The 141,019-nt window shown below is 47.9% G+C and overlaps 8 protein-coding genes and 3 non-coding genes across 16 annotated transcripts in view; 6 read left to right on the top strand and 5 right to left on the bottom strand.

Annotated features, from left to right (window-relative positions):
* Positions 1 to 27,155: 27,155 nt before the first annotated feature.
* LOC149276519 (transmembrane protein 9B) lies at positions 27,156 to 28,847 on the bottom strand. The gene is made up of 3 exons (XM_089503540.1): positions 28,764 to 28,847; positions 28,321 to 28,455; positions 27,156 to 27,311 (listed from the first exon to the last, which is right to left on the bottom strand). The coding sequence occupies exons 1-3, from the start codon at positions 28,845 to 28,847 to the stop codon at positions 27,156 to 27,158; spliced, it is 375 nt and encodes a 124-aa protein (XP_089359666.1).
* Positions 28,848 to 29,114: 267 nt separating this feature from the next.
* Positions 29,115 to 42,000, bottom strand: LOC149276518 (nuclear receptor-interacting protein 3-like). Its single transcript, XM_089503547.1, has 9 exons — positions 41,821 to 42,000; positions 38,891 to 39,049; positions 38,083 to 38,165; positions 36,370 to 36,509; positions 35,485 to 35,537; positions 35,243 to 35,337; positions 33,171 to 33,205; positions 29,648 to 29,892; positions 29,115 to 29,210 (listed from the first exon to the last, which is right to left on the bottom strand). Exons 1-9 carry the CDS (start codon positions 41,998 to 42,000, stop codon positions 29,115 to 29,117), a joined length of 1,086 nt encoding a protein of 361 aa, XP_089359673.1.
* A 2,516-nt stretch (positions 42,001 to 44,516) lies between these two features.
* Positions 44,517 to 68,668, bottom strand: LOC149276517 (signal peptide, CUB and EGF-like domain-containing protein 2). 2 transcript variants are annotated; one of them, XM_089503535.1, is made up of 23 exons: positions 68,578 to 68,668; positions 65,338 to 65,460; positions 63,114 to 63,239; positions 62,679 to 62,813; positions 59,602 to 59,727; positions 58,255 to 58,371; positions 57,887 to 57,955; positions 57,647 to 57,763; positions 56,608 to 56,730; positions 55,342 to 55,458; positions 53,886 to 54,008; positions 52,571 to 52,687; positions 52,348 to 52,425; positions 52,079 to 52,183; positions 51,057 to 51,191; positions 50,648 to 50,845; positions 48,227 to 48,397; positions 47,404 to 47,571; positions 47,028 to 47,189; positions 46,314 to 46,511; positions 45,885 to 46,037; positions 45,150 to 45,229; positions 44,517 to 44,669 (listed from the first exon to the last, which is right to left on the bottom strand). In XM_089503535.1, exons 1-23 carry the CDS (start codon positions 68,666 to 68,668, stop codon positions 44,517 to 44,519), a joined length of 2,985 nt encoding a protein of 994 aa, XP_089359661.1. The 2 variants fall into 2 exon arrangements, with proteins under 2 accessions (XP_089359661.1, XP_089359662.1); XM_089503536.1 differs by lacking the exons at positions 46,314 to 46,511; positions 51,057 to 51,191; positions 52,079 to 52,183; ... (1 more) ...; positions 52,571 to 52,687; positions 68,578 to 68,668 and having other exon boundaries at positions 65,338 to 65,452.
* Positions 68,669 to 75,014: 6,346 nt separating this feature from the next.
* On the bottom strand, positions 75,015 to 89,729 carry LOC149276516 (DENN domain-containing protein 5A-like). Of its 3 annotated transcripts, XM_089503527.1 has the most exons (23): positions 89,624 to 89,729; positions 86,526 to 86,597; positions 84,865 to 84,974; positions 83,945 to 84,596; positions 83,566 to 83,753; positions 82,591 to 82,929; positions 82,303 to 82,518; positions 81,717 to 81,951; positions 81,301 to 81,451; positions 80,714 to 80,807; positions 79,949 to 80,080; positions 79,673 to 79,825; positions 79,514 to 79,595; positions 79,264 to 79,348; positions 78,957 to 79,085; positions 78,567 to 78,688; positions 78,262 to 78,407; positions 77,638 to 77,756; positions 77,015 to 77,196; positions 76,797 to 76,879; positions 75,936 to 76,059; positions 75,469 to 75,637; positions 75,015 to 75,198 (listed from the first exon to the last, which is right to left on the bottom strand). In XM_089503527.1, exons 1-23 carry the CDS (start codon positions 89,727 to 89,729, stop codon positions 75,015 to 75,017), a joined length of 3,873 nt encoding a protein of 1,290 aa, XP_089359653.1. The 3 variants fall into 3 exon arrangements, with proteins under 3 accessions (XP_089359653.1, XP_089359655.1, XP_089359656.1); XM_089503529.1 differs by lacking the exon at positions 86,526 to 86,597; XM_089503530.1 differs by lacking the exon at positions 86,526 to 86,597 and having other exon boundaries at positions 79,264 to 79,346; positions 79,527 to 79,595; positions 80,714 to 80,810; positions 82,303 to 82,505; positions 82,602 to 82,929.
* A 2,042-nt stretch (positions 89,730 to 91,771) lies between these two features.
* LOC149276515 (transmembrane protein 41B-like) lies at positions 91,772 to 96,591 on the bottom strand. The gene is made up of 7 exons (XM_089503546.1): positions 96,516 to 96,591; positions 94,829 to 94,946; positions 94,217 to 94,345; positions 93,643 to 93,736; positions 93,312 to 93,416; positions 92,352 to 92,490; positions 91,772 to 91,941 (listed from the first exon to the last, which is right to left on the bottom strand). Exons 1-7 carry the CDS (start codon positions 96,589 to 96,591, stop codon positions 91,772 to 91,774), a joined length of 831 nt encoding a protein of 276 aa, XP_089359672.1.
* A 3,358-nt stretch (positions 96,592 to 99,949) lies between these two features.
* On the top strand, positions 99,950 to 112,939 carry LOC149276511 (importin-7-like). Of its 3 annotated transcripts, none has more exons than XM_089503533.1 (25): positions 99,950 to 100,033; positions 103,573 to 103,654; positions 103,870 to 104,023; positions 104,268 to 104,426; positions 104,698 to 104,854; positions 104,953 to 105,042; positions 105,183 to 105,277; positions 105,446 to 105,530; positions 106,076 to 106,210; positions 106,414 to 106,513; positions 106,601 to 106,677; positions 106,794 to 106,910; positions 107,231 to 107,320; positions 107,784 to 107,949; positions 108,568 to 108,728; positions 108,993 to 109,121; positions 109,273 to 109,339; positions 109,694 to 109,819; positions 110,034 to 110,131; positions 110,280 to 110,375; positions 110,485 to 110,705; positions 110,876 to 111,081; positions 111,187 to 111,390; positions 112,516 to 112,632; positions 112,842 to 112,939. In XM_089503533.1, the coding sequence occupies exons 1-25, from the start codon at positions 99,950 to 99,952 to the stop codon at positions 112,937 to 112,939; spliced, it is 3,114 nt and encodes a 1,037-aa protein (XP_089359659.1). The 3 variants fall into 3 exon arrangements, with proteins under 3 accessions (XP_089359659.1, XP_089359658.1, XP_089359657.1); XM_089503532.1 differs by having other exon boundaries at positions 111,184 to 111,390; XM_089503531.1 differs by having other exon boundaries at positions 111,184 to 111,390; positions 112,516 to 112,639; positions 112,813 to 112,939.
* On the top strand, positions 105,679 to 105,858 carry LOC149276514 (small nucleolar RNA SNORA23). Its single transcript, XR_016279343.1, has one exon. It is a non-coding gene; the product is annotated as a small nucleolar RNA SNORA23 (small nucleolar RNA).
* Positions 107,366 to 107,545, top strand: LOC149276513 (small nucleolar RNA SNORA23). Its single transcript, XR_016279344.1, has one exon. It is a non-coding gene; the product is annotated as a small nucleolar RNA SNORA23 (small nucleolar RNA).
* LOC149276512 (small nucleolar RNA SNORA23) lies at positions 109,425 to 109,604 on the top strand. The gene has a single exon (XR_016279342.1). It is a non-coding gene; the product is annotated as a small nucleolar RNA SNORA23 (small nucleolar RNA).
* A 2,977-nt stretch (positions 112,940 to 115,916) lies between the features above and the next one.
* Positions 115,917 to 128,309, top strand: LOC149276510 (zinc finger protein 143). Its single transcript, XM_089503541.1, has 15 exons — positions 115,917 to 116,014; positions 118,387 to 118,500; positions 118,580 to 118,672; positions 118,953 to 119,030; positions 119,281 to 119,358; positions 119,639 to 119,835; positions 120,341 to 120,415; positions 120,983 to 121,102; positions 121,349 to 121,424; positions 121,797 to 121,922; positions 123,423 to 123,602; positions 123,780 to 124,007; positions 127,516 to 127,643; positions 127,877 to 128,023; positions 128,226 to 128,309. Exons 1-15 carry the CDS (start codon positions 115,969 to 115,971, stop codon positions 128,307 to 128,309), a joined length of 1,770 nt encoding a protein of 589 aa, XP_089359667.1. The 5' UTR covers positions 115,917 to 115,968.
* An 11,220-nt stretch (positions 128,310 to 139,529) lies between these two features.
* LOC149276509 (wee1-like protein kinase 1-B) overlaps positions 139,530 to 141,019 on the top strand; it is a 6,068-nt gene continuing 4,578 nt past the window's right edge. Inside the window, exon 1 of the mRNA XM_089503544.1 lies at positions 139,530 to 139,874. Within this exon, the coding sequence (XP_089359670.1) occupies positions 139,530 to 139,874 (345 nt within the window). The remainder of the gene's footprint in view (positions 139,875 to 141,019) is intronic.

Here is a 141,019-nt window from a genome sequence, read left to right as displayed (position 1 = left end):
AGTTTTTGTAAACGGACTATTGTGTTTATTTTGTAACCTTAACCGCAGGAATTTTCCTAGATTTTATGAAAAGATGAGAAAATATCCCTTCCTTTGGTTAAAATCCTCTTCCTGGATAGATTTCCACTTAAAATAAAAAAGGTTCTAGCTGTCAAATTGAGGGAAAATAATGGAAAAGCCATTTAAGTTTAAAATGAAGATTCTGTGTTTCAATTAATTTGCTGACACATTTTTCTTAGTGTGAAAAAAATGCAAAAACCCCACATTTTGTTTCTCGCATTTTTAACATTTTTATTATGCAAAACTCTTCACATATAATCATAATTATTATTATCATTATTATTGTTATTGTTGTTATTATTATGATTATTATTGCTGTTATTATTATTATTAATATTATAATTGTTATCATTATTATTATTGTTGTTTTATTATTTTTATTATTTTTATTATGTGCTTCAGAAAAAATATGTTGTTTTTTTTGTTCCATTTGGAATTTTGAAGTAAAGCTAGTCCGATAGAGGAGTAAACACAGCATCCGTCGCCCTGGGGAGGCATAAACATTTTTGGGCCCACATCCTCTGATGATCTGTGAGTCCAAAAACTTCTCTGAATTCCGTCACAAAAACAGCGGGACGCGATGTGACACGATCCTCACGTTCCAGAGCGCGACAGCGAGGGCATTAACTCCCAAAGAGGAGCAGAGCTGGGAACGACTGTTAGAATTTGTTTTTAATTAGTCCTCCCCTGTCTGAACATCTTGAACACATTTTATTGACACAATTTTATGTCCCCGCGATCCGTGAGCAGCCCCCATAACTCTCTAGAGGTAAATGGATTACTGCCAGGACGCCTTTGGTTCTTTGGTCGGCGTTCAGCTGGTTGCAGGAGAAGACAATCCGGGGCCGTCTATCTTATGGCGACCTGCAGCATTTAATTAATAGGGTGTTTGGTGCATGGAACAGCCTTCCAGTAGATGCAGTCGTGGTTGGTCCAGTTTAAGCATGAACGCTGTCCTGAACATGAGACAAGGAACCAGCCAAAAAGATGAGGAGATCAGACGGGACCGACGGCTCTTATGTGGAGTGGAGTTTCAGGCTTGGATGACCAAATGCCTGCGGTCTGCGGTGTTCCATCTGATGACCAAGAATTATCATCGTCATCTTCATCCTCATCTTCTTCATCATCTTCATCCTCATCTTCTTCATCATCATCGCCCAGCAGAAGATCTGAAGGTTTCTTACGACTCTACAAACCTTCACCATGACCCGACGCGTTTCTCCTGCATCTACTGAGACGTTTAGGTCTCCGGCGGTCCGCGCTCTCGCACTTTATTGGGGGGTCGGATAGTTTCGTCTCTGCGTGAAGCTCTGTTTTCTGAACCCCCTGCTAGAAATTCTTGGAGACCCTTTAAAGCCCCCGCCGGGGGACGCGACCCGACAGAAGACAGGATTCCAAGAAATGTTCTCCTGCAAAGACTTCAAAGTCACGTCTCCCGACAGCACTCGGTGGAAATGAAGTGTTCAGCGATTGGCCGCCCGCCGCCGCCGTCACCTCCTTTCATTTCGATTCTCGTCTGTGTTTATCCTACATCTGAAGGACACGGTCTCCAGGGGACCCTCCGATACCCCCCCCCCGGCAGAAAGACGTTTGTATCCCAAAGCAAAGTCGTCTTCTCACCATAGCAACCGACAGAATGGTCCAATAAACAGGAACATTTTACTGGTTGTCACAGCGATAAGATCGCTTCTCAAACTTTGCATTATAATTTTTCGCATATATATGGAGTAAAGCTATAGATGTGGAGCAGTTGCCATGGAAACAAATGGAATGTTGGTGCTTTTATTTCCACTTTTTGCAGAAGTAAATATTTAATGCTGATGACGTCGAGCGCAAAACCTTCAAATCACTAATAAAATGGTAAAAAAATCTTGAATGCGCCGTTAGTGGTTTTTACGGAATTTACCGCGATAAAAAAACTTCTTACAGATCAAAAACATCCAACAAAATTATTTTTTTTCATCCACTCGACGTCCTCACCCAACCGACGTCACTACGGCAACGAAAACCTAACCGCACATTGACGGAAATCCTATACATCTCATGCAAGATTGTAAGCTCCTGTGGTCCAATATACCAACTGAAAACTTGTGAGCAAAGGCATTACAAAAATTTAGTGACGCAATCTCTTCATTCACAGCATCGCCGACATACCGAGGCACTGCCTGTTTCTGCACATGCCTGGCACTCGGAGGGTTAAAGTTCCCCTTAAATGCCTCCGTGGCGAGGTGCAAACATTGATTAACCTTATTGCCCCGGTCAAGACACAGACAGGGCAGGGGGGTCACTGAAAGCCCCACAGATTTTGGGAGGTGGCGGGATGCTCGGTGTCATCAGGATGGTACCCGGGTAGACGGAACGCCACTGATGATGTACAGAGGATGGAAATACAGCCGGAAGATGGTAGATCAGTGGAACAGCCTCCCAGCACAAGTGGTAGAGGGCATTAAGCATGCATGGGATAGACATACGGCTCCTGAATCTAAGACGAGACCAACGACTGATTAAGGTTTTTACAGCAGGAGAAACGGGCGACCAGACGGGGGGCCGACGGGGACCGATCTGCCTATCTACTCTACAGTCCGGTTCCTGAGGACCATTTCCATTCACGGGAAGGTTAAAAACCCTCTTTTCCCCAAAAAAGCGTTAATAAAATAAATGAAAAGCTGCTGGAGCGGTACGTACCGGCGTGCCGTTTCATGAAGCAGGTCTGTGAGCGGTGATTTGGGGTCGTTTTCCGCCTGTTTTGGGGGGACGGACGGAATTTTGCCAGCTGCCAGCCTCGGCTGCGATCTCTGCGCCTGAAACTAATTTTTTTTTGGAGCTGAGAAAAAAGAAAAAAAAATTGCAAAGACAGGAAGTGGAGACGGGAGACGAATGTGAAACTCTAAACCCAAACCGCCAGGACGGGGTCCGAAGGAGGGAGAAGCGGGGGGAACACGCCGGCTGCGTCAAGCCCACCAACGGATGGGGGGGACGTTCTCGGGACCCCCGGAGCTCCTTACCAAACAGGCAGCAAATTGGGGGGAAATGGTCTTTCCTATGGAATGTTATAGTGTCCATAAAAACACCGACCCCCCCCCCAAATACCACTGGGGAATAAAATGGAAAATATCAGTTTAGGTGGAAATCCCACTTTTTACTACATATTTTCTGTATTCTGTGTATATGTCTCTATATTAATCTACATGTATCTATATTGTATATGCTTCTATATGTACTTATTTGTATCTATATATTATGTGTATCTATATGTTTCTATATGAATCTGTATATCTATATGTATATCTATCTATCTATCTATATATCTATGTATATGTATCTATATATTATATGTATGCTTCTAGATATCTATATGTATTTATATGTATCTATATGTATCTATATATTTATATGTGTATCTATATGTTTCTATATATTATATATATATATATATATACTTCTAGATATCTATATGTATTTACCGGTACATGTATATGTATCTATATGTTTCTATATGTATCTGTATATATCTAATATGTATCTATATGTTTCTATATGTATCTGTATATATCTAATGTGTATCTATATGTTTCTATATGTATCTGTATATATCTATATGTATCTATATGGTTCTATATGTATCTATATGTTTCTATATACAGATACATACAGATACATATAGATACATATAGATATATATACACCGAAACATATAGAAACCTATAGAAACATATATGTATCTATATGTTTCTATATGTATCTGTATATATATATATGTATCTATATGTTTCTATATGTATCGGTATATATTATATGTATCTATATGTTTCTATATGTATCTGTATATATCTATATGTATCTATATGTTTCTATATGTATCTGTATATATATATCTATATGTTTCTATATGTATCTATATATATTATATGTATCTATATATGTCTATATGTTTCTATATTTTTATATATATATATATATGTATCTGTATATCTATGTGCATTTATATATATGATGTGTATCTCCTTTGCACCAGTTTGTTATTGTATATGTTATTTTATGTTATTGTATATGTTATTGTATATGTTATTGTATATGTTATTGTATGTGTTATTGTATATGTTATTGGATATGTTATTGTATGTGTTATTGTATATGTTATTGTATGTGTTATTGTATGTGTTATTGTATATGTTTTTGTATGTGTTATTGTGTATGTGATTGTATGTGTTATTGTATATGTTATTGTATGTGTTATTGTATGTGTTATTGTGTATGTTATTGTATGTGTTATTGTATGTGTTATTGTATGTGTTATTGTATGTGTTATTGTATATGTTATTGTATGTGTTATTGTATATGTTATTGTATATGTTATTGTATGTGTTATTGTATATGTTATTGTATGTGTTGTTGTATATGCTATTGTATATGTTATTGTATGTGTTATTGTATATGTTATTGTATGTGTTATTGTATATGTTATTGTATATGTTATTGTATATGTTATGGTATGTGTTATGGTATATGTTATTGTATATGTTATTGTATGTGTTATTGTATGTGTTATTGTATGTGTTATTGTATATGTTATTGTGTATGTTATTGTATGTGTTATTGTATGTGTTATTGTATATGTTATTGTGTATGTTATTGTATGTGTTATTGTATATGTTATTGTATATGTTATTGTATGTGTTATTGTATGTGTTATGGTATATGTTATTGTATGTGTTATTGTATGTGTTATGGTATATGTTATTGTATGTGTTATGGTATATGTTATTGTATGTGTTATGGTATATGTTATTGTATGTGTTATTGTATGTGTTATGGTATATGTTATTGTGTATGTTATTGTATATGTTATTGTATGTGTTATTGTATGTGTTATTGTATGTGTTATGGTATATGTTATTGTATATGTTATTGTATATGTTATTGTATGTGTTATTGTATGTGTTATTGTATGTGTTATGGTATATGTTATTGTATGTGTTTCTAAATTGTAACAGCGCTGCGGAATCTGCCAGCGCTTTATATTTAAATGTAATGTAATGTATATATATATATGTATATCTATATGTTTCTATAGGTATCTATATATTGTCTCTGCAGCTGGAAATTCAAACAATGCCTCAACTTCTGTTCTCCATAAATGCCCACAGATCCAGTAATGTGCAGTATCTGACAACTGATCCTTTCCTCAGGTGAAGAAGAGCCTTCTGAGGTCTCGAATGTTTAGGTGACTCAGCTTAAGTCTGGGAGCTGTCCGAACACATTTTTCACCTTTTTTACACAGAAAAATTAATACAAATGTATTAACTAAAAACTTGATAATGTTTGGATTTTGGTGCCAGAGTCACATGAATCCCCTTTCACGCGCTGATCAGTTCCTAGGTTGGGGTGGTTGTGCTACTCCTAAAGCAGTTTTGTCCGTGACCCCCTGCGGGTGCAGATAATATGGAATGTGGATGTTCCTCTCTTATTTGTCTTGGGCCTCGGAGCGTTTCCTGACGAGGTTACTGAAGCCCCTGCTCCTCCATCCAGGAAGCTGGTTCTTTTTTTTCCCTCCCCCCGTAGCTGGCCGTTATTCCTCCCCGCAGCGCTGGGGTCTGTTTAAGACGTTATAAAGCTTCCTGCGGAGGGCGAGTGTTTTCTCGATCTGAGTGATGGGGAGTTTGTAGGAATCCATAAGAAGATGTTACGGCACCCCAGGGACACGGACTGGAAGGGTACGTCTGACAACACGACTCCGACTTACAGCAGGTGCTAAAAGAGTATCCATAGAGACCTAAGAGAGACACTAAGGGTTTCATTTGCGGCAGTTGGTTGCCATGGTGATAAGACTTTGGACGTCGGATGCATTCCCGCCAGATTCTGACGCGTTTCACCCGGAGAAGAAGCAGAAGCCGCCGGATGAAGTGAACGGGATCGGCTAAAATATCACCGGATGGTTCCACGGGATGCGGAGAAGATCCAGAGGGGGGCAAAATTCCACATTACACAGACGCCGACACATCTAGGGGCAGTTCATGCGCTCTCTCAAACCTACTAACCTTACAATGCCCAGAGAGGGGCATGGGTGTGGTTAGAGGTGTGGCTGGGCGGGGCTATTTGTGTTACGGGCGGAGCATTTAGAAGAAAAATGATGGATTTTATTTAATGTATAAAGCCGTTTCCTGCTGTTTTCTATATCTTTATCATTATCTTTTAGGGCTGTAGAACCCTGCGATCTCCTCATACCCAGCAAACATTCTGATGAAAAGAGGGGCATCAGGGGGGGATAGAGGGGCATCAGCGGGAGGAGAGAGGGGCATCAGGGCTTTGGCCCACAGAGGGACTGCACAAATAAAACAGGGACACTTGGGAGTCATAGTTTGCGTGCCTTCATCTGATGGGTGAAACAATTTATAGGAAAATAAATAGTGCAAATAAATAAATGTGTTAAAAAAAATCTATTAGAGACAATATTATGACATTTTAATTGAAATTTGGGGCAGAATTGTATGAGGTCGGAATCGGTTGTTCTGTACATATACTGTATATACTGTATATATATATAGTACAGGAAATGATCAGCGCGTCACCCCGTGTATACTGTATATATATATATATATAGTACAGGAAATGATCAGCGCGTCGCCCCGTGTATACTGTATATATATATATATTTGTATATCTGTTTATTATTATTATTTATTATTTATTGCTTTATATAGCGCCATCAGATTCCGTAGCGCTGTACAATGGATAATACGGAGAGGATGTATGTTGGACAGTAAAGACCCCGATTGGTTCATTTATTGAAACGAAATGAAAAGAAACAACAATGAGAGCAACACAAAGGATACAAAGTATCAGTCTGTCTATAAACAACAACATTTATAATATTTTATAAATATTTACATCAGTGAATGACATAGAAACAGCAGGGCCGGGACTACAACTCCCATCATGCATCTGTGCCACATGCGATTATACTACAGACTACAACTCCCATCATGCATCTGCCCTCCATCCAGTTTTAAAGCCAGGAAAACTACACCTCCCAGCATGCATCTGTTCTGCTAAACCCTCCGGGCTGAACTGCTTAAGAACTACAACTCCCAGCAGTCCACAGGAATACAACTCCCAGCAGTCTTACTACTAGTGGATACTACATCAAGCATACAGCTGCCAACGGGAAGAGGTCAGTGAGTGGTCCCTGCAGCCCCCCTTCATTCCTCTGGCCCCGTAGTGTAGGGGCTCATCATCCCCCCCCCCCGAATCTGAGACCCCTACGTGTTTATCCCCTGAAGGGCAGGAGCCACTGACCCCCCCCTCTCTAACTGCCCTGCCTTCCGCAGGTGGCTGATCACTGCTCCAAACACTCCTTTTGTGTCTGATATCTAGAGGACTGGAGTCAAGCTATCAGACAGTTTCAAATCAGTGGTCATGCCATCAGACGCTTTTTCTTAAGATTAGCAAAAGGTGCCTTAGACCTGGAAATGTGATAATAATCATATAATGTTACAATTTTTAGTGGGTTTTGCAGAGTTCTCACACAAATATTTCTCCCTGCAAAATTAGATACGTTTATTAAACAAATTAATTTGCTCATTTCTAGCAAATTACCTTTTATAACATTTCTGCATATATTACAAAATTCCACCGTTGGACCAACACATTTACACTGCACATATCTCACACACACACCCCTATATAATATCTTACAATATGGTGCATTTTTACTGTGGAAATTTAAAGATATAGCACCCCAAATAGCAGTGCAGTACTTGATAAATGTCATATTTCAACATTCTACATGGAATTAAAAAAAATTCCCCCATTGGACCAATACAGTTACACTGCAGATATCTCAAACACAACCCCCTCTATTATTTCTGAGAATATGGTGCATTTTTACTGTGGAAATTTAAAGCTATAGCGCCCCAAATATCATCCCAGTAGACAGCAACTGGCATTTTTCAGCATTCTACAGAGAGTTAAAAAAAAATTCCCCATTGGACCAATACAGTTACACTGCAGATATCTCAAACACATGCCCCTCTATTATTTCTGAGAATATGGTGCATTTTTACTGTGGAAATTTAAAGCTATAGCGCCCCAAATATCATCCCAGTAGACAGCAACTGGCATTTTTCAGCATTCTACAGAGAGTTAAAAAAAAATTCCCCATTGGACCAATACAGTTACACTGCAGATATCTCAAACACATGCCCCTCTATTATTTCTGAGAATATGGTGCATTTTTACTGTGGAAATTTAGAGCTATAGTGCCCCAAATATCATCCCAGGAGACAGCAACTGGCATTTTTCAGCATTCTACAGAGGGTTAAAAAAAAATTCCCCATTGGACCAATACAGTTACACTGCACATATCTCAAACACAACCCCCTCTATTATTTCTGAGAATATGGTGCATTTTTACTGTGGAAATTTAAAGCTATAGCGCCCCAAATATCATCCCAGGAGACAGCAACTGGCATTTTTCAGCATTCTACAGAGAGTTAAAAAAAAAATCCCCATTGGACCAATACAGTTACACTGCAGATATCTCAAACACATGCCCCTCTATTATTTCTGAGAATATGGTGCATTTTTACTGTGGAAATTTAAAGCTATAGCGCCCCAAATATCATCCCAGTAGACAGCAACTGGCATTTTTCAGCATTCTACAGAGGGTTAAAAAAAATTCCCCCATTGGACCAATACAGTTACACTGCAGATATCTCAAACACAACCCCCTCTATTATTTCTGAGAATATGGTGCATTTTTACTGTGGAAATTTAAAGCTATAGCGCCCCAAATATCATCCCAGTAGACAGCAACTCGCATTTTTCAGCATTCTACAGAGGGTTAAAAAAAATTCCCCCATTGGGCCAATATATTTACACTGCACATATCTCAAGCACACCCCCTTCTATTATTTCTGAGAATATGGTGCATTTTTACTGTGAAAATTTAAAGCTATAGCGCCCCAAATATTAGCCCAATACATAGCAAATAGGATTTTTTTTAAATCTACAGGGGTTAAAAAAAATTCCCCCATTGGACCAATAAAGTTACACTGTAGATTTCTCAAAGACATGCCCCTCTATTATTTCTGAGAATATGGTGCATTTTTACTGTGGAAATTTAAAGCTATAGCGCCCCAAATATCATCCCAGTAGACAGCAACTGGCATTTTTCAGCATTCTACAGAGGGTTAAAAAAAAATTCCCCATTGGACCAATACAGTTACACTGCAGATATCTCAAACACAACCCCCTCTATTATTTCTGAGAATATGGTGCATTTTTACTGTGGAAATTTAAAGCTATAGTGCCCCAAATATCATCCCAGGAGACAGCAACTGGCATTTTTCAGCATTCTACAGAGAGTTAAAAAAAAATTCCCCATTGGACCAATACAGTTACACTGCAGATATCTCAAACACATGCCCCTCTATTATTTCTGAGAATATGGTGCATTTTTACTGTGGAAATTTAAAGCTATAGTGCCCCAAATATCATCCCAGGAGACAGCAACTGGCATTTTTCAGCATTCTACAGAGGGTTAAAAAAAAATTCCCCATTGGACCAATACAGTTACACTGCACATATCTCAAACACAACCCCCTCTATTATTAAGATATCTGCAGTGTAACTGTATTGGTCCAATGGGGGAATTTTTTTTAACCCTCTGTAGATTGCTGAAAAATGCCAGTTGCTGTCTACTGGGATGATATTTGGGGCACTATAGCTTTAAATTTCCACAGTAAAAATGCACCATATTCTCAGAAATAATAGAGGGGGTTGTGTTTGAGATATGTGCAGTGTAACTGTATTGGTCCAATGGGGAATTTTTTTTTAACCCTCTGTAGAATGCTGAAAAATGCCAGTTGCTGTCTACTGGGATGATATTTGGGGCGCTATAGCTTTAAATTTCCACAGTAAAAATGCACCATACTCTCAGAAATAATAGAGGGGCATGTGTTTGATATATCTGCAGTGTAACTGTATTGGTCCAATGGGGGAATTTTTTTTAACCCTCTGTAGAATGCTGAAAAATGCCAGTTGCTGTCTACTGGGATGATATTTGGGGCGCTATAGCTTTAAATTTCCACAGTAAAAATGCACCATACTCTCAGAAATAATAGAGGGGGTTGTGTTTAAGATATCTGCAGTGTAACTGTATTGGTCAATGGGGGAATTTTTTTTAACCCTCTGTAGAATGCTGAAAAATGCCAGTTGCTGTCTACTGGCATGATATTTGGGGCGCTATAGCTTTAAATTTCCACAGTAAAAATGCACCATATTCTCAGAAATAATAGAGGGGGTTGTGTTTGAGATATGTGCAGTGTAACTGTATTGGTCCAATGGGGAATTTTTTTTAACCCTCTGTAGAATGCTGAAAAATGCCAGTTGCTGTCTCCTGGGATGATATTTGGGGCACTATAGCTTTAAATTTCCACAGTAAAAATGCACCATATTCTCAGAAATAATAGAGGGGCATGTGTTTGAGATATCTGCAGTGTAACTGTATTGGTCCAATGGGGAATTTTTTTTTAACTCTCTGTAGAATGTTGAAAAATGCCAGTTGCTGTCTACTGGGATGATATTTGGGGCGCTATAGCTTTACATTTCCACAGTAAAAATGCACCATATTCTCAGAAATAATAGAGGGGCATGTGTTTGAGATATCTGCAGTGTAACTGTATTGGTCCAATGGGGAATTTTTTTTTAACCCTCTGTAGAATGCTGAAAAATGCCAGTTGCTGTCTACTGGGATGATATTTGGGGCGCTATAGCTTTAAATTTCCACAGTAAAAATGCACCATATTCTCAGAAATAATAGAGGGGCATGTGTTTGAGATATCTGCAGTGTAACTGTATTGGTCCAATGGGGGAATTTTTTTTAACCCTCTGTAGAATGATGAAAAATGCCAGTTGCTGTCTACTGGGATGATATTTGGGGTGCTATAGCTTTAAATTTCCACAGTAAAAATGCACCATATTCTCAGAAATAATAGAGGGGGTTGTGTTTGAGATATCTGCAGTGTAACTGTTTTGGTCCAATGGGGGAATTTTTTTTAACCCTCTGTAGAATGTTGAAAAATGCCAGTTGCTGTCTACTGGGATGATATTTGGGGCGCTATAGCTTTAAATTTCCACAGTAAAAATGCACCATATTCTCAGAAATAATAGAGGGGCATGTGTTTGAGATATGTGCAGTGTAACTGTATTGGTCCAATGGGGAAATTTTTTTTAACCCTCTAGAATGCTGACAAAATGCCAGTTGCTGTCTACTGGGATGATATTTGGGGTGCTATAGCTTTAAATTTCCACAGTAAAAATGCACCATATTCTCAGAAATAATAGAGGGGCATGTGTTTGATATATCTGCAGTGTAACTGTATTGGTCCAATGGGGGAATTTTTTTTAACCCTCTGTAGAATGCTGAAAAATGCCAGTTGCTGTCTACTGGGATGATATTTGGGGCGCTATAGCTTTAAATTTCCACAGTAAAAATGCACCATATTCTCAGAAATAATAGAGGGGGTTGTGTTTGAGATATCTGCAGTGTAACTGTATTGGTCCAATGGGGGAATTTTTTTTAACCCTCTGTAGAATGCTGAAAAATGCCAGTTGCTGTCTACTGGGATGATATTTGGGGCGCTATAGCTTTAAATTTCCACAGTAAAAATGCACCATATTCTCAGAAATAATAGAGGGGGTTGTGTTTGAGATATGTGCAGTGTAACTGTGTTGGTCCAATGGGGAATTTTTTTTTAACCCTCTGTAGAATGCTGAAAAATGCCAGTTGCTGTCTACTGGGATGATATTTGGGGCGCTATAGCTTTAAATTTCCACAGTAAAAATGCACCATACTCTCAGAAATAATAGAGGGGCATGTGTTTGAGATATCTGCAGTGTAACTGTATTGGTCCAATGGGGGAATTTTTTTTAACCCTCTGTAGAATGCTGAAAAATGCCAGTTGTTGTCTACTGGGATGATATTTGGGGCGCTATAGCTTTAAATTTCCACAGTAAAAATGCACCATACTCAGAAATAATAGAGGGGGTTGTGTTTAAGATATCTGCAGTGTAACTGTATTGGTCCAATGGGGGAATTTTTTTTAACCCTCTGTAGAATGCTGAAAAATGCCAGTTGCTGTCTACTGGCATGATATTTGGGGCGCTATAGCTTTAAATTTCCACAGTAAAAATGCACCATATTCTCAGAAATAATAGAGGGGGTTGTGTTTGAGATATCTGCAGTGTAACTGTATTGGTCCAATGGGGGAATTTTTTTTAACCCTCTGTAGAATGCTGAAAAATGCCAGTTGCTGTCTACTGGGATGATATTTGGGGCGCTATAGCTTTAAATTTCCACAGTAAAAATGCACCATATTCTCAGAAATAATAGAGGGGGTTGTGTTTGAGATATGTGCAGTGTAACTGTGTTGGTCCAATGGGGAATTTTTTTTTAACCCTCTGTAGAATGCTGAAAAATGCCAGTTGCTGTCTACTGGGATGATATTTGGGGCGCTATAGCTTTAAATTTCCACAGTAAAAATGCACCATACTCTCAGAAATAATAGAGGGGCATGTGTTTGAGATATCTGCAGTGTAACTGTATTGGTCCAATGGGGGAAATTTTTTTAACCCTCTGTAGAATGCTGAAAAATGCCAGTTGTTGTCTACTGGGATGATATTTGGGGCGCTATAGCTTTAAATTTCCACAGTAAAAATGCACCATACTCTCAGAAATAATAGAGGGGGTTGTGTTTAAGATATCTGCAGTGTAACTGTATTGGTCCAATGGGGGAATTTTTTTTAACCCTCTGTAGAATGCTGAAAAATGCCAGTTGCTGTCTACTGGCATGATATTTGGGGCGCTATAGCTTTAAATTTCCACAGTAAAAATGCACCATATTCTCAGAAATAATAGAGGGGGTTGTGTTTGAGATATGTGCAGTGTAACTGTATTGGTCCAATGGGGAATTTTTTTTTAACTCTCTGTAGAATGTTGAAAAATGCCAGTTGCTGTCTACTGGGATGATATTTGGGGCGCTATAGCTTTACATTTCCACAGTAAAAATGCACCATATTCTCAGAAATAATAGAGGGGGTTATGTTTGAGATATCTGCAGTGTAACTGTATTGGTCCAATGGGGGAATTTTTTTTAATTCCATGTAGAATGTTGAAATATGACATTTATCATGTACCGCACTGCTATTTGGGGTGCTATATCTTTAAATTTCCACAGTAAAAATGCACCATATTGTAAGATATTATATAGGGGTGTGTGTGTGAGATATGTGCAGTGTAAATGTGTTGGTCCAACGGTCGAATTTTGTAATATATGCAGAAATGTTATAAAAGGTAATTTGCTAGAAATGAGCGGATATTTACCTTTAATTTGTTTAATAAACGTATCTAATTTTGCAGGGAGAAATATTTGTGTGAGAACTCTGCAAAATCCACTAAAAATTGTAACATTATATGATTATTATCACATTTCCAGGTCTAAGGCACCTTTTGCTAATCTTAAGAAAAAGCGTCTGATGGCATGACCACTGAATTGAAACTGTCTGATAGCTTGACTCCAGTATCTAGAGGCACCATGGCTGTCACTGGAGGGTTAATCTGATATCTTCCCAGGAAGTGCTGCTCTGCCAAAATAATTTAAATACCATATTCTCGCGAGTCTCACCCTCAGCCGGTCCGAGAAATGCGTTAATCGCCCCAATCTGTGAATTTTAACATTAAGGATCTGATGTCATTTCTTATGTTTGTTTGTTTTCAGAATACGCCGAATGGAGAATAAATTCGAACGGATTGAATATTCCTTGAAGCAAACGTCCGATCTGGGGAGGGAGGTCCTGGAGCGAGCGAGACGGCGGGAGGTCAGTCGGTCGGCGTCATCATACAAACGGGGGCGCGAAACGCGTTGGGAACACCAGGACCCGGATCGGATGGAGGTTCGCGCTAACGTTCCATGATTTACTGCTCTAAAGACTCGAACCTTAATCAGTCATTGGTCTCGTCTTAGATTCAGGAGCCGTATGTCTATCCCACGCATGTTTAATCCCCTCACTGTATTACCCTCTACCACCTCTGCCGGGAGGATGTTCCACTTATCTACCACGGGCTAATAATAATTTTCATGCCTTAAAAAGAGGGACTTTTTTCTGTATAAAAGTTTTTTTTTGGTCCAGGCAGAACAGTGAGTGTCAAACGTGTTCACCGAAGGAGCTTTAGAAGAACTGTAATTTATTCCCTCTTTAAATGCTTTAACCCCATAAAAGTATTACCAAAAAAGAACCTTTCTCTGCTGCTATAGCAACAATGTCCCTGAACGTCATCACTGCTTACTTCTGTTGTCACAGGAGCATAGGGTGATATACAATAGGAACGGGCCACAATTTGACATATTTAAATATAATGTTTGGCCGGAGTTTGTGGGTTGAATTTACTGGAGACGGTTTTGCTGCTTAATTTAAGTTTTATCATATATTCTATATTTTACTTATTGTGTAATACACCCTAAATCCCGCTAGATTGTAAGCTCGTTTGTGGCGGGCCCTCCTCACCTGTTAGTCAATTTGTTATGTTATATACGACTTGTTATGTCCTGTCTACCCATTTTACAGCGCTATGGAATTTGATGGCGCTATAAAACAATAGATAATTATAATAATAATATATCGTTTATTGCTGAAAATTCCCTTTTTTAAATCAGTTAATTTTCGGTTCTCGCGGCAGGCGGAAGATGATGGCGCGAGTCTGGAGGAAGCGTTTTCTGCCATGGCGGATTTCATGCGTTACACCACGGAGCAGTGCGCGGTAATCGATGATTATTAAAGGGACTTTGTCGCTACAAGAGCGCTCACTGTGTGGTTGGATAGTAAATGTTTAAGTTTTTTTATTGTTTCTCAAAATATATTAAGAAAAGTATTTTAATTTGCTGGCTTTGTTACTTTGATCGGTCGGCATCTCGCTGAGATTAATGGTAAATATATACCGTATTTGCTCGATTATAAGATGAGGTTTTTTCAGAGCAAATGCTCTGAAAAATACCCCTCGTCTTATAATCGGGGTCGTCTTATAATCGAATATACGGTGTGTATATATATATATACGGTATATAGCAGGTGTGTATAGGGTGCAGTTAGTAAAGAGGCCAGCAGATGGCAGCATGCTTTAAATTTTCTATAAATCCATATTTCCATAAACCCATAATTTCCATATTGTGGTCTTTCTCAGCTACTCACTCCAGTTAAATGGTTCTTTTATTTGCATTTTCAGAAATACCATAACTGCATTCCAGCGAGCGACATTAACGAGCAGGAGATGCGACACGCCTGCAGGTTTCACCTTAGAAAATTGTCACAAGGGCCGCCGACTCAAGCTTCAACCCGGGTAAAAAAAATAAAAAATTTATATCAAAAATTATTTCCATTTATTATGATTTATAGTAAAATGAAAAAAAATCCTCCCTTCTATTTTTACTGCTGATGACCGAATACGTTTCTGATGTCGGGTAAAATAATAATTTGCTGTAGAAAAATGTCGGGGTGCAAAGAACTTGAAATATATGTTTTGCATATTATCTGAAGAAATATGAAAACTCTGACGCAGCGAGTGCTGCCTCTGCGGTGGCTGAGCTTTGTGAGAGTTGTAAGGGGGTTACAGATGTTCTGTTATCTGGCCATTAGGGGGCGCTGCTTATTGTATCATTTTATTTTTAGGGGCCGGCTGCTTGTCCTCCCCAGTCTGTTGGGGTTCAGAGGAGACCCCAAGATGTCAACATTGAAGTTGCGCCGGGGACTTACCGAATTTCCGCCGGGTCGCGCGGTTCTGCAAGACAGACTCACGTGTTAAACATCCCCCCGGGACAGACTGTGGGTCTGACCTTTGACCTTTGAGTTGTGCAGAAATAACATGAATTGTCTTAATTTGGATTTTATTCATTTTTTTTCCCTTTTCCATTCACAGTTGTGGCACTTTATATCTTTATTTGTCTAAAAGTAAGTAATATTAAAGTATTGGGCTGGGGAGGAATAACTTTGTCTAGGCTGATGTAAAAGAAGCAGTTCTGGTGCTCACGTTTAGAATCACCAGAGAAATATCCGCGCTGTCTTTCAACCAATCCAGACGTTGCTATGGTGATAAGACTTTGCACCAAAATATTAACCCCTTTATTTCTGTAATAACCTATAGATTTTATTTTATTTTTTAAGCTTTTCACCAAAGATACTTTATCTGAAAACATATAGCCCGGTCTATTTATACTGACGTTTGTTTGTTTTGTGTTGTTTTTGTCCTTTTCATTTATTATCGAATGCGATATTATTCAGGTTAATTACATCGTCGGGATCGCGCATGTTCTGTGTAACGGAATTCACTTTATCCCAATTAATGTTTTTTTTTCTTTTACTGCCATTTCTAATTAAAATAATATATTTTTTTAATTATTGGGACTTTTAATTTCTTTAAGTGGTTTTCACCCAATGGGATCGCAGCTTCCTTCGCGGGATATAATTAGCTTGATTTTGTGTATTTTTTGTGTCCAGGGTCAGACCAGACAGGGGCTCCCTAATTACCGACCCCCCCCGAGGGGCAGTTAATTACATTCTTGCACCAACTGGGCAACTGGATGGAGCCGGGCGCAGAATGAGGCAGTCATTGGCAGAACTTACAGCTCCCTGGCTATTCCAGAACTACAACTCCCACAACACCCAGCCAGCATATTAACATGTTACATTACTCGCTGTCTCTCCCAGGCCACTCGTCACCATCAGACATTTCACTGTCCAGTTTTTTTATTATTAGCACAGAAACGTGGGATGATCGGGGCCCCTAATTCCATTTAAGGGCCGCTTATGTCTTTCCCAAAAGCAGATACATTTTTGGCTTGAAAATTGGCATTTATGGCAAGAACAGCATGAAAAATACCACGAGAGAGCAGACGGTAAAAAATACAACTTCTGGTTGGGGGGGTTTGTGGGGAAATTTTAATAATAATAATAAATATTAGCCGGTACCATCTACCACAGGGAGATGATTCATAGAACGAAAGAGGTTGTTGCCATAGCAGCAGAAAATAAATCATGTATAGAAGAGGGCATTCATCGGAGGTAGAATTTGATCTCTATGCCCAGGAGGGGCTCAGATCCCGGGGGCCGCGTTACGTCTCTGCCTGGATGCGGATTCCGCTGCGCGTTTCTTGTTTATCGGCCAGGGCGACTTTCTCGGCGACGTCTCTGTAACGATCGTTCACCTTCCTCCTCCTCGCTTCCTGCGATAAAAAAAACCACAGGAAATCAGCCAATCCTTTCTTGGGGTTTTCACCTGGAAAATGTATTAATTTTATTTATTAAAAAAAATATAATATATATATATTTTTTTTTTATATATTGTAGATTTTTTATGTTGCGATAAGTTTTTATGATGTTTCTATATAAAAAAAATTTACATTTATGTGGCTCAAAATATCCAGAAAAATCTAAATAAAATCTTCTGATCGTTTCCTGGGTGACGGAGACCACCGGCCACACGATGCGTCAGCTCACAGTCGGGATAACGCAGGAAAGTGCGGCATGGCGGCTTCCAGTGACATCATTCAGAGGATTTTATTTGTATTTTATGACATCATTTTAATGAAATGCCGGAGTTTTGGTGTCGGGCGCGGCGCTCCCTCTCACCTTCTGCTTTATTTCCCTCCATTCGTTGGCGGCACATTTCTCAAACTCCCTCTGGTCGATCTTTTCCCGGACGTGCCGCAGGTGCTCCATCCTGCGCTGCTCTTTCTGTTTGTCCTCGGCTGCGATGGTCTGCAGCCGCAGACTGTTACTCTCGCGAGCCTCCTGTTTGGCTTTCATACTCTGGGCGGCTCGAGACTCCTTCTCCTTCAGCTTCACGTCTTCATGTTTTAAGCGCTGCAGCGTCTTCACCCTTCCAGAATAATGAAAGAGAATATTTCATCGTTTACCAGACGGAAGGAACGGCCCAAAACACTAAAATCTCTCAAAAAAACACCCCTGCTGGGTGCAGGAACCATTTTTAAAAATACACTCATTCACTCTTCATATCACATCATACGCTAACACATACATACACGCAGTCTCACTCACTCTAACACAATACAGTAACACACTCATGCCTGCTAACACCATTCACTCACACACACATCCAATACCATACAGTAACACACACTCACTCTACCACCATACAACTGGACATACATACATCAGACGCACAATCACAAGCACCACACAGTAACATGCAGACACACATACTAACACCACACACACTCGTTCTACCGCCATACAGCAAAACATGCAAATGCTAACACCATTCACTCACACATACACATGCTAACACCATTCACTCACACATACACATGCTTACTCACACTCCCCTCTTTAATTCACCTGTGAGCCTCCTGGCCGTTGGAGTATTTTTGGTCTTCGTTCTGCTCTCTCTTTTCTTCCCATTGACGATGCTTTATTATCTTCTCTTTCCGTGTTTCCAGGACCGCTTGCTTCCGTCTCAGTTTCTCCGCCTCGGATTCTCCAAGGCGATCGACGGCCGGGGGCGCCGATATCTGCAAAAAAATATTATTATAATTCATTTATTATTATTCTTTATTTATTAAGCGCTAACATTTTTCGCAAGGCTGCACAATTTAAATATTGACTGATATACAATTTATATTAAATATAATAAATATTAGAGATTTATACATTAATATATTTTCTCATTCTTTATTTATTAAGCTCTAACATATTCCGCAATTTGTATATGGACTGATTGCATATTTACCGGGTATATATACATCGCTTATATTAAATATATTAAATATTAGAGATATTACATTTAATATACATTTACATATTTTATTATTCTTTATACATTTGTATACATATACACCGGCTATATAAAGATAATTTATATTAAATACGCACAATTTAAATATGGACTGATTACATATATAAATATATATATATATATATCTGTAAATACACATCATTTATATTAAATATTACAGATATTAAATGTAATATACATTTATATATTTTATTATTCTCTATTTACATTTATTTATTTTATTATTCTTTATTTATTTAGCGCTAACATATTCCGCAATTTAAATATGGACTGATTACATATATACCGGGTATATATACATAATTTTTATTAAATATATAAAATATTAGCGATATTACATGTAATATACATTTATATATTTCATTATTCTTTATACATTTGTATACATATACACCGGTTATATAAAGATAATTTATATTAAATATATTAAATATTAGAGATATATACATTAATATATTTTATCATTCTTTATTTATTAAGCGCTAACATATTCCGCAATTTATATATGGACTGATTACATATTTACCGGGTATATATACATCATTTATATTAAATATATTAAAGATTAGAGATATTAAATTTAATATACATTTATATATTTTATTATTCTTTATACATTTGTATACATATACACCGGCTATATAAAGATAATTTATATTAAATACGCACAATTTAAATATGGACTGATTACATATATATATATATATATATATATATATATATATACATCATTTATATTAAATATATTAAATATTAGAGATATTAAATTTATTATACATTTATATACGTTATTATTCTTTATTAAGCGTTAACATATTCCGCAATTTAAATATGGACTGATTACATATATATATATATATATATACATATACAGTATATATATATATATATATATATATATATATAACTTATATTAAACACGGTTTATTAAACATTAAAGATATTTCATTTAATATACATTTATATATTTTATTATTCTTTATGTATTAAGCTCTAACATATTCAGAAATTTAAATATGGACCGATTACATATACACCGGGTATATATACACAATTTATATTAAATATTAAAGATATTACATTTAATATACATTTATATATTTTTTTATTCTTTATACATTTGTATACATATACACCGGCTATATAAAGATAATTTATATTGAATATATTAAATATTAGAGATATTACATGTAATATACATTTATATATTTTATTATTCTTTATACATTTGTATACATATACACCGGTTATATAAAGATAATTGATATGACATATATTAAATATTAGCGATATTACATTTTGTACACATCTATATATTCTATACGTATATAGAAGGCGTGCGGCTGCAATCATATTATCCGTTATTATATGCGATATATCACCGTCCCTTTATTCCGTGCACGACTTCATGGCCGATGTGCCGCCTTCTGTAAGTAGGTTCCCGACTCACCGCGTCCGACGGGTGGAAGTCTTTGTGAACGAGGACCTCTCTTACTGTCAGGCGTTTGCCGGGGGAATCTGCGATCCTTTCGAACAGCGCGCTCTGATTGGTTAATCCAGCGCCGTCTACCCACGATACTCCGGAATCCGCTTTGGATGTTCTGCCTTTCATCTTCTTCTCGCCGTGTCCTGGAAACATTAGAACCCCATCCTCATCAAACATTTCCGCGTCGGGATCGCTAAATGTATTATTATTAATATTTTACTATTTTCAGCTTACGCATAGAAAAAATATAAAAAAAATAGTATTTGTGTTATATACGAATTCACTAGTCGAAGGCTTTTGGGACCTCAGAGGTCTCTTCTTCATAAGGAAGAACGTATAATCGATATCTAGGATTTACTATCCCATCTAAAAGAAAGAACCAGATAATAATGAGATAAAAGTCAAGTTTTAGTTTTTTTTTTAACATAACATTACAAAAAGTCCATGAAAGTCTCCCGTGAACTCATTAAGCGTCCCTCGGGCCAGACGGACTCACCTGGTTTTCGATGGAAAGGTTCCGGGGGGCTCCGTCTCCAATACTTCCATTCAGGCCGCTCGCTGATGTCCGCTTGCGGCTTGTCCCACAGGCTGGAGTCTGTGTTCACCCCGCTGTCCACCGTTGTACTCAGAGTGGTCTTGGACAGCCATGTTTCTTGGTCGCTGTCATCATCATCATCATCATCGAGGGACTCTTCGGTCTCCTCTTCAGACTCAGAAGAACTTGAGAATTGACGGGATCTTTCTCTCGTCGGGATTTCTCTTCGTCTCGAGGACAACGAAGTGTCTTCACCATCTACCTTCTTGCCCCGAATGTACACCGTGGCCGTAGGGGTGAGAGACCACCAGTCGGGGCACTTGGGGTCCCAGCAGCAGGTGCACGTTGGGTATTTGGGGTAGCAGCAGCAGGCGCAGCGGCGATGTGCGTGAGGGGAACAGGCCGGGCGCTGGAGCCACTCGTGGCGATAAAGTTGGCTTCCGAGGCACAGCTGGGGGGCCGACGTGAACCTGTCCGCGCACGCGTGGGCCGCCACCTCCCCGTCCTGGACCGCCTGCCTGCTGCCGATTGGCTGGTGGAGCGCGTCCATAACCCTCCAGTACACGGACGGGGAAACCCACACGGCAACACCGAGAGGCACGCGCGCCTTCTTACCATTCCAAAAACTGACTGTCAGCTCTTCGTCCTCCGTGACTGCGGAACATTTAAAAAAAAATGCAGCTTAGCACCTGATTTGGGGAAAACTAAAGCGACGCGCCGGGGTTCTAAACTCACAATCGTCCAATGAAATGATTCCATTCCACTAAGTACCGCCCCCTTCTTCGGCTTTGCTTAGAAATGAGTGGATTTATATCAATAAAAAAGTTTTAAAAAAGTTACCCCAAGAGTCAAGCTTAAGAGCCCCAGGATCTCGGACTTACCCCGTAGGGGGTCCCGGGTCTCCAGGCCCAGGGTAACGATTCCCGGTCCGTATCTCACTTGCTCCGGTTCCCATGGAGATAAGACGGTGTCCCCGGGGACGATACAATGTCTCAGCGCGTCATAGTACGGGATCAGGTCGTCGGCCGCCGTCTTCTGCAGCTGCGTTTGGTGTCGGCCGCCGGCTTATCGAACTCTATCAGGAAAACCCCCCGACATTCCTACCCGGGGGGGGGCAATACAATTATATAAAAAAGCGCAGTTTTATGGTCATAAAATGTCATTAATAAAAGTTCAGTTATTTATACACGTTAACCGCACATTTCTTTCTCTTTTCCAAAGAATTCCTTAAATACGTTTTTTGTGACAGCCGCTGGATCTCGTGTGAAAAGCGCCGATATATCGATGATCTCTCCCAAAATCCCCCGACAAAAAATAGTATTTTTTTACTTGGCTTCTTTGAAATTTGACAAATTGTAAACTTTTCAGATTTTTTTAATACTTTTGAGAACCGAAGCAAAGCCCAGAAAGGTGGAGAAAGGGTGAATTATTAACATTTTATGAATGATATGAATTATTCGCAATTATAGAGTTAATTTTTTTAAGATTTTTTTTTCTATTAATTTGTATTTTAAATGAATTTTGGAAAATCCTAATCTGGTCTCTTTTATTAAACCAGTCATTTTTACCCGACCCACCTCTTGCTTTACGGTGGCCAGGTAGTAAAAGCCGTCGCGCTGCCTCCTCGCCAGGACCGCGGTGTGCGGGGCGACGGGGCTCGGGCAGCCGAAGGAGATCTGACGGCAGGCGCTTTCCTCGTCAGGGCAGAGACTTCCACATCTAAGAGAAACATTCCAACAACGTGTCCTGTAATAACCCCCGCTACTGACGTGTTATTTAACACGCATCATATATGTGACCGTTATCATCATTACACGCAGAGACGCGGGTAAGGACATTTATAGATAGATGTGTAGACATATGGAACAGCATGCCAGCAGAGGTGGTCGGAGCTAATGAACAGAGTAAATGAATATACTTTACCGTACTGCCTGGTGGGTCACACAGGAGTGAGCAGTCAGGGAGCATTTGCAAAAGTGCTCTGAGTGCACACTCACGCTGTGGCAGGAGTGTACACTAAGCGGAGGTGGCACACTGCAGCACCTGTGATCCATGCACAACGGCCTCACCAAGCGATGCATCCTGAGGGGGCTAATGAACAACATATGTCAGGGTCCTTGCCAGAGTGCCCACCCAGCACTCCCTTCTCAGAGTACCCACTCAACCAGCACTCCCTGTCCCAGAGTACCCACTCACCCAGCACGCCCCTCCCCAGAGTGCCCACTCACCCAGCACTCCTCTCCCAAGAGTGCCCACTCACTCAGCACACCCCTCATCACAGCGCCCACCCAATAAATACTCTCCCTTCAAGTGCCCATTCTCTTCTCCAGATCACCCACTCACTAAACCCCCCGAGTTCCCAATCTCTCACTACCCCCCCCCCACCGAGCGCCCACTCACTCACTGAATCCTGTTACTGACACTCATCTAACAAAATATAGCAAAAATATCAGTCCCCAGAAATTAAACAAAATCCAAAGTAATTCATAATAATGCATTAAAAATATAGATTTTATATAATTTCACCCCTCGAGTTCAGCTGTGGTTATTGCCTGACCTGATGTACTGAGGACCCCCAGTCTCTGCCCCGGGACTGCGCTCGCTGCTGCGGGGCTGTGTATCTGAGCTGCTTCGCGTTGCGAGGAGTTTAGTGGCTGCCTCTTCCTGGTTACCGAGTTTGTTTCTGTTTCGGCTTCTTAGGAACTGGAGCCAAGAAAGGACAATAGACCGAGACAACGGGGCAAACAGACCGGCCCCCTACACCGGGGCAAGGGCCGGGGGGCCCGAGCAGCTCTGCGGGGTGCTCCTCATTAATATACCCTTATGGGGGGCTTCAAGATAATAATAATAATAATAATAAACAATAAAATAATAATACAAAAATAAAAAATAAAATAATACAAAAATTAATAAAATAATAATAATAATAATAATAATAATAATAAACAATAATAATTTCTTATAATAATAATTACAATAAACAGAGGAGCTTTCAGCAATAAGTGCAAAGCATGAAAAGTTTCCAACGCACTTTAAAGGACTCGGGGTATCTCGGAGTTTGTTGCCCCCATGAGTCCAACATTGAAAGTCTGGAACTACGCATCGTAACTTTGTTTCATTTAGTAAGTAAATTCGATGAATATTTCTCTATTTCTTGTATAATAAAGCAGGTTCTAAAAAAAGTATATTTCTGATATATATAAAACGGGGATAATTGTGAAATAAACGGCTACAGATCCTTCCGCTGGAGACTCGATCGTTTCAAATAACTTTATTGGAGGTGGAAATGGAGACAGAGATGCGAGAAATAAAACAAGACGATAAAGCGTCAGACTCCAGGCCCGTGGGCTCCGCTCTGGATAGCTCTGCTTGAACACAGGTGAGTTAATGAGTTCAATCACTGGCGTAGGACAACATGTGATTAATTTTACAACAATTATATTATTCAACAGATTTAGCGATATTCTAATATTTATTTAAAATAAACACAATGCTTGATTTTAGAATCTCAGCTATTCTTACAAGGTCTCTTCAGGAGATCCTGAAAGCCTTGGTCTTGTGCTTTGTTCTCGTCCGTGTCTTCCCAGCAGAGGGTCTCCTGAAGCAGGCAGATGTATTTGATAGCAGCTTTAAGGGTCTGTACCTTGCTGAGACGTTTCTCCAGATACTCCGGGGGGAGATGCCTCCTGAGTCTGGCATAGCCCTCGTTGACGCATTTCACTCTCTGCCTCTCTCGCTCGTTCCTCTTCCGGATGTAGGACGGCCCGTAGCCATCTTCGTAGGGACTGTATCCCTGGCAGTTGGGTTGATTTGGAATATTATAGAAATGGCCGAAGTAATGTTTTATGAGAGGCGGATCTGCGGTGTGGAAGATATTAGCCGCGTCTTGTGACCACGGGAGCCGACGCGTTTCGTGGCTCAGCTGGAACGCTATCTGTGGATCCAAACACGATGAAACCGGCAGCGGAGAACCACGCTGGGGATCGCTGGCCATTGGGGCTTTTTCGGCCAGGCTGTACGGGGTATTTTCCATAGTGGCTTTTTTTTATACAGCGATAACAAATATAAAAAAATATATATTAAATTAACAAATACTAAAAATGTAAATATTGTTAAATTAACAAATAATAAAATAAAATAAAAAAATGTAGTGTCACGGAAGGTGAGAGGCCCTTAAATACACAGAGAATTGAAATAAAGTTCTGCCCCTCGTATTAAAACATAGTCTAGGCACATACATGACCTGCACCAGTATCATTATTATTCATAATCATTTAATTTCATGATATAATATTATTTATAACAATTTATTTATAATTCTTAATATATGCCCATAATATTCTAGGAAACGGGATTCCTCTTACCTCACCCCTGTGGCAATAAACCAGACAGTGAACATGAAGCCCCGAATAAATTTATATGCCCAGATATGATCACATGGGGCAGGACACAAATGAAATTAAACTGGTCGTTTTTTGTCATTGTAGAAATATAAACACTAAACAGTGAGAAATAAAAGAGCGGACGCTTACAGCTGCTCCGCTAACAATGCGAGTGTTTATTTCAAAACACTTTTGAGCCGAGTTCCTGGAACAAAATAAACTCATCGATGCAGAAATATATTTTCTCATGTATTTTAGTATTGTCAAAAAAAATCTAGATTTATAAGACTTACCAGCCGATATTATATGATTGTGAGCAGTCGCGATGTACTAAGGTGAGAGCGAGAGAATGGGCAATAGCGAGAGAATGGGGGGGGCGAGAGCGAGAATGAGCTCAGAGCCATCCATGTATTACTTTGGATACCTATATGATTGGTAAAAGATAATATCTAGCAGCTCAATTACTATGACAGAGGAGTGACGCTCACACAGGCAGACTTTCTAAAGGTTTGCATGCGCCCACAGCTTCTACTCGTTATTTTGGAGGTCGGTGAGAGATTTTTTCTTTTCCAATCCACAGACGAGAGAGAGAGAGAGAGAGAGAGAGAGAAAGGCGGAGGGGAATCTAAGTATTTATTTAAATACAAAAATCAGTACAACCAATTCTGCAGCAAAAGCAACTAAATGTTTATGGAAAGTTTCGTGGAACACAGGAAGGGGTCCCCCAAAAACCTCGGAATATAAAGAAACCGATTATTTAAAAAAAAAAAAAAAGGAATCAAGGAAGCTTTTTTTTTTTACTGGTTTAAAGCATTTACAGCCACGTGTTTTACCAGAGCAATGTCTGCATTGGATAATATTACATCATGCAGCGTAAAATAAAGCAAAAATTATCATCGGACAAAACTCTGCATTTTACGCTAGCGGATAAAGAGGTAACATACCCCCCCATACGGATTAATACCCCTGTATCGTGGGGTAATAATACCAGCAGGTACAAATAGAGCATTCTGCCCGTGGCTGCTGTAATCGTAGCCTTTTCTGCCCAGAATCCCCGTAGGATCGCCCAACGTCTCGTAAAGACTTTCCTCCCAGCAGTCCGACGCGGAGCTGAGTTTAGAAACATAACTTTTTCATTTTAAAACAAAAGCCCAACCCTTTGAACAACGCCAATTAACGGCCACCGTCCAGCACAATATGCCACCCAACTAACTGAAGTATTTTAATGGTTCTTAACACATGAACTTTTCCTACGGCGGCCGCGCTTTACACAGCAGCATGGAATCCAGAACTGTGTCAATCAATACTCTAATTGGTTAAAAGTATAATGCGGCCTCAGTAACAGGCGGGGCGGCGGATCCATGCAATTAACTAACCGGCAGCTACTCGTGCAGAAGGGGCAGCAAAAGCGAAGGATCGATATCTACAGACAAAGCCAAGAGCTCACTAAATAATAAAAAGAACTATATATATATATATATACACACAACAATCACATTAACAGAGACGATCATGAATGTGTTAAAAAACAAAAAAAACCAAAACACTTAATCACAGGCAGAGAATTACAATAATTTACCAATTTTATCATCTTTAATATATTAAGAGATTTTCATTGCGCAAAGAAACGTTAACGTGGAATCCTTCGTTTGTTTCGCTCGCTTTTAAAGTTTTGCCTCCGTTGAGAACATCTTCTGCCAGCGCACCCGCCGCCAGCCTGCACTGATCCACGGACCCCCGCGGCAGCCTGGACTCAAATTCATGGGGGAAGCGCTGGGAAGACGGAGTGCGAGGGGGTCTTTCGGAGAGAAGGTGCCACGTTCGGAATTAGCTGAGCACGACGTGGCGGTCGAAGACGGACTTGCGCTGCTCCTGTACCTGCAGCTTCCAGCGCTGCTGCGCGTGCTCCACTTTATTCAAGACATTAGCGCGGCTCCTGGATCGCGACAACACGTTGTGTGCGTTGGCAAAAGGCTGGTGGTCCTGAAAGAGTAAAAAGTGGTCTCGGTATGAGAATGAAGCAGCTTCTTTTAGCATATGATGAGGAAAATATATATTATTATTAATTATATTATTTTATTTGTTTTATGCCATAAAGTGCAGCAGCTGATTAAATAAATTCGGGACGGATCACGGAAGCAACGCAGATGAGATTATGTACATTCCTACACAGCATTCGCACGAGCTGCGTGTGCTTTAGCGTAATCGAACGTCCCGTCATGGCTGTACACGCCTGGCAGGTAAGATTAGTCTTTTGTTTTCTAACGATGAGCGCATCTCGCCTCTGGAAACGGGAATTTTAAGATGTGAAACCGGGTGATTTGGCGCTCGTCTTGTTTAATCAGACGCAGTAATCATTATTTATTGATTTATGGAACGGTTTATAGAACGGGGAGGCCTTTTTATTTCACTGTGTTTTGGGTGTAAATTCATTGGATTCAAATATTTGAATGAAAAAAAAAAAGCAGTAAATTAAGCTGGACGTCGCCGATAAGCTGGGATAAATATTACTTTATTGTCTGCTTGGCAGCTTTGTGTGTTTACAGTAAACATGAACACTTTCAGCTGGAGTTTTGGAAACAAAATATTGTTTATTTGAGGCAATTGGACCGTTACAATGGCAATAAACCGACGTGACAGCTCCTCGTAGCGCGAGACCACCAAATTCACAGTGTCAAAAAGAGTAACCCAAGGACGCCTCTCCGGGTTTAGAATCGACGCAGTGGTCAGGTTTGATAGCAAGAGAGTGAGGGGAGGGTTTCCAAAGGGGCACATGTATAGCAGATGGATGGGGGGCAACTGCCAAAGGGGCAAAGGATTGGGGAGAGTCCAGCAGAGGGAAGGGGAAACGCAAAAGATGAGAAGCTTCGGAGACACTCAAAAAGAATAGCAGGAGGAGACGCTGTCCAGCATTCAATCACCGGAGAGAGCACTTGGGAGGATTCAGAACAACAAACCTATACGTGCCGGACGCGAGAGAGAAAAGACTTACCCCGACGTCGTCTTCATTCTGAATGAGCTGAGAATGGCCAAAGAGCCGTCTCTTCAGCATGGGCTCCACCAGGGTCAGGTACACCATGTAGAGGAGGAGAAGGCCCAGTATGGACAGGTAGATGATGATGGTAATCTGTGAGGGAGGCAATGGGAGACACATTATACGGGACCCCCCCAGGGGCAAGTTATGTAACATACCGCAGGGGCTATTCCGGGGAGAACAAGGAAATAAAAATACACGGATAGCGAGATTTACGCTTCTTATTCAAGGCTTGGAGGCTTTTCTGGATGAGTCTGGGGAGATGGGTATAAGACATATTTATTGCACGATATAATAAAACAGTAAGAGATTTTAATGGGACTACAGGGTCCCAGCAGAGAAAGGCGAGGGTTCAGAGACCCGAAGCTCTCCGGTTAGTAAATCAGGGAGGAAGGACTTACTTTGATGGTGACGGAGCTCCTCTCTTCGTATTTACACTCACAGCGCAGGCAGTAAGCTTCTTCGTCGGCCCACGGCACGGGCATGGGCTTCACGACATGGCTGCAGACGCTGCATGCAGAGACAGCAAAGATTGACTCAACGTCTTCAGGAGAGAAGGTGAAAATGCCTACGGGTCACCGCGTGCAAGTGCCTACGGGTCACCGCGTGCATGCGCACCACCGCTAACTGCATTACAGCAACCTAAAGGAAGCCGGCCATCTTTGTCCGGCAGGCTCCTTTTAGCTGCGAGCCGGGGGGGTTTAGATTGCGTTTAAATACATGTCCGAAGCCATCGGATGTCCGCAGGTGACTCACCAGTCCTTCTGGGTGACGTTTTTGTTGAATATACTTCCGGGTTTGTCCTTATAAGGAGGGCAGATGCATTTACAGCGAACGTCCTCGGAATTCTGTGAAACAATCGCAGAACGCACATCGTTAACCCGTTCAGCCTCAAAACAAAACTATAATTTAGCGGCAGCCACGTTTAACTCTTGAAGGGTCAGGGTTACAGAAAGGGCGGCCGCACGTTACAATGCAGCTCATCAGACACATCCTCATCGAAATGTCTGACAAGCAGGGCCCTCCATGCCCCGTGGCTCCATATGTATTTGTCCATATAGCCTGTTGTACAGCACTGCAGATTCTGTTGGCGCTATATAAAAACACAGCATTTAACAGGTTTGCAGGGAGCTCGTGGCTTCTACTCCCATCATGCTCAGCCAAGAGTCCCTGACATCCGTAAGCATGAGATTCAGTGACTTCTTCTCCCCCAGGAGCCTGCAGTATGGGAGTAATCATCTGCGGAGGAAGGGGTACACGGGGCCTGGGGGCTCAGGGGTCTCACCTTCTCGTCAGAGGCCGGAACAGGAACCATCAACAGGCAAATAACCCCGGCCCAGAGCAGGGCACATGAGGCCCGGAGAGCAGCCATATCCAGAACAACCAAGCCTGTCAAACCCGAACCGGAACTGCCCTCCGCAAACTGCAAAACATCTGACGCGGCCCCACTTCCGTCTAACTTCCGGGCACTTGCGCAGCGCTCATCGCTTTCCGTCAGATAATCTGACCACTGACACTTGGTTCCGCCCTCTGTCAGGAGCAGAGAATTCAGTGTTTATTCCACATTACTGGCCCCTGACAGGGCTGGGGGCCCCTCACACTCAGAACTCTGTTACCAATATGGTGCATTAAAATTAACATTTTATATGAAAAAATAAACAAAAACCCGTGTTTGTTTCCATAACATAATTATTAGTCGTTCATTTTTTTACCTGCCAGGGTACCAGATAACCAAAGCCGGGAACTCACAGGGTTTTAAAGTTTGTGATGTTTGTTATAAGCTAAATAAAAGTACACGGCCTGTTTATTCCAATTCGAGTACGGTGTTTTTATTTCAAGTTATACAGTACAAGGATACATTGTTGGTTACAATATCCCTTACAACTACATGATTTTTATATAGGAATTATTTATTGTTTTTATATATAGCGCCATCATAGTCTGCAGCGCAGTACAGCGGGAATCGATGGAATTGGGTTCCTGGCGTAAGATCTGATACTCATGCAGAAGCTACATGTAAAGAGAGGTGTGAATGATCTGCGCTGCGGGGGGCCGGTACTGTATAGAGGGCACGGTGTATATAGGGCACAGTGTATATAAGCCCCCCAAATGCAGCCTGAAAAGCACGAGGGATTCACAGGGACACTGGGCTTCCTGCTTTGGAGCACCGGGTGGCGCTGCAGCTTTCTCAATAAGCAGTCTGAATGAGTCATGTAAGTCATTCCCAACAACAGTGATTAACCCGCCTGTGTTCAAGAAGTGATATCGATACTAATGGCTTTTTGTGTAGGTGTCAAATAAGCTCTATGACTTACTGACCACCCCTGCTACATCGCCTCATACTGACATCACCAATATGACATCACTACGCACTGCCGTCACATATGCTTTCCACTACTGATATTATCACTAGCAAAAAGCTGATATCATAGATATGACAAAATGATGACATCACTAATACAGCGCTAGTACAGGGCAACGATGACATCACCAATACAGCACCAGTACAGGGTGATGATCAGGGCCGGCCCAAGGCAAAATGCCGCCTGGGGTGAATTTTAAAATGCCCCCCTCCGTTATCTACCCTTCCTCTCCCTCCGTCCCTGTCGCGCCCCCCCCCCCCCCCCCCCCCGCTGTATTTACCTTGCTTTCAGCAGTCCTGCGGCGAGTCTCCCTGTTCGGCACTCAGCATTACAAGCCGGCACCGAGACCGAACAGGGAGACTCGCCGCAGAGGAGAGAGAGGGGCGCCGAGCCGGTACTGACAGCTTGGTAACCGAAAACCACTCGGCGCCCCTTTCTCTCTTTCGCTCAAAAAAAAATAAAAATACAAAAAAAAGGGCTTGGGGCGGCAAATTGCCGCCTGGAGCGGTTGCCCCACTCGGCTCCATTGTCGGGCCGGCCCTGGTGATGATGACATTAATAATTTAACCCACGAATTTCGTGCCCCCCGACTCCCCCCATGTTTATTTTCTCTGTGAATCCCTGAGTTGAATATACATGAAACGTGTATATGCGGCATAACGTGTTAATAACGTGTTCCGTGTCTCTGAGACCCCCGCAGCCCGCCAAGCTGTTAATCTTAGGTGATTTTGCACATCCGACACTTCACACGGATGATGTCATCCCATGCCCCAGTAGTCCACAGTTTCCATGGTAACCGTGTGCGAACGGCTCATCTCGTATCTTACGCCGAGTGCTTCGTTACAGCTGGAGAAAATCCCCCCCCCGCGTGACTCAGTGTTTCCTGATCGCGGCGTCAGGATCCGCGTCCCATACGTGAAGAATGTGTAAAGAACAAGACGGAGAACCTGCGTCACCATATCGATTACATACAATCCCCACGGGCACATATTAAACCGTAGCGGGCCCCTGGGGGCTGCATCATTTCATCTCATCAAACCCAGTGACAAAAATCAGCACATTATTTCTTGTCACGGACATATTAAACTGTTATGGATGCGGTTTTAAAAAAACCATATATGTACTGAGAGGGTGGTAGATAAGTGCAGCAGCCTCCCAGCAGAAGTGGTAGAGGGTAATACAGTGAGGGTATTAAACATGCATGGGATAGACATCCGGCTCCTGAATCTAAGACGAGACCAACAACTGATTAAGGTTTGAGTCTCTACAGATTAGACGGGCCGACGGGGGCCGATCTGCCGGCAGGTTCTGGGTTTAGATTTCTTTCCACGATAAGTCATGTGGCTGCCCCTTAATGTTTTATGAGCTGCCGGCTTCTCCGTGCTGCGCCTCCCAGCAGGGACACCCCGCTCACCCGCGGGGAGAAAAGCCACGCAGCCTGAGAAACGCGCCGCGAATAGCAAAGCTTTCATCAGGACCCAGATAGAGCCAGCGCAGCACGGTGCCGCTCGCAGCGACGTAATTGGGCGGCTAGGAGCGAAACGCAGGAGACCGACGTGTCCTTAATGTCAGGGTGGGACACGTGGCAGGCAGATCGTAGCAGGGCGTCGCGGAACAAACAGCCCCCCCCCCGGTCCTTTATCCTTTATGTATTTAAATGTCGCCCCCCGGGCCGGACATATTGAGATCGCAGGTCTTTCCTGATGTTTTATTTTTAGCGATATTCCCGCTAGGATTTTGTGGTTTTGCGCCCCGCTTTGTACTGCGTTACGGAATATGTTGGCGGACGCTCATTGAGGCCGTGTCAGTGCCTTAGAAATCGTCCCAAATCCCCGACGCGTTTTCTCTTCTCGTTGTGTTGGATGTTAAGGCGCTCGCCTCGGAGCCAAGAACGGAAATCTCTGTGACAAGGAGCGTTTCTCTCGAGGGTTAATCTGTGTGTATTAACTCATTCCAGTTCCCTGAGTACCCCCCCACTCTCTCCCAGTACTAAGAACCCAGTTAACAGGCAACGTCCAGTGAGCACCCAGTAATGGCCATCTCTCCTAGAAACAAACACTAGAGTATGGCTCCCAGTAACAGGCTTCTCCCAGTAACAGGCTTCTCCCAGTAACAGGCTTCTCCCAGTAACAGCCTTCTCCCAGTAACTGGCTTCTCCCAGTAACAGACTTCTCCCAGTAAGGTCCCACTAACTGGCTTCTCCCAGTAAGGTCCCGCTAACCGGCTTCTCCCAGTAAGGTCCCGCTAACCGGCTTCTCCCAGTAAGGTCCCACTAACTGGCTTCTCCCAGTAAGGTCCCGCTAACCGGCTTCTCCCAGTAAGGTCCCGCTAACCGGCTTCTCCCAGTAAGGTCCCACTAACCGGCTTCTCCCAGTAAGGTCCCACTAACCGGCTTCTCCCAGTAAGGTCCCACTAACCGGCTTCTCCCAGTAAGGTCCCACTAACCGGCTTCTCCCAGTAAGGTATACTCAGAACTCATCCTGTAATTAAAGGGAGGAAGTGAAAGAGAGGCTGGATCTGACACTCAGAGTTGGACCTCAGTTAACCCCAGGCATGAGATCTCTGTCCCGAAACATAAACAATAAATACATTTATTTCTATCCGATCCCCCTAAATTTATATAATTAACTCTTTAGTGGCGGAATCAAAAGAAACACGAAGAGTGACGCAGTGACATCATCAAACACGCGCTTTATTGTAAATATGGGTAAAATTGGCACATTTCAGAGGCTGATTGTCTTTGCGGAGATGGCCGGGCGGCGCGGGGCTTGGCTCGCAATTTATATAAAAAGGAAGCGTTTAGAATCACAATAAAAACCTTATGAGCTAGAAAAATGTTGCGTGATTTAAGACGGGGCTCCTTTAAATCCCAGAGGTTGGCGTTTCCAGTAAAAATGAATTATGGGGTAACTTTCATGTCTAAAAATGTCTATTTATAAAACACATGAAAATCATAATTTTGTTAATTACAGTACAGAGTCAGATTTTATAACCTGATCATTAACGAGCATTTCAGTGACGCCTCGTTTACTCCCCGGTGATTTTTGGGGGGTCTCTTGGACCTGCGCAGCTCTTATCCAATCACTGCCTTACTTTGGGCGGAATTGGTTAATAATATGCACATGGGGAGCACTGATTTCGTACATGCGCAATGACATGTTTCGGGCACAACCAAATAGATCCAAAATAGGTCACATCAGTGGAAAGGGGGTCCCCGGAGACACCCGGCAGAGGGGCGCCAGCAATTTGAGTTACGTCACTGGGCCACCCCTGGGGTCCCTGCTTAGACTCTCCCTGCGAGCTGCCGTCTGCTCCATTTTTAAGTAAAAGAAGCAGAGATTTGGTCACTTTATGTGATTCTTAGAACAGCCTGGAGACGGTTTGGTTTATGGCTTTGATTTGGAGCGCAGCGGTCCAATCATCAGTCAGATCAGTCACCTGACGGGCCAATCATCTAACAGCTCAATCATCAGATGGCCCAATCATCCGACGGGCCAATCATCACTCAAAACAATCACCTGACGGACCAATCATCTAACAGATCAATTATCACTCCAAACAATCACCTGACGGACCAATCATCTAACAGATCAGTCATCCAACAGACCAATCATCCGAGAACTGAGGACATTATGATAAATATTCCGTTATGTAAACTTTTCTATTCTTTACGGGACGCGAAGATCCGGAAGGCGCCGATATTTTATCTATAAATCCGGAATAAAAGGATCTCCCGGTTATTCCTGAAATGAGCGGATTTGTGGAAATCTAGAAAGCACATAAAACGATCGCATCAAGAAACATGGAGTTAAGCACGTCAAGGGTCGGCAGCCTCAGCCACTCCAAGAGCCGCAGACTACAACTCCCGGGGGGCACTGCTCAGCATGATGGGAGTTATAGTCCTCGACAGCTGGACCGCCAGAGACCGCTTACACAGAGCAGGCCATGGTTACTCGCGCCGTCCTTCCGATGGGATGGAGTCGAAGCTCTTTGTTTAGTAAGGAGGGCAGCGCTCTCTTTGGGGTTCCTCTAATCCGCTACACATCCGGGGGGATGGAACAGAGAGAGAGAGATTACTGACCCTGGGGTATAAAACCCTGAAATTCTCTTTATTCCTCCCCACGTCATCCCTTTAACGACATGCCCCCCCAAACCCGCTTTTATGTTACTATATCATATTGTATGCAACATTAGTTAATTCCAAGACGTTTATGCAGAAAAAAAAACCCTAATAATTCAAGCAAATTAAAATAATTATTTGTAAATTTGGCTGAAGTTAAGCACAAAATGTAAATAGGGCGGTGACATCACAGGGGAGGAAATTGAATGATATTTGCCAAGAAAGAATAAAAGTATCAATTTTTAAATCCATCCCAATGTATGGATCTCATGCGCCGCAGGGTGTGACGGCTCCGGTTTAATAACCCTTCTGTGTCCGCACTCCCTGTCTCCTGCACTCTACTTCCCAGCATGCACCTGCCCCCCCTGGCCCTCATTGGCTGCCCTATTATACTCACTTCTCTTTTGCATTGTGTTTTGTGACAATGAAAGGAATAACCTCCGGATCCGAGCCTCCGATCTCAAGCTGGTTCTTGTCAAGGTTTATAGTGCACTGCAAAAAAATAAACAGAATTATATTGTATGGCGTGAGAAGTCCCGTAGGATTCAGGGTTTAAAGTCCCATTACTAGATCAGCCTCTACCACTTCTGCTGGGAGGCTGTTTCACTTATCTTCCACCTTCTCGGCAAGGGACTTTACCTTCATGGATCGTAATGTCTGGAGCCCAAGGGAGAGATATCTGTCGTTGTCATCTAGAAAAGAAAGATAATGTGGATAATAAATATATTGAAGGAGTTATAGACATGATTTTAACTTATAAGTTCAAAGAGTAATTAAGCAAAAATAGCCCCAAACGAATGTGAGAATAATTAACGAAGAACCAGATAGGTAAAGTAAGGATTTGTGATTAATGTATGTTCTGGGTGTATATAGGATGAGGGTTAGTGTGTGATAGTGTATGTTCTGGGTGTATATAGGATGAGGGTTAGTGTGTGATAGTGTATGTTCTGGGTGTATATAGGATGAGGGTTAGTGTGTGATAGTGTATGTTCTGGGTGTATATAGGATGAGGGTTAGTGTGTGAGTGTATGTTCTGGGTGTATATAGGATGAGGGTTAGTGTGTGATAGTGTATGTTCTGGGTGTATATAGGATGAGGGTTAGTGTGTGGTAGTGTATGTTCTGGGTGTATATAGGATGAGGGTTAGTGTGTGATAGTGTATGTTCTGGGTGTATATAGGATGAGGGTTAGTGTGTGATAGTGTATGTTCTGGGTGTATATAGGATGAGGGTTAGTGTGTGAGTGTATGTTCTGGGTGTATATAGGATGAGGGTTAGTGTGTGATAGTGTATGTTCTGGGTGTATATAGGATGAGGGTTAGTGTGTGGTAGTGTATGTTCTGGGTGTATATAGGATGAGGGTTAGTGTGTGATAGTGTATGTTCAGGTCAGCATGCGCAGGATTTTGGCAGACGGTGTTTTTAACCCAGTGCTTTGGTTTTCAGACGCATTTGCCAATTTCTAATGAAATCCCCCAGTATTTGCCCCTGCTGTTAAACATTTGCCCCCAGGACTGGATCTGTACCTATGACCACCGCAGCGCACTCCAGGGTCAGACTCCCCAACGTCACAGCCAATCGCTCGATTTGTCCGATGGGTGTCATGTTATACCGCAGCGCGGCGTTCTCCTCCTCGTTCTTATAGGATCGGAAATGTTCTTTCAGCCTAAATTAAAGAAAAAAAACACATGAGACGGTTTATGAGACCCCCCAAGATCGGCCAAAATCAGGACCCCCTAGCAAGGGTACCGGGGTATGTATGATGCGTCTGCTGGGGTTTGGGGACCCCAAATACACTGCCTTGTTGTGGAATTCTGAGGTTTGTTACTTTAGATTTATTCACCAAGCTGCGTTTGGCCCGGTGGGGCCGAGAGAAATGAACATTTTCCAAAAGCGTTTAGTTAAAGTCCCCCCGAACTCCCTCTGCACGAGGCCGTGTTGCATCTTCCAGTAACATCCTCCTTGTTGGGACATGCGGCCCCCGAGAGCCGACAGTGACCTCATTCTGCCAGATCCGAGCTTATAATCGCTGCGTGGGGCTTTCCGCCTCATCGGCTCCAGCAGAGGATACATATATATATCACAGAGCGCCTGACGTTGGGCTACAACCCCCAGCATGCCCAGCCACTTGAGAGAATGTTAGAGTTGCAGTCCATGCATGGTCAGAGTGAATGTTGGCCCCCCCTGGGCAGGGGCAGACTCAACGGCAGGGGTTACAGGCGCCGTCCTTCACGCTCGCTGCTTTGCCCTGTTTTGTAGCAAAGTTCCTTCTGCGGATAATTCCTGCCTTTTCCCCAAATTCCACTTGTTTTAGGAACGGATCAGTGAGGGACCAAAGTATTAGCGTATGTAGTCTTTGCGGGGACTGGCTGACCAGCTATGGATGGGGTAAATGTTCTGATGGGGGTAATTATTTTATGGTTTTTCCCCGTATTCGATGAGTCTGGAGTTTGGAAACTCCACATATTTCGCTCCGTAAATGAAATCATTAGAAATGACCCAGCGATGTGTGCTGCCGGCCGGCGTCTCGCTGCGAGTGATAATTACCCCCCCCCCCCCCCCGCGGGCTGTGAAATCAGTGGGCGATCGCCTTCTGTGAAACGCGGAGCTGGCAATCCGTCCCGGGCATTAACTCAGAAAATGCCGCACTCCAGCAACACCGTATCCAGTACAGAGACTTAATAAACCCTTCCGGACGCCTTATCACCAACCAGCGAAAGGAGGGGGTCCCGAGACCACCGTGTGATGCCGTTTAACTGTGAGACGTCTGGCTTCTACCCCAAAACTGCCTGAGTTTTTGTATAAAAACTAAGAAAGGAGTTCAATGGAATTTTACAATCCCCACTAATAAAAATAATAATTAATAACAACAACAATAACAATAATAAATAACAATGACGATAACAATGTATTAAAATAAACATAAGAACAGCAACAAAACCACTAATAACAACAACAATAAAAATAATATTAAACATAATAATAATAACGAGGTTTCAGAAGTATCAGCAGTGTAATACCCCGCCGATTATTGCTCTGATTATTTCATATTATTAATGTTTGGAAGTGCTGGTATTATTCTTCACCAGTCGTAACTGTGTTGAGCCAGACCACAACATTGCATCAGATTGCTGCAGCTGTTTGCGTGGCGCGCATGCATTCTGCGCAATCTCTGCTCTGCGGCGCATTCATTCATTCATTCATTCTGCGCTGTCACGCATTGTCGCGCAGCTACTCACCCGAGTCTCTCCACGCAGGCTGAAGGAATGAGGTTATGCTGACAAGATGTGTCAATCGAGGCCCTGATCGCCTTCCCAGCGCACTGCACAGGACCAAAGACAAGAGACAGTGCTTATTAGTATTATTATTACTATTATTATTACTATTATTACTGCCATTATTATTACAATTACTATTATTATTACTATTATTATTACTATTATTATTACTGCCATTATTATTACAATCACTATTATTACTATTATTATTAATATTATTATTATTACTATTATTATTATTATTATTACTGCCATTATTATTACAATTACTATTATTACTATTATTATTACTGCCATTATTATTACTATTACTATTATTATTCATATTACTGCTATTATTATTACTATAATTCTGCGCCCCCATCAACATTAACCCCTTGAGTGCCAGGAATGGGTGCCATGCCCGTATCCAATGTCATGCCCCCCGGCCCCCCAAAAATAAAAATACATTATTATTAATACTATTACTACTATTACTAATATTATTACTTCTATTACTATTATCAATACTACTGCTATTATTATTACTATTACTATTTTTTCAGAACCTCCTCAATTTTCAACGATTTTGGTTGAAAATGTGCCCTGTTGGGGTAAATGCGTTGCTATGAGGGGTAATTATGGAAATAATCCTTAGCGTGTCAGAGAGTGGTCGAGGAAGCGCACCCCAGACTCGCGGCGGAGGGGGCAGCCGATTAACCCCAGAAGAGTCCAGTCCGCAAATCTGAAATAAAACCCTATTTAACATAAAATAGAAAGGAAGCCCAACCTGACACCAAACGGAGATCAGATCCTCGCCCGCCGTCCTGACGCATTTCACTTGGTGGAACTTGTTGCTCTCGCCCTTCGGGGTCCAGCTGGTGCGCGTCGGTCTCACTTTGGATAAGTTGGTCTCCAGGAGGCGTCTTTGCAGAATGTTGTGCGGTTGCTGGGAGGGAGAAATACGTCGGGGCGCAATCACCTTAATAGAGCTTAACAACATGAGCCCCCCAACAGCGCAGGTTTCAGGATCTCCCTGGATGAGTGCGGACAGACCAACCAGTCCCAGTAAATCAGCACCGAACCAAGACATGGAGACGGACAGCTCAGCCTGTAATGTCCATTCATCTATATATATACATTGTACAGCGCAGCGGAACATGGTGGCGCTATATAAAACAATAAACAATAATAATATGTATAATAACTACAACGTATAATATATCGGTTAAAGAACTCGCGGTATTGCAGCTACTCTATGATCTAAAACGCGTCTCCCCAAAAACGGAGAAAATAAACTACATTCAGGAGATTTCTCTAAATATGTATATAAAGTTAACCCTTTAGCTGCTTTCGTGTTCAGAAACACGCCTAGCCCGTGAAAGGGAGTTATTTCTCAGGTCATTAACCCCCCGCAGACTCTAATAACATGTAAACAAGTAAATGTAAGTTTTGGGGTAATTCCGGGAATTCGGAGGGTAATTGGGGGGAGTGAGGCTTAGTTGCTAGGAGACCGATGTATACGCTCATTAAGCTGGTTTAGACGGATCTTGAGCTCAGTTTAATTAAATTGGCAGCGCCTGCGCCCAACGCACTCCCCGGAAACGGGACCGGTACAAGTTACCCTAAAATTATCACAACAACAAGAATTTCTCATGGGGAGTCACATCCTGCAACCCCGAACCCCAAAACCCAGAACCTGCCGGCAGATTGGCCCCATCCGGCCCCCATCTCTCCTGCTGTAAAGACTCAAACCTTAATCAGTCGTTGGTTTCGTCTTAGATTCGGGAGCCGTATGTCTATACCATGCATGTTTAATACCCGCACTGTATTACCCTCTACCACTTCTGCCGGGAGGCTGCTCCACTTATCTACCACCCTCCGTTCCATCTCAGCCTCTGATCCTGTAGTGTTAGACCCCCCCCACTGTCTTTTATGTGGACTTGGATTACATTTGAGAATTGGGTTTAAAGTTCTACTTTTATTCACCGTTACGGTTCGTTACGTTTTATTTCAGTGGTTACCGCGCTGCGATTCCCTCAGTTGGGGATTCTATTGTTTTTTAGGTCATTAGCAGAGAAGGGAGTATATCGCCGGCTCGTTCTCCAACGCTCAGCAAACCGGTCATTTCATGGGATTAAAAACTCATCATCTCTCCATCAAAATTTCCTCCGACCCATAAAACCAAATGGAGCGTTTCAGTAACTGCCCCTCCGGCCGTGGCAGAGCCTTAATCACACGCTTACAGCTCCTGTAATCTGCTTTTACCTTCACAATAGAGAAAGCCGACCAACTGGGGATGATGGGAATTGTAGTCTAACATAAAGTCAACACCTGAGGACCCTTATAAAAAAAAATCATGTGAGATGGATTATGATGTAAAATTTATATTTTCCATAAGGGCTGTCTGGGCGCTAAGTCACATGACTGCAAGTCCTCAGCAAGACAATTAACCCCTTCCTTGTATTTCCTTCATTATTCCCGTATTACATCCCTTTATCTGCTTTATGGAGCGTTAAAGTGTTAATCCAGGTCAATCTCCACTGGAGAGTCACAAAACCTGAGTGTCAATTCTCTCCTTTACACAGATAATAATAATAATAATAATCTTCATCATCGTCACCTCGGGTAATCTGCGTTAATAATATTTATCTCCAGTTTCAATAATCAACTCAGTAAACAGATAATATGAGAAATAAAAGGAAGGTATCTTCAGGGTTAATAATATTATGCGTCTGATGATTTTATTTGTTTCACGTATTTAATGATAATCACGGTTATGGCAGGCAGGTAGATTTATACCTTATATCGAGTTCATGAGTGCAGCCATTTTGGGCCTTTTGGCCCCGCCCCCTGCTTATCCCTCGTGGAGCCGTCACAGAGAGGTCGCCTGACAGCACCCCGGACTCTTTGCTTTATACTTTATATGGAGGAAGCGCCTAATGGGACTTCAAGGCCTACTCTTCCCGGCACAGGAGGCGCGGGGATATGACATCATACTGCTGCACCCCCCCACTGAGGCAAATCTCTGCCCCCCCCCACCATTACATGGCAGCTCAGAGCAGTCACTATGGAGCTGTGTTATGACATCACGCCTCGGCCCCTCCGATGTCACAGATCTATCTGCAGCTACGTTTTTCTCTGGGGCCCCGGACCCCGCTGCTGTCACCTGCCCTGGATTGTTCTGTGGCTGAGATTTATCATATCAAAAATGGTTAAATTTAGAGGGAATGGAGTGTTTTTTATATTGTATGAAACAATTAACCCATCGCTGGGCTCGTTGTAACCGACCCGGGAGAGGAATGGATTCGGGGCACACACAAAAAAACAGCAAAACGGTGAAAAGAGATGAATTACCTGAAAAAAATCTGCGGCACAAACGCAGTCAACGCCGCTAAAAATCACATTTTTTTTTTTAACCTCAAACTATCATTTTGTTATATGGAGATTTTTCTGTAATCAGATCGTATCTTATGAAAAAGTTTCTGCCCACCCCCCCCATCAACATTAACCCCCTGAGTGCCAGGAGTGGGCCCCATGCCCGTCTTCAAATAAATTAAACATTTAAATGTCATGCCACCCCACACTCCAGCCCCCCCCCCAAATAAATCGAGGCAGAAATGAAATGGGGATTTCGTATAACGCTTTCATCACGCAAAGGGTTAAGGACGAGGTGGCTGACATTTCGTGGAAGCACCGGACCCCCCCCCCCCCCCTTACCGTATCCTTGGAGGTTCCCAGCCGTTTCAGGCCATCCAGAGGCAGCAGGTCGGCGGAGTCCTTGTGGATGAACTGGACGGATTGCTTGATCCTCCTCTGCTGGCGAAGGGAGGCAGCCTCGCGGAGGTCGCCCTCTTTCCTGCCGCCGCCGCCGTCGGTGAGAATCCCGGAATAGAACATATCACAGCGTCCCCGCGCCTCTCCAGATGCACGGCAGCAGACGGCAGCCCTGGTGCTTTATAGCCCGGGGGCTATCAGCTGACGTACGCGGAGAGGCAGGTGCTTGGCCACTGGGAGGAGGTGGCACAGCCGCTGCTCCTAGGGACGGATTAGCAGCAAGTGGGGGCCCTGGGGGACAGAGCCAAATACAACCCCCCCCCCACACACACACACACACACAGATCACCCTGCCATACGTTAACATTTATTCACCCAATAATCATAAAAAGCGGAACAAATCCAATAAAACAGAATCCAGGGACATTCTTTTTAATGATTTTGTCCAGAAGATTCCAAAAAGTTCCAAACGGAAATGAAACTTCGTATTTGGTGGAAAGGAAAGAAATGAAGAGATTTCTCAGAATCTGCGGCATTCGCTTCCCGCTCATTATTGTTTTTTAGCAGGAATTGGTAAAAACGAATTGGATTTTTTTTTATTTTTGCGACCGGGAAATAAAAGTCGCTTTTCACGTATAATTAACTTTAATAATTTCATGATAAATAATTGAAATCACTTTTTTCATTCATTTTCAGTTTCGCTGCGTCTTGTATTTGGATTACGGAGAATTTCCTAAACTTCCTTTACATTAAATATAGAAATCCGGCTTAATGAAGATCGGCCCCCGTCGGCCCGTCCAGTCGCCCGTTTCTCCTGCTGTAACGACTCAAACCTCAATCAGTCGTTGGTCTCGTCTTAGATTCAGGAGCCGTATGCCTATCCCATGCATGTTTAATACCCTCACTGTATTACCCTCTACCACCTCTGCTGGGAGGCTGTTCCACTTATCCACCACCATCTCAGTAAAGTGAATTATCATTCTATCTACGACTGCACCACATGTTTGGAGTCAACTCATTTCATTCCAGATCAGTAACCTACAGACCTACCCAACGAGTCCAGATCCCAACTCATTTCTTTCTAGATCAAAAACTCACTGAACAACCCAATGAGTCTGGACTCCAAGCCGACAGATCACGGATTTTCTGGAGCCTTTGAACGGTCAGAAGAGATACAAAGACCCGTTGGACGTTTATACAGAATCTGGGGGATAAATAGCCTTTGCTTGCGCTTGCTGCTCGTCGAAGGGAAGGTGTAATTAATTAGTCGTTTCTCGCGTCTCCATCGATTCCTCGGTGAGTCACAACGCGTCGTACAGCCTTCCAGACTCCAACGGATGGAGCGCCTCCCCGCGGGGGCCATGAGCGGAAGGAGAGCCAGGGTTCTAGATTCTATAAATCAGATTCTATAAATCTGCGCAACAAAATAACTCAATAAAAACCAAAAACGTATCAATCTTAAGTGATAAGAGCCGAAGAGGGACGAGGAGGAGGAGACGATACATTTATTAAAGAAATACAGTAAAAAAATACAGTCACGCGTTAAGAGTCCGGACAGTAAGCGCTTTAATTATACACCGGCTAAAAAAATATTCTCTTCGTACCCCGATACATTTTAAGTAGAAAGAAGGCTAAAAGCTAAGTTCTGTTATTTGTGCTCATATATTTATACCGTCTAACCAAAACTTTACAGAATGTACAGCTCTGAAAATCCCCCGTCCCAGCCTCACGGAACGTCGTTCTCCATGTCACAGAACACGCAACACAGGACACGCGTCCGGCCACGATCCGGCGATCGCTCTCGCGTTTAATACAATTTCTCCTCCGTTTCAGGAGGTTCCGAAGGACCCGATTCTGTCGATTCCATGGAAACCGCTCCATACATCATCTAAAGGTACGATCTGGGTCTAATACACCCGATATTCGGTCTGTCCCAGTACATTGGTCTCAGCGCTCATTTCCTTCTAGATAAATCCATTTCAATGTCTGGAAAAGTGAAGCTCTTTGTAAAAAAAATCTCCTAAGAAATCCTTCCAAACAAATAAATAACTTTCTTTTCTTAAGGCTACTTCTTGTAATTAAGTTACTTTGTGATGTTTCAGCTCCTATCCTGTAGATTTAAAGAAAGTCGCAGGATCCTTGGCATTGGCCGGGGGTCCGCCTGCCATTGGACGGGGGGGTCCGCCTGCCGTTGGTCCCAGCCGTTGAGACTCCTTGGTGGATGGAAATGTTTCCGAAGAACACAAGCCATTGGACGCCCTTAAAACGTCTAAATGAGATCGGCGTGTGTAGCTGTGCCACGTGGGTTACATTTTTCCATGACAAGTCTTTTGTTTTTTTGACCCAAGACTCTTTCGTCAGCTGACGGCACGGAGCCCGAGAAGCCCACGGTCCCCGTACTATGCTCTGGAGAAAGACCTTTTGGTGTCTCGAGCCACTGACAGCCCCGTTGCGTCGCCTGATATTCCTCGGCGAGCGTCGGCACGTACAGCTCCAAGGATCAGCTATAAATACACAAATATGGCAATACGGAAGTGGCCAAAATTCCCTCCGACTGGCGTGAAAAGGACAGGAGCGGAGGGGGTTAAATCCTTCTTGAAGATCTTCTCATAGAGTCCGCAAACGTCGAGGGCTCGTCGTTATTTGTAGGGCCGCAGAAACCTGGACACTTTGGCGCGAAGAAGCCGTAAGAACGACTTGGGAAACATCTCTCTGGATTCCTGCGCCGTGTACTTGAAGTAATTTTGGGGATTCGCCAGGACGTCGAACAAGGCCTTTATGAGCTTCTTATCCTGAAAGAGAACATTTAATGAATACGTCAGCCTCGGCCTGACAGATCACATTCAGGCATTCGCACCGCGCTCGGCTGCACAGATCACGCTCAGCCACGTGGATCCGATTCAGCCATTCATACTATGTTTCAAATGTCTAATAAAGCAGTAATTCAAACAAAAACAGCATCACACGTCCTTGAAAAAGGCACAAATGTCATATATATATATATTTATATCTATAATTATTAAGCTAATCGTTGGAATATCTTTTTTTTTATCCTAAAAGTGACAAAACTGCATGGTTGGGTGATGTTTGAGGCTCGATGCGGCTTCACTAGGACATCGACGTTGGCCAAACGATCTACCCTGTGCCCCCCGGAGCTCCCTCTGGTGGCTGATGCTGATATTACAGCCCTGGGCATGATTTTAAGTGGAAAACCCCTAAACGTTTAACCCCCGAATACCTAACATTTAAGGTACGGCGCGTTTCATTAATACCTTCAGGATTTCCTGGTGGTTTTCCGAGGCGTAGAGCCGTCCGTCACGCACTATGTCTTCTATCAGCTCCTGGTAATCTTCTGCAAGGGAGACCGAGAACATCAAATAAACATAATCAGACGATCCGGACCCTCCATAATACGTATATAATATAACGATAACATGAATAATAATATTTATTTCCGACCTCTGACCCTCTTTACCGTTTCTTCAAGATACTTTTTAATACAAATGGTTCTCTGGGCAGATCTTCTGCGCCAGGTTGGGTTCATTTGTTTAAATTCGTATTAAATACACAGTAAATACACAGTAAATACACATCCTAAGGATCCGCAGCTTTATTATTGACCCGGACCGGGTTTAAACGGTTAATACGAGACGCAGATACGGAATTAGACAGAATTCGTTTTCTTGTTGATTTGTCGTCAGACGCTGCGTTATTTGGACATTTCTTTCTCTTTGATGTTTTCTATTATATTATATATTGTTATAAGTGGCCCTGGAGCCGTTTCCGGTTCATTCCGCCGAGTGTCGCAGCTGTTCCTTTGAATCTTCTAACGTAATCAACGGTCCTTGAGAAGATGTGAAGGAGCCTCTGATCCGTTGAAAACCAATAAAACCCGGCAAAGGGTAACCCCACCAGGGGGGGTGCAGGACACACACGCCACCGGCGTACGCACAGTACATACATGTAACCGTGACCCGGCTGGGCTGGCTGCTCTACATCTGTCTTACCATCGTACGTGACGTACGGGACTTGGAAGCCTTTGGCGCTGTTTGCCTCGTTGGACCGGAACTGGATCCAAAGCTTTTTGGACCTGGACGTGAAGGCGATGGGGCGCTCGTACGTCTGGCACGTCTCGTAGGTGGTGACAGAATTGGATGAAGCTTTGGAAGAGACAGAATGACACGTGAGAGGACAGAACGCGGCCGAGTCTCTTCTCTAACACACACTACCCGTCTCTTATCACCTCCCGCGGACCAAATAAAAGAACGTATTTATCACATTTAATGAACTCATTTGTGTCGCACGAGAGAGACAGAGCTAACGTGCTTTTTTTTTCTGTGGATCTCTACGTTTCCATAATATTCTATACCGGCCCCTCGCAGTGTGATGTCATCATCACGCCCGTCGCCTCATCGACTCGTTCTAACGGAACTCACAGCTTTTTCTCATCACTAAATAATCTCCGCACTCGTCCTCTATGGGCAGGAAGATTTCGGGGACGACGATCAGGATGCGGCGTTTGGCCGGCGGGTTGATGTTCCAGGTGCACTCGACGTTTGCCGGATAATTTCCCGGATAGTTCGGCGACTCGATGTATCCGGTGAAGTCTCCCAGTTCCCCTCCGCACAGCCGGTCTGCGAAAAGAAAACGCGGAAGCCTCGGCGTCAAAAGTGGAAACCCCATTCAAAACACATCAGGATCGGTAATCCTCATTGTACGGCGCTGCAGAATATGACGGCGCTATATATATATATATATATACAGCAATAATAATAATATCTGTTCATGAACGAGAAACCGAGCAGATACAATGCATTCGTTGCCATAACTTGCTTTTGTAACATTATATAAAAGAAAAAACGATGAAACCAAGGATTATTTAACCCTTATCTGCCGTACCACGGCGGGGTAATCAGGGGTAGGAATACCGCGGCGGGGTAATCGGGGGTAGGAATACCGGGGCGGGGTAATCGGGGGTAGGAATACCGCGGCGGGGTAATAATCGGTGGTAGGAATAACGGGGCGGGGTAATCGGGGGTAGGAATACCGTGGCGGGGTAATAATCGGTGGTAGGAATACCGTGGCGGGGTAATAATTGGCGGTAGGAATACCGCGGCGGGGTAATCGGCGGGTAGGAATGGGGCACTTACTCTTGCACTGGGTGATACTGGTGGAGCCGTCGAAGTCCGTGCTGGTGTTTCCCGGGCAGGAAATACAGAAGTTCTGTCCGAAGTCCATCTGGTACGTCCCCACCGCGCAGCGGATACACCGGTGGGTAGTTGTGTTGTAGAAATGCCCCGGCGAGCACTGAACTGCAGAAAGGGGAGAACGCGTCAGCCAACAATTAAACGGGTGGTAAAGACCCCAACATCTACCCCGCGTCCCAAACCAGGATGTAGGGGGTTAATAAACAAGCTGGTATGATATATAGTCTCAGGCATGGGGGCTGATGACGTGGCACAGGGTGGGATCTGCCTCGTATATATATATATATATTTATTGATCGTTGGTTATTGATGGAGTCACCTTTAGTCTCGCAGTCGGTAAACACCGTGGCACCGTTGTGCTTGGTTGTGAGTCCTCCGCCGCATGGGAAGCACAAGGTGCGCCCGGCTTCAGGCTGGTACGTCCCATGTGGGCACGGCTCACACGGCCGGAAGCCATCTGCCGAGAATTCACCCGCCGGGCAGAGCCCTGCAACGAAGGCAATTCCAGGTATTTGCGTTAGAGACCTGCGCGACTCTCATAGAAACGCCACTGATTTATGAAACCAGATTAAAAAATCCCCCCCCCCGAAAAAAATGTCTAAAATCCGCTTTTTTATTAGCCAGCGAGCGGTGCAGGGTTAGGTTGCAGATACCAGGCGGTACACTAGGGGGCGCTGCTGGATAAAGGCGCAATACCGAGACGTGCCATGCATTTAGTGCGCACCATTTACACGGCCACCGAGAGGTTAACACAGACCCTCGGCGCAGGGGGGGTGTAGCGGCATTTAGTTAATGCTATTTTCACTATTTAGACTGCCGTCTGGTACGGCTTCAGTCATCAGCTGGCCGTTCCTTTACATAATATAATAAATATTTAAGGCGAGCCGTTAAGTTAACGGTGGCCATCCGGCGTTAGCATAAAGCAGCGTTTGGCTATAATTACCCCCAGAATTCCGCAGCCGCAGTTGCCCCACTTGGATATAAATGCACAGTATCTGCCCTGTGATACCCGGCAGAGCTCTACGCCCTATCGCTATGCATTGTAGACCGGGACTGGCGAGCGCCTAGCGGCCCCCGGAGGGCTGGGTTTGATGTGGCTGCGCCGGGAAGCGGTCGGATTTCCCTCGCTGGCGGTTTTTTACCTCCGCATTCTGATACATCGCGGGCCCCCGGGCTCTTAGGCCCACCTCGGTTCTCAGGATTTGGGCAAATTTCACACGTTATCTGCCCTTCCTCATTTTGATACGTTCCGTTTGGGCATAAAACACATTGCTCCTTCTCCTCGTCGTAGTAAGTCCCAGCTTGGCAGCTAACTGGGGGGGAGGAGGGGACAGAAAGAGAGCCGGAGTTGTTAATACTGTGCGGGATTTTACGGCAGAGATGGTGCATCCAAGTCAAACATTAACATTCAAGTTGTGATAAATTCTTTCACTGCCCCCCCTGTTCTCGTATGGCTGTGATCTATGGAGACCTCCTTGCAGCGTATAAATATATTAATGTCACTATAAGGCCGTCTCGGGGAAAATCTTGGCCTCCATGGACACAGCAAGAAGCAGACGGCCCCAGATTATTATTACTAGAACCCGGGAAGGGCAGTTAAACTCTGAAATCCACTACCTGTGGAGCAATGAGTGGGCTAACCCCGGAACTTGCAGGGTTAAATAATCACATTTTGTTTCTACAAGATACATTGTATCTGCTACGTCATATATTCCGATATTACGCCATATCGCATGCGGTATCCCCCCGGCCCTCCGCCGGTAATCAGAATGCTATTATAGTAGATTAGGGGGCTGCCGGTGGTTTGGGGGTCTTCACGGGACTCGCACTCCCATCAGGCCTTTCTTTCCAGAAAAAGTCCTTTTTTTTTGTCCCACAAAAGACCGAATTGGCTTCAGGAGACTTGATGTTAGCGGCGGGGGTCTCTGTCAGCCCCCGACGACCCCTTTTCTTAAGTCCCAGGCAGCTGTTTTTCTAATTCGAGAGCTTTTGTGATGTAAAGAGGGGCCTGGAGTGGGGGGGGGGCCCAGATTAATGCTCATAAAGACATTTAAAAAGCTCTAAGCCCCTTTTGAACTTTTGTGTCTTTTAAGTAGTTTCTTTTTTTCTTTTGCCGGAGACAATCGCTGGAGGATCCCCGCGGAGCATCGAGAGCCTCGTCAATAAAAAGGTCAACGACGTCCCATCTCGGCGGGCTGGCGGTGGCTCGTTTGCGGCGGGGCGGACTGAGGTAAAGCCCTTCATTATATTTATTTATGGTAAACGCTTCCAAACACTTCCAAGGCTGACGTCATTTGCCGGGTGTTGAATCCTTTTGTCTATAAGTAACCCCCCCAGCCCCCCCCCCCACCGACACGACGTACAGCAGAGCTGGTCTGTATCATGCTACCGAAACATGCGTGTGCGCTCGGGATCACGCCTGCAATGCGATTTCTACATATCCAGTACCCTGGAAACGGATTGCGTTCATAATTAGTAAATGTGGGAATTTCCAAAAAGCAAGCAAAGCATAAGCCCCCCCCCCTCCAGGCTGTAAAGGGTTAATGCCGTGTCACACAGTAGAAGATGGCTGGACGGGCGAGGAAGTGACGGTTACCGGCGACAGAAAAGACTACTCCGGAAAAATGTGAAATCCCCAGGAAAACCGACCGCAACGGCCGAGGTCATTAGATGTTTTCATGAAGAGATTTGGGGCTAAAAGGAAGAAAACAAGAAATCGGAGGGTAGGTGGACAGAGGAGCCGGACGGGGGGAACGGGCCGCCAGAAGCGGGTCTCCAGAGGTCGGAGGGGCCGATGTGGACAGAGGAGCCGGACGGGGGGAACGGTCCGCCAGAAGCGGGTCTCCAGTGGTCGAGGGGCCGATGTGGACAGAGGAGCCGGACGGGGGGAACGGTCCGCCAGAAGCGGGTCTCCAGTGGTCGGAGGGGCCGATGTGGACAGAGGAGCCGGACGCGGGGGGGAACGGTCCGCCAGAAGCGGGTCTACAGAGGACGGAGGGGCCGATGTGGACAGAGGAGCCGGACGGGGGGAACGGTCCGCGAGAAGCCGGTCTCCAGAGGTTGGAGGGGTCTCTGGAAGAGAACGCGTCTCCCTCCGGCCCCCGACGGAATAACCATTAACGGATTTCATTTTGGGAACCGACCTTCGGAATAACGATCTTTGAAGGCGGCTCTCGCTGCGCTTTTGGGGCAAACCGTAAGATTCGAAATGTTATTAATTTGTTTAAACGATACGGTCGCGTTATTGTCTCGCGCCCCGAGTCCCGACAGTGAGAACACGCGAAGGACGCGAACGCACGCGGCCCCCCCTTATCTCGCCCGCCGGCCGGCCCGTTGTCAGAGACACATAGACTGGAGGACTGCCCAGACTCTCGGCGGCCCTCGTCGGACGGCGTTACCTGAGCGCTAAAGGTTTGATTAAGGTTTGAGTCTTTACAGCAGGAGAAACAGGCGACTAGACGGGGGCCGGATGGGGGCCGATCTGCCAGCGGGTTCTGAGGCGAAGCACAGACAGGTCCCTAAACAAAGTCAAACGTTTTGCAGCATTTGGGGGGTCGACTTACCACATCGCCCGTCTGCCCGGACCTGTCCCGTCCCACAGGCGTCCTGCGCGTCTCGGGGGGTCTTTCTCGCCACCTCGAAGTCCCTCCCGGACAGACGGACGTGGAGCTGCTCCCTGCTGAACGCCTTTCTCAGCGTCCTGACGGTTTTGCGGAGCCGTTTCTCTGCTTTCCTCCGGACGCAGCTGAGGGCGCACGACTCTGAAAGGGGGGCAAAAGCAGGAAGTTACTGAGAAAGTCCCGGCAGAACGTCAGCTCTTCTGCCAAGCGCGCAGAGTACATTCGCCTTCTGCCTGACGATACGCGGAGCGGAGAGAAAACAGGAGATACTTTGAAGAAAGTTCCGCAGGTTTAAGGAAAGGAGCGTTAATAATTAAGCAGAAATGGGCCGCTTCGGGGTCCGCCGACCAACCTGTGACCTCGTGATGGCTGACGTGGAGCTCTAGCAGCGCCGTTATGACGCTCTCTCTGCCGGACGGCTTCCTCCCGACGCTCTTGCACGTTATGTTTAAGAAGTGGAAATTCTCGTACACGAGATATTGTTTCTCTGCATAAACAAAATCACAGAATAACCAGCCGAGCGCGACGTTATTCCTCCCCGCAAGTCATCCGCCCCAAACGTCCCCCCCCACTGGCCGTCGCACTTCACATCAAAGAAAGAATTTGGGGATTTCGACATAAAACACGAGCCGAATTACCTAACTCCCACCCCCCCATCCCCCCCCGGATTCACGCAGGTTAATTGGGCGAAACGCAGCGCTTTGTGACGAGAAAAAACCCCATCGGTGCAAAAAGTGAAAATCCACGTAACGGCACGAAGAAGCCTCGTTGGGCTCCCGTATATAAGATAAGGATCATTCGACGAGCACGGAGCACGATAACGATCGCTAGAGACACAGAGTGAAGTATAATAGATTGCGAGCTTCTGAGACTATCTAGGTCTGTTGATCAGGCAGATTATGACATCAATGACGGGTAGTCTGCGGAGCTTGCAATCTCTTTACCGGATGGGCGGTCGAGAATCTTTAAGGTATTTTGCCGTCTGCGCTTCGTGCCGGTGGTCTGATCTGCCCCGGGCCCCGTGCTGGCACATCCCTCCAGCCTCGAGACGGTGACCTCCAGTCCTGCCGCCGCGGAGCACTGAGTCTGTGCCGACGCCGCTGGGTAACGTCGCACATCAAGTACCCCGCTAGCTACCCGGACGCGCTGTGTGGCCCCTCGTGAAAACTCCCCCCTAGATCACCAGGAAACAGGTAAGAGAGCCCCGGGGTGCAGGGCCGGGGGGGGGGGATTCTTTCGGATAAAACAGGGGGTCAAACACACGATCCCTCCCGGGCGCCAAATCCGACGGCTGCGGCCCCCGCGTAGCCCCCGTTGTAGCCCCCCGTTGTAGTCGCTCCGAATCGGCGGATGATTCCGGACCCTTTCCGGTACCTGATATCCGCTGCTGCGTGAATTCCGGGGGGGCTTCTGTCTTCCTCGTCCGGCACGCGCCGTCGGCGACTTTAAACGTGACGCTCGTCTTAATTGTTGCAAAATCTGGAAAGAAGAGAGAATGAAGCGGCGTCCCCCGTCCCGCGGGTCAGTCTCGTGCGCCCCGTCACCCCCGGGCAGGGCCGGCCCAGAATAACTAAACGATGCGCCGCTCTCGCCAATAACCGCCCTGGGATTTAGCGCTCTGAATAAAGACACTTTTTTGTTACCTGCGGTCTCGTTCCTCGCGCGTTTCGCTCTCAGCGGCGAGGAGGATCCACAGGTGACGGCGTACGAGTCCTGGAGCCCTGCAGACGCAAAGCGTTTCGTTACCCCGAGTGACCCCCCTTCCCGGGTTCACCGTTATTTATTCCGTCGCTATGGTTACGAGGCGGTCGTTTTAAGAACGATTATTATCTTCTGTTTTGGTGACCGACGCAGCGTCCTACTCACCGGGCGCGGAATAGACGTGGGACGGGCAGCTTAGTAAACACCTCTCGCCCCCGCCGCTCTTCACGCAGCGTAGGAATACCCTCGGGGGGGCCGCGTCCGCCGGGGGGGTCTGAGCCTCTGAACGGAATAAAAAGAGGAGCGCTGATGGGGTGACCGGTCCACCGGGGGTTAAAATGCCCACAAGCCCCGAACCGTTTCCGAATTAGGATTCTCTTGGGGGGGTTTCTTTGTTATTTTTATTGTTTTACCCCCACGTTATTTGCCCCACGCGCCCCCTAAAGAGCCGACACAGACGCTGTGTTCAAAAGCCGACATAAGAAGCATTTACCCGCCGTAATGACCTTTTATATGTTGGGGGTCCGTGCGGTCGATGGTTTGGGGGGAAAGGAACCAATAAACTCAGAGCCGCTACGTCTAAAAATGTACACGGAGCCGCCAACCCGCTGCTGTGGCCGCTCGTCGAATCGTGCTCCGTAAAAAAAAGAAATGTAAACCTTTTGGGGTCACCGGAGCTGACTTTAAGCGTAACGGGCGTCAGTCGGGTCTTTTATCCGGGTAGCAGCAACCGGCACGGACTCCTCGTGGTCCGCGGCCCAGTCCCGGGGGGCTCGCGGATCATTGGCCTGGGCTTTCGCCAAACCTCGAATGATTCAACTCAACCAGGTCACAAAGGTCTTGTTCACAAACGTAACCCGGATTATCCCGGCGCCATGGCCGCCACGAGCGAGACAAACGGCCGCCAGTACCAAGCACACTAAAGGCGCTGCTCCACTCCTGGTCAATTTAACACTTTTCCCATTAAAAACCCTGCCCAAAAGAATGATTAATCATGGCCATCCCCACCGATACTATCGCCTAGCCCCCGTATCATAGGATACAATGGGAGACTCCGTTGCCATAGCAGCAACAAAATCCTATCCTCACACTTTTAAGAAAAAAAGCTAGAAACACAGATTTTCCGGTTTCCCGCAGATCTAGGATAGTGATTTTTATTAAAGTGGAGCAGCGCCTTCACAGCAACAAAACCGCACACGCCGTCACGGGCGCTAAAGAGTTAACGCGGCACGCGCCAAATGCCGCCACGCGATGGACACGGAAGGGAAACGGCGGCCAAGACAAAGTATCTCCTGTATCCCGCTGACCCTGAACTGGTTTCAACTGGGAAACCCATCATCCCAACGTCAGGACATGTGATGCATTAACCCTTTACCTGCTGAAGGGTCTGTGGCCTGACAGAATGGGATTGCGCTACACCCCCCCACCCCACCCCCGCCGCAGTTACAGAGGGCTTCTACCCTGCGCCGGGGCATCTTACCGACGCAGTCCTTGCCGTTCCAGTGCAGCTTGTACCGCGGGGGGCACTGACAGTAGTGAGCCCCCGCCGTGTTCACGCAGCCGTGCGAGCAGCCTCCGTTGTTAATGCTGCATTCGTTCGTATCTGCGGGGCAAAAAATTGGGAAAATGGTTAATTTCTAGACAGGCGTCGGCGACATAAATAAAACGCAGATCTATCCCCGAAACGACGGCTGATTTTCTCGCTTAGATAGAGCCTAACGTCTTATATTTGGTGCTTTGGAAAGAAAAAAAATATAGTATTTGTTCCTTTACATTTATTTTGGGCTAAAATAAAAATTTGCACAAAGGGGGGGGGATTAGTAAGAATGAAAATTTGGTAAAAAAAAATGGATATTGTGATTAAGGTTCTTTTGAAGACTTTGTGAAACCTCCGCCCGGCGCCGTCACCAAAACAATCGTTATTTTGTGTCTTCCCCGCGGCAAACCACATATTTTGGGGCTATTTTGACTTCCGTGGGACGCCGGCTGAGACGGTTATTAAAGAACTCGTTTCATCGCCGTCTGGAAAGGAAGGAATATAAGAATTCCACGAGCAATTATACTTAAAGGAAAATTACACCAAAAAAAAAGGAAAATTGGGTGTAATTAGAGGCTTACAACCCCCCCGTGCCCCCCCTCCGTGGAATAATACCCCAGTAAGGGGGCAGAAGACTCTCCTTGGCACGGATCACATGATACATTTAAAGGGACCAATCATTGTATACGCTAAAAGACCCTGAGCCACAGCGTGGACCCCAGACCCCGAAGGGATTATGGCGGAGCCTCTAATAAACGCCCGCAGGGGACCCCCCCACGAAGCAGAAAAAGCTGCATTTATCCAAATAATGCAATTTGTTGGTAAAATACGTGAAACTTTTCCTTCCTGATGTCTGAACGTTCTCAGTTCTCAGTCACCGGCTCTGCTACGGGTAGCTCCGGTGCCGAGGGGGTTAATAAGAGCTGCCGTGTGTCTCGTTCCTCTCCGGTAGAGTCTGGCTGGTGCTGCGATTGCGGTTTGTTGGAATCCGAGACTCGCCAAAGACCGGCGTTACGGATAAGAGCGTCTGTATGAGCTACGAGCCAGCTGGAAAAACCCTCGCTGACGGGAAAACCCGACACCTGAAAGCCAAATGTTCGGCCCGCGGCTGCTATAACAGGGACATGCGCGACAGACTGTGCGGACATGCGCGACAGACTGCACCAGACTGCATGGACATGCGCGATAGAACGCAGGCTGGGAGGTATCACCATTCTTTAGTTTTCATAAAACAAGGAGAGGGCATGAAGTTTGGAACGTCGTCAACGCATCGTATTTTAGGAATGAAAATGAATTAAGGATTCGTTCACCGATCCCAGCCGGCCCTGCAGGGGGTCAGAGCACCCCCCGCCCCCCACATTAATTCAGCTATCTGCCCCCTCTGGGGCTTTGCACTCACCTCCGCAGTGTGTGAGGCCGTAGAGGCTGTACCCTTTATCACAGGTGCACGTGAAGGACCCCGGGAGATTGGTGCACGTGTGATCGCACGTCCGTTCGAAGGAGCACTCGTCAATATCTGCGATAAAATCAAATAAACGGATAACAAAAAGTCAGTAAAAAAATTAAAAAAAAGGAAAACAGACACAAAAAAAGTGTCAGGGGGGTATTTATTCTAAACTCCCCGGATGGGCTTCATCCCCCCCGAGGTCACGGATGAGCTCACGGGACGGAGCGCGGCACAAAGTGATGTCATCGCCAAAAATAATCCTTCTGCTACCCCTTTAATACAGAACATTATGTAACAAGATGAACGTTTCTAAACATTACTCTAAATCGATACATTGTTACCAACGAGCATGTCTGCGCTGCAAGACACTAACTGTGATTATTACTACTATTATTATTACTCCAGATATTATTAGTAGTAGTATCAGGACTACTACTGATATTAGAACTATTATTAGTATATTAGCATTATTACTATTATTACTAGTAGTAGTATTAATATTGCTATTAGTAGTAGTATCAGTAGTGTTATTACTAGTATATTAGAATTATTACTATTGTTAGTATTAGTAGTTTTACTAATATTATTTGTAACAGTATCAGTATTAATATTGCTATTATAACTATTATTAATAGTATTAGCATTATTACTTTTATTAGTAGTATCAGTATTATTACTATTTTTAGTAGTATCAGTATTATTACTATTATTGACAGTATCAGTTGTATTACTATTATTATTAGTAGCAGTATATTACTATTAGAAGTAATATCAGATGTATTATTACTATTAATAGTATTGTTACTATTAATATTAGTAGTATATTAGTATTAATACTATAATTATTATTATTACTATTAATATTAGTAGTAGCATATTAGTATTACTATTATTATTATTATGACTATTAGTAGTAGTATTGCTATTATTAGTATTATTATTACTATTATTACTCGGTTATATTTTGCATGTTGGGAAACCTGCATTGACTGCTTGTCTCCCGAACGGCCGGTCTCTGAATGTGGTGGGATCGTTATATTAAACAGCCAGAGCTGAAAGGCAGCCATACCCACCCCTCCTCGGCGGCGGGGCAATCGGCGACCTACCCTGACAGCAGGGCAATCGGCGACCTACCCCGGCTGCGGGGCAATCGGCGACCCAACCCGGCGGCGGGGCAATTGGCGACCTACCCCGGCGGCGGGGCAATTGGCGACCTACCCTGGCAGGACTTCTCATCTGTAAGTAATTTGAAGCCCGTCCTGCAGCTGCAATCAAAGCTGCCCACCGTGTTTTTGCAAAAATGCTCGCAGCCGCCGTTCCCGCTCTGACATTCATCAATATCTGCGGGGACACAAAACATACATCACCCACGTGTCCCGACCCACCTTACACATGTGTAACACCTTACACATACTAACACGCGGCACATACTAACACGTGGCACATACTAACACGCGGCACATACTAACACCTTACACATACTAACACCTTACACATTCTAACACCTTACACATACTAACACCTTACACATTCTAACACATTACACATACTAACACCTTACACATTCTAACACATTACACATACTAACACCTTACACATACTAACACCTTACACATACTAACACGCGGCACATACTAACACCTTACACATACTAACACCTTACACATGCTAACACCTTACACATGCTAACACCTTACACATACTAACACCTTACACATACTAACACGCGGCACATACTAACACCTTACACATACTAACACGCGGCACATACTAACACCTTACACATTCTAACACATTACACATACTAACACCTTACACATACTAACACACTGCACATACTAACACCTTACACATACTAACACCTTACACATACTAACAAGCTGCACATACTAACAAATTACACATACTAACACCTTACACATACTAACACGCTGCACATACTAACACCTTACACATACTAACACGCTGCACATACTAACACCTTACACATACTAACACGCTGCATATACTAACATGCTACACATACTAACACATTACACATACTAACACGCTACACATACTAACACGCTGCACATACTAACACGCTACACATACTAACACCTTACACATACTAACATGTTGCACATACTAACACCTTACACATACTAACATGTTGCACATACTAACACCTTACACATACTAACACCTTACACAAACTAACACCTTACACATACTAACACTGAATGTGAATTCGGTGCTCTCCGTGTTAAATTGTTACCTTTACACGTCTTCCCGTCAAACTGCAGAGTAAATCCGAGGGGGCAGCTGCAGCGCACGCCAGTCGAGGTGTCACGGCACGTTCGGTCGCAGCCGCCGTTATTAACCGCGCATGTCTCTGAAACGTGGACAGAGGGATGTGTTAGTAACACGCATCGCATGTCGCACCGCGGCGTCTCTCACGTTAACAGGAGAATCCGCCTGAAGCTGATGGGAACTCAGCCGTCGCCTTAACGCTCACCCATCACCAGCCGGCGCTTCACCCGCTTGTCCATGTCCGACGTGGAGTTCAACTCTGCTTCTTCTTTCTCTGTATAGAAAACACAGAAGGCGACAGATAAGCCGAGGCGAGCTCCAGGAACCCCCCCGATTCTGCCCCCCGCCCGAGGGGGGGGGGCGCGGCAGACGCGGCGCTGGACAGAGACCACTATGCGGGAACCGGATTCAGGAAACGCTCTCCAGGGACTAGCCCAGTTATACTCAGGAGAGTTGGTAGGAATAGACTGACAGCATGACTGCGAAGGAGTCCCAAGGCTTTTGGTGAAATGCGCATGGGGAGGAATAAATGGGAGCACAAGCGAGTTCAACGCGTTTGCCGTCCTTACTGACCGACACAGGCCTTGCCGTTAGCGTGCAGGGTGTACTTAGGGTGACAGGAACATACGGGCCCGACATCCGTGTCATTACATGTGTGCTGACATCCTCCGTTTCCATGGTTACAGGTCACTGGAAATAAAACAAGAGACCCCAACCTGGATTAAATGGGCTTTTTCTGAAAAATAGCAAGAAAAATGGTAACTGCGTCCAGAGACGGACGGACGGAAAGACAGACAGACAGGAGGGACTGTAATTGCATTTCTGACTGTTAGCTCTTTGGCCAAGGTATTGGCTGATGCAGTTTCTATCCCCTCGGTGTGACTGGCGTGTAGCGCGTGAGAGTGCCGTTACATAGACGGTATTCTCATACACCACAGAACCCGGTCATGGCTGCCTCCATGATCCCCGAGCCCCGTCCTAACACCCCAGAGGGGTCTGTTTCTAATCGCCACGTACAGCGGGGGGTCATGTACCCGCCTCGCCCCGAACCAGTCCCCATCGCGGGTATTTTCTAGGCCCCCCCCCCCCCCCCCCCCCCGAGTGCCTCATTAGTGTTCTGACAGAAACGCCCCCCCCAACCATCAGAGTGAAATCCGAAACTCCCCCCTCTTCCTGACCTCAGTCCCATTCCCTCTCCCGCAAGACTTTGTTTATTTCACTTCTACCCCCCCATGTACCCCCCCACACACCCAGCCCCCCCAGGCCGCGGCCGCTTCTCAAGCAATTTTCTTAAAAGGAGAATTATTGTCGACATTCAAAGTCTAACCGAAGTCCCAAAGCCGCTTTATTTAGGTCACCAGCCATTTCCTTCAAACCATCGTTTTTTAAAATATATTTTAACAAAAATACTGATTTCCGACATTTACCACCAAAGATACAAATCGTGAGAGTTATTTAACTCTTTCCAAACAACACACGCTGCTACATTTCTAGAATGTTACGGATCGGACGCGGGTATCGGAGACGGGAGACTAACCCGCTTCACGGGTCGCAGGATGAGACTTACCGCGAAGGGTTAAAGGATCTTAACATATATAGAGGGGGGGGACTACTGCAGGAAGAGGGCACTGTCCTAAAACAGAGGCGCAGAGGGTAGTGGATGCATGGAAGAGCCTTCCTGCAGAAGTGGTAGAGATGGGGTGGGCATAAGGCTCAGCTAGATATAAGATAAGGCCAGGGACTAAGGGAAATTGGACAGACTTCAAGGAAACGGCTAAGAGTTGTGTGAAGGGAAGGAGGTCGCGCCTGGAGACAGCTAAGTAAACGGGGACACCACGGATGGGGGGCAGATAATGGGGTTATTGGTGTGATGATACCCTGCGGCGGGGGGTCCGGGTATTTTTGGCGTCGGACACTTACGGACACAGTCTCTCTGATTCCTCCCCAACTCGAAACCCGGCCGGCAGTCGCAGGACACGCCGCCTCTCGGCGACTCCCGGCAGATGTGAGCGCAGCCGTGATCCTTGTTCATGCAACTCAGGCCTTCTGCAAAACAGACGGGGTATTATCAAAGGAGAAGAGCCCCCCAGAGCCCGTCTATCCGGACCCCCCCAAACTTCCGTGCTTTTGGAAAAGACCCCCCCCCCCCCGAAAAAAACATTCAGCCCATTCAGTCTCTTCCTCCCCACAGAAAACGGCTCTCCGGGGATCTCCAAAAACTGAAGAAAAATCCTTTAATACATAATTTCTTCTTTACTCAGTGGGTCTCGTTCTTAAGTGGAACTCTCCTCTCCTCCCCTCTTATCTCTCCTCTCCTCCCCTCTTATCTCTCCTCTCCTCCCCTCTTATCTCTCCTCTCCCCTGAGCTCTCCTCTTATCTCTCCTCTCCCCTGAGCTCTCCTCTTATCTCTCTTCTCTGCTCTCTCTCCTCTTATTTCTGCTCCTCTTAGCTCTCCTCTCCTCCCTTCTCTCCTCTTTCCTCTCTGCTCTCCTCTCATCTCCTCCAAGTAGGAAAGTCGGCTGCTCTTATTTCAGGGACTTAAATCCCAGAGTGTAAATGACAAATGTGTGGTTTGTGTTCTGTTTATCCTGTGAAACCGCAGCCCCCCTGCAGCAGACAGAGTGTGGGCCCCTGGAGCAGACGTAGCGCAGCCCCCCTGGAGCAGAGTGCGGCCCCCTGGAGCAGACGTAGCGCGGCCCCCCTGGAGCAGACAGAGTGCGGCCCCCTGGAGCAGACGTAGCGCGGCCCCCTGGAGCAGACGTAGCGCGGCCCCCCTGGAGCAGACGTAGCACGGCTCCCCCTTCAGGGCACCTGCTCCCATCACACACATCCATCAAGCTCCCCATCTGTCTCCAACTACAACTTCAGATTGCTTGTGTGCCCTTTAATCTACCTCTTGACCTCTAACCTCTTGAAGGGTCTGCAAGGAATTGTGCCAAATAACAGTTTTCTTCCAGCTGTTTGTCTAATTACCTGCCTCCCGGATTTATCCACTAAAAAGCTGAATTCATTATAATCGGCCCCCGGCGGCCCCCGTCTAGTCGGCTATTTCTCCTGCTGTAAAGACTCAAACCGTAATCAGTCGTTGGTCTCGTCTTAGATTCAGGAGCCGTATGTCTACCCCATACATGTTTAATACCCTCACTGTATTACCCTCTACCACTTCTGCCGGGAGGATTGTATGATTTGTTGTATGATTGTATGATTTGTTGTATGATTGTATGATTTGTTTATGATTTGTTGTATGATTGTATGATTTGTTGTATGATTGTATGATTTGTTTATGATTTGTTGTATGATTGTATGATTTGTTGTATAATTGTATGATTTGTTGTATGATTTGTTGTATGATTGTATCATGATTTGTTGTATGTGACGCTACATCGTTTCCTACGGCAGCTCAATAAAATGTAGCAACTTTACTTCAATAGTGTAGGGAGAACGCTGACGAAGTTTAAAAATATTTTATGCAAAAAGCAACTTTTTGATGAAATTGGAATGTAAGATTATTATTATCTGTTATTAAATTTTATTATCATATTTTATTAGTAGTAGTAGTTGAAGTATTATTATTAGGTTTTATTATCATTATTATTATTATTAGTATTACTATCATTATTATATTATTATTATTATTATCTTTTATTATTATTATTATTAGTAGTAGTAGTAGTATGTTTTATTATTATTATGTTTTATTATTATTATTATTAGTAGTAGTAGTAGTATGTTTTATTATTATTATCTTTTATTATTATTATTATCTTTTATTATTATTAGTAGTAGTAGTAGTATGTTTTATTATTATTATCTTTTATTATTATTATCTTTTATTATTATTAGTAGTAGTAGTAGTATGTTTTATTATTATTATGTTTTATTATTATTATTATTATTATTATCTTTTATTATTATTATTATTAGTAGTAGTAGTAGTAGTATGTTTTATTATTATTATCTTTTATTATTAGTAGTAGTAGTAGTAGTATGTTTTATTATTATTATGTTTTATTATTAGAAGTAGTATTATATTATTAGTAGTAGTAGTAGTAGTATTATTATTATTATTATCGGTAGTAGGAGTAGTATTATTAATTGTATTATTATTGTTTATTTATTTGTATTCCCGCAGCACTTTTTCGTGTAATATATTGTAATATAGTTTTTGGAAGGGTATAAACAAATGTAACATAAAGAAAATCCGACGTTCCCAGTGACTCCGCAGTCGGCGACTGGATGGGATCGTTTGGGGTCTGACGCTTGGGCTTCATGCCGGGGCTCTCTGCTGCCATTAAAGGGGTTTTAGTCAACAAAGGGGCAGATCCTGAGCCGCGGAGATTATTCTGCTCCAGCGACTTCTTGACTCCTTTCCCACAGTGAGAAATCGGCAGAAACAAAGATGGCGCCTCCGACCCGGAGCACAAAACATGAAAGCGCCGGCCAGCCATTGAGCTGTCAATCACCGGCCCGCACACCCCATAACATCACAAATTAGCCTCATTAACGCTGCTGTTTTTGTGACATTTTCTGGGCTAATAAGCGCAATGTGATCCGTCAACTAACCGAGAGGCGAAGCGGTCGGGGAATGAAGTGTTCGGGGTTTGTCAGGCGGGGTAATTCTCTTTGTGTTCATTCAGTCGCCAGATAATTGCCTCTCGAAAGCAGGTAAAGTGCAAAAAGTTCAAGAAGCGGAAGGAAAAAAACACTTAGGAAAAAAGAGGCACCAAGGAGCGGCGGACGGAGGGTCCTGGGCTACTGACGGGGTCAGGGGACCAGAGAACGGGGGTCTGAGGACCAAGGAATGAGGGGTCTAAGGACCAAGGAATGAGGGGTCTGGGGACCAAGGAATGGGGGGTCTGAGACCTGTTGAACAGGGAGTCCGTGGCAAAGCAGAACGTGGCTTCCAACTGGTTTCGGTATTCCTGGGAGTTTGCAATCCTTAGGTCTTTAAACTCCTATAACTCCCAGCCAGCCCATGGCGCGGGGGTTTCCTTACCTTCAGAGCGGTGGATGCACGTGTGCTGATTGTCGCTCAGGAAGAAGCCCTTGTTGCAGCGGCACTCGTAGCTCCCCATGGTGTTGACGCAGAGGTGCTGACACCCCCCGTTATTGGACTGGCATTCATCCACGTCTGCAAACGGCAAAATCAGAGGAATTAGAGGGGTAAAGAAAATCGTCCCCTGCCCCGGGGCAACTCGCTGAGAACGGACAGCACAAGGAACTCCTTAAATAGAATACATACGTATTAACTACAACTCCCATTATCCTCATTCTAGGCTTGAGTGCAGTCACTGACCACCTGTGCTCAAGCACAAATTTCAATTATAACTAAGGGGACTCATGTTACCCTCTATGGGTGCAATGAAATCTGCACTGTACATCGCTACTGACACACCGGGCGATATGGCGGCGCGACAGTCTAATCGCTTACCTAAGCAGTTATGTCCATCGTGGGCCAGCTTGAAGCCGTCATAGCAAGTGCAGCGGTAATTCCCGGGGATGTTGGTGCACTCGTGGACGCAATCGCCATTGTATTCACTATCACATTCGTCAACGTCTGCCGGATAAAGAGAAAGTCGGCGTGATTAATGAGAGCGCCTCGGGCACAGGCGATCACGGATCAGCAAGTCACGGATCAGCGAGTCACGGATCAGCGAGTCACGGATCAGCGGGTCACGGATCAGCGGGGTAAATGGAAACACTCGCCGCGTCTTTTCATGAGGATTAGACAGAGGCTTTCTGTTAGATGAGAGCAGTGAGAGTCGGACTCCTGACAGCTACTCACTGCTGAAAATTACTTTCAACTTACGTGGCCCTCGCGGCCCCTCCATGACACCGAAAGGGTTAAAAATCACATCCCCCAGACCCGTGCGGGGAAATACCACTCGCAAGCATTTTTAAAGCCTGACTCCTACCAGCCACTGGCAGGCTGAGGGCAATGAGAGTCACCCCCAAAAGAGGCTGATATGTTACTATGTTGGATACCCAACCACGGAGGAGAGCATCGCACCCAACCATGGAAGAGAGCATCCCACCCAACCACGGGGGAGAGCATCGCACCCTACCACGGAGGAGAGCATCGCACCCAACCACGGAGAGCATCCCACCCAACCACGGAGGAGAGCATCGCACCCAACCACGGAGGAGAGCATCCCACCCAACCACGGAGGAGAGAATCGCACCCAACCACGGAGGAGAGCATCGCACCCAACCACGGGGGAGAGCATCCCACCCAACCATGGAGGAGAGTATCCCACCCAACCATGGAGGAGAGAATCCCACCCAACCACGGAGGAGAGAATCGCATCCAACCACGGAGGAGAGCATCCCACCCAACCATGGAGGAGAGCATCCCACCCAACCACGGGGGAGAGCATCCCACCCAACCATGGAGGAGAGAATCCCACCCAACCACGGAGGAGAGAATCGCACCCAACCACGGAGGAGAGCATCCCACCCAACCATGGAGGAGAGCATCCCACCCAACCACGGGGGAGAGCATCCCACCCAACCATGGAGGAGAGCATCCCACCCAACCACGGAGGAGAGCATCGCACTTAACCACGGAGGAGAGCATCCCACCCAACCACAGGGGAGAGCATCCCACCCAACCATGGAGGAGAGAATCCCACCCAACCACGGAGGAGAGCATCCCACCCAACCACGGAGGAGAGCATCGCACTTAACCACGGAGGAGAGCATCCCACCCAACCACAGGGGAGAGCATCCCACCCAACCATGGAGGAGAGAATCCCACCCAACCACGAAGGAGAGAATCCCACCCAACCACGGGGGAGAGCATCCCACCCAACCATGGAGGAGAGCATCCCACCCAACCACGGAGGAGAGCATCGCACTTAACCACGGAGGAGAGCATCCCACCCAACCACAGGGGAGAGCATCCCACCCAACCATGGAGGAGAGAATCCCACCCAACCACGGAGGAGAGAATCCCACCCAACCACGGGGGAGAGCATCCCACCCAACCATGGAGGAGAGCATCCCACCCAACCACGGGGGAGAGCATCCCACCCAACCATGGAGGAGAGCATCCCACCCAACCACGGAGGAGAGCATCGCACTTAACCACGGAGGAGAGCATCCCACCCAACCACAGGGGAGAGCATCCCACCCAACCATGGAGGAGAGAATCCCACCCAACCACGGAGGAGAGCATCCCACCCAACCACGGAGGAGAGCATCGCACTTAACCACGGAGGAGAGCATCCCACCCAACCACAGGGGAGAGCATCCCACCCAACCATGGAGGAGAGAATCCCACCCAACCACGAAGGAGAGAATCCCACCCAACCACGGGGGAGAGCATCCCACCCAACCATGGAGGAGAGCATCCCACCCAACCACGGAGGAGAGCATCGCACTTAACCACGGAGGAGAGCATCCCACCCAACCACAGGGGAGAGCATCCCACCCAACCATGGAGGAGAGAATCCCACCCAACCACGGAGGAGAGAATCCCACCCAACCACGGGGGAGAGCATCCCACCCAACCATGGAGGAGAGCATCCCACCCAACCACGGGGGAGAGCATCCCACCCAACCACGGAGGAGAGAATCCCACCCAACCACGCTCCTCACATTCTGCAGAAATAATTCGGGGGAGGGAAGGGTTATCAGCAGAGTCCACGTCTCACCTTCACACGAGGTCCCCTCTCCTTTAAAGCCGGCTTTGCAGATACATTTGTAGGCGGTCGGCGTGTCCTGGCATATGGCGTCTATGTGGCACTTGTCGGTTCCCTGCGCGCACTCGTCCACCCCTGCAGGAAGAGAGAGAAAGGGGTTAAAGCCCTGGGGGGGGTGCGTGATATACAGAGGGGCCGAGTATCACAGGGGCATAAACCACTAAACGTGCAACGCGGTAACGTGATACGAGAGATCCGGGCATCTGAAAGCCCCTTCGAGCCGATCTACCAGAGACCCCTCGCCTTCCAAGCTTTATCCAACCGGGACCCCTAAAAACACCCCCCCGGGGGCATTAAGACCGAGGCATTTCTTTCATTTTATCGAAATCTTATTTATTTAACCAGCAGATACAGAAGATAAATCGGAGGATTTTTTGGCAGAAATCCGGCTCATTTTATGCCAAAAATGTTACAAAATCTACAAGAGAGGAAACGGCGCCAGAAATGGGATTGATTAATTAACCCTGTGAGTGCATCTGGACCAATTACAACAAATCGTCTTTTCTCGACATTGAGCTGAACTGGAAGGATAAAGAATAACGCGTTTCCCCCGAGATTCTGCTCGGCAGGGCCCCCAATTTATTTATTTTTTACCAAAAATACTGTTTTCTACAATTTATAACAAAATGCTGGCTTCGTATTTTTATTCTTTTTTATTCGTTTATCCACGAAGTGTTACGTTTTTGGCGCCTGAAGCCTTTTGCAGGATTTTATTATTCTTTTCAGAGGAGCCCGGCAGCTGAGATTTAAACCGCCAGCTTCTGTTCACACTCAGGGTTTTTATTGCCCTAAAACCGCAGGCTTTCTACCTGACGTGAAATATTCGCAGCCCTGAATCATATAAACGACGCGGCGGGGGAGCGGGGGGGCGGGGGGCGCTTCGTGGAAAGTTGAAGTTGGCAGCGGGTCTGACAGGCGACGGACGCTCTCCCTCACCGGCCGCTGGAGCTGGAATAGTGGCTCCATTCAGGGGTCCGGCATGAAATATTTGTTTATTAACGCGCAGGTACATAAAATATACTGGTTACCAGGACGATCGCAGCTCAGAAAAAAATTAGTTTTAGACCAAAATTTACCAATTTATCCAGAAATGTATCTGCCAGGAATAAAACGGCGACGCGGTCCGGGGGGGTTTGCCGGTATCTGATGGCTCAGGATTGGACTGAACCAATATGGGGGACTGCGGGGGGCTACAGCGACCTCATCAGCCAAATGATGTCATAATGTAATAACCCTCGCAGTATATTTACGGATATTCGTATTAAGTCATCGTTTCTCATGCAAACCCGGAAGCCACTCGGGTCCCGCCGGCCACGAACGCTCCGAGGGTCTCAGCCACGACAGCTTCGCTGAGGTTTTACCTGCCGGAGCCGCTGCAGCGGGGGAGGGGAAACGCGCTTGGGACGGATCGCCCTTTTCTCGGTACTGGGGGGGGGATTGGGTTCCAGATGTTTATTATTTCTGGAACCGAGGGAGTCGATGAATTAACCCCCCCCCCCCCCGTCAGGAATGTCTGTCAATCCCCGGGATAGTTTCCAGAAGCTGCCCGACACCATAGATACAGCGAGGGCGCATTTTTTAGGGTAACAGACCCGGGGGGGGGGGGGCGCAAGCTTCGCTGGACATTTTTCTGTCATTTTCTGACCCCCCCGATAAATAACAAAGCGCTGAACGGATTCACGGGGGGCTCGGACGGTGAATGTAACAAAGTATCACTTATTTGTGCACACAGGCGTAACCAAGCGTCGTCGTGCTACGACTCCCATCACGCTGGCGCCGGCGGGGACGCTGACACACGCGGCCGCTCGCACTCTCCTTACACTCCACTCATTTCCCCCAAACATCTGCAATCTGTCTTCCAGGAGTTTGTGTTTATTTTAGAATCTATTACCCAATTTCAGCCGGGGTCAATCTTCCTCCACTTAACCCTGCGGCTGCCAGACATTTCATAGCTGCCGAGAGGTCAGAATTCAGCAAAAACAGGAGAGGGACTTTCCGCCTTCCGCAAACGGCCCCAACGCCACAGGATTAACCCCCGGGGGGGCAGACTAACCCAGCACTGATGGAGTTAAGCTTGGCAGGGCACCGGAGCCTGGCTGAGCATCATGGGGGTTGTAGCCCAGAGCAGCTGGAGTCGGGCCGGTGCCAAATGCGCAATTATTGTAAATCCAGCTGCAGGACGGGCGGGGGGGGGGGTGTTAGTTAGAATTAGGGAATTAACTATTTGAATGCCACAGGGGCCCCCCGTCAGCCCCCCATTCCGTGTACTGTCAGGCTCTGGGGCTGCGTGTGGGGTAATCGGCTAATACCTGGCGGGGCAGATCAGAGACTCAGTGGGGTATCAGACCAACTCCGGTGCAAACCGATAAAGTGAAGCCACTGCCAGGAGCATCGCACGGGTTGCTACGGCGATTGCCCACATTTACCATTCTGTACTGGAATTGACCCATTTTTTTGTACAGCTACATATTTACAAAGATATCCCGGGAGCCTCTAATGACTCCTCCACGGGGCATCAACCCAGCGGCAAAACCAGGCCAAACTACCCAGGAAAGGGGGCAGCCCGCAGCACACTGGGGTAAATGCCCCCCCAAATCAACAACCAAAGCAAAAGCACAGAATGGATCCAGCCAGGGGGTAAATCCCACCTCAAAACTCTTAAGGGTTTATGTGAATCACAAACAAGAAGCACCTTTGTCAGTCCTGTTACGGGGGGGGGTATGGGGGGGGATATCCATGTTATGAAAAAGTAACTGCAAAGTGTAAAAAAGTATTTTTATCGCCATAGCAATCGGTGATAAAACCAGTTTTCATACTTTCTCACACAATCCTTTAGTAAACATTTTACTAATTTGGGTTCAATTAGAGAGATTTCAGTAAAAAAAAAAGAAAAGCATGGAAGCAAATAATACATGAGACACACGGGGGGGGGGGCAATTCTGGTCCAATGTGGTGAATTTAGTATTATCCAGGAGAATCGGTTGCTATGACAACAGCACCACATTTACCACTTTGCACCAGACTTGGTAACACCCATTAAAGACATTTCCACGTGGGGTAAATCAAGTTATAAACAGTGCAGAAATGATTCCCTCAGAGGTTAGGGGTACAGAGGCATGTCCGGGCAGAGTGCCCTGGGGCCACCCCTGCTGAGAGGTCAGCACACGGCATCACTACCTGCAGGGTACTCACCGCTGGGTGTCCGGGCAGCAGGCTGGCTGAATGCACACAGCAGGGGCAACGAGAGCAGGAATAGGCTGGAGGCAGACCCCAAATACCCCATACTGACAGGGGCCAGACAGGGGCCACCCCAAACTGTACGAGTAGAGACCCCTCACCCTACAACCCCCGGCTACCCCCTCCGAGACCACTGGTTGCCTCACTAACCGAAAATAACCCCGGAGACCCCCAGCTACCCCCTCTGAGACCCCCAGCTACCCCCCTCCGAGACCCCTTCCTCTCTCACCCCGAATCCTAAATCCCAATCCCCCTCCCCCTGAGACCCCCAACCTCTCTGCCAGACACCCTAACCCCCCTGAGACCCCCGACCCCTCTGGAGACCCCCACTCCTGCCCGTTCCTCCACCAATACCCCAGCGTCTCTATTTAACCCCTTAAACTTCCCTCTTTGCCCTCTATGCGCACTGCATGCCCTGCACTCGTTTTGCCCCTCTGCTTTTTGCCCTGCTCCCCTGGCTGCTCTGGTTCCACTCACCCCCTTATCTGCCCCTCTGCCTGTTTTACCCCGTGTCTCTCACCTCTTTTTGCCCCTCTTGCCCTGCCCTGCCCCCTATCTGCCCCTCAGAGTCCGGCTCCCGCTGTCACTTTCTCCTCCGGCTCCTGATTTCTCTTCTCCTCTCTCCGCTCCGTTTTGTCCGGTCCCTCCTCCCCGGGTCACCCTCCCCCTCCCCCCCCGACACTCCCCCCCCCGACACTCTCACCCTCTCATATTCTCCAAACTCCCCTCCTCCCCTGTATTAAAGATTTCCCACCCCCTCCTCTCCCCCCTATCCACCCTGCGCTCCCAGCCTTCACGACACCTTCCACTTCTCACTCACTGGGACCCTGGATTCTCCCCCACCCCAGGGACCCCATTATACCCCAGGGACCCCATTTCACCCCAGGGTCCCTGGGGTCCCACTACACCCCAGGGATCCCCCATGTGCTTGCTCTTTTTGCCCCTGCCCTCACTTGTTGCCTCTTATTATAAGATTGCCCTCTTTTTCCCATAGTTGCCCCTTGTTACCACTTTTTCTTGTTACCACTTCAGTATGAAGGTGCCCCCCCCGTCCTCTCTTGCCCCCTCCTCCTGTCACTGGGGTTGGGGAGGAGGGGAGGTGTGAATTTGACTTTGTTATTTTACCCCACCCCCTGCCCCTCTCCCTAACACCCCCTGCCCCTCTCCCTGACACCCCATGCCCCTCTCCCTAACACCCCCTGCCCCTCTCCCTGACACCCCCTGCCCCTCTCCCTGACACTCCCTGCTCCTCTCCCTAACACCCCCTGCCCCTCTCCCTGACACCCTCTGCCCCTCTCCCTGACACCCCCTGCCCCTCTCCCTTACACTCTCTGCCCCTCTCCCTGACACCCCCTGCCCCTCTCCCTGACACCCCCTGCCCCTCTCCCTTGCACCCCCTGCCCCTCTCCCTTACACCCTCTGCCCCTCTCCCTGACACCCCCTGCCCCTCTCCCTTACACTCTCTGCCCCTCTCCCTTACACTCTCTGCACCTCTCCCTGACACCCCCTGCCCCTCTCCCTTACACTCTCTGCCCCTCTCCCTGACACCCCCTGCCCCTCTCCCTTACACCCTCTGCCCCTCTCCCTGACACCCCTGCCCCTCTCCCTTACACCCTCTGCCCCTCTCCCTTACACTCTCTGCCCCTCTCCCTGACACCCCTTGCCCCTCTCCCTTACACCCTCTGCCCCTCTCCCTGACACCCCCTGCCCCTCTCCCTGACACCCTCTGCCCCTCTCCCTGACACCCCCTGCCCCTCTCCCTTACACTCTCTGCCCCTCTCCCTGACACCCCTGCCCCTCTCCCTTACACCCTCTGCCCCTCTCCCTTACACTCTCTGCTCCTCTCCCTGACACCCCTTGCCCCTCTCCCTTACACCCTCTGCCCCTCTCCCTGACACCCCCTGCCCCTCTCCCTGACACCCTCTGCCCCTCTCCCTGACACCCCCTGCCCCTCTCCCTGACACCCTCTGCTGTGTTTCATCTTCTTCATTCTGCCCCCTGCCCTCACCCTCTTTTACTCTCTGACATTTGCCTCCCAGCTGCCCACCAGGCCCGCACTCTCCCCTGCCTTTCCTATTCCTTCTCTTCTAAATACCTCATTATCTGCCCCACTCCCCCTCCCCAGTATCTCCTCCTACCCCAGTTCCACTGCTATACCTTCATTCTCCCCATCTGCACTTTCTGCCCCTTGCCCACTACTCCATCTGCCCCCTCATCCGCTCCTCAATTACCTCCCTGTACACCCTCTCCCACTCCGACACATATCCAGTCTGCCCCAAGCCCTCTCCTCCCTGCCCCATCCCCTCTCTCCTCCCTGGCCCTTGCCCTCCCTCTCCCACCTCCATGCCCTCCCTCTCCCCCTGGTTAATGCCCCCTCTCAGGGACCTGGATTGTAAGCTCTTCTGCGAAGGGTCCTCGTCACCGTTCATTTCTATCGACATCGTGTGATTTCCTGCATGTTCCTTCTTACCCTTTGTACAGTGCTGCGGAATATGAAGGCGATACATGAATTGATACATAACAATACCAACAAAGGGCGGCCCCTGTAACATTTATTGTGGGCACGGGGCCGATGGATACCCCCCTAGGGCAAGAACCCGCCATTAGCCCCCTGTAAACGTGTTTAAAGGGAACTGAAACATTTGGTAACTTTGTTTTCTAAACAAACTCCTAAGAGAATAAACAATAAATAAATAAATAAATAAAAATCAAATAAAATGTTTTTCACAAATATTCACAAATTTACTCCTTAAAAGAAGGAAAAAAAAAATCTGTTCCGACCAGAAAAAAGGAAACGAGTGAAATCTCAGCGTTTTCTGCTGGTTTGTAAGGAGTTAACGGCCGAGGCAGTAATTGCCCCTCTCCATTGTGGGTTGGGATGAGTGAGGGGCCCTTTGTTGTGGTTGGGGGGCCCCTGGTCAGTAAATCTCCTTTACAGCCGCTATAAATCGCTAGATTCTGGCTGCTTTTAACCCATTTTCCCTGAGCTGCTGGCGATGTAAGTGTCCGTCTTCTCGTGCTGGGCGGTTTGGGGGTTTTGGGTGTCTCTTGTTCCATGGCGTGCGGGTTGGTGGGTTTCGGGTGCCTCTTGCCCCATGGTGGGCAGGTTGGAAGGTTTCAGGGGTCTCTTGCCACATGGTGGGCAGGTTGGAAGGTTTCAGGGGTCTCTTGCCCCATGGTGGGCAGGTTGGAAGGTTTCAGGGGTCTCTTGCCCCATGGTGGGCAGGTTGGAAGGTTTCAGGGGTCTCTTGCCACATGGTGGGCAGGTCGGGGGTTTCGGGGTCATTGTGAATATTGGAGGAGCCTCTCTGGCCAAAGTGGGAAATCCATTTCTCGCTGTCACCCCAGGTTGGGGTTTATTGCCCAACCTTCATTCCCGAGGCCCTAAATTGGATTGCATTACGATGGGGTAAACCTGTATGCCTCTCCCCTCTCCCCTGCTGCCCCTCCCCCCCCCCCCCTGATGCCCCTCTCTCATCTCCCAGAATGTTTGCTGGGTATGAGGGTATCGCAGGGTTCTTTAGAAATTAAACAGGGTAAATAAACCTAATATTCTTCTTATAAATCCCCCCCACCCACACCTCTAATCACACCCCCTGGAATAAAAGTGCCCCCTCTGGGGCTGCTGGAGCCTCCTGGTTGCGGATCTGTTGCTTTTCCCAAACCCTGCATTTGCGGCGCTATTTACTCTCCAAACGTTTGATACGCGGCAGCGTTCCCGTTCCGCATTGGATGTGGCGGTTCTTTTCCTGCTGCAGCCGCGTGTTAATGGGGTAAAACAGGCCTATTCTACCCCCCCCCCCGGCTCTGACCAGCGTCCTGGTCCCCAGCATTCCTCACAGCGAGAGTATGGCAGGGCCAGGCCTGCTGTGGCCCCAGAGGGGTGTGGCCCCCGCGGTCAGACCCCGCTGGGGTAGGTTGACGAAGATTATTTCTTTGTAACCGGAGTAATCACACACTGCCACCTAGTGGATGCTCTGCGGCATTACACCTTTCAGACACACGAGGGAGGAGATGCACAGGATCAGGCGCATGTTCTACGTGTAACGCGGCAAAATTATACTTAATAATAAATTTAACAAATACCGTATTTTTCGCTCCATAAGACGCAGTTTTTTTCCTCCCAAAGTAGGATGAAAAATCAGCCGCGTCTTATGGAGCGAAGATGCAGGCAGGCAGGCAGGGAGGGAGGGGGGCAACGATATACCGTATTTATCGGCGTATAACACGCACTTTTTTAACTAAAATCCGGAGCTTAAACCCTACCTGCGTGTTATACGCCGATAAATCCGGGGTCGCAACTGAGGCAGGCGGCGGCGGCCGCCAGCAGAGGAGTCCTGGATTTCTGCCAGTCAGGGGGGCCCAAGGGGTGCCGAGCGGTTGCTGAAGACAACCGCTCGGCAACTCTCGGGCCCCTCTGCCTGACAGATATACAGGAATCCTTTGCTGGCGGCAGCCGCCGCCACCGCCACCGCCGCCTGCCTCAGCGCTTCAACTCCTGTGTTGGAAGCGTTTGTCTCGGGTGCCGGCGCTTTACGCTGGGCGCCGGCATATGACGTCAGACGCCGGCGCTCAGCAGTGAAGCGCCGGCACCCGAGACAAACGCCTCACGCTTCCAACACAGGAGTTTAAGGTAAGTGACCGGGGCGGGGGGGGGGGAGATCCTGAGAAGGGGGGGTTAGGGAGTTAGAGGGGAGATCCTGAGAAGGGGGGGTTAGGGAGTTAGAGGGGAGATACTGAGAAGGGGGGTTAGGGAGGGAGGTCTTACTGTGTGTGTCTTACTGTGTTTGTGTGTGTGTGTGTCTTACTGTGTGTGTGTCTTACTGTGTGTGTGTGTGTCTTACTGTGTGTGTGTGTGTCTTACTGTGTCTGTGTGTGTCTCACTGTGTCTGTGTGTGTCTCACTGTGTCTGTGTGTGTCTCACTGTGTGTGTCTTACTGTGTGTGTGTGTGTGTGTGTGTGTGTGTGTGTCTTACTGTGTGTGTGTGTGTGTGTCTCACTGTGTCTGTGTGTGTCTTACTGTGTCTGTGTGTGTCTTACTGTGTGTGTCTTACTGTGTTCATAGCTTATTCAGTTATTGTAATAAATATTTGAGCCCATTTTTTAGCTCAAAATATTTTTTCCTTTCTTTTCTCCTCTAAAATCTAGGTGCGTCTTATCAGCAGGTGCGTCTTATAGAGCGAAAAATACGGTATTTATAACGTGGCGGCCCCAGGAAGGCGGGAGGAGGGTCCCCACTCAGTAGATTGCAAGCTCCCGGAAGCAAGCCCCATTTTGGGCAATTTGTAGTGTTTTCTGGGGATTATTAAACCTTTTTGGAGCATTAACAAAACACAAAAAGCCAAACACGGTGTGTAAAGGGGTTTATTGTAACCTGCATTGTGCAAAATGAGTTCCCGCATCACGCGGGCAGCGCTCGGAGGGATACTTCCATGACATAATTTTAATCCAGGGGTCAGACGGCGGCATTAATCGGCTCCTCATTCTTACCGAGGCTGCCGACTGTCCTGTGTTATTGCATCATAGGAGCTAATGAAGCACCGGAAAATAAGAACATTTTGGGCAACTTATTAGCTGCCATGAGGGTCTCCGCTGCGCCCCACCGGGGGTTACTACAAGAACGCACCATGGGTTCTGGCATCGAAGGGGTTAGGAAAGCAAAAAACATTAAGAGTTTAATAAATAACCATTTTAAAAAAAAAAACTAAAAAAAAAACTGTGCATTTGTGTCGCAAAATATATAAAAGGGTCTCTCCGGACCACCATCACAGACAGAATTAATACTGACAAAAAATCTCGTGACTCGTCACACGCGGACGCGCACAAAAAGATTTAAAAATATAGATATTTATAGATATTTCTGTAACAGCAAAGAAAGGCGGACGTTCCGTCAAAAGCAAAATATCGATACAATGTAACAGACTCTAGAAAAAGTCTCTCCCCGGAGCGGGGTCGGCGCCGGCGGCACGCGGTGGGAGCGGGAGCAGCGCCAGCGAATAAAGCAGCTTTACAATAAGCCGCGAGCCGCGTTCACGCCGACCGCTTTCATATGAAAGGATTTAACGGCAGCTACAAAAGAGAGCGCGAGAGAGTGAGCAAGAGAGAGAGAGAGAAAGAAAGAGAGCGCAAGCAAGAGAGAGCGAGAAAACGAGAGTGAGAAAGAGAGAGAGCGAAAGCACGAGAGAGAGAGAGCACGAGAGAGAGAGTGCGAGCACGAGAGAGAGCGAGAGAGAGCATGAGAGAGAGAGAGCGCGAGAGAGAGAGAGCTCCCTGGCTGGCACCGTTATTCACACGGAGCTGCGATTTCCCCAGCGGTCCTGTCCAGCGCGCGGGGGGGGGTTGCTTGCTGCTCGGGGGGCCGTGTATGAACCCCGCCACGGCTTCGGTCAGGATCAGATGTTAATTCCTTTGATGAGAGAACTTTCCAACGTGATGTTGAACTCCTGGAGCGTCTGTAAGACGCGGATTAAGGAATTCACCAGCGAATGGTCCTTGATTAACGCCGTTTCTTCGTACATTTGTGCTATGATGGGACAGTCCGCCAGCAAAGCGATCCAGTGGTGCAAACAGTGATCTCTGAAACAGACGAGGGAGTGGATTACAAACAAATCGGCCCCCATCCAGCCCCCGTCTAGTCGCCCGTTTCTCCTGCTGTAACGACTCAAACCTTAATCAGTCGTTGGTCTCGTCTTAGATTCAGGAGCCGTATGTCTATCCCACGCATGTTTAATACCCTCACTGTTTTACCCTCTACCACTTCTGCTGGGAGGCTGCTGCACTTATCTACCACCCTCTCGGCAAAGTATAAATAAGGGAATTTGAAAGCGTCTGGAGGAGCAAACTCACCGAGCTCCTAAACAAACGAACATCTGAAACTTGCCATCCTTGCCAATGTTTCTCGGGGTGCCGTTGATGGCGCTGATGAAACGGCAGAAATTTCGGGCTCTCTTCCGCCAGTCTTCCTCCGGCAGCGAATCGTTCGGCTCCAGGGCTTCGTAATGTGCTTGTGCTTTTTCTGATAATAAAGCATTTTATGGAAGTGTCAGGAATGCAGAAAGCGAGAAGGGGGGTGGAATAGGAATAGAGTAGCTGGGAAGGAAACGCTAAGAAACCCGGAGCCCCCGAATATCACATTAAGTCTGCTTTATCCGGAGGGCGAGCCTCTTATACACAAGTCGCCCACGGGTAACCAACTTACCTGCCGGCCTCCGCCCTACAACTCCACTGCAAATCAATTGTAAGCTCTGCAGACCAGAGAACACCATAGCGGCTACACGGCACCCCCCCCCCGGGTATAAGCCCAACGCGCTCACCTAAGAAGTCCCAGATGAAGATGCTTTTGAAGAGCCGCGGAGACTTGAAGCCGTGCTGGAAGACTTGCTCCAGAGCGGCCACCAGACCGCTTTCTCCGCACAGCAGTAACGTTAAACTGCCCCTCTGCGGAGTAAAGAGACAGTGAGGACGGCGGCGTCTCCCAGCGAGAGGAGACAGCGAGGACGGCGGCTTCTGCCAGCGAGAGGAGACAGCGAGGACGGCGGCGTCTCCCAGCGAGAGGAGACAGCGAGGACGGCGGCGTCTCCCAGCGAGAGGAGACAGCGTGGACGGCGGCGTCTCCCAGCGAGAGGAGACAGCGAGGACGGCGGCTTCTGCCAGCGAGAGGAGACAGCGAGGACGGCGGCTTCTGCCAGCGAGAGGAGACAGCGAGGACGGCGGCGTCTCCCAGCGAGAGGAGACAGCGAGGACGGCGGCGTCTCCCAGCGAGAAGAGACAGCGAGGACGGCGGCGTCTCCCAGCGAGAAGAGACAGCGAGGACGGCGGCGTCTCCCAGCGAGAAGAGACAGCGAGGACGGCGGCGTCTCCCAGCGAGAAGAGACAGCGAGGACGGCGGCGTCTCCCAGCGAGAGGAGACAGCGAGGACGGCGGCGTCTCCCAGCGAGAGAAGACAGCGAGGACGGCGGCGTCTCCCAGCGAGAAGAGACAGCGAGGACGGCGGCGTCTCCCAGCGAGAAGAGACAGCGAGGACGGCGGCGTCTCCCAGCGAGAAGAGACAGCGAGGACGGCGGCGTCTCCCAGCGAGAAGAGACAGCGAGGACGGCGGCGTCTCCCAGCGAGAGGAGACAGCGAGGACGGCGGCGTCTCCCAGCGAGAGGAGGCTCCCTCCACGTGCATCTCACCTCTTTCTCCGGCTTGTGGAAATGCTTCACGATGCCGTTCACCGCCTCACCGGTCGCCTCCTGGATCTGCCCCGTATTAAATTCTGGGGCGGGATAAAGAAAAGAAGGTGATGGGGAGAGAACAATGAAAAGGGGGGATCTGGGTGGGTAGAGGCCAAGAGGTAATGCAAGCGAACCCGTCAGGGGGTCCCGTGTTGTTTGGGGGCCGTGTAACTTACTGGGTCTGCTGCTGGGGGAGATGGCGACCAGCCTCCGGATCATGCCCGGGGAGTGCTGTAACGGGGGCGTCCGGCAGGGCCTCTCCTCCGTCTCTGTATTAGGCGTGAGTAAGCCTCCGACCAAGACTCTCTCCAGACTCCCATCATCCATTCCTTTCCCCAGCCAGCGGCCGCAAGGAAACCTGGAGAGAAACCGGCGGTCAGCGACCAATCCGGGTAAAGCTTATACAGCCGCCGGTGGAAAAAGGCTATTCGAGTCCCTCTACAGACCGCTTTCTACCCATGGAGACGGGGGGCCGCTGCGTGGACGCTCAAAAGGTTCCAGCCAGAGATCCGGTTTAAAGCCCCCCTCCCTCAGCTCCCGTGACATCATTACATTATTTTTCACACTTTAACGACACAGAACCCGTAAGCTTCGCGTTATTTTAGCCCGAAGCACAAGAAACGGCTACAAAACGAAGCGCCCTGCGGCAGCCAAGCTGACCGTTTCACAGAAGCAAAAAACATTTAGAATTCTGAGAAACGAATAAGCGGAAATAGAGATTATGGAGCGGGATGTGAAAGGCGGTAAAGGTCTCCGCGGGGGCGAGTGGTTAAACGCGTCGGGGCGGTAGGCGTCTCACTTGTATGTGTGCCCCGTGATCTCGTTCCGCACCATGACGTGTTCCACGAGCCACTTGGCGTACAGCCCGGCGTTGTCGTGCCCGATCTGCACCGTCGTCAGTTTCCCGAGATTTTGGCACTGGGGTAACAAAGACACAAAACATCACACGCTGGGTTACACAACACGGCGGCCGGGAGCCCCCCACAAACACATCTCCGCGCGTCTAACGGCTTAAAGCCAGCGTCACCGTGTCAGATCCATTAACCTGGATCTGCCCCAAACCTCCGTGACCCCCATGACCTCTGTGACAGACCCACCTTAAGGAAACGGTCGCATTGCTCTGCTCCCTCCTAAAACACCGGGGCAAATAATTTGCGAGACCCAAATACCCCCCCGGGGGTCATGTGACCCGGCAGCTTCTCGCAGGCCCATGAGAAGAAGAGCTTCGTGACAACAAAGTTTCCCAGAACAAGCGGCACAAAAATACGAATTCTCCGAGGAGCCTAAAGGTTCACAAAGTGGCAGCCCGTTTAACCCTTTCAGTGCCGAGCCGCACGCCGGCATCAGTCCTGTCAGAGTATTTCGCGAGTTTCAGCTGCTTAATCCGGGAGGAAAAACGCAAATAAAAGTCAAACCGACCAACCTCGTGAGTCGTTTCCAAGACGTTCCGCGGAAGCTGCAGGACCCCCGTCTCCCCGAGTTCCCCCGACAGGCAGATCCAGGGGTTGGCCGTGAACATGGAGCCCCCCAGCTTCTTACCGGGGACAATCAGAATGTGATACGGGATCACTGCGGAGAGAAAAGCGATCGCCGCGGGTCAGAGCGAAGCGCGAAGGAAAGCATCACCGCGGATGCTGGACACGAGGGTCTGCGTCAGGACAGCTGGGATCCTCCGAGGTCTCTCTGGATCTCCTGCCGGGTTTTTGGCAGAAACCGCCGGATACTCACGGATCGTGGTGAAGACGTTCGTGAAACAAAAATAATCGACGGCGTTGAAGGACAGGAGGTGGTAGAGGAACTGCTCCTTCTCATCGTCGCAGCGCAGGAAGGCGTATCGCTTGTAGAGTTTTCTAGGAGAAAAAGTCTTTTACAAACAGAACAGTTTCCGGCTAGTAATAAGTGAGACGGACGGCACCCCCATCATACCCAGCCGCACGGCGACCCCCATCACACCCAGCCGCATGACCCCCCAATCGCACTCAGCCGCGCGGCGACCCCCATCAGACCCAGCTGCACGGCGACCCCCACCACACTCAGCCGCACGGCACCCCCATCACACTCAGCCGCACGGCACCCCCATCACACCCAGCCGCAGGTCCTGCTCGTTAAAAGTCTTACTTGGTGAGCTCGTGGTCCAGGAGGAGCTGCTTGAGATGCCGAGAGAGAAGCTTCTTCTCCATGGAGAGTCGCACCCAGGCCCGGGCCTTCCCCACGTCTGTCTTGATCTCTCCGATGTTCTGGATATGCCTGAAAACAAGAAGACGCTGATCAGGCGCTGAACCGCCTAATGGAACTAACAGGGGTCCCCTCTGGGGGTGCAACGGAACTAACAGGGGCCCCTATGGGGAGGGCAGCTGGAACTAACAGGGGCCCCTATGGGTTAATACATCGCCCCAGCCTAGGATCCTTCCGTATCGTTACTTACCGCATGTCCTGCACCAAGGAGATCTTTAGAGGGGGCATCACGGGGTTCGGGTCAGATCTACGCCTCTCTGAATCTAGAAAGATCTCTGTAATGAAACATCAGCAGATTATTGGGGCATCGGGGTAACGGCGGAAGGGGCAGCTTTATACAAGGACCGGCTCCCCAGCCCCGCACTGCCTGCGATGGACGGAGGGATCACGCGACGCGCTCCATTCGCCGGGTACAATATCCTAAAATACGGTGAACTGACCCGAGGTGCCGACGCTTCCTCCAGCGATTCTTCTCCTGTTCTCCTGATAATGCAGTAAGTGAGACCACAAGGCGGACTTCCCCTGCCGGCAGACAGACGGGTCAGTCGTCGGAGAGCGTTGGCCCCGAGCCGCTAAGCTGCTCGTCGTGCCGTGTTTACCTGTTTCACCAGCAGGCCGTGGCTCCAGATCCTCTCCAGGAGATCACAGAGGCTGGCGATCAGCGTGTTCTCCTCCACGCCGGTGATGCTCACCTCGCCGTGACCCAACTCCACGGCCTCCCGGCCCATCTTCTCCACCAGCATCCTCTTGGTCTGCAGACGATCGATAAAATAAACGGAAGTTATAAAACTACAGCGGTCGATCTACCGGCTCTGGTACCACAGATCAATACATGTGACGTGAGAAGACCTTATTCCTCCCCACAGAAGTCGAACCTTATTGCGGCACTCCTTCAGCAGACCCTCCACAAACTTCCAGTTGGTCTGGGCGATGACGGAGGGCGACAGGTTGGAGAGCTTGGGCTGCCGAATCGTACTGCCCAGATTTCTGGCCTCCTGGATGTATTTCTACAGAAACAGCAAAAAAAAAAAAAAAAAAAAAACACAACTCCGGATGAAGTGAAATGAATGGAGCACGAAGAGTTAACACGGATGGCGGGGGGGCCGATGAGGACGCCGGTGCGGGGGGGCCGATGAGGACGCCGGTGCGGGGGGGGGGGGGTCGATGAGGACGCCGGTGCGGGGGGGTCGATGAGGACGCCGGTGCGGGGGGGCCGATGAGGACGCCGGTGCGGGGGGGGCCGATGAGGACGCCGGTGCGGGGGGGGGCGATGAGGACGCCGGTGGGGGGGGGGGGCGATGAGGACGCCGGTGCGGGGGGGGCCGATGAGGACGCCGGTGCGGGGGGGGCCGATGAGGACGCCGGTGCGGGGGGGGCCGATGAGGACGCCGGTGCGGGGGGGGGGGCGATGAGGACGCCGGTGGGGGGGGGGCCGATGAGGACGCCGGTGCGGGGGGGGCCGATGAGGACGCCGGTGCGGGGGGGGCCGATGAGGACGCCGGTGCGGGGGGGCCGATGAGGACGCCGGTGCGGGGGGGGGGGGCGATGAGGACGCCGGTGGGGGGGGGGGCCGATGAGGACGCTGGTGCGGGGGGGGCCGATGAGGAGGCCGGTGCAGGGGGGCCGCCTGGCTCTCTCACCTCTCTCTGGTCGTTATCGAGCCGTAGATGCTCCGTGTGCTGCTTCTGCCGGTCCTTCCTCCTCCACTGCGCCGGAGCGTTCCTCTTAGTCCACCTACAAGAACCCAACAAAAGCACCCGAAAATCAGCAAGACGGTCTCCGCTCCAGACCCCCGCGGGGTATACGCAGCACCAGGTGACATTAAGGATATTTTAGGGCCTTAGGGGCTCTGGGGGTCTCTTATTTGCTGCTTGTATTCATAGCTATTCCAGCTTAATAACCACGAGGTTTGAAATCAAACTACCGAGAGCTTCTAGACAGAATTTTAAGGTCATAATTCAGGAATGGGAGAGTTTAGCAGCACAGCTCTGTAACTGTGGATAAGCAGGGCATCTCATTTGGGGTGAGGCAGCCCGGGGGGAGGAGGTCCGGGTTTGTGTAACGGAGCTCCGGTTCGAAGGGTTAAGATTATATATTAGAGGTTTAGAATGTTTTTAAAGTAATTCTAATAAAGGTTAATTCTCGCGAGTCCTTTATTTTCCTTTTTTTAATAAAAAATGCAGGGATTTCGTTCCCTTTCCGCTCCCCATAGCTTTCTCCTCCTTACTTGTTGGTGGCCGGCCCGGTGGAAAGGACGTCAGACTGAAGTTTGGGGAAGAAGCCCGGCTCGTACTTGCCCTGCCCGATCTTCATGTCCAAGAGGTGCGGGTGGATCGCCGTGTGATCGATCTTCGACAGACGCAACTCGATCGCTTTTACTGCGGGAAAAACACAACGACATTTATCCAAAGCCCATTATATCTATCTATATACACACAGTATACACACATCCAATATATACACACAACACACACACACAGTATATACACACACACACATATTATATATATATATATATATATATATATATATATATATATATATATACACACACACACACAGATTGGTTCCTACACAGACTCTGCGTATCTGGTGACAGAGAGGTCTGGACCATTCCCGCAGGGCGGCGTTTCCGGGTCTCACCTGCTTCTTCGATACTGGTGCATTTCTGGTACATGGAGGTGCGGAGGGTCGGCGTCCGGACGTTTAACAGTCTGATCTTATCGACTCTGCTGTCAAAGACCCGCAGAACAGGATCTTTGTCGTCGTCGTCGTGGCACAGGATTTTATTATCGATGAAAGACGCAAACATTTGGGTTTCCAGGAATCGGGAGAGGAACGGTAGGTACGGCTCGGGCTGATCGGAAAGGAAGGACGCCTGGGGGGGAATAAAAAAAAAAAAAGAAAATACTTTTACGGTACAAATACTTTGGAATGGATGCTATACATAGCCCCGACGTTTTACTTTACTGAGAGGGTGGTAGATAAGTGGAGCAGCCTCCCAGCAGAAGTGGTAGAGGATAATACAGTGAGGGTATTACACATGCATGGGATAGACATACGGCTCCTGAATCTAATTAAGGTTTGAGTCTTTACAGCAGGAGAAACGGGCGCTAAACGGGGGCCGGATGGGGCCGATCTGCCGACAGGTTCCTGATTTATAATAAAAATAATAATAATAACCAGAGGCTCACATCCGGCCCCCAGCGCTGGTCACGGAGGGACTCACTTTGTCGAAGTTCTGCATCTGCTCCCGGTTTGTGAACCAGGACTCCTTGTCTTGGCTCGGCTGGATCACGAACACCTCGTAGTCGGCAAACATCTGAGTGAAGCGGCTGGCGAAGACCTCGCGCACGTGGATGTTCAGCCGATGGACGCGAAGCTCGCGCTCGTCACACTGCGCCATCCCGTCCTTCCTGCCGCTCGACTCCTCTTTAACCTCCACCTGCATTCAATAAAACGCGGTCAGACGGCCGTCACCAACGGGGGACACGAGCGGAGCGGCTGCCCCAAAGACCGCGGCGGAACGAGAACTCCCCTTTTCCAGGCTCACTCCGGTCCTCTTCACCAGAGCCTGTATCCGAGCTAGAGTTTCGTTCTCCTTCAGGAGCTCGAAGGAGTTTAATGCGGTCCCCGCCAGGTTGCCGTTCTTCTTGTCGGACACCAGGTCGGCGGCTTTGAGGTCCTTGAGCTTGGAGACGCTCTCGCTGCAGTGCAGGTTACCCTCGGGGGGGATTCCAAAGGACATCAACACCTCGGATACTTCCTGGATGAACTCCAGCTTGTTCGGGAACTGAGGCAGGTCTTCGGGTAACTCGATGAAGTGGTTGTCTATGTCCACAAAGCAGAGGTTGGCCTAAGAGACAAAGCAGAACAATTAGATCTTTCCGGGTCCCCGACAAAGCGCAGAGACCCTCAGAAAGTCTTTAACCCCTTCCCAAAAGCGTCTCCTTGGGAATAATCTCTGTGCGAAACGCGTCAGGTTCCCGCCACGGACCCGAGAAGAACGAGGATCGGCAAACAGAGGTGATCATCGAACAAACAAGAAAGTCGGCTCATTATCTCATCCTCTGCAATGCAGATCCTTGATCCACCACTCCTTAGGAGAAATAAATAAAAAGGCAGCCTGTGACGGCGCTGAGAAATCCGGTTCTGTCAGACGGCGGCACGAGGGGGACAAGGGATTATTGACGAGAACAATCACGTGATTATACGGGGAGCCATCTGAATACCAAGCAGCCTTCCCAGCATTCAAGAGACGTTACAGTCCGCCATACTGCGCAAGAAAAAATGTCTTAAAGCAGTGGGGAGGAAAAATTAACCAAAATAGATTTATACTGTATACTGATTCCCGGTGATATTTTTCCACAATATCTACAGCTGGCTTTTATAACATTCAGCATAAATAATCTAATAAAAATAGTGAAAATAAATGGGTATCCGCTGCGCTTTTTATATATCGGGACTGCCGGGCCGGCTCCGGGCCTCCTACCTCCTGCGGCAGCTCCAGCTTGGACCTGTCGTCCAGCCCGTTGGAGTGCAAGCCCATGAGGTACGGGACGGGAGCGTCTAGGAAGTGAAGCAGCGAGGCCGGGAGGATCGGGACGTACACGTGCTGCCACTGGAACGGAAACATCAGGCCGGTGATGGTCTCCGCCACGGTCATCAACCGCTGGTAATCTGTGCGAGAAGAAAGATGGCCGTTAATCCAACCCAACCATGGGGAGGGGGTGCGGACATGGTGGCCACGGACAACGGGTCGAAAGGCTTTGTTGGGGGTATTACGGGATTGCAAAGTGATGCAGGTTAACCCTTTGAGTTGTGCAGACCCAGATTGCTCGTACTGGAGGGGGGGGGGGCGCTGTACTCACGCTGAGAGTAAAGCAGGATCTGGAATTCGAGGAGAGCGCACGTGAAGAGCTGGACAACGTTCTCCACGCCGAGTAACTCAAAGACCTCCTGGACGGGAAAGTCGAAGAGCGGCAACTCGTTGGTACTTGGGCGCTGGCAGACGATGGGGACGTAGACCCCCGAAAACTTCAAGGAGCGGCCGGCCGGGGGGAGAGGCACCTCATAGAGGATGTTATAGATATAGCTCTCCAAAGGCAGTGGCGGAGGCTGGGCGGAGGTCACGGCCCGGTGAAGCTGCTCCAGCACCTTCTTACAGGCCGTCATGAAGGACATGGGCGCGATGAGACAGATGCACTTAGACACGTACAGCGTGTCCCGCGAGATGTCGTACGAGTTGAAGCGCTGTAACTTCGTCACGTTGCAGTCCTCCGCGCAGTCGGGGTCGTCCCTGCCGTTGGTGGCCGATATGTGAATGATGTCGTATTCGGCGTTGTGCATGTGGTAGAGCGTCTGCATGGCGCTGCAGATCTGTTTGCTGGTGACCTCCTCGAAGAAGGTGAGGGCAAAGCCGAAGGTCCTGGAGCCATCTTCTCTAGTGATGATGAACGAGTGGAACTGAGGGTCCCGGGGGTCTGACTGCGTCTTGAAGGACAATCCTTTGGGCATGCATAGCTGCGAAGACATTGAAACGCTACGTGAGACCAGCGACCATCGGCAACGGAACCTCAACAAATTCCGATAAGAAAACATGCGCAGCGAGCAGCGACATCCCCAGCGTTTCCAGGGACACTTTGTTTCCGCCGGTCTCAACCATCACAGGGGCCAAAGCGCCGGCCTCAACCATCACAGGGGCCAAAGCGCCGGCCTCAACCATCACAGGGGCCAAAGCGCCGGCCTCAACCATCACAGGGGCCAAAGCGGAGCCCACCGCAGCACATACCATGCCCACCGCATCCTGGTCGAAGGCGTTCCATTCCACATTTTCGGGGTAATGCGCCAGGACCTTGGATTTGAAAGTGCGCCTGAGGGGGGTCTGCTCGAAATTCTCTCCTTAATACGGAATACAAAAAAAAGAAAAAGGACATATTATTCGTCTTTCCCGTTATCAGGAATTCTGACTCAAAACAGGGCAAGCGAGTTAACAGGCGGGAGAATGGCGACAGGAAAGACTCGCGGGGTTAATGTTCCCTCCGGACGCGGCTCCGATCCATCCGCCCGGCTTCCACACACAACAAAAAAACATCACTTTTTAATTGCGTGTAAAAAGCAGCAGTTCAACTTTTCTAGTTTTTTTTTTTTTGTTGCTTTAAAATATTAAAAGCGAACATTCCAATTAAGAGAATAAAAGCTTTCCGGTTACCATGGAAACGCATTCAGAAACCTTCTGATAGGACGGGCTTCTTCTTCTTTCATCTTAAATCAACCAATCAGAAACGGCTGGGGAAAAAACATGCGCTTTCTCATCGGTTCTGATCATTAACACAAAGTGTAGATTTTCTTCTAATCACAGAAAAGGTGAATTGCTGCTTTTTCCACCAAAAAATTTAAGGCAAGTGGCAAGAAGCTTAAATCCCAGCACAGAAAGCGCAAAAAACTGGAAGCTGTAAAGAAGCGAAACTCTCCAAAGGGTTAATTTTCAGAACCTCCGGAGCTGACAGGGCGGCGTAGAGATCGGGCCCCTGACAAACGCGGCGTTAAGGGACCCAAAAGGAGAGCCCGGCGTCAGTAAGGGCCCTGAAAGCAGTAGAGAATATCACATTATTGAGCCCATAGGCAGCAGAAAGTCACAAGCCCCCCTCTGAGAATGTAGCCGACGCGGAACTCGGCCGTAGAAGCCGGAACCGACCGTAAAAATAAAAGATTTATAAGGGAAATAATAAAAGATTTATACGGGATGCCGTTCGGGGTGTGCGATGCTCCTGTCGATGTATCGCTGCAGGCGTAAGTTACCTAATACTGGGCATATTTAACCCAAATCGATGCTTAGGCACTAAATGGGTTAAGAACAATCCTCCAAAAAATTGAGGCTTGCCCATTTCATCCATTGAAACGTTACTACGGTAACGTGACAAGGAAACCAGCGGCCGTAACGGACCAGGACAGTACGGCGGCTGCGGTAATTGGATATTTGGGACATTTCTGGCGGAATTATTGTGGTGTAATATTATTATATATTATTTTATATAGCGGCAGCACACATAACAAACTGATGGATTCTGAAAACATAAAATGAGAGATTAAAAAAAAAATAGGTTTAATTTGGGAATAATAAATAAAAGACGTTCCAGCTCGTGCCGTATATAATATATGGCATTACACTATAGGGGGTTAAGCAATAGGGAGAGAACTTAACTATGTGAATGCTGGAGAGTTAAGGGGTTACGCTTTATCTCGATACATTGTGACAGAAAGAGACAGACCCGAGACGGCTGAACCCAGAGAAGTCTTCACAGCGGCTCCTCGTACCGGTACCGGCCCATCCAGGGGCACCCAGTACTGCTACACGCACACTCGGGGTCAGACGAGGCTACATTCTAGAGACGGGGACTTGTTTCCTTTGGGAAGTGGAGTCGGAGGAGCGGACGGCTCCTCTCCGGTTACCTTCAGCGCTGCTGGGAACGAAACGTCCGACCCCTTCGCCGGCTTTAGAAGCCTGAATGTACTCACATAGCGCTAAACAACAAAACAACAGCGGGTTACAAGGGGGCGCCACCAACATTTACCGGGCTGGGGGGCTTTATCTATCGGGGGCAACAGGGATGGAGACGGTCGCTGGGGCTCCGAAAAAACCTTTCCCCCGACCAGAGTTACACGTGAAGTCGCTGCATCTGGCACGGCTGGAACGCGCATGCAGAGGTCAGTCCCTTTACCTACCCGCTGCTTCCTCCTTTACAAACCATCAGGATCCCCCCACCGGCTGTCACATCAGAGGGGCTTCTAGACGTCACACGGATTCCGCACCAGCAGCGTCCTGAAGTACACTGTCATCACGCTGATTAAATAAAAGGCGACGATATACGGGGCGACTCGAGCAGCCATTACTTATAACGAAAGGATGGGAAACAGCGCGGAGACCACCCAGCCCACCCAGACGCTTTATTAGCGAACAATACATATAAGTGTTCAGAACGCTCAATGCTACCATTAACACTTTCAGGAGCTCTGCCTGGCACTGAAAGGGTTAACCCTCTGAACCCTGGGGCTGTTAGCAGTCACTGGAGGGGGGCAGACAGGGGAGCGACGCAGCGCTGGCAGAGTCCGTGCCCCTGATTTCCTGCACTTGCTATGACATCACTGCCCTGGAACAGCGAGAACGCAGAAGCCTCTCCGGAGGGCACCATTCCGGGCTTTTAAACTTATTTCCTCGGATCTGAGCTCAGCCAGTCCCAAAATAGCAACAACCCCTGAACGGAAGCGGCGAGGCTGGGGGGCTTCCTGCACGGCACCCCCCCCCACTCCTCTCCAGAAAGGGAGCTCACACTCCTGACTGTCTCCTTGTGAGTCTATTACAAGCATTGTGATCACGAAGCAGGAGCATTTCAGGTCAGCCCTGATAACCGTCGCTCTGAAATTTGGCAAAGAAATATCTGGAAATGGCCGATTACCCGGCCCCCCCGAGGGACACGGCTGCCCCGATACTTGGGGGGGGGGGGGGGTTAAACTGCTCAGCAGTCGGGTTATAATTTATCCTGAGTGCGAATGAATAAACTATTGTTCATTCATTAGCGGGTTACAGATCTGACTTCACCGCGCCTGAAAGCAGCTTTACACATATGAAGGGGTCCATTCACACGCCGTGCCGGACCCTGTCAACGGGGGCCGTTAGATGGGGTAATTTAGGGACTCTCTGCCCTGCTCGGCAGATAACACCCCGCGGGTAAATAAACTGGATACCAACCTACTGGCTGGCCGCAGGGCCATTATCTATAAGCAAAGCTGCAAACGGTGTCTCCGAGGAGCTTCCCGGGGCCACAGGTGGCAAAAGAGCAGCACTCAGAGGATCGCTCCCTAACCAGGAATAGACCAAGCGTTCTTCTTACTTAGCAACTGGCAAAAGAAACGCACGCAGCCCAAGAGATGCAGAGCTTACAATCGCCGAGCGCTCGCCCCGTCCGTAAATAAGGAAAAACAGATTGATTTATTCTGTATCTTAATAGAAAAGGAAGAACCAACCGGACCCCCGGACACCTTTAGTGTTTGGACGGTTCCTAAAAACGCTGCATCCCGAGACCGGAATCTACATAAACAACCAAAGCCGGTGCTTTAACCGCAGGATTAATGAATAAATATCCAAACAGCCGACCCGATTCCGGCTTAGAACCAGCAGGGGTTAAACGTGATTACGGCTGCCGTTCCCTCTCGTTCCGCGCGCCTCTCAGCACCGATGCCTAATAATAATTATGACATCATCAATCCTATTAGCAAAGCAATCGGTCCCAAATTCACGGATACCGTTGCCACTCACCGCCAGAGCAAACGGGTTAATGTCGCCCGACGCTCGATTCAGATTAAAGCTCACACTCTAATAACACCTTCAGTGCCAATAAACTCGCAGGGAGTAGCAAAAGGGGTAGACATTGGCAGTTAAAGGGTTAAACCCCAGATGGAGATTGTGGCACTCGTAGGGTTAATCTAACGGCACCGGAAGGTCACCTTGTGCTCTGATGGTTAAATTGGGAATTCTGCTCACATTCGACCCTCCAATGAGAATTTGTGTAAATAAAGCTTATTTGGTTGTAATAAAGCTGTGGTGGTTGAAGGGGTTAAAGCCTCACCGTCAGGAGCCGCAGGGCCGGTTTGGGTCTCGGTGCTGCAGATAAAGCGGCGTCTGTCAAATACTTATCAGATACCCCCACAGTAACCCCACCACTGCTAAAGGTGTGTGGCCCCGGGACCCTGCAGGGAAAGGCAGTAAAATGCCCCCGGTAGACTTTTGATGTCAATGATGAAAAAAACTAATAAAACATCAAGGGGCCCATCCATCCAATCACACATGGCCTCGGGACCCAGGGGCCGTCCAATCACACATGGCCTCGGGACCCAGGGGCCGTCCAATCACACATTGCCTCGGGACCCAGGGGCCGTCCAATCACACATGGCCTCGGGACCCAGGGGTCGTCCAATAACAAGTGGCCCAGGTACTATCCAATCACACACCTGAAGCTCAGGTGCCATCCAGTCACAGAACCCCCTCGGTGATACCCCCGTACCTCAGATAAATACACTCCGCACCCCGGTAAAACCTGTGATATAAAGCAGCCGCCTGTCAAATAGTTTGGGGCTAATATATGGTGTTACCCCTCCCCACAATATCACAGCCCCTGCATGTATCTACCCCCACCAGGGCATTATACTCTTCAGTCCCTTCTCTCACCCCATGTATTATAATACCCCAAAACATGGTGCTACCCATACCCCCAGCGTTACCCCCCTGAATTACCCCTACACCCCTCAGTGATACCCCTGTATCTGCCTCAGTATTGTACCCCATACCCTCTGTATTACCCTCTGTATTACCCCCTGAATTACCCCTACATCCCTCAGGGTTACTCCATATCCCAGTACATTACAGCGGTAATGACGGACCGTTATTTGCCCCACCCCTCGGCTCTAAACCCTTGTAGGAAAAGGGAGGCCGACCCCCCCCCCCACCCGATACCAGTGTTATTGCCATCAGCCCCCCATACAGCCCCCGTTACCGGAGAGCTCGTCCGGCTCCAGCCCGGTGTCAGTGTCCAGCCCGCTGATGACGAAGTAATCGGCGAACCGGCCCGGGGCCGAGCTGCTCCCCCCTCCGCCGCTCATGGTTGCCGCTGGGGCCCGGTCTGGGGGTTCGGGGTCCCCGGGGCTCCGCCGCACTGCATCACGGGAAGCGCCCCGGCCAGCTGTGCGAGTGGGGGCGGGGCTTCCTGCGCGGGAGGCGGAGCTGCACAGGCGCAATGCGCAGGAAGGTGACGTCACCGGCATCCCAGCGTTAGGCGGGAGGGATAATGACAGATGCCCCAACAAGCAGCAGAGGCCGGTGGTCTAATGAGAAAACCCCCTCAATCGGTAGGGGCTGGGGGTGTAGAGTCAGGACCCCCCAATCAGTAAGGGCTGGGAAGGGGGCTGTAATGCTAGCAATAGGCAGAGGGTCGTGTCTCTGTCTAGGCAACCTCCGGCATTCCAGCTCCAGTGCACTGTATGAGCAGGCTGCCTCAGAGTGATGGGAATTAGAAATCTGTACGGCGTTCATGCGTACAGACAGCGGAGCGTTCCACGCTGGCCTCGAGCAAAGGCTTTAAACTCCGCACCTCGGGGGTTTATTGTGAATAAGGTGCCTGGGAACATCAGTGGGGAGGGGAAAAAAAATCAAGCTGACAGAAGTATAACTGTAAATATATATTCTCAGTATAAATGTACAAACCGCAGGCCAGCGAATTACTTTAAACAACGCTGCCTAAAACGGAACAATCTGCCCCGGAAAATACCCCTATCGTTCTCTCACCTGGTTCCTTAACCAGCCGGGATAAGATTTAAACTGGAAAAGGGTGACTTAGACCCCGTAGAACGGTACAGCGGTCCCGGCGGGCCGGAACAAAGATACGGCAGGCCAAGCAAGACTGCTGCTGCTGCTGCTGCTGCTGCTGCTGCTGCTGCTGCTGCTGCTGCTGCTGCTGCTGCTGCTGCTGCTGCTGCTGCTGCTGCTGCTGCTGCTGCTGCTGCTGCTGCTGCTGCTGCTGCTGCTGCTGCTGCTGCATATGGAGGGTCCCGGCGCCCACCTTGGTTGGAGGATAGGAGGAATGTTTAGGCAGTGGGGAAGGTTACTTCTGGAACAGCCTCTTCTGGGTTTGCACACAGCCAGAGACACGACTTAATACTAGACGTACCCCCCCCATTACTAAAAACCACGGCGTCTGCCCCCCAAAACACAATTACCCAAAAACTCCAGAAACAGGTATTACATCTTTTTAATCAACGAAGTGGAAGATGACATCATCCCAATAAGAATAGTCCAGATTTCGGAAGTTACTAAAAACAGACCCTTTTCCACAGAACAGGACCTGGCGCCCCCCCGGTTCCAATCCGGGATGCATGAAAAAGAGTTGCCAAGGAAGGTTCATTCATACAGCCACGGGGGTCCAGTTACAGAACCGAAAACCTCCAACTTAACAGCTGCTGCCCCGACGTAGAACCTATAGCCCAACGGGCGGCGGGGACTGGGGAGGAATAACATCATCACGGAGAACTAGTGATAAGGGCGGCCGCTGCGCATACATCAAATCCAGGTCCAAGTTATAAATCTAACAAGCACCATAAATTAAAACGAAACGGTTTAGTAAAATAAAAACACATAAAAAGCACGTGGTCCCCGCGTTGGGAATAACCAGTCCTGTTAGCATGTCTCTACCGGGCCCGGACCCCCGGTGTTCCGTATCGTTTAACGGCCAGACTTCATATACAGGCACGGGGGGGTTTCGGTCAGCGAGGGTCCGCTGGGTTCACGTTGCGTTACACGACATACGGAGAGCACGCTGCTCAGCGCATTGCTGTAGATTCCCCCTCGTTCTGTTCATTCTTAGCAGCACTCGATCAACAACCGTTACCGGTTGTCGCTGACGTTATAAAACCGAGCTTTCTCAGGCTGGGAAGCAGAGACCCCCGAGTCCTGTGTCGTGGAGCGTTATAAAATTCCGATTCCATGCCCGCCGTTTCCGGAATACAAAGAAAAGCCGTTTAAAAGTTAATAGTCTGACCTGTAAAGTAAATCGAGTCTGTAAATGAAATAGATGTTCGATATTAATCTTAATAAATCAGAGTCCGTAGAAAACGTATAGAATTCCGCCCCCCCGGCTGGAGCGCGTTACTCATTCAAACTTCTTCTTCAGTTTGTTCTGGAGGACGGCGGGAAGGATGGAGAGCACGGCCAGGACCATGAGAACGATCACGGAATTCCAGGACACGGCCTCTCCCGCGGTGGTCAGCTGGTAGAGGGTGGTCCCTGCTTTAATGGCTACGAAAGATGGAGGGGCCACACCTGCAAAAGAGCCACCGGCGTCACCAGAGTCCCCCGAAACGTACAATTCCTGGCAGTAACAATAAGCTGCGGCTACTGAACGGGCCACGGGTGATTATCGGGGTTCAGAGAGGAGCGTGGTAATGCCCTCCGCATTATTAATAATTAGTATTCTATTATTATTAAGGCGCCTGCATGATCAGGGGGTGTTAACGTGCAGGACTAAATTTCTTTAAAAAAGTTTTATTTCATTCAGGTTCCCATAATAAAATAACTGAAAGTTGCGAAGCTACGAGCCCCCCGGGGGGGTCTCCATCTGATATTCCGGCGTAATAACCCCGTGGCCTGGAATTCACAGCACGCTAGTAATGCCCTCCGTCCCCCCCGTTCCCAGCAGGAGGCTCCCGACACCAACGATCGGCAAAACTCACCAAGAAACGTTCCCCAGAAGAAGGTTTTCAGAGGGACGTTGATGACGGGAGACGTGATGTTAATGAACCAGTTTGGAAGAAAAGGGGTTATTCGCAGAAATATGATATAATTGATGAGATGCTCTCTGTGCCGCTCGACCTGGAGAAGAGAGAAAAAACAAACAGAAACAAGAATTATTACATTTAAATCGGAAAATGTGAATTTCTGGGACGCAAACCCTCAGCCGGTCGATTCTTGTGAATACCGCGGCTCTACGACGAGATTAAAAACGGCAAGCAATGGACATTTTATCCTAAATCTGCACGGGTCACTTCTGGCCGACAGCTGCGGCTAGTAGCCTATTTAACCAGACGGCACAGAGACTGCTTCCCCAAACCCACCAATTCCAGCAGACTTCTCCTGAGGAGACGGCGCCAATACAGACTGCCATTCAAAGCACAAATGGGAAATGGCACGTCGGATACCGAGACATCCAGAGGAGACATCACAAGGATGGAAAGCAAGCGATACCGGGCAGGAGCGCAGACCGGTGATATTCTCCAGTTATATGCCGGCACAGCCAGTCGGCACGCGGTAAAGCGGTGCCGGTTATAAACTGTGTACATGGCGCCAGCAATTCATCCCAAAGCAAATACTGCGCTCGGTATTCTGACATACATGTGAGAAATGTGTGGTATGAGGAGCGCTCGCAGATTACACGCGGAATACCAGGAGAACGGGTCAAATGTTACGAATGTTCAGAGGGGAACGAGGATCGTGCCGAGCATTTAATCACCGGGGCAAAAGCCTGGCGTGTGAGCACCGTCTCCCGGCACCAGACTGTAAAGCGTGTACCGGTGTGTTAGAGAGCTGCCGCCAACTACCCCTTGCTCTGCACTAAAAGTCTGAGCATGCGACGTCAGCTGCCTCATCCTCGCACTCTCTCTTTTGTTTGAGAATACACTGGATGGTTTTCTTACCTGCTGCGACCATTTTACTGCCTTGTCTGTCAGGTACTTGTAGACCATCGGCCGTCCGACATGAAACGAAAGCATGTAACAGAACGATGCCCCCAGCCCCGAGCACTAGAAATCATGGAGAAGAGACGGATTATTGTGGGGCAAGAATGGCAAGAAACATTAACTGCAGAAATTCAGGCTGAAACACCATCACGCTGGTCCGACAACGATGCGAAAATCACAACAGTGACCCCCTAGACTCAACTAACCGTCAATTCAATGAAATCTAATCCCGGTCACCATGCTGGAAAACACGGAAAGAAATATGTCCACGGGAAACAGACATACTTACCAGACACACGAGAAAAAGTGCAAGAGGGAACGGGTAGAGGAACCCGGAGAGGATGCTGAGAAAAATCGATCCTGGAATAGCGAAGGTCTGCAGGCTGAGAAACTTAAGTTAAGGATCTTTGTGCAGGAAAATAAATAAATAAATAAAACACAAAAAGGTAAAAGAATAACAAATATACCTTAAAACAAATTAAAATGTTGCAAATATAACAATTTGTAATCATCCAGCAGGACAGAACAAAGCTTATAGCCGGCTGCGGTTCCACTTTATAACTCATACACCGCGCTCCGCTTCCGTACGTCTCAAGCAGATGCGGCTCCAGTATTGCCGAAAACGTGGCTTCGGGGGCTTGTGCTGCAGGCGGCATGCGCTAAAGCCACAGAGTACCAGAATAATCAGCAGACAATAGGAGAGAAATTCGGCAGCTAAAGATGTTGTTTGAAACCAGAAGCGGCATTAGCTCTGGCTGTCAGAGGAGACAGGGGGCCGGCCGGACACCTTGTCCCCTCGCAATATGTAACCGCTCTACAAAACTAGTAACGGACTAAACCAAAAGGGGACATAAAAAGGATACAAGACGTACGTGGCAAAATAGGCCACTAAAACCTCCACGTAGAAAGTGTCCTTATACTTGGAGAGGACTTTTCCCAGCGCCTTGGCATCGTCCATGTCTCGCGGGAGTTTGATCATCTCTCGTTCTTCTCTGCAGGAAGCAAGACAAGCAAATTATCCAAAAAAGCCGCGCCTGGCCTGGCTCACACAGGGGGGCAACAGGAAGGATACCTTGTTGACAATAAGCTGCCCTGTTCAGTTGGTTTTATTCACCAGCACCAAGTTACTGTATATCAATCATAATATCACCAACATATTCAGCAGCGAAGTACCATCAGAAAATCCTAAGCAGCTCATTGACAAAAGGGAAAGCGGCCTGGAGCGTGAAACCTTCCAGTCCATAACATTAACATTTCAATCAAAGGGATACAGAACAGCTTTTAGTATCTCACACTCTTCTTTGGCTGTTCTGTGGCCCCCAGGAGTTAAGAGCCTTAATAACCCTTTCTTTAAATGCCTGCAATGTAGTCCGCTTACTGGAAAGTTACATTTACAATGTATTATGTGTCAGTGAGTATAAACCATTAATAACTGGCACGCAGCACTGTCCCCACGGGGTGTGGAAGATACGCACTCACTAAGCTGCGGGAAGTTCTTGTACACGAGGAACATCACGAACGCAGCAGACAGGAATATGGACACGAGGATGAGGAGCGACGTCCGCGCAGAGCCTCCTTCGGAATGAGCTTTTCCTACAAAACAAGAGAAACGCAGATAAACGTAAAACGCATCGGTACGTGCTGTCCGTCAAACAAAACACCAATAAACACGCAGGTCGCAGACACACAGACCACCCCGGCGTGCTGGATTATTTGGGCTGAACACTAGAACCATCCAGCGATTAATACATTCCAGGAAAGTATCTGCCGGCCACTGATAATTAATGTAATTTTAACCCAAATCTGGATTTAGCATTAGTTTTTTTTTTTGTTTGTTTGTTTTTTTACTAGGAACGTCAGCTCTCCGACGCACAATGCGTAAAAATCCCCCGATCCCACCCAGCATGCACCTGGCCCCTTATATTATAAAAGACTTCACGTTTTGTGTATTTATACAACGCATTGATGACACCGCGAGACACCCTAAAGAGATCTCACTTTCAGCAAAGCTAAGAGAGCGTAACAGCGAGAGCGGTAAAGATTAAGAGTTCACCGCCAAGAGAGGTCAGCGGCCTCGTTCAGTATGCGCAACGAGGAGAACGCGTCTTTTAGTGCCAAAGGTTTATAATGATTACTCTTGGCAAAGAAAAAAATATCGAGCCAGCAACAAAGATCTCAGCTCATCCAAGAGTCAGGAAGGAGAACCCCCCTTCTTCAAGTAAAGCGGCTGCAAAGCAGGCAGAATCGGAACCAGAGGGACGGATAATGTTCTAAAGGAACAATTACAGAGACGCGGAGATTCCGCCGGCTTTCACAAGGTTAACTGGTGAATAAAACCCGATTTGCTTAATGATGTTTATTAAAAGGTCAGGTCGAGACTTCGCAGCCAAATCCTGACGGTGATGATGTCGCCGCGCAGCCTGTGTAATAAAACTGTCATCGCGGGATCACCGCGCCGCGCAAAGAGAAAGACGATCCACAAATTACAGAACAGTTATCTGTGTGCCGAGAGAGATCCGCCGCACAGGACTAAAAAACCACCAGTAGCTAAACAGGACTGGCCAGTCCAGCCGGTATCAGCACAGATGCCAAACTGCCCTATACCGGAAATGATTCCGACTGACACTAAATTATTACCGGTACTGTTCGGTTCCAAAGTCACCCCCAGAGCAGCCACTCTAGAGACCCCAGCGGCACATACCTTCACACCGGCAGCTTTCACACCTGTCCCCTCTTTGCCACTCATCTCAGTCGGTCCCCCGCGATGTCACACTCGCCAGCCGGGCCCCTCTATGTCGCTCATCCCAGCCGGTCCCCCCCCCGTGATGTCATGCTCACCGCCCGGTCCCCTGCATTGTCGCGCTCGCTGGTGGGTCCCCTCTATGTCACTCATCCCAGTCAGCCCCCGTGTTGTCATGGTCGCCGGCTGGTCCCCTCCTTGTCACTCTTACCGGTACTGTTCGGTTCCAAACTCACCCCCAGAGCAGTCACTAGAGAGAGGCACAGACCGTCACACTGGCAGCCTTCACGCCACTCATCCCAGTCGGTCCCCCGCTATTTCGCGCTCGTCGGTCGGTCCCCTCCTTGTCACTCTAACCTCCCCTTAATCGTACACACTGTCAGCCCCCATAGTGACCCTAGCTATCACCCCCAAGTCATCACCTTGGATATACTCCTCCTGCTTCCGCCGGCTTTCTGTGGGACCAGCAGATGTGTCGGTTTCCCGGGGCCTAGCCATGTCTGCGGTGTGTGTGACCGGTCACCGGCGAGGTGTCAAATCTCAATAGCCGGCTACTTCCGCCTGAGACCTTTGAGCTGCGGTAACTGCACATGCGCACCAAGCCGGCTCAGCACAACGGGAACACTTCCAACCAGGAAGTGCAAGGAGCGGGGTGGTGCTCTGGCTACAAGGCCTCCTCTCGATGGTAAAGTGTTACTGTCTGGTACAGAGCAGCTCTATGGTAACGCTGACATGACTGGATCTGTAACACGGCGCAGGCTCTGAGGCCGGGGACGGGGGTAACTCAGGGGGGCTGCGACAGCCGATGCAGGAGTAGGGGGGGTAACTCAGGGGGGCTGTGACAGACGATGCAGGCGTAGGGGGTAACGCTAACAGACACGTGATTCCCTATTTGATCTATACATTGTGCAGGCCAAACCGCCTGGGACGCTGAATAAAATCAATTTCTGTGGGTTCTTAACATCTCCGGTGCTGCAATAGCTCATTGTGAGTAATTCTATGTAGTGACGGCAAACGGCTCTAATACCGGTCGTCACGGAAACCTTGACTCACCATTATTTAAACATACACTTCACCTGAATTCAAGCAGGGATTTCACCCATAACATACCAGGAGCAAAAGCTCCAAATGGGAGTCTTATATATGATCGCAGCGGGGAGAATAGGAAGGAGTCAGACTGTGTGACCCCAAGAATCTGCCCCGAGACTGGGGCAAAAAGCCCTGCCAGTTACGGGGCGGTTATTGGGTCAGCACAAAGTATGGATCAACTGATAACCTGCTTTAGACGAGCCTCACGTCACTGTGTCGGGGGGCAGCAGAGTGAGTCTCCAGTGATTACTGAGACGCAGCGTATTTAGTCCTCCCCCTCCGGACCATAAACAAATGATGATGCAAAACTTTGCAGGTGACCTCATCGCCGATAACGTTTGATACGTCCCGAGTTAACCCTTTAAACGGCTTAACGATGATTTTTCCTGTTTCTTTTCTGACGATCTGTTTAGCGGCTAATTTCAGAGACGTCAGGAATTATTATTCTTTATGAAGCGCCAACGTATTCCGCAGCGAAGTACAACTTACCGCGGGGCGGCTACCAAATCCAGGCCGCGCTTTACACGTGCAGATACAACAGGAGCCGGGGGCCCTGCGCGTGAGCTTGCAATCTAGATATAGAAGCGTTTTCATACAATGTTCATGCCAAGAACTTTGGGCTCCTGAGGGCCCAGCTCGTGAGCTGACGTTGTAAGCGGAACCATGCGGGTAACCGGGACAAAAGGAGGGGTAAAAGGGGGTAACTGGTGAACCGTGTATATGTATATATACATTGTAGCTTCTACACCAGTAATAAGTTATTAAGAAGGTGAATTATTTCATGTTTAACCCCTTACTCCTCAGGTATTTGCACAACGGATCCCTTGTGAACAGCCTTGCAACCTCTTATACACCTGCCAACTGCCCTGATTTTGCCAGGACTTCTGCCCTGATAGCCGTCCCTTCCCATCAACGTCCTGGCGTTCCCGCGGTTCGGGGGGGTCAGGTTCGGGAGGCCGGATTTTGCACCATTGCCAAGCGTTAATTAGAACATACGATGAATCTTGCATTCCGTCTGCGCCGTTTAGTAAGCGCTCCCTATCGCGGCCGCAGCCAATCAGATGCTTCTGCGTAGACTCCTATTTTCAGCGTGTGTATAATTAGCCGTCTCTTTAGGTGACTGTTGCTTTGCGTGCAGCTGCGAGACAGACGACGTCACGAGAAAGAACTGCCCCAAAATAAAGATGGGGTACGAAGCTTCACGCCCTCCCCGGATTCCTCAAAGGGTCTCGCTAAAATGTTTTGTGGGGGAGGGTTATGCCAGAAATAAAAGGAATTTAGCAAAAGGCGTACAGAATCGTACGAATTCTGCCACTGGTTGGACCGCTCTGTTGGTTGCTATGGTGATAAGACTACGTTCTAAAACTTTGCGTCAGAACTTCTTTTTATAAATAAATCTCTCCCCCGGGGCGTTCGAGGATCGCAGGAGCACCGAGTCTTCCTAACGCTCACTGATGGTTTTGCAGTTTATTATTATTATTCATTGTTATTATTAATGATTAAAAGGATGTAACAGCTGCCGGCTTTGCACTGTGATGTCACTGAGCTGACGATATACTCCTTACTGACAGCAGGACTGAGAAATGGAGAGCGCCCCCCCCTGTGTTTATTCTTCATGATGCGCGTCGGCTCAGCCCCCCCCGCTGCATTTTGTTATCGCCGCCTGAAATAGATTTTTTCATTGACTTTTTGACGCGTTCGTTTTTAGCCGAGGTGTTGAGGGGGAAGCGGAATCGTAAAGACAGCTTCCGAGCTTCACACGTTAGGGAGTCGTATAGAAGCCGCGGGGCAGCACGTTAGTATTATGTGAGCGGTAACCCCGCAGAGAGGCTTTGGTGATCGCCGGACCAATGCTGGGTTTCCTCCGGCAAAGGACGAGCGACGGAAATTAGGGGTTACATACAGAACCTGCCGTCAGATCGGCCCCCGTCCAGTCGCCCATTTCTCCTGCAGTAACGACTCAAACCTTAATCAGTCGTTGGTCTCGTCTTAGATTCAGGAGCCGTATGTCTACCCCATACATGTTTAATCCCGTCACTGTATCACCCTCTACCAATTCTGCTGGGAGGCTGTTCCACTTATCTACCACCCCCTCAGTAAATTAAAACTTCTTTACACTACTGTAAACTGTTAAACACCTGGCCTTTCGATTAATTTTAGAGATTTCATGACCCATGGCTGAGTGTGATGAGCAGGGGTCCGGATAATGCGCCCCACAGGGGGTCCATAGACTATGACTTGTGGCGCATGGTGGGCTCCCGTTTAACCCTCACACAGACTCGGTGCACACAGGTCTGTCCCCGGCACGTGTAAGTTGCAACTCCCATCTAGCCAGCCAGATTGCCGGAGACCCTCCTCCGGGACTTCCATGTAAAAAGGAAATTCCCATGATGCTCAGCCAGCCGGGGAGTTCCCTTCCCACCGTCACACATTCCTCTGGATATTTTATGTACCGGGAGTGCGGCTCCCATCATGCAGATCCAGCTGGGGAAGCAGAATTCCCTAACCCTGATCAAACATAACTCACATTACGCTCAGCCAGCTGATGCTCTGTCAGCGTGACTCCCGAGACCCTCAGCCAGCCTCCTCTCCCTTTATTAACGCAGGCTGCGCTCAGACTACAGGTCCCATGGTGCTCCGCGGCGGAGCCAGAAGTGACGCGCGACGGGAGGGGGAGGTGTTTCCGGGCTCTGGACACTCTCCTTCCTTTCGCGCCGGCGGCTGCTCCATGTGCAGAGCTCGGCACTAGGCTGACCCCTTGACAGACATGGACCCCGCCCGCCTGATCGAGGCCCTTCGGGGCACCATGGACCCGGGCCTGCGGGAGGCGGCCGAGAGACAGCTCAACGAGGTGAGAGGGCCACATGGCGGCGGTAGCAGTGGCCCCGCGTGAGCAACTGTCGGGCTGTGTGACGTCACTCACACAGGCCTGCTTCATGTGCTGTTGCGTGACGTACCGCAGGCCCAAAGTGTGTTCTGGAATGGGAGCCCCTGGGCTGTAAATTGTAGGGACTGGTGGGAGCCCCTGGGCAATGAAGCGGAGGGACTGGTGGGAGCCCCTGGGCAGGGAGGTGGAAGGACAGGGTGGGGGGCTTTAAAGGGGTGACTTGGTGCCACATATTTCATATATATAACTGAGTCCAGCTAACCATCCTCATAGCAAAGCGTTTGCCTGCGCCCTGTGATGGGGCCCTAGGTGGGTGTCAGAATGTGCGCCCTGTGTCAGGGGCCCGGGATGTGATGCCCTGGGGTGGGTGTCAGGGGCCCGGGATGTGATGCCCTGGGGCGGGTGTCAGGGGCCCGGGATGTGGTGCCCTGCGGCGGGTGTCAGGGGCCCGGGATGTGGTGCCCTGCGGTGGGGGTCAGGGGCCCGGGATGTGGTGCCCTGCGGCGGGGGTCAGGGGCCTGGGATGTGGTGCCCTGCGGTGGGGGTCAGGGGCCCGGGATGTGGTGCCCTGCGGCGGGTGTCAGGGGCCCGGGATGTGGTGCCCTGCGGCGGGTGTCAGGGGCCCGGGATGTGGTGCCCTGCGGCGGGTGTCAGGGGCCCGGGATGTGGTGCCCTGCGGCGGGTGTCAGGGGCCCGGGATGTGGTGCCCTGCGGCGGGTGTCAGGGGCCCGGGATGTGGTGCCCTGCGGCGGGTGTCAGGGGCCCGCAATGTGATGCCCTGAGGCGGGTGTCAGGGGCCGGGGGTTATGTGCCGGGGCCTCTGACCACTTCCTGCTTATTTATGGGAACAGATGTTCTTGGCGTGAAGTTCTTTCTGTCTCGTAAAGTGACAGAACCGACGCATCTGTGGCTCAGAACGCTGAACCTTTACCCAGACAGCTGTGTCCTGCGCACAGAACCACAGAGACCCCCGGCCCATCAGCATTCTGCGGCTAGCGGGATATCAGGCGTGTGAGAAGCCCACAATACCCAGATGCTTCAGATGAGCGCCGGATACATGGATACGTTTAAACAGCGTAACCGGGTGACGTCTACAACACGGGTGTCCGCAGCTACAGGCGTTCATATAAATGTTAATTTATATTAATAACTCCTGAAAAGTCCCATCTTGCGCCCAAAGCAGTTATCTGTTATGCATCGTATCAATCTGCTGGGGGGCTTTTTAACCCTCTTATACGAGTCCTGTTACAGCCACATGCCACTCTCCAGCACAGCACTGGAAGGGTTAAACCCACAGCTAGGGTGAAGCATCCCAGAGCAGGGCAGGGACTGTCTCTCCTCCCCTCTCGCCCTCCTCCTGTTAGTCATTTCCTACTGCAAAGCTCTCTGGGCCTGAGTGGACGGCTCAGCTGGGAGTCGGATGACTCTCTAGGATCTGCTGCTGGAGGAGGAGGGGGGGCATGGAGTCTGGTCTGGTGGCACTTTATAGATGCAGAAGTGGAGGCTTCAGATACTCATCGCACAATGAATGTAACACGTGTAAAACAAATCACCAATCACGGGCCCCGGCACAGACCGCACTGTATTCATCCAATCGCATTCTCGCTTTAAATTTCAGTTGTGAGAAGTTTAACCGTTTAGCTCATTGCATTCATTCCCCGGAATGTAAAAGAAATAAAGCGCGTCTCACGGACGGGCCGGTCAATGCTGGTGTTCTGTCTTCTTTGGGCGGAACAGCATTGTGGGAGTTGTAGTTCTTGCAGTGGTGTTGGGGAGGTGTCGGTAAACCACACAAGATAATTGCGGAGGTTGGGGGTCTCTGTCTGGACCCCGCTTACACCTTTTATGCAAAGTCCTGGTTACGTAAGAAGGCTTTCTGCCTGAAACGTTACGTTAGGTTGGAGAAAGACACAAGTGAAACCTTTACTTCTCTAAAACGATGATGTAATAGCCCGCTTTATCGTAAAATATGTTCCTATGGTATCCAGAAATGCGCGATGTGACGTGCGTTAGTAGCCATCTTTACGAGCCAAATTTCCTTGCTGTCTGTGGTCTACAGGACAAATGTGTGAAGCTGGGCAGAAAGGCTAACAGTCTAAGGGCCAACCCCAGTACCTGCCAAGCCCCCCTCCTTTAATATGGGGGCCCTGGGTGGAGGGTCAGTCAATAAATAGAGAAATGGGGGGGCTCTGGAAAAGCTGGATGGGCGTCTCTTAAGATCATGTGATCTGTCGAGCCGCAGCACTCGGTTGTTTTCTTTGCCTTTTTGGGGAATGATTCTCTCCGGCCGTAAGATTTCCTTTTCTGTGTATCTGCCGCTGGATTAAGGGGCAGATAACGAGGGCCGCAGCCGATCGGCTCCCCGCTTGCACTTATGGAGCGACTGGTCGGATCCTCGGCTTCCTTCGCTTCTGTCTGAGTTCTCTGCAGGGCGACCCTGTCCAGGTCTGCCTCCCTCCCCGCAGATGACGTCGGTCAGAAGGAATGAAGCGCAATTCTGAGATCCTGATTCCTTGGCGCGGCCTCTCTGCCTGGTTTGGTCCTAAATTGCTGTTTAGGCTCAAACTATACACAGCCAACGCAGTACAGTGCATGGTAATGACTACCCTCACGCGTCTATTCTAATTAACCCTTTCAACCTACAATGGTTTCCGTTCATGTTTCATGGGTAAAAAAAAAAAAAAGTTGCAAAGTTTTTGGGTTTTTCTTGCTTCGGAGTCTGTGGTTTTGCCCCCACATGTGTGTCTGGAAAGCTCTTCAGCTTGTCCTGCGCAGCTGTCTGCCGCTCTGGGTGATCCCTCGCCAGCTCTTTCCTCGTAGATAGCGCCCTGCCGGCTGTCGGGGTCACCGTGAGAGCAGAGAAGCCGTTTCCCTGAAGTGCAAATCATGACATGTGAGTGAACGGCATCGTCTTGTGGCTGGAAGCCGCGCCAGCTCATGTTTACTGCCGAGCGCGCCGCTCCACGTGCTCCTCGGTTCCCAGAGCTCGGCGTTTGGAATGTCCCGTCAACAAAATATGGGGGGGGGGGGGGGGTTCTGCAGAAGTGGAAAACTCACGATGTGAAGGGTTAGAGGCCGTGGTGTCTTAGCACAGACTGGATTCCTTCATGGATGGCTGGCCTCTGTACTACGCCGGCTCCCAGCCTCCTAATCGTCGGGTTTTTGTGGCATTGTTTGCCGCTGGCTGACGTGCGGTTTCCTGAAACGTGCTTCGTGATGAGTCAGCTCGGCCGACCTCTCGTGGCCCTGCAGCGAGTTTGCCTGATGTGAAACTTCGGAGCTTCATTCAAAATATTCAAATATAATCATTTCAGCATTATTTATAAATCTTAACTCATTTGCGTGACACGCGGCGTTCCGGTTACAGAAAGTGTCACAATGCTCTACTAAGAGTAACAATTTCAGAATGTTTCCGGCTGTCATCGTGGGGGGGATCGGTGTAAATGAAGCCCACCAGGGCGCTGCGCTCTGCCCTCATTTAATTACTTCTGTTTCTGTTTTAGTCCCATAAGATTGTAAACTTCGTGTCAACTCTGCTTCAAATCACCATGTCTGAGCAGCTGGACTTACCAGTAAGGCAGGCAGGTAGGTTCATCGTTCATCCGGGGCGGATGAAGATCTGTCGCGTTTTGGGGGTGACTTTGTACTTGTAATCGTGGAAGGCGGCTGGCGCAGTTCACGTCGGTTTGGTGAACGAGAGACCCGTCCGATGCGTGTCTGTAATGTGGGGGAGCAGACATGTTGGCGGTAAAACTGCTGGCTTTAATCTGTGTATTGATTTCTTCCTATGAAACGTGCAGGAGTTATTTATTTGAAGAATATGATTACTCAGTACTGGCCGGACCGGGAGGTGACTCCAGGAGAAATGCCCCCTCATATCATTCCGGAGGAGGATCGCCACTTCATCCGTGAAAACATTGTAGAGGCGATAATTCAGTCTCCAGAACTGATTAGGTATGTGCTATTTGGGAGTCCATATTGGTGGGGGCACTTGGCGGCCTGCGGGGTGGTGGTGGAGAGGCATACTCGGCACCCTGTGTGTGTCTTTGTAGCGTGTCGCACATCTCTGCAGACAGCGTGGTTTGGGGGGCACACATGAGCAGCCCGCCTGCTTCATTGGGAGGGTGCGCATTGGGTTCTCCATGGAAAGGCTTATATTTTGTATCTATCTTTTAACGGTTTTTGTTGCTCTTTTCAGAGTTCAGCTCACAACCTGTATCCATCAAATCATTAAACATGATTATCCGAATCGCTGGACCGCGGTCGTGGAGAAGATCGGATTTTACCTGCAGTCCGATAACAGCGCCTGCTGGCTGGGAATCCTCCTCTGTCTTTACCAGCTCGTGAAGAACTATGAGTAAGACCCCAGAACGCAGCCCCTCGTGGCTGTGGCTTGTTCACAGTAAAGTGATTTGTGGGATTGGCACCTGGCACCGATCCGGTTTACCCAATGATTTGAGGAACAGATAAACCCGGTGATCTCCTTTGGCGCATGTTAGAATTCTTACGCATTGTGCCAGGTCTGCTAAGGCACGTCCAGTTTACATCTGCCCGAGGGGTCCGACCTCTGCCCTAGTCGTGTGTCGTCTTGTTGCTTTGCCTGATTTATTACACATTTTAAACCGCAGGTATAAGAAGCCAGAGGAGAGAACCCCCCTAATTGTGGCGATGCAGCATTTCCTGCCCATGCTGAAGGACAGATTCATCCAGCTGCTGGCCGACACGTCCGAGCAGTCTGTCCTCATCCAGAAACAGGTCTTCAAGATCTTCTACGCGCTTGTCCAGGTAAAGGATCTCCTGTCTGTGCCGCAGGCATGTTTATATCCGTATCTCGAGGGTCCGATCGATGGCACAATTACCATGACGGTTTAATTTGCTTTCAGTATACTTTGCCGCTGGAGCTGATTAATCAGCAGAACCTGACAGAATGGGTTGAGATTTTGAAGACTGTGGTGGATCGAGACGTACCCGCTGTGAGTATCTAGGGTTCGCATGTACAGAAATTTAAAGGGACATTTAATGCTGTTTTGGAACTTCACTCCTAAATGCTTTTTGATTCGTTGGAACCAGATTGGAAAAGGCCTCTGAGTTTGTTTTTTAATCTTCTTGGTAGGAAACCCTTCAGGTTGATGAAGATGACCGTCCAGAATTGCCCTGGTGGAAATGCAAGAAGTGGGCCCTGCATATAATGGCCAGGCTGTTTGAAAGGTATGTGTATGAAGTGCTGATCATCATGTTGGTTTCCATGGTAACTGCTCCACATTTAGACCTTTGCATTGACTTGTTTTTTTTTTGTTGAATATGGCCCATTGTGTGGATAGGTCTGTGTCCACGGGTTTGGCGTGAGCGACATGCTTAACTCCTGTGTTTCGCCAGGTACGGGAGCCCTGGGAATGTCTCTAAGGAGTATAATGAATTCGCTGAAGTCTTCCTGAAGGCCTTTGCCGTTGGTGTGCAGCAGGTAATAATTGCCAGAAAATGTAGCAATGCTGCATGGAGGGGTATAAATAGGCATGTACTGTGCCGTTACCACAGGGGCGCTATTAAACATGATGTGTTTAATCTGGTCCTGTGCGGACCGCTGCCTTACTAAGCTCCTTTGTTAGGCCGCAGGACAGTGTGCACGGTGTCCGTCTGTGTTACGGGGAGCAGTCGCTTGCGTCCTGCATTCTGGCTGCTCTCCTCACGCGTCACCTGCGGCCGGAGATCAACACGAGATCATAGTACCGGTCTAGTGACGTCCGCGCGACATTTACACCGCTGGCCGGCCTCCAAACTCTCAGACAGTCCACCACTACAGCTCAGTTAGCTTTCCCACGGGGAGAGAATTTGTCTGCGCTCCAATTTATCGGGGATTTCTTGGTAATTTAACACCGGGGAAACTTTTTAAGCACGTGGGGCTGTTATGATGATTAAATATATATATATATATAATGCCAAATCTTAGGAAGGGGGCATTTCACCAAACTCTCTAGCGGTATCTGTCTGGCTTCCTTCCATCCATAGGTCTTATTGAAGGTTCTCTACCAGTACAAGGAGAAGCAGTACATGGCCCCCCGCGTCCTGCAGCAAACACTGAACTATCTCAATCAGGGGGTATCGCATGCCGTCACCTGGAAGAACCTGAAACCTCATATCCAGGTGAGTTTAACCCCTTCTGTGTAGTGTTTGTGGATCTTACTCTAGATGTTCTAAAGCATCTAGTGTTAAGGCAGTAGGAGAAGCTGGCTCACGTGGGCTAATGGGTCGTGTATCTTTATAAACTGGGTGCCATACTGGTGTTAAGTGTGCTTTGAGCTCTTTGTACGTCCCGATACTAATCTGCTTCTCTCTCGCCCCTTCAGGGAATAATTCAAGATGTCATTTTCCCTCTGATGTGCTACACAGACTCTGACGAAGAGCTGTGGCAGGAAGACCCCTACGAGTACATCCGCATGAAGTTCGGTATGACGGGTTTTAGATTTTTGGTGTTTGGCTGGAGAGTTTCCGTGTTTTGAAGGGCTGCTGGTAACGTTCCTTTGTATTTCTTAGATGTGTTTGAGGATTTTATTTCGCCAACCACTGCTGCCCAGACTCTGCTATTCACAGCCTGCAGTAAGAGGAAGGAGGTACGGTTTGATCTTCTGCCCTGCTGCTTGTAGCAGAATTGTTTCCGCAAAAAGGTTGAGCCGCGAGAGAGGACCGCTTTTCTCAGTACTCTGTCACTTTTGCTCTTTTCGTGCAGGTTCTCCAGAAGACTATGGGTTTTTGCTATCAGATCCTCACCGAACCAGGTGCAGATCCTCGGAAGAAAGATGGCGCTCTGCATATGATTGGTTCCTTAGCGGAAATTTTATTGAAGGTTAGGGATATTGTGAAACTTGTTTTGTGTCCCATGGCTCAGGTTCACTGTTTGGTGCGTAGACCTCGTTGATAGGCAGTGTTATCCGGTTACTGCTGCCTTATAATGGCGGAGCTTTTGCCTTCAGCTGCCGGTTTATTACGCTTTCCTCTTGTTAGTAGCGTTTCCGAACCTTTCTGTTAGATGCCAGTATATCTGATCGTATAACTGGGGGAGTATAATTACAGTCGCTAGTATAACAAACCCAACCAGACAGCAGATGATGCAAATACCCACCTGTCTCACATTCTTATTTGTAACACTGGTGTTCTTATCTCTAGAAAAAGATCTACAAAGACCAGATGGAATTTATGCTACAGAACCACGTGTTCCCTCTATTCAGCAGCGAGCTTGGCTACATGAGAGCCCGGGTAAGATCTAGATAGATGTCCTCCATACGCGATATCGCAGCGGCCGCGGCACAGTGTGCACGGTGTCCGTCTGTGTTACGGGGAGCAGTTGCTTGCGTCCTGCATTCTGGCTGCTCTCTTCACGCGTCGCCTGCGGCCGGAGATCAATAAGAGATCATAGTACCGGTCTAGTGACGTCCTCGCGACATCTACACCGCTGGCCGGCCTCCAAACTCTCAGACATGCGTTACTGAACCTGCCACCCCCTTATTACAGAACAGAATCTGGTATGGTGGCCACACACCTTAAGACATGTCCTATATGTATAAAAACCTTAAAATGTACATTTGCGTGCGAGATATATATAAATTTCTATCCAGTCATGAAGCCTCAAAGGTTATTTTCTTTCCTGCGTATTTGTGGAGGATATAGTTTCGGAGCGTTAATATTCTTTCACGCTCATGTGTTTATCGCTCGCTTGCAGGCGTGCTGGGTTCTCCACTACTTCTGTGAGGTGAAGTTCAAAATCGACCAGAATCTGCAGACTGCCTTGGAGCTGACCAGGAGGTGTCTGATCGATGACCGGGAGATGCCCGTTAAAGTGGAGGCTGCCATCGCTCTCCAGGTGCTCATCAGCAATCAGGAAAAAGGTAACACTTCTGTTTGCTGGGGTTTCCTTTATTTTCAAGCATAACCTATTTTTCAAACCAGTTCTCAAGGATCCTCCACTGTACGTGGAGCTAGGGGTTACCCGGCTCTTGTAACATGTGGGGACTTGAGAAAGAAGGTGGACTAATCCCAGTATATATACTGAAGACAATCCTACCTGAATTCCCTGTTAAAAGTAACCTTTATTAATCTTTGGCAAATGAAACCCTAACGCTGTGTAAATATAAACTCGTGGGTGCCACAAAAAGCAGTAGATCACGAATAAGATGTAGGAAGTGCTATTAATTACCTCCGCCATTCTGCCCGACTCTGACCATACCTTGGACTGCGTGGCTTTCGGCGGCTCTTGGGAATATATATTCTCACAGGGACTGGGCGACTATTTCTTCCTTTTGTGGATAAGCGGGTTATTTCTTTAGACCTTTGTCTTGAATTAATCTGTGTGCTGTACGGTATGAGAAGCTCGTCCGCCTCATGCTACCTGTCATTGGAGTGACTGCACGTATACAGACTGCAGCAGAATACTAAACCCATTGGGGTAAAGTCCCCAATTACATTTTTAAATGTGACTCCATGTGGCATGTTTTTTTCCCCCCTAGCCAAGGAGTATATTGCCCCGTTCATCAGGCCTGTGATGCAGGCTTTGCTACACATCATCAGGGAGACGGAGAATGATGACCTTACCAATGTCATTCAGAAAATGATCTGCGAGTACAGCGTGGAAGTCACCCCGATTGCTGTGGAAATGACGCAACATCTGGTGAGTGTTCGGTGTGATTGGTGGACGCGCCGCAGCGTCTCCTGTCTATGCTGCGAATTTAAATACATTCATGTGTGTAGTCGGAAAGGAAGGGATGATGTAGCTGACCGAGTATTTTCGGTCGTTACACTTGGTAAGTGTAACAGTCAGTGTTTGTCTTCAGTTAGTGACGTGTGCTGCCGTAATGGCTGAGCTCGGCTAAAGTACCGGACACGGACTGGTCTGCTCCCGGGAGGTAACGGCCGTATTATTATATCTTCCAAGGCAATGACTTTCAATCAAGTGATCCAGACCGGGCCAGATGAGGAAGGAAGTGACGACAAAGCTGTGACTGCCATGGGAATCCTTAATACCATCGATACTCTGCTCAGTGTTGTTGAGGACCACAAGGAGGTGAGAACACTTTGCTTTCTGGTAATGGTTGGACTGTAGGAATAATTAGCAAGATATGAATTCTTGTGAGGGGGAAACAAGTAACCGTCTTCTGTTCTTTTCTTACTTGGATTTTCTAGATGTGGATTTATTGAGACATTTTCTTTCACAGATTACCCAGCAGTTGGAAGGAATTTGTCTGCAGGTGATTGGAACAGTTCTTCAGCAGCACGTTCTGGGTACGTATGGATGATCCCCCTCAGTAGACTTTGTGTGGTCCATGTGACTTGTTCAGCCATAGTCGGGTTAGGGACTTCGGTGGCCGCAGGACAGTGTGCACGGTGTCCGTCTGTGTTATGGGGAGCAGTCGCTTGCGTCTTGCATTCTGGCTGCTCTCCTCACACATCGCCTGTGGCCAGAGATCAACATGAGATCATAGTACCGGTCTAGTGACGTCCGCGCGACATTTACACCGCTGGCCGGCCTCCGAACTCCCAGACATTCACATGCTGTGTGGTAACCTGGCTTGGAAGGTCCAGAGGACGAATGTTCTCTCTGGTTTTACTAATCAAGTTCTCCCGCTTGTCCTCCAGAGTTTTACGAGGAGATCTTTTCCCTGGCTCACAGTCTCACCTGCCAGCAGGTGTCGGCCCAGATGTGGCAGCTCCTACCATTGGTTTTTGAGATCTTCCAGCAGGATGGCTTTGACTACTTTACAGGTGCGTGGAATGTCAATAGCCATGTTGCAATACGGGACAAGAATAGTCTCTGCCCGAGGGCATGCGTAGGGCTGCCATTCTATAAGAAACAATATATACTGCAACGGCTTTCCTGTATGAAACCATTTTACATTCTGTTCCTTTTAGTTTTGGCTAGTAATTCCGAAGTGTATAAAATTGTGTTTGTTTTGGGTTTTTTTTCCTCTCTATCTAGACATGATGCCTCTCCTGCACAATTACGTCACGGTGGATACAGACACCCTCCTGTCTGACACAAAGTACCTGGAGATGATTTACAGCATGTGTAAAAAGGTGTGCGTGGAGTCCGATCGATGGCGATGAGGGTCTAAAGGATAACCTTTTATATTGGGGACTTTTCTCTAGTTTACCATAAAAGCAGTAGGGTGTTGAATAGATGCAAGGGGTGAATGTTGTGTTTAATCCTGCCCATCTTGCTCAGGTACTGACGGGTGTAGCTGGAGAAGACGCTGAATGTCACGCAGCCAAGCTGCTGGAGGTTGTCATCCTTCAGTGTAAAGGCCGCGGCATCGACCAGGTGAGATATAGGAAGATGCTCTCCCTCTCGGTGTTATCACTGCTGTGATGTGTAATAACCTCAGGGTCCTGTGCTGAAAGGGTATGTGCCGCGCTTCTCTATGTTCTAGGTCATTCCGCTGTTTGTGGAGGCTGCGCTGGAGAGGTTGACCAGGGAAGTGAAGACCAGCGAGCTCCGGACCATGTGCCTACAGGTGGCTATTGCAGCCTTGTACTACAGTCCTCCGCTGCTTCTAAACACCCTGGAGAACCTGCGCTTCCCCAACAACGTTGAGCCGGTCACAAACCACTTCATCAAGCAGTGGCTCAATGATGTGGACTGCTTCCTGGGGTAAGTCTGCCTCAGACATGGCATACATGCCCTCCTATTTCCCACGTGCGGACTGGGGTTGGTTACATTGTAGCAGGTTGTTTCACTGGGCTTAAAACATGTTTCGGCTTCCAGATGTTTGATGTTCAGTTTGTAGAGATTTCTTACGCATTTGTTTTTTTTCCCTTCAGACTGCATGATCGGAAGATCTGCGTACTCGGTTTATGTGCGCTTATCGACCTTGAACAAAGACCCCAGGTGTTAAGCCAGATATCTTCACAAATCTTGCCAGCTTTCCTCCTTTTGTTCAATGGTTTGAAAAGAGCCTACGCCTGCCATGCAGAGCAAGAAAACAACAGCGATGATGACGACGATGGAGAAGATGACGATGAAGCTGGTAATGTCTCCTCTAATGTTCCTTTTCTGTTTAAGTCCGCCTTGTAATGCAAACCTCAAAAGTTGGACGGAAGTCCCAGTAACGTAATGTGGATCTCTGCAGCAGAGCTGGGAAGCGATGAAGATGACATAGATGAAGAAGGTCAGGAATACCTGGAGATTTTGGCCAAGCAGGCAGGCGAGGATTTGGATGACGATGACTGGGAAGAAGATGACGCGGAGGAAACCGCGCTAGAGGGTTACACGACGCTTATCGATGATGAAGATAACCCTGTTGATGAATATCAAATATTCAAAGCTATTTTTCAGAGTGAGTTCAGCTAATTACACGTCCTACAATAGTCTCATCTCTGAACTCCACATTGGCGGGTTAAATAATTATCCAGATTCAATGGATTAACCCCTTCAATCCCAGGGGTTTTTGGTACCTCAAAGCCCGGAGCAATTTTGCCATTTTTGGGGTATGTCGGTTTAGCGATTATTCTCCTTTCCTGTGAATAGTGTACCCATGTAAACTATATATTGTTTTTTTTCAAGAAGAGATAGAGCTTTCGTTTGATACCATAGTTGGATGATTAGCTGAAAATTTAGAATGAGAAATTTAGTAAAAACTAGCGAAGATTAGAAAAATAAACTTTTTTTTTTTTTTACATTTTCCCCCTGAATCCTCACAAAATTAGGTAAAGTGATGGAAAATCCCCTCCAAGTTTATTAATTCAGGTGTCCTGATTTCAGAAATACCTAATTTATATAGATTTTCCAGACTTTCCCAGCACCAGGGAGCATAATATAAGGTGTACAATTTTGTATAATTTTTATGCCTATGGCTTAATGGGTTGAGGGTTGTGAACGGGGCAGGAGGGTTATACTGGCTAGATGTTATGCTAGGGCAATGGGAAGTAAGGTTTTTTTTTTGTTTGTTTTTTTATACATTTTTTTTTTTACATGTTTTGTTTAGTTTTTATATATTTTTACACAGAAATGGTTAAAGGTCCTCCCAGTGACGCAACCCGGAAGGGAATGCCCGATCGTGCGTTTGCAACTGCGCGATCGGGCACTTTCAACTGTAACAGCTTACCAGCTTTCATGCCGGAAGCTGTTACAGGAGATCAGGCAGCAGAAAGCCGGCGATGCTGGCTTTTGCTGCCAGGGGGGAGTCCAGGCTGTCAAACGACAGCCTGGTCTCCCGCGCAGCGGCAGGGATGTGTCCCTGACGCTGCACGAAGGGCTGGACGTACCGGGACGTCCATAGGGGTTTCTTAGTGGGCGTTTTTTGGACGTCCCGGTACGTCTATAGGGGATTGAAGGGGTTAAACTGTTAGATGAGTCTTAACACAGCCTCTACCAAGCTACCCTTATATAGTTATAATTTATTAGCAGTGTTTTGTAGGATATATTCTTGGACTAAAACTATGTAAACTCTGTATCCGATTAGAGCTCCAAGCTGGGGATCCTGAGTGGTATCAGGCTCTCACTCAAGGACTCAATGAAGAACAAGGAAAACAGCTACAAGACATAGCAACGCTGGCAGATCAGAGACGGGCAGCTCACGGTAGGTTAACGGATATGACGTTTTCTTTTCTACCAGTGGCCGGTTTCTGATCCTCATGAGATCCCCGATTTTAATGCCATGTCATGAGATCCCAATGTTGACCGTTTCCACATTAGGGTGTCCCTGGTGGAGACATTTCCCCGCCATGGACTTTTTCTGCTATTGGTCCATAACATTTAACTTTCTTTTACTGGTCTTTTTCCTTGCAGAATCTAAAATGATCGAGAAACACGGAGGCTACAAGTTTAACGCTCCAGTTGTGCCAAGCTCCTTCAATTTCGGCGGGCCAGCCCCAGGAATGAATTGAGCTTTCTTTTTTTTTCCTGCTAAAGTGTGACTGGTTGTAGTGAGAAAAAAAAAGCTTGTGTTCCTCCCAGTAGTGGTTCCAGAAACTGGTCCATGTTGTCCGACGCTCACTCTGAACTTATTATGACTTTGCAATTCACCATCAGAATCCGGAAAAGTGTGAGAACGGATCATGCGGCCTGGCCTGGGACAGCAAACAGGGGGTTTATATTTTTCCTTTGACGATAGTAAGAGCTCAACTTCCAAGCTTCAAAAACAGAGGACATCTGAAGCCCGACGCGGAAATATCACGGAGGCAAACGAGACCACAGGCGGCGGGGACTATCTTCCTGTACACGCGAGGGCCAATCTCCATTTTACTTCGCCAGTTTTAGTGTACGAGCCGATGCCGTGTATCTTGCCTCAAATGTCAATTCTTTTATTAAGTACGGCCTTCCTAAGGCTCTTTTCCATTTCCGAGTAATACTTGACTGTTCCTAACGTAGAATGTTGGACACTTGTAGCACTACACGAGTAACGAGATGTGTAAACGGCACTTTTATATTGAAAGTAACCCGCTCGCCCCGTGTACAAATTGGCGAACCGTTTGCTGTTTATACATTGGCAGAAGGGATGACCTGGGGGCAGCCGCCATTAATTTAAGATGAACTTGGCCGCTTTTTGTACCCGGTGACTCTGCGGGGAGGTCACCCTCTGGTTGTGACTTGAATACGCTCTGTGAAAAGGCGTTAGGAGTATTCATCGCTGCTACAATTGGCAACACCCTCCGTGTCCTTTGTTTTTTCTTTTTTCTTATAGCTCTTAACGTACGAGTCACATTTGGATACAAAACGGTAACGTAGGCACCGAGATAAACCTTTCTCTTCTGAAGCATGTAAATCGGACATGGAGCTCTTAAAGAGTTTGATTGAAGTGTGTGGATGAAACATCTATATATGCAATCTATTAAAAATAAGATGAATCCGGCTAACGCGTGCCTCCGCCTTCTGTTTGTTAACGCTCATATGTTTTACTCCGACGGACCCCCGATGTTCTTATTTCTTTTCGTGTGGCTGATGGTAAACACGGGTTACTAAAACGTTAAAGTGCCTGTTAAGTGCTTTGTGTAATTAAAGCTACATTATGACATCACGGTATGCGCTTCAATGCATAAAGCCTGAGACACAGGGCCGTGATGCGGCTCAATGACACCGTAAAGCCATCAACGTGAGGATGCGGCAATTTATGTCACCATATCAGGTTATGTTACCCCTTATTCTGTCCCCTCGCGCCGGTACATACTACTGCACAAATTCATCAATTAAAAATATATATGTATCTTAGACTTACTTTTACTAAAAATTACTTTATTCCACTTCCTAAGCTGGAAATGGTTCTGGTGAAAAGTTGTTTTATCACTATAGCAACCTGTGAGATCAGCAGGAAGGTTTCTATGGTGACAAGCCCAGTTTCCTGTCGCCTGTCATCCAGTCCCACTTACTAAAAAGCTGGGTTTTCTAGGTCTCCTCACAATGTGCAGAACTCTGCTACGGGATAGGCACATGGCCCCTGAACCTACATAAGTGGAACAGCCTCCCAGCAGAAGTGTCTTAACAGACTAGACGGGGCGGCAGGTTCTGGGTTTGTACGAGAATGCAGCGGGACCGAGGTGTTTACCCCACAGATGTTCTTTTCTGGATATGAAATAGTGTGGAAGTGCCACGTAAAAAATAAATGTAATCAGTATAAGCTGCTGCTTTCTGTGTAAAAACCTTATGAATTAGATACATTGTGTAAAAAAAAAAAGCGCTAATCAAAAGAGCAAATGCCAAACAAAATTCTTTTCACAATAGCAACGCCAGAATCTTAAATCTCTGGACCCAAAAATTGAGAAATCCCCTCTTACCGCTTACAGACATCAACGCCAGGACCCTCTGCTCAGCCCCGCTGCCAAGCAAATGTTTCATTCAGAGCTCCCCGGGTGAATGTTATAGTCACAGAGCCCCGGCCCCCTGGGTGAATGTTTCAATCAGAGCCCCCTGGGTGAATGTTTCAATCAGAGCCCCCTGGGTGAATGTTTCAATCAGAGCCCCTGGGTGAATGTTTCAATCACAGAGCCCCCGGCCCCTGGGTGAATGTTTCAATCACAGAGTCCCCGGCCCCTGGGTGAATGTTTCAATCACAGAGCCCCTGGCCCCTGGGTGAATGTTTCAATCACAGAGCCCCTGGGTGAATGTTTCAGTCACAGAGCCCCCGGCCCCTGGGTGAATGTTTCAATCACAGAGCCCCCGGCCCCTGGGTTAATATTTCAGTCACAAAGCCCCCGGCCTTTGGGTGAATGTTTCTGTCCCAGAGTCCTGGGCCTCTGGTTGAATGTTTCAGTCACAAAGCCCCCGGGTGAATGTTTCAGTCACAGAGCCCCTGGGCGCCTGTGTCGGTCCCGAGCCCCGGCCCCTGAGTGTATGTCTGTTCCGAGCCCCGGACGCTGGGTGAATGTTTCAATCATAGAGCCCCGAGCGAATGTTTGTCAGACCTGATGTTTACACACTGTGTTATTGTGTCAGTGTTGGACGTGCCCTGGCCCGCGGGCCCCTAACACACAAACGACCTCAGCGGGCGGTTTCCCGCCTGTTAATCCGGATCCCGCAGCCACCTACAAAATGGCGGCGCTTCTCGTCAGCCCCAGAATCAGCATCAGCTTGACCACACCTGGGCGTGGCTTCACTTCATCTGACAGTGGCAGTACCCAATAAAAGCACGCGTTTTCCGAACGACACGGCTCGCACAGCCAATGAGCAGCGGGATGAGCGAGCCCTCGGGGTAGGAAGGGAGCCCTGCCGGCTGTATAACAATATAATCTGCTTTCGCTTGCCTGACTGCCATCCCTCGAGTTCCACCAATCAGCAGGAAGCTCCTCACAGTGCTCCCACACCTTTATCCAATGGGAGGCCTACCCGTGCCGCTCAGTCACACCCCCGGCGCCCCCTCCTTGCTTTGTTATGCTGCTATCCGTAGCGCGGGGCCTCCAGTCCGCGGCCGTTTCCTGCCCTGATGCATGGTGGTCGGACGGAGGAATTGTTGGAAAATTGTGTCGGAGGTTGGTATATAAATGTGCTGTTACCCAGGGTGCCTTACTGCGGCCGGGAGCCCGGGGAGCCAGAAGCAGGGCCGGGCACTCCTCCTTGCGGGCCTCGAGCGACCTGTAGCCACCGCACGGGGAGAAGGGCGCCGAGTGCTGCCCCGGGCGCGGGTTTAGAGTTATTTATACAGGCAGGAGCCCTGTTTACCCGCCGGTATCGGGATATCAGCCCTACAGGCCCGAAATATCCCCATAGTAATACAGTATATTGCAGAGTGACGCTGTATATCGACTGATATCCTTATAGTAATACAGAATATCGTAGCATAACACCGAATATAGACTGATATCCCGATAGTAATACAGAATATCCTAGAGTGACGCCGTATACCGACTGATATCCTGATAGTAATACAGAATATCCTAGAGTGACGCCGTATAACGACTGATATCCCGATAGTAATACAGTATATCCCAGAGTGACGCCGTATAACGACTGATATCCTGATAGTTATACAGAATATCGCAGAGTGACACTGTATACGACTGATATCTTTATAGTAATACAGAATATCGTAGAGTAAAACCGTAAAACGACTGATATCCCGATAGTAATACAGTATATCGCAGAGTGACGCCGTATACCGACTGATATCCCGATAGTAATACAGAATATTGCTGGATTATAACCCTGCATACTAATATCACAATAGTAGCTGGACTATGCAATACTTAGGTAAATATATCGAGGGAGCTGTAGCAATATTTCAGGTTTATGGGGATAACCTACTAAATGTTATCAAGGAGATTATATTGGAAACTGTATAATCCAGTATATCAGGATAATTCAGCGCTGTGTCATGGTGTAATAATCGTGGCTTATTGTATATAACACACATTACTAGTTGGGCAATAATACCATATATATATTGCAGCATATCAGGGCAATTATACTGCATTATATCACAATAGTACTGCGTATTGCATGTTACTGAGCTGGTGAGACACAGGAGAGCCGCTATCTGTCGCACTATATCACAACGATAATCTGTCGCAGTAACCCCGTAATATCACGATAATAAAGGCGTGTGTGATCTCCCGCTTGCGGCCGTCACTTCTGTCTCTGTATAAACCGTCAATTTGAATGAATATCGGGGATGCTACGATTCACTTTTCCCGTAACGGATATATCACAATGACAAGTTTTATCACCGTAATGATAACGTATTGCAGGCCGTGCTGACTGCCCAACGCTGGGATACACAAAACAGGCCGCGGTAATACTTCATACCTCACAGGACGGCGCAGCTTATCACAGAAAAACATAGAACCTGACGGCAGATCGGCCCCATTTGGCCCTTCTAGTCTCTAAAGACTCCAACTTTAATCAGTCACTGGCCTCGTCTTAGATTCAGGAGCCGTATGCCTATCCCATGCATGTTTAATACCCTCGCTGTATTACCCTCTACCACTTCTTCTGGGAGGCTGCTCCCCCTTATTGTTGTGGTTTGTTAAATCCCTTTCAAGTATTTTCTATCACTTCTCCCCCTGCGCTTTGCAGCCTGACAGTCAGTATATAAATATGTATTTGCCCGTTTGAGTTCTCTTTAGACCCAGCGGCAGAACTTTCAGCGTTCGGATATAACTTATTTTCCATGGAGCTCTCCAGCTCAGGTATCCACCAAATCCATAGAAGGCTTCATGCAAATTCCCTCCGTTTCCCATGATCCCTCGGTGCGGACTGCGTCGGAATCCTCCCGTCAACCCGAGCAGGAAGTTGTAAGCCGCTTCCTGTTCTCTCCCTGCAGTGTTTTAGCGGAAGGCGCATGAGCCTGTAGCACTAGAGATTGTTTCCAGCCGCGCAGGTCCCTCCGTAACGCTATTATCACAGATATCTCAGGGAGATTTATACCCTGTGATGGGGGGGAGCAAGATGGCGGCTCCCGTATAACATAAAACATTTTTTTTTTACATAACAGGAAAAGTATTAATTTGTGGTACGTGGGTGTAAGGATTGGGAGCGGATATAATCTGAAATGTAACAGTTTTCCCATTATGTGATTTCGATGTAGCAGCGTGTTGGCCCCGGGTGATATGATGTTTCAGATGCCCCTTTCACAGCGCGATGGATAAAATGTTTATGTTTAAAGCTGGGATCATGAGACGTTAGCGTTGGGGTCCGGTGTTAGCGAGCAGCGCTGCGGGGTAAATGCCGGATTTGGAATAATTGTTCATTACATGGGTTTACCGGAGCAGTCGTCCTGTTTGCTCTGATAACGGGTTTGCTAAATACTAAGGATTATTCACCCAAATACGCAGTGACTCCCCGTATAGCGAATTAGCCTGGAATTCGGGGTCTGTTTGCTAAACGGCGCGTGCTTCTCTTTCAGTTAAAAACATGCTGCTCGCTCAGATAAACCGAGATTCCCAAGGAATGGCCGAGTTTCCGGGAGGAGGAGGGGAAGCCCAGCACGTCACCCTGTGCCTCACCGAGGCCGTGGCAGGTACGTTACCCCCTCTACCCTGCCCTTGGTGCTGTGTGACGTCGCGCATGTTGTACTCACCGAGGGTCTTATTCCGCAGACGGCGAAAGTATGGATACCATGGACGGTGTGAGCTTGCAGGCTGTGACGTTGTCAGATGGATCGACGGCATATATTCAGCACAACTCTAAAGGTAATGTTCTATGTCGGGTGACCACCAGTCGCCGTTTGATCAGCTCCCGGTGAATTCCCGGCTTCCGGGTAGTAAGGTGGGGGTGAATTGACAGCTTCTGGGTAGTAAGGTGGGGGTGAATTCCCGGCTTCCGGGTAGTAAGGTGGGGGTGAATTGACGGCTTCTGGGTAGTGAGGTGGGGAGGTTGTCTGATTCCCCTTAGAATGATGGGTGTTGATTTTCATCACGCTGGCTGCCTCTTGTTATCGGTGGGATGATTCCATTCTGTGTATTTCTTTAGATGGTAAATTGATGGAAGGACAGGTCATCCAGTTGGAGGACGGCTCTGCTGCGTATGTACAACATGTCCCTAAAAGTGGTAAGTGTATAAATTAAGTCATTAGAACTGCCTGACATCCATCTGGAGAGAGGAAGACCCTCATTCCTTCGCTGAAAGCAGAGCCCGTTGTGTTGTAGTAAATGGAACTTATGATTCTGGGGGACATCTAGAAGTGTCCATAGGGGGTCTTCAGTAAACTCCAGCAGGTCCACGTGGAGGTCTCAGGGGTGTAAGCAGCCGGGCGGTCTGTTGTAGAGTGATTTGTAATAACGGCGTGTTTGCACTATAGACGGCCTGCGTCTGGAAGATGGACAAGCCGTGCAGCTGGAAGACGGGACCACCGCGTATATCCACCACTCCACAAAAGGTATTCGGGGGGGGGGGTCGCCGCTTGGTGGGGTTTCTGTGCCCCGTTCGGTGTATAACTCAAAAGGAAGCTCTGGGATTGTTAGAGAGTAATCCGGCATATGTTTGGATCAGGATTTATGTTCTGTTTTGGGTAGTCAGAGGTTTACTGCACTTAAAGATGCCCCCTTAGCAGGACTCTTACCTCTTACCCCTGTATAAAGGGAGGCTACATTCGAAGTAAAGACGTGGCTGGATATGTAGATCCTTCTCTGCTTCATCCGGGTCTTTGTCTCCTTCAGACACGTACGATCAGAGTTCGGTGCAGGCCGTTCAGTTAGAAGACGGCACGACGGCGTACATCCACCACACTGTCCAGGTCCCGCAACCCGATACCATTCTGGCGATCCAAGCCGACGGCACCGTGGCAGGGCTTCACACCGCGGAGGCCACCATCGACCCTGACACGATTAGCGCGTTGGAGCAATACGCAGCGAAGGTAACCCGAGGTTCAGGCGCTCCGCCGTGAAAGTAATAAGTGAACGATGCCAGCCGTGGCGTGTCTCGGCGCGTGATGTGTGCTGTGCTGTGCTACCGTATGTCACGTGTCATGTAAGGAAGGAAATATGTGAATGGTGAAAAAACCAGTGCAAAATTATGTTTAAACTGTATTCAAAAAGTGCTCTGTTTAGAAGCCCCTTTAGGCTGCTGTGATAAAAATGTAATGTATGCCGAGCCAAGTCTAGTGTACGTAAAATAAAAAGTGCATGGATGGGTCGAGTGCTCAGATACTCGGTGCTCAACATAAAAGGTGGTATCCTAACCTCACGCGTCCTGGCCGGGCTCTACGTCAGCCGCAGGGCTCCACGCTATCCCGGCCTCGGGCCAGATGACCGAGCTTTCCCTCTCTCGCGGGAACTCGCTCGATCTGAGCCGAAGGGCCGAGCAGCGGGTGCAGCCGTTATTTTATGACTTGTAAGGATTAAGAGGTGCTACTGTTTTAGGTGTCTATAGACGGAGGTGAGAGTGTCGGCAGCAGCGCCCTGATCACGGAGTCTGACCCGGAGAAGAAAATGCAGGTGCGTGTCACGTATCACCGTATGTACGGTTAGTGCTTTGACACGCATGTACGACACGTATCACCGTATGTACGGATAGTGCTCTGACACGCGTGTACGACACGTATCACCGTATGTACGTTTTGTGCTCTGACACACATGCGCGACACGTATCACGGTCTCTGCGCAAAAATACCGTGATCTAAATACCCACAATTTCAGTAAAACGGCCATAAAAATCGGCAACATTATGAGATGTTAGAAACTAAGCTACTGGTTATCTTTTAGTCCTTCTAGAGCTGCTGATTTTAACAGTTTTTTTTTTGTAATTAGATGCAGAATTAGAAACTCAACTCCTGCCTCATCGGTATTTTTTCCATGGGGGGGTGTCACGTGACATGATAAAGCAGCCCTGAAAGGCAGTTTCCATAAGAACATTAAAAAAACATTCTTAAAGGTGTCACTAAATCGGCACAAACATACAGAGAGTGCAAGTAATGCTTTATCCAAGTGGAACAACAGCTTTAAGCGGCCCCCCAGAAACTCTTTGATGATTTCCGGATCCTCATAAGCTCTTTTGTTTCACAGATTGTGTTACAGGGCCACGGGCCCCGGGTCACCGCCAAACCTCCCCAGACCAATGAGAAGGCGTTTCGCTGCGACTACGAGGGTTGTGGAAAGCTGTACACGACGGCGCATCACCTGAAGGTAACCGTGCAGCCGGACGGGCCGTGTGATGCCTTCACGCGGTAAATGCCACGCACGCGCAGGCCGTAGATAAGCCGCGGGCGCCGGTAACGTTAGCGCTCGGTAATGTCCGTTCTCAGTGCTTCTGCAGATTTCAGATAAAACCTTGCAAGGGTTAACGTCGGATTTCTGTGATACTAACGTTAATGTTTTAATAACCCCCCCCCCCCCCCGATCATCTCCTAAAAATCCAAACTGCCCCCTCAGGTCCACGAAAGATCGCACACGGGGGACCGGCCGTACCAGTGTGAGCACGGGGGCTGCGGGAAAGCGTTCGCGACAGGTAATCGTGCCGCCGATAATTATGTGTTATACGAGTTTAAAACGGCCGTATTTACGTTTATTATTATTTTAATATCCTAGAATTTTTGTAAAATACAGCCAGATTCTGTCTCAGCGATGATTCCTGAACGGGGGCTTTTTGGTTCCCGCTGTTATCTGCCTCGTGCACTTGTTGGCACGGCTGGGGGAGATTATAGCTTCTATGTCTACGCTCTCCTTGTCATTTCTGTCTCTTATTTAGAAAAAGATTAACCAAATGAACCTGAATCTGTTTCTGCCGGGAAGCGATTCATTTCCCGATAAAGCATTTTGTGTATAATATCAGAAAGTTTGACGATCAGAGCGACTAACGTGTGCGCCCCCCCCCCCCCAGGTTACGGGTTAAAAAGCCACGTCCGGACGCACACGGGGGAGAAGCCGTACCGGTGCACGGAGGAGAACTGCACCAAGTCCTTCAAAACGTCCGGCGACCTCCAGAAACACATCCGGACTCACACAGGTCGGGCCCGGTCTTAAAACAAACTTTGTGAAAGTACTTTTCTTAATAGTCGTCCCTTCCGAAAAAAACCCTAAACTAACCGGGTTCAAGCTCCAGGGTCCCGGGGCCACAGCTGGGGCCACGTTTCCTATTGGTCGGAGGGACTGTACGGGGCACAGGGTGGCCGACTCCGATCACGCGCGATCGGCTCCAGCTGAAGGGGTATTGCTACGTTTGTCATTGATATGTGAACGGTTTACACAGCGCTGTACTCGCAGTGCATAGAGGCTGCTAACCTTTTTGGACATTAATGCAATAATTCAGTGTATTCTTTATCTGATATATAAACAAAAAGAAGGAAAAAACAACCTAACGTCCAAAGAATTGAACCTGCGCAGCCGGGTCTCTCAGTCGGGGGTTTTGTGTAATTTGGGAAATTGTTAGAAACGTGCAGTTAGTGAGGCTGACGGGGTTTTCTTCGCCGAGGACGGACTCCTGCCCTGTAACTTTATATATTAATAGCCGCCGCGTGCGTCTCATCTCTGGTTACATAAGACTTTCCGTTATTTTTTAATGTTCTTGCCCTTTAAAGCGGGTCTCGGTCCGGCTCATTCATATGTCGTCGTTGCGTGTTGTGGAAGGATTGCTGCTGCCGTGGAAACGGGACATTATATAACATTGTAACAGCCGGCGGGCCTTGGCAGGAGTCGGAGCTTTGTGTGTTTTGGGAGCGGTGAGGACGGCACGTTCTGTTCTCCGCCGACAGACTCGCTTTCTTGTCATATTTTCCTTAGAAAGCTTCTGAATCCGCCGCACAGAAAAGCCGGCATTTGGTCCAAAATAAACACGATGTTGTCTGGAAACAAGTAGCCGTAACGGCTTTTTTCTTTTCTTTTTTGAAATCACCAGAATGAACGCTATTGGCTGTTAGCGCTGCCTGCCAGGTACCGCCGTTAACACCCGGCATCCAAAATCCGGCGGCAGCGGAGCCTTAAACACCCAGCAAATCCTCTCCAATAATGTTATTTTTTATATATTTTAAGGTTTTTGCATTTTATTTACCCCTCTCCGGGGCTCAGGACAGCTGACGAGTCTTTGGCTTTGAAATCGTGTGCGTTGGCGCCACAGGGGTCTCAGCCTTAAAGCGTGTTTTTCCCCATAATGCACCTGCTTGTAACTAGACCTACAAAGGACACAACAATCCCCACCTTGTTGATGTGTCCCCCAGCCTCTAAACCAGGGGTGTCCAACCTGCGGCCCTCCAGCTGCTGCAGGACTACATCTCCCATACTCCTCAGCCAGCTCCTTGGCTGAAAGAGCATTATGGGAGATGTAGTCCTGCAGCAGCCGGAGGGCCGCAGTTGGGACAGCCCTGCTCTAAACAGTGCGTCAGTTCTTGAGAATGATTGATTGGTTGTGAGGATGGGTTGACGAGCCGGGGCCATCAAAGTGAAGTCCTGGCCCAAATTAGAATGTGGACTCGCATGCACTAAATGACAGGTCCGTTCCGTTATCGCGCAGGTGAAAGACCGTTCAAGTGTCCGTTCGAAGGCTGCGGAAGATCCTTCACAACATCCAATATCCGAAAAGTCCACATCCGCACCCACACGGGGGAACGGCCGTACTACTGCTCCGAGCCCGGCTGCGGGAGAGCGTTCGCCAGCGCCACCAACTACAAGAACCACGTGCGGATACACACAGGTACGGCCCCCACGTCTGTGGTCACGCCACAGGAGGGGACGCAGGTGATTTCATTCATTCGCAAATGCCTTAAATTCGCTGCAGCGTATCTTAGTACGGCTCGTGTTTATTTAGCGCGTGTTATTTGTGCCGCCATGTTCCAGGCTCCTGCCGATAGCCTCTCGTTTGTTTGTGCAGGAGAGAAGCCGTACGTGTGCACCGTACCCGGCTGTGACAAACGCTTCACGGAATACTCCAGTCTGTACAAACATCACGTGGTTCACACGCACTCCAAACCCTACAACTGTAACCACTGCGGGAAGACCTACAAGCAGATCTCCACGCTGGCCATGCACAAGAGGACGGCGCACAACGACACGGAGCCCATCGAAGAGGAGCCAGAGAGCTTCTTCGTTCCGCAGCCACGTAAGTGACCACGTGCAACAGCTCTCATCAGTGAAATTGGCTCTGGCGGTATATAATATATATATATATATATATATATATATATATATATATATATATTATATATATATATATATATTATATAATACAACACAGTGGGGACACTATGTATATAGGTTGAACTTGATGGACTTTGGTCTTTTTTCAACCTTGTGAACTATGTTACTATGTAATATGAGAATATACAGGGATATAAGGACAGGATTAGTTATGCGGGTGGGGAGTATATAATATATAATATGAGGAATATACAGGGATATAACGGGTTATAAGGACGGGATTAGTTATACGGCTGGAGAGTATATAATATATAATATGAGGAATATACAGGGATATAACAGGTTATAAGGACGGGATTAGTTATATGGGTGGGGAGTATATAATATGAGGAATATACAGAGATATAACGGGTTATAAGGACGGGATTAGTTATACGGCCGGAGAGTATATAATATATAATATGAGGAATATACAGGGATATAACGGGTTATAAGGACGGGATTAGTTATACTGCTGGAGAGTATATAATATATAATACGAGGAATATACAGGGATATAACGGGTTATAAGGACGGGATTAGTTATACTGCTGGAGAGTATATAATATATAATATGAGGAATATACAGGATATAACGGGTTATAAGGACGGGATTAGTTATACGGCCGGAGAGTATATAATATGAGGAATATACAGGATATAACGGGTTATAAGGACGGGATTAGTTATACGGGGGGAGAGTATATAATATATAATATGAGGAATATACAGGGATATAACGGGTTATAAGGACGGGATTAGTTATAAAGCCGGAGAGTATATAATATGAGGAATATACAGGGATATAACGGGTTATAAGGACGGGATTAGTTATACGGGCCGGAGAGTATATAATATATAATATGAGGGATATAACTGGTTATAAGGACGGGATTAGTTATACGGCCGGAGAGTATATAATATATAATATGAGGAATATACAGGATATAACGGGTTATAAGGACGGGATTAGTTATACGGCCGGAGAGTATATAATATATAATATGAGGAATATACAGGGATATAACGGGTTATAAGGACGGGATTAGTTATACAGGGGAGAGTATATAATATATAATATGAGGAATATACAGGATATAACGGGTTATAAGGACGGCATTTGTTATACGGCTGGAGAGTATATAATATATAATATGAGGGATATAACGGGTTATAACGACAGGATTAGTTATACGGGGGGAGTATATAATATATAATATGAGGAATATAGAGGGATATTTAAAGATTTTGGTGGATTTGAGTAATAAATTAGTGTGTTTGTGTGAGTATTCTGGTGAAAGGCCTGTTCTAGGTGAGGTATGAAAGCTGTTTCTGTGTAAGCATTCACACCTATCACTAACATCCACCGCCTGGCTTCTGGTTATTTAATAAATCGGCTACTAATTAGCTGAGCCTTCTACCAAAACCCAGAACAGCATGTGGTTTATACCGGCCGAGATTAATCACGGGGTAAAGCAGGAGCATTGTTGGCATTGTGTACGTTATAAAGGCTGACACGTTTTATTCACACTTTGTTGTCCTTAACAATGAAACAGAACGGACAGCACAGGAGTAGTTGTCGTGAGTGTGAGTTATGAGTGTGAGTCATGGTTGTCTCTTGTTTATTCAGAGCTTTCGGTGTTTATCAGATAAGCAGCTGCCCGCTCTGTATAACCCCAGTGACGGCACACTTTTTGGGATATGCGGATATCGGTTAACATTACGTTTAATTACATGGCTACAAAAATGTTTCTCCGCTGTTCACCTTCACAACACGGAAACGCTGAAGGCGCAGAGAAAACATTTTGTTATTTTAGAACCCACAGAAACATTAGCTGATCTGCCATTTCACCCCTAAAAGGATTAAACTCCAAAAAATAACACCCAGGTTCTTAAAAACCAGTTCCTGGTGCTATGGTAACCAGGCATTTCTACCCATCATTGCCCACCTAGTAGGGCAAAATGTGGCATTCGTAAAACAACTGGGACGATGTTTCTGATGCAGTAAGTATTTGTTTCGTTAGGGAGGACATCTTTATTCTTCTCATTTTGTAAAGACATATAAATATATTTTCTGCAGCGCGGGTGGGACGGCACCTTTATTGGGCCTTTTCACCCGTTGCCATAGAGAAACACATCCGTGTAATGCAGGCTGATGATGCCCACTCTTTAAAGTGAACACTAGAGGGAGCTCAGCAGCCCAAACTATAATCCAAATGCTGGAACCACAACACGTACCCTGACCCTGTCTGCCCTAACGCTCATTCCGAGGTCCAAACCGGCCCTCTGGGTCACTGATGCTGCTGCGAGCCAGAATCTGATCTGTGCACCCCAAAATAAGTGCCCTAATCTTCTACTTTATAGCTTTAGGGCAGTTGGGTAACACGGGGGGCATTGTCTCTTTAATGAAGTACAGCGAGCCGCACGCCAAGCATTGATCTTGCAGCTTCCGTGTTCAACCGCGTTCCCCGCGCAAGACGGGAGCCGGTGCCAGAGATCCAGACCGGACCAAACGGAACATCAGGAAGCAAAAGAAGACCTGGCAGGGACCCTCGTGTAGGGGGTCTTCTGCTTTCTGGTGCGCCGCTGTCTCTTCCCCCGCGTATGATAAGTGCAAAAAGAAGCGCCATTTAAGAGCTTGTTATTTCACGAAGAAGATAGAAACGTTATCTCGTGGTATGGGAGAGGTCGGGGGGGTAATGCGGTAAAACAGGGGCAGGTTAGGAACATTATGGTTTAAAAACAGTTTGATGCCATTATATTGCAATAGCTGGTCTATTACATGACAAATGCTGAGCAACAGCTCTTTTTATATCAAAGTCAACGTTTCTGCAAAGTTATTCATTAACCAAAAACACTGCGATGACCTCACTCTGCACACAATGCGGTTATTGTGTAACTTCAGAGCCATCAGAGTTTAATCTCGGCGAGGGGACGGTTATAGTCTGGCGGAGTGTGTGCTCTGCGGCTAACGTTTAACCAGCGCTGGGTATATTGTGTCTGTTTTTGCTTTCGATGCCTTTCGTTACCCCAAGGGCAAGTGACCTGCTACCAGCTGGGTCCGGTGCTTGGGCGAGAGGGTTGTATCCAGTAAAAGCTTTAAATGAGGGGGTCTGTCCGGGTCGTTGGGAAATGATGTTTCTGTCGGGGGGATAAATGTAATCGAATTATCAGAAAGACGCGCTCCCCATGTGGTGGGAGGTTGATCTGTTTCTTACCCCGTCTCGTATCTCCCAAAGCAAATCCAACGGAATTCATCAAACATTAAAACTGAGCATGTGTGAAAACAAGCCTGTGTTTCACGCGCAGGAAGTGGTGCCGTGATGTCACTTCCTGTGCGTGGAAATCGTGGCGCTACCGAACTTCTGTCTTTTCTGCATCTCGGGGGAAACCTTGCTTCTTGCACCTAATCCTGATTTTTGTTGCTTCAGCGGAAGATGTCTTGAAAGGCTCTCAGATCACCTATGTGACTGGGGTGGAGACAGAGGATGGTCTCCCGACCGCCGTGACTCAGTCTGGACAACAACTGGCGCTTATTTCCCAAGATGGAACCCAACACGTGAGTCCGGCTCTCGCCAAGAAACGTTTAATAAAAAAGGGCTTTTCTTTTTAATCTATAAAATGACTTGCTATTTTATTCCATCTCCATGGGCCAGGCTTATATCCCGTGACCTTCTGCTCCTGCCATTGGGGGTCAAGGTTCTTAGAGGTGGAATTAACCCCAGTAGACCCCTTTAGGATTCGGTCCGCCGAGTGCTTTTTATGGGTGAATTACTTTCATTTATAACGCAGGTGGCAATCGTGGCCCAAGACTTATCCGCATTCCACGCGGCGTCCGCAGAGATCGGCCATCAGCAGCATGGTCACCACTTAGTGACCACCGAGTCCCGACCGGTGACGCTACTGGCCACGTCCAACGGAACGCAAATTGCAGTACAGGTGAGCGGAGCAAGAGACCGTGAGCTTCGCAGCCCGGTCGCATTTCACTGCCGCTTACGGAATAACGCGCATGTGTGCTCGCGCATGCACCCACACAACCCCACGTACTTGCCGCTTGTAGCCGGGTCCTCCAGCCCTGTAAATAAGTTACCTTAGTTGTTGTTTCTCAATGATTAATTTGTGTTTTTTGTGTCTCGATCAGCTCGGGGAGCAGCAGTCTTTAGAAGAAGCCATCAGGATAGCATCGAGAATACAGCAGGGCGAATCCCCGGGGATGGAGGATTAACGGCCAGTAATGCTCCCCAGTTACTCTCGCTTTTATGAGAACATTCTCTGCCGGTTCCAGCGATTGCTTGCGCGCCGGTAGCTGAGGACGGGGACTCCTGCCTCAGCGCTCAGATCCAAGGCGGATTTGTATAGCTTTAGTAACCAGACGCGTTTGCACATTTCTGGTGAGCCCGCGGGCGACCACGGCAAGTGCTTTCGGATTTGTATAATAACGACAATTTCTAGGAAATTGGACTTTAAGGGAAAACCAGGGACATTTCCAGTATTCGCTGCGTTTTTGACAGACCCTCAGACAAGGACAGGTATTTTCTCGCTCCCATTCATCTGATTCCCATTGGCTGTTCTATTATCTTGTACTCTTTGTAAATAAAGATTATTAATGCTGAAAGGGCTAATTCCATTTTATCTTTTCATCTGATTATGTAAAAAAATATATGTTTTGGTTGTAGATTATTCTAAACATGAAATGTCTTTTTCTTCCTGTAATTTTATATGAATAGTTTCTATGAATTTCAGATCTGAAGTATAATGCCAGCGTTTCACGTCGGGAGGCCGTCTGCCTCGTTCTGCCCTCGATTAGCTAAACGGCGTGACGTCGCCAACTTATGTTATTAGGAACCGTTAATGACAGGGGCCCCTAAGCTTTTCCTTGGAGATGTGATAAACTGCGTTACCCGGCTTTATTTATTGACCCCTATTTATTGAGACGCAGCTGACGCAATTCCAGCGCCGCGTGCCGCGTTTGTAGTGATTTTTTTTCTGATGGTTACTCTAAATTTAGCACTTGGCACAAGAATTGCTCATTTTATTTTAATAATACATAATCCTTTATGTTCTAATTTTACCCCGATCTCTGCATTTTTTCTATAAAATACAGATCTAACATCAAGGCGTCAAAAGTTTAGGTAATCCTGGGAAAATCCTGGGAAAATCACGTTAAAAACAGTAGATTGTAGAGCTTCCTCTAGATTAATTTTTTTCCATGGAAAATGGGATATTTAAGGCTTTTTAAATGATTTTGATGCGTTACTGTTGTGATTAAAGCCGATATAGGTTTTTGGCTGAATTTCAGTCTTGTATCCCAAATGCCCTGGAACATGGTATTTTTTAGAGGAGAGGGAGAAATATCGCAGAAACGTTACTTTAACGTCATCTGAAACGCTCAGCAGTTTTTAAACGTTTTACTAAGTCTTACGACATCCCTGACGCGCTTCGCATTATCTCTGCTCCAGGCCAGGGAAGGACGTTCTCTTTCGAGTCCTGCACTAGTAATAAAACAAAAAACGAATTAGCCCCCGGAGAGCTAAACCGGTTGGAACATTTGTTGAAAATCAATTAAAAACTGCTGAGCTACTTAATAAAAATGTTACATTGTATATCTTCCAGCGCGTTGTTTAATTGTAGCTGATTGAAGCCCAAATGCAACCAAATCAACTTCTCTGCATGAAATCCAGTGTTACTTTTCAGAGGGGTTTCAGACGGATTCTCTGATGTGTTCATATGCAGTGTTTTTATTTGTATAAAATATGCAATTATGCTTTTTTTGCTTTTTTTTTTTTTTTTTACTGTTTATTTTGTGTAGTGTCCCTTAGATCTGTAATGTAAATAAACTTAGATTAATAAAGGAATTTCGTAAAAATGTTTCCTTGTTACTTTCCTAACGCATGAGAATTGTTTTAAAAATATTCCTCTTCTTATCTGGGTTTTATTCCTAAATTAGTCGTTTTTTTTCCCTCTTGGGAGGTTGGGAGGGTTTGATGGGAAGTCACTCCCTATGGGCAGCGCATTCCTATAGGATTAGCAAATACCTCAAGTGCATAGATTTATCTGGGGGGGGCGAAGGTTAAATGACTTCACCAGCCGCAGGATCTCCAGAAATACTCACCAAGGTGCCCCTTTTAACAGATCAGCGACAAAAAAAGCCACGTGACATTGTGCAGTGTTAGGTACCGAGTTTGGCAAATTGATGGACAGTCAGACCTGAGGGTTCATATAGGGTTAAATTTATCCACTTACATTTAAAAAAAAACATTTGCCCAGGGGGGGTCAACTGGTTTGGATTAGTAAACAAGGTAACAATGGGTGGTTTGTAAACTCAAAGCAAATGAAACCAATAACACAAAGCAAACAAACCTGGGTCCCTGTGTAACCTCTCCGATCATCTGCCCACCAGCTGGGGCAATAAGTGCCTTACTGCCCCTAACCTGCTGACTGGGGCAGAAAGCACTGTCCTGGCTCTCCTTACACAGCCCGGCCCCACTTGTTTTTATCTACTGGGTACTTTGCGCTCACACTGGGAGACGGACCCCAGACTGGGTAATAATGGACGGAGTTTCTGGTGGGGGAAGGGCAGCTACTGTCAGAAACTGGATGTGAGGAGCTGGCCCTGCAGCCGGGGAATTACCTCAAGTGACGGGGTCCGCATCTCCCAGCCACAGCAGGGCCCCTGGGAGCCCAACGCACAGGTATACCAGCAGTGCCAGACCACAAGAGAGCCTTTTCTCGTTAATGCGTTTATTTTAGAGCGCTAGCAGATTCCGTAGCGGTGTTACAATGAGGGGGGGGGTGCATTGGCATCTCAGACACCAACGATCCCACGATTTAATCTGTATATATATATCTGCTTATGAGATTTTTTAAAGCCATTGTATGATTTGCGACTGACGTGGAACATCCTTTCCATTCTCTTTAATAGTTTGTAACACGTTCTCTTTGCCGCTTCACCTTTCACACTCTGCCGCTTCACCTTTCACACTCTGAGACGACACAAATGTTTTCGTCTTTGGCTAATCTCTTTATATTGTGTTGCTGATAAGAAGTGAGTCACCTCATGAAGTCAGACTAGGAGATGTGTCATCGCGTGACCTCTGACCTTTCTGTGGGTCGGACCGTTGCAGGGTGTACGGCGTCCGGGACCCGCTTTGTGGATGGTGGCTTTTTGCTTTCCCTTTACGCGGACGTTGCCCGCCGGCTCCCGGTTGCGGGGCTGGGCTTTCCGGAGATGTTTGGGGTGACCTCATGGCGATGTTTGGCTACCTGAGCAATGGGTTAAATCATTTGGAACAGAGAGGATTTTATTTGCTGGGAAATCATGGACGTATTTACCGGCTCAGTTGCGTTTCTTGCCGTGGGCTGAGGGATCCCTCACACTCCGCGCATTGTGAGCCCACGGAGAGAATGGACAGACAGGGGAGGAAAGAGGGACAGAGAGATTTGTGTCTCGGAGAGGGACGGGCCCTCCAGAGAGAGGGACCCCTGGGACGCACGCATTCAGCGTTTCCCCCGACCCCACCTCTCCGCCGTCTCCACGCTGTGGAATAAGCATAGGGCCATTGATTAGTAAAGCAGGGCCCTGTTTGTCAGTCTCTGTTCGGAGCTGTTTAAACATCGCACGCCGGGACTGGCCGGCACACACTGGCCCGTTTGTTTCATACGCACGGCACGCGTTACACCTTGGTGCCCGTTTCACATAAACCTGTGAAGTTTTCTGTTAACCTTTGATGGTTCCGGCAGCTTCTGCGCCGTGTATGGGGTTTGGCCCTGTAACCCTTTTATATCTGAACTGGTTTAGTTTGAAAGCCCTGAAGCATCGGTTACGGCTAACATTTGGGGCAGACTAACGAGGGCAATCTACCGAATGACTGCAGCTTCCATCGTGCAACTTCCATACTCCCCAAGACTCCCTCTTTAGGAGGCATAGTCCCTCGTTCAGCCCTCAATCCCCTTATTCCTCCTCCTCTTTTCTAGGAGGTCAGAATGTTTGCTGGGTATGAGGGGATCGCAGGGTTCTACAGCCCTAAAAGCCCCGATAATGTGTATAGAAACAGCAGGGAACGGCTTTATCAATTAAACGGGGTAAATAAACTCCATTATGCTTCTTCTAAATTCCCCACTCAGTTACACAAATACCCAGCGATAGGGTTTAAAGTCACATAAAAAGTCTGGTCAAATCCCCACCCATCGTGCCTCTAACCGCATCCCTGTCACGCCTCTGGTCACACCCCAGCCACGCCTCTAACCACACCCCTAAAGCAAAGGTATGCCTCTTTACCCCTGTGAAGTGTTGCTCTGGATTCCCAGTGTCTCAGGGCAGGTGTAGCCTAGTTTTCCGTTGCTGTATTTGCCGTTGTGTTTTTCAGACACAGGGCACAGCTGTCCTGCTTCCCACCCGCCGTTAGGAGAGGATTTATCTGGCCTTCCTGCGCGAGCCGTTGCTGCTCGGCGACCCGTCTGTCGGCTATTGTCAACCCGAAAGGGCTGGTGTGGGGGCGAGCCCAAAATACAGATATCTAGAGTTACAGAGTCATTTACAGAGTAATCGGTGAATTCCTAGCCCGGAGCTGCCACCTGTATGCCAATAAAGTGTATAGGTTACATGAACCGTGGTACCGAAAGCAGTAACCGAAGGGGGGTTACGGAGAGAAAATCTACAGATTTATTCCTTACAAATTAAGAAAAAAAAAAAAGAGAACTTGGGTGCTGCAACGGCAACAAAGCCTTGAGCCCGTCAGCTTTTTGGGATTGTGTCACATGACTAAGTTTAAGAGACATCTTCCAAGTTGTTAAGGAGCATCCGTACATCGTACGGTGATGTTTTTGGAGCTATTTTGTCGTTTTATGATACTTTTTTCCGTATTTTCTCTGCGTTCTCGCTGATTTAAAGATTAAAGTTGCTTTTTCTGGGTCGGCTTTAAAAAAAAAAAAAAAGGCAGAATTTGCAAAGAATCAAATCCCTCTTATTTTTTGATTCTTCGCACACAATCTGAAGGGCATAATGTCATCCAAAATATTATAATGTCATCCGGCACCGTCAACACCCAAAACCACACAATCTGCCAGAATATTATCGTGTCGCCCCGCTCCATTTAACTCATTTCCATGGCACCAGACAACACCCTAAAAACATTAACACAGAGCGAGCAGCACGCGGAGGAAACACGCCATCATCACGGGTTAAAAAAAAGACTTTCATTTGTTTGGAACGTTAACGGAAATCTCATGAAACCGAAGGTGATTTAACTGTCTACAGGAAGAGCCCAGGAGATTGTCTTTCCCCGTACAGCGGGCAGCGGAGAGGGAAAGCGGATTTTAGGAATGACAAAGATGATTATGTAGAAAAGGCTGCCTCCTGGGGCACTTTTAGCGTTGAGCGGAGCGAGTCCGGATACAATGTGTCGAAGGACTCATAAAACACACACGGCTAAAAAACTTCGGAATTAAAATATATCAGCTCCAGGAGAGTTGCTTTAAACCAAGATTGTGTTTTTTTGACTCATTATGAACTTTTGTGATCTACTCAGGCTCTTAATCTGTTTCCGTTCATCCTGGCTCCGCTAATCCCGCGTCCCGGACCGTCTCACAGCCCCGCATCTACCGTGATGTTAATCCTCTCAGACGCTCATATCGTATGTTTCTAAGACTCTTCTCTCCTTATTCTGCCATTCTATCTGAAGTAGAGACCTCTGAGGCCCCGTCTTTGTCTACATTGGCCACCTTGCAACGAAAGCCCCCCTTTTTGTGCATAAATACTGATTTATTACCCGCGTTTTCTAAATGCATTTGAATGCAAACGTTCAGACACCATCAGATCTGCTTAAAAGAACCCAAACTTCCTCCTTTAACAATATATTTCATTTCTTCCTCCTGCCAAACGTGTCACCTGAAACCTCCCGCAGGACGGCCCCCGTCCGGCCCCCGCACAACCGGTTTGTCTCGTTCGGTGCGGTAAATCTGGGCTGCAGGCGAGGATTTCGGAGAGCGTGGCAGGCGTAATGCCGTTTATATGAATTTTATAAACTACGCAAACTATAAAAGCACAACGGGCGAGAGGGAAGAATGCCGGGTTAAGGACACAACGGGCGGAATATTCCATGGTTACCACGGTGATTGCTGCACTTTTTGCCTCAGAACTGACCTTTAGAAATATGGCTATTTTTCCATTAATGTTCCATTGCTGGTTGGAAAAACGGCTGCCATTCTAAGGTAATTAGTCAGGAGGGGGCAAATACCCCCACATTAAACCCCCTAGGGTCGGCCCTTTATGGTGCAGGTACAGGGGATGCTTCACCTGACCTCCACTCACCTGCAGTTTAGTAAATACCCCCCCCTGCCCACTCACTCCGCACTCAGATCCTTGCTGTGTCCCAGCAGCATGTCACTCCAGGGCTGCACTCAAGTGATATTAAACTGCATCTTTTATTCCAGCTGATTAAAGACAATTTAAAGGTTTTTTTTATCTATAAACTGTAATTCTATCATTATTAACGTCTCCTGGGATGTCTAATTATTGTAAAGCCCTAACTGTAACTAAACCCCCACTAATCTATATTATTATACCCCCCCCTTAATCCCACTACAGAATCCCACTGGAGCCACTAATCCCGATAACAAATCATTCATCCAAAAGCCACATTCTACAATCTCTCGCTTTATCCTGGCGTAGGGACTGGAATCACAAGGTATCAGGAAACAGGTAGTTATGCCAATTTGCCTCATATATTTTTTTCTGGTAAAATAGAAACTTACCTTTAAATGATATATTTCTAAATGCCACGATAGATGAACACGACATACAGGCTAGTTATACGCATCTAGTGATGCTAAACACTGTGATGGCCACAGATCTGTCCAATCAGACAGGGGCAATGTTCATACCCAGCACAGAATCGATGAAAGATAAGTGGAACAGCCTCCCAGCAGAAGTGGTAGAGGCTAATCTACCGAGATAATTAAACAGTTTGAGTCTTTACAGGAAGAAAAACGGGACTAGAAGGGGCTGAATGATCTGCCGTCAGATTCTGTTTCACCCACCCAAACCCTATTCGCACTGTATGATCTCTGGGCATTCTGAGGACTCTTATTTACCCCACCAGAGGATGTGTTTGAGGCTATCGAAGGACTGTGCTGTCAGAGGCTACAGTGTTATTGCCCCCTTGGGGAACTGCCCTCCTTCCCAATCCCACAGTTACCCCACGTTTAGTAAATGTGAATACCCCGTCACCCCGTGTAGCAGACACGTCACCAATAGGTTTTTGTCATTCGATCTGATAAGGCGGCCTGGACACAATGGCTGCTGAAGATTATTGAAGCATACGGGGAGCAACCAGCAGCGCAGGAAGGTGAGTCCAGGTCCGGAACACAATGGCAGACGGGGCAGGAAACGGGGACGTGTTAGATGGAGGTAATTGTGATTTCACATAACAAAGCCTGGGGTAAGGTGCTGCTTTTACACGGTTAATCTCCTTTAACTCTTTCTGCTGCGTCTGGACCTTTGGCAACAATGGAATTTAAAGACAATTTAATTAGAGGTGATTTGCTTTAAATACTGACTCAATTGTGTTCAACCTGAAGAGTTTTAGCCATTTTGAGTTTCTGCACATATTCCCGATTATTTAATTTTGAGAGAAATACCGCCGATGCACAAAATCCAGCACATGGTATTTTTTTTATTTCACTTAAAATATATTACAGGAAACAGATGGTTACATAAACAGCCTGCCCCGTAACACACAATTCCAGCCCCAAAACTGGAAAAAAAGTGTCCTGTAACATTAAAAAATATATGTCAGGGTTCTCTCGCCACTCCAGGGTGACCCCAGCGACCCCCCCCTTTAAAAGCCGCTAGATGTGGGTAATACCTGCCGTTAGCGGCACGGAGAGAGTAGAAATCATCGGATCAGACGACCTCTTGCACTCTCTCCCTCTGTCTGATCCAGCATGCAGGAAGTGACATCACATCCATTTCCTGCATGCTGGATCAGTCTGCACGGAGGGAGACACAGGCAAGCTGTTTGGAGGCTAGGATGGCATAGAGAGGCTGTTTGGGGCAAAGTTGGCACAGCGAGACATGTTGCTTGGTGAAGGTGGGGGCTATGGGGCAATTTTTGCACCGGGCCCTGTGGTTTCTAGTTACGCCCCTCGTCCTCCTTGAAGAATATTACCATCTAGAGCAGATTTCTTCTGTTAATATCGATGACATTTTACTTATTGCAGCTCTGTCAGCCTGAGTAAATAAATAAAGCGCGTCTCCGTCAATATTTACATAAAGACTTACTTCCTCATTGAGTAAGAGCTCAGCAATCATATATATGAGGACATTCTCTATAATTACCACTCACATCCTTCAGAATGTAAGCTCTTGCGTTCGGGATCCTCCTACACTTTCAATGTTATCCTCTGTACAGCTCAGTGAAACGCGTCGATGCTTTAGTAGGAAAGCGAGGGGGGGGGGGGTGCTTTACATTACCTGTGAAAGACCAGGCTCTTCCAGGGTTAATCCCGGGGGGGGGGCTCCTTCGGTTCTGTTACAGTAGAGACAGCGGCCATTGTTAGTCTTCCAGGCAATTAGAGCGGCTGATTCTGGCCGAGCGACTCCTTTTATCACTAATGGGTTTCCCTGCAGAGAATTCACAAAACAAAAGAGAGTGAAACTGAATTTACTGCCACGATTTGCCTAATGGAGAGAAGTGTTGTCGTCGTCTGGGTTGGGTTTAACAAGGAAAAATATTATGAGGGGAAAAAAAGACAACATTCTCATCAAATATTTGACGAACCTTCTTTGCATTGTGTTGTAACTGTGCATGTCCGCCATCTGTCCCACTTTGCGCAGGATAGTCCCGATTCCACTCGAACTCTGTCATGCTTTTTGGGGACAGAGCTCAGCGAGACAGTGGGATTCGGGGCCACAATCCTAGCGCTGCCAGGTCGAGTGATACTTTGCCTTCCAAGATCCGACGCTGGGCATTCTGATTCGCCAGGGGTAGAAGTTGGGAGGTATACCTGTGATGCCCGTATACATAACAACAGACCCCCAGTTTGACCCCGTCTTTCTGGGTCTTGGAGAGCCCCATCTTTAAAAATTGAATCTGATTACTGCTGCAGGTGGGCGGCACAGAGTTTGGCATCTGATGGTGAAAGAAAGGATTCCTGATAACCAGAGCCTGGTGGTAGATAAGCGGAGCAGCCTCCCAGCAGAAGTGGTAGAGGGTAATACAGTGAGGGTATTAAACATGTATGGGATAGACATACGACTCCTGAATCTAAGACGAGACCAACAACTGATTAAGGTTTGAATCTTTACAGCAGGAGAAACGGGCCGGATGGGGCCGATCTGCCGGCAGGGTCTGGGTTTCTATAGAGCGGCATTCACCCAACTAGATGGGCCGATCTGCCGGAACATTCAATGGGCACAAACACGACTGGCCTTGAAATCCCAGAATAAACTGGAAGAATGGCTGGTCTTAATGAGTGATCCCTACATGGAGAGAACCGCCCAGCTGGCAGATGAGACATGAGATCAGCTGTCTGTCAGTGCGAACAGCTGACAATAAAGGGAAGGACCCGGCATGTACAGGACGTGAGTCAGGGGCCCGCATCATACGGCCTTATATGGTATGTATGACAGGGGTACAGAGTGTGTATGCGGCGTCTCACCCCTGGGGGGGGTTAAATGAGTTCAAAGGTAGATTAGATGCACCTCTTAAGTGCCCCGTATACAGCAGGGGAACCCCACACACAGGGCAGACCCTAAAATCTAATGAAGCCCCCCAAAGATGAGGTCGCCCTATTGACCTAACAACCTGCGCTCACCGTCATCAGAAAAGCCTCAGATATATTACTTTTAAAAATAAGATTCAACATTCTTATATTACTGAAAACAGCACTTTTACCAAATTAAAGGATTTAAAGCGCAGATTGTTTTCCATGAGCAGTAAATAGTAAATAGTTTTTGAAAGGATTTTTTCTGGCGCTGTCTCTTTAATCCACTCTTGTTTTGTCACTGATTTAATTACCCGCAATCACGATCTCATCAGACTAAGGATTAACCCTTTATCAGTTGTCGTCATTGAAGCCGTATCTGTTGACAGCAGACGTCTGCCTGCCACTGACCTACCAATAAACAATTGGGGTTTCCCCCCCCCCCCGTCTGGGCAGGTAGGGTGACCCCGTCACAGGGCTCTCTGGGGGGGACCTGCGTACAGGAAACGTTTAAAACACACAAATCTGGGGTGGATTACGGGAAAGAGATGGCGGAGATCACACAGACAGCGTGCAGATAACGCGCGTCGTCACCGGCCTCGGGCATGAAAGGTGCGCAGAACACGTCTGGACGGGTCCCTGATAACGGTGCAACCGCGTGACGGCTTCATCAGACTACCCGCATGTAATTGGGCACCTGACTGAACTGCCCCACCACAAAAAACATGGGGTGGCAGATCACTTAGAGCTGCACCGAGATAACCCAAAGAATTACCTCAGAGATTTACCCCAAAACATAATACATCCATTGACATGCCCCCAGCTGGGGTACTTTGTGTCATATGCCCTTAGATAAACAACTTCTCTGTCATTCATGTCCTGACATGTATCCAGCTGGGGTAGTATGTGCCATTCAGTACTCACTGGGATACTTTGCGTCATAGGCCTTCATATGCCTAAAGTTAAGGAACTTTGTGTCACACATGTCTTGACATGCCCCCAGTCGGGGTACTTTGTGTTTTTATGTCGTCACATGCCACGAGCTGGGGTACTATATGCGTTATACGGTACTCACATGCCCCAGGCTGGGTTACTTTGTATCAAGCCCCCGCAGCCTCGGTTACTGGGAGGCGGGGGGTTTTGGGGCGCTGTTTATTGCTCTGAGGTAACCGGACAGTAGCTCCTCCTACTTATACCGCTTGATCCCGCCCCTCCATGCCATGTATCACCAGCCTGCCTAACCGCCTCTCTGAGTCGCCACATTCGCGCCAAAATGCCGTCATCGTGCACGAGGCCTCCGGGCTGCTGCTGACGAGCACTAGTTTTGAACCGCATTACGACCTCTGATTGGCTGCCTTTTGTCCGCGCCTCCTGGTGACTCAGTGTTTCGCTTTCCCATTGGCCCGCCCCGGGCTCCACCCTCCGTGTGTAACGGTCGCGCCAGCCGAGTTACCACAGCGGCGACCAGAGGGAACTGCAGCCTGGGGAGATCCCGATCAGTACCGGACGGACACCCGCCTCATCCTTAGATCTCAGCTCGCGACTGTCACCCGTCTCCGCAGAAAGTTGTCTCTGGGTTTAGCACCTGACGTGTCTCCTGTGTGCACCGAACACTCGCCGCCTCTCTCCCGGACTGGTCCCCTGGATTACCTCTTACATTCCCCGGATTACTCCACTCTATCTCGGCCTCCGGCCAGCGGATGATGCTGTGCGGCCCTGCCCGGGGCCCCGATCGCGCATCATGAGTTTCAGCTCGACTCCCCGCAGCCCGGGCCTGCTCCGCACCCGCCTGCAGTTCTCTCCCAGTGACTGTGAGGAGGAGGATGGACATAGCACCGGTGAGGACTCGGCCTTTCAGGAGTCTGATTCGCCCGTTTCTGGCTCGAGGGGACAGCTCGAGGAGGGGCTCGGCTGCTCCCCGGTCAAGTCCCCCGGGGATTACTTCATGAACGGCACCCCGTCTCCGAGCCGCTACCGGAGGCAGGAGCGGGAGGGCTCGAGTTCCCCCATCCCAGACTGTCCGGGCACCCCGCCCCACAAGACTTTCCGCAAACTGCGGCTCTTTGACACACCGCACACCCCCAAGGTAAGGCCCAGGACCCCCAAAGACACTGAATGATACCTTCCCGATAATCTTTGTGCACCCCCAGTGTAAAACCCGGGTCCCCGTGAGCACTGCATCGGCCCCTGAGGTAAGGCCTGGGGCCCCTATACATTCTGTACCCCCGTATATACAAAGCCACTATATCTATCTATATATATATATATATATATATCTCATACACACACACACAAACAATTTAGGGTCTGGTATACCCATTATATGCAGTTTATACCCAGACTCGCTTTCTATGTGTATAGCTATATACTGCATTAGATTGTAAGCTCTTTGAGCAGCGACCGCCTTTCCTGATGTATTCCTGCCCTTTGGATCGAAGTGCCTGCAGCTTCCCTGTAGTTATGACAGCGCTATTTGTGCCTCCCTTCATTATACTGTACAGCACTGAGTACATCTGTTGCTGCTGTAAGTAGTAATATACCTGTGTGAGGTAGTCTGTCATGTACTCTGCCTCCAGGTAAAGGGCACCCAGTGTATACCCATGTATACACCGCGTAGTGGGCAGCTTACATTGCGGTGGGTGCCTTCTGTACCATTCCACAAATACCCCCTTGCTTATAGAGGATGCTGTGGATACCCCACAGTCGGTGCGTCCCTGTAAGAGATGGGGGTCCCGATCGCATATTACATACACCTGCCAGGCGCGTGAAGCCGAGCTGTATGCACCCAGAAGCCAGGCGCTGCCCCCTCCTATCGAGTTTCCCCCACGCTGCGGATCTTTGCGGACGGCTTCTTTCTGAGCGTCGCGTTGAGCTCGTTCCTAAAATGTGTGTGCTGTGTAAACGCCTGTAAGCTCGTTCCTCCCTTGTATGTCAGACACCCCAATATCCTGATTCAAGGTACTGGGGAAACATGAGCCCTAAGCCAGGGTTTGCTTCTTTGATCCGTAATTGTGGCCATGGCCCCTGCGCCGCAGTAGGTGGGCCCATGCGCCGGATACGAGAGCTGTAAAGGGGCGCTCCAGCCACCATCTGCCCCTGTGACGTCTGATGGCAGAGCGTTGCAGGCGCTGTCAGGTTCCTCTGTGCATTTGCCCCGTTTCCTTGCCCCCCAGCTGTCAGTAGGGGCAGAATCCCACCGCGTGCATCCCCTGCGCAGACATCAGCGGAATT

The sequence above is a fragment of the Sceloporus occidentalis genome, unplaced genomic scaffold, assembly GCF_023333645.1.
Source record: "Sceloporus occidentalis isolate IW3139 unplaced genomic scaffold, rSceOcc1.0.p SCAF_235, whole genome shotgun sequence".
Classification (NCBI taxonomy): domain Eukaryota; kingdom Metazoa; phylum Chordata; class Lepidosauria; order Squamata; family Phrynosomatidae; genus Sceloporus; species Sceloporus occidentalis.
Note: the sequence above shows the minus strand (reverse complement) of the source record. Positions and strands in the feature narration are given on the sequence as shown.

What these genes read in the sequence shown, in the direction of transcription:
- LOC149276516 (XM_089503527.1), bottom strand. Translation starts at nt 89,729, where the DNA reads ATGAGCGGCGGAGGGGGGAGCAGCTCGGCCCCGGGCCGGTTCGCCGAT. An exon ending in GAACGTCTTCACCACGATCC is followed by an intron (nt 78,408 to 78,566) that starts GTGAGTATCCGG and finishes TTCTCTCCGCAG; the next exon opens with TGATCCCGTATCACATTCTG. An exon ending in ATCACGGGGCACACATACAA is followed by an intron (nt 77,197 to 77,637) that starts GTGAGACGCCTA and finishes GTTTCTCTCCAG; the next exon opens with GTTTCCTTGCGGCCGCTGGC.
- LOC149276519 (XM_089503540.1), bottom strand. Translation starts at nt 28,847, where the DNA reads ATGCCCGTGCCGTGGGCCGACGAAGAAGCTTACTGCCTGCGCTGTGAG. An exon ending in GGAGCTCCGTCACCATCAAA is followed by an intron (nt 28,456 to 28,763) that starts GTAAGTCCTTCC and finishes CCTCCCTCACAG; the next exon opens with ATTACCATCATCATCTACCT. An exon ending in AGAATGAAGACGACGTCGGG is followed by an intron (nt 27,312 to 28,320) that starts GTAAGTCTTTTC and finishes TTACTCTTTCAG; the next exon opens with GACCACCAGCCTTTTGCCAA.
- LOC149276517 (XM_089503535.1), bottom strand. Translation starts at nt 68,668, where the DNA reads ATGGGGTATTTGGGGTCTGCCTCCAGCCTATTCCTGCTCTCGTTGCCC. An exon ending in CAGCCATCACGAGGTCACAG is followed by an intron (nt 50,846 to 51,056) that starts GTTGGTCGGCGG and finishes CCCCCCTTTCAG; the next exon opens with AGTCGTGCGCCCTCAGCTGC. An exon ending in ACCACCAGGAAATCCTGAAG is followed by an intron (nt 44,670 to 45,149) that starts GTATTAATGAAA and finishes GTTCTCTTTCAG; the next exon opens with GATAAGAAGCTCATAAAGGC.
- LOC149276510 (XM_089503541.1), top strand. Translation starts at nt 115,969, where the DNA reads ATGCATGGTGGTCGGACGGAGGAATTGTTGGAAAATTGTGTCGGAG. An exon ending in TGGAGCAATACGCAGCGAAG is followed by an intron (nt 119,836 to 120,340) that starts GTAACCCGAGGT and finishes CTACTGTTTTAG; the next exon opens with GTGTCTATAGACGGAGGTGA. An exon ending in CCACGTGCGGATACACACAG is followed by an intron (nt 123,603 to 123,779) that starts GTACGGCCCCCA and finishes TTGTTTGTGCAG; the next exon opens with GAGAGAAGCCGTACGTGTGC.
- LOC149276511 (XM_089503531.1), top strand. Translation starts at nt 99,950, where the DNA reads ATGGACCCCGCCCGCCTGATCGAGGCCCTTCGGGGCACCATGGACCCG. An exon ending in ATTCAAAGCTATTTTTCAGA is followed by an intron (nt 111,391 to 112,515) that starts GTGAGTTCAGCT and finishes GTATCCGATTAG; the next exon opens with AGCTCCAAGCTGGGGATCCT. An exon ending in CGGGCAGCTCACGGTAGGTT is followed by an intron (nt 112,640 to 112,812) that starts AACGGATATGAC and finishes CATAACATTTAA; the next exon opens with CTTTCTTTTACTGGTCTTTT.
- LOC149276518 (XM_089503547.1), bottom strand. Translation starts at nt 42,000, where the DNA reads ATGTTCTATTCCGGGATTCTCACCGACGGCGGCGGCGGCAGGAAAGAG. An exon ending in GCCTGCGTGGAGAGACTCGG is followed by an intron (nt 36,510 to 38,082) that starts GTGAGTAGCTGC and finishes TCTTTAATTTAG; the next exon opens with GCTGAAAGAACATTTCCGAT. An exon ending in GTGCGCTGCGGTGGTCATAG is followed by an intron (nt 35,538 to 36,369) that starts GTACAGATCCAG and finishes TTTCTTTTCTAG; the next exon opens with ATGACAACGACAGATATCTC.
- LOC149276515 (XM_089503546.1), bottom strand. Translation starts at nt 96,591, where the DNA reads ATGGCTAGGCCCCGGGAAACCGACACATCTGCTGGTCCCACAGAAAGC. An exon ending in GCAGGAGGAGTATATCCAAG is followed by an intron (nt 94,947 to 96,515) that starts GTGATGACTTGG and finishes CTTGTTTTGTAG; the next exon opens with GAAAAGCTCATTCCGAAGGA. An exon ending in AACTTCCCGCAGCTTAGTGA is followed by an intron (nt 94,346 to 94,828) that starts GTGCGTATCTTC and finishes TGCTTCCTGCAG; the next exon opens with AGAAGAACGAGAGATGATCA.